The 144,179-nt window shown below is 45.2% G+C and overlaps 1 protein-coding gene across 4 annotated transcripts; it reads left to right on the top strand.

Annotated features, from left to right (window-relative positions):
- The first annotated feature begins 30,554 nt into the window (after positions 1–30,554).
- LOC134933306 (matrix metalloproteinase-21-like) lies at positions 30,555–136,161 on the top strand. 4 transcript variants are annotated; one of them, XM_063928412.1, is made up of 8 exons: positions 30,555–30,637; positions 96,661–96,980; positions 119,402–120,050; positions 125,922–126,061; positions 128,150–128,291; positions 128,578–128,835; positions 130,725–130,897; positions 134,468–136,161. In XM_063928412.1, exons 2-8 carry the CDS (start codon positions 96,807–96,809, stop codon positions 134,771–134,773), a joined length of 1,842 nt encoding a protein of 613 aa, XP_063784482.1. In that variant the 5' UTR covers positions 30,555–30,637; positions 96,661–96,806; the 3' UTR covers positions 134,774–136,161. The 4 variants fall into 4 exon arrangements, with proteins under 4 accessions (XP_063784482.1, XP_063784479.1, XP_063784481.1 ...); XM_063928409.1 differs by lacking the exon at positions 30,555–30,637 and adding an exon at positions 86,820–86,948; XM_063928411.1 differs by lacking the exon at positions 30,555–30,637 and adding an exon at positions 88,774–89,133.
- Positions 136,162–144,179: the final 8,018 nt, after the last annotated feature.

Below are 144,179 nucleotides of genomic sequence, written 5' to 3'. Positions count from 1 at the left end.
TGGGGTCCCCCCTCCTAAGCATAACCAGCCTCGGGCTCTTTGAGCCGGTCCTGGTTGTAAAAATATAGGGAATAAAATGACAGGGGTTCCCCCGTATTTTAACAACCAGCACTGGGCTCTGCGCCTGGTCCTGGTGCCAAAAATACGGGGGACAAAAGACGTAGGGGTCCCCCGTATTTTTAACACCAGCACCGGGCTCCACTAGCAGGGGACACTTTTATATTGGTCCCTGCGGCCGTGGCATTAAATCCCCAACTAGTCACCCCTGGCCGGGGTACCGTGGAGGAGTGGGGACCCCTTAAATCAAGGGGTCCGCCCCTCCAGCCACCCAAGGGCCAGGGGTGAAGCCCGAGGTAGACCACAAGAGTGACCCCACATAACCTTGCGGTCTACCGCTGACCGCAAAGTTCCCACCATTGGATATAATGGAGCGCCTATGTGCTACATTGTATCTAGAGTGTGCCGCCTGACTGACAGCTCAGATGCGCACAGCCAATCAGGAGAGTGCCATGACGTGGCGCTCCCTGATTGGCTGAAGGACCCTCTTTGAAAGCAGTCACGGGGGGTCCTGCCAGTCAAGGAAAGGGGTCCCATGTGTAAACAAGGGACCCCTTTCAGTGCATGGATCGTGTTTTTCGTTTTTTTATTTTGCCAAGTACGTGGATTACAAACAGAAGAGGACAGATCTACACTGGATTGTTGTGAGTATAATTTTATTTACAGGTACCCCGTGGATTCTACGTGGAGAAGGGGACCGACTCTTTGTGTCAACATAGGTAAGTATGTATGTATGTTGGTGTGCACGTATGTAATAAAGTTATACTGTCACGGTGTGTGTATTGTTTTTATTTTGGGTATTTTTTTTGTACTAGAACTACAGGTACCAGCGGGCCCGTTTCCCCCGCATGCTGGTACTTGTGGTTCTCCAAGTACCAGCTTGCAGGGGAGGCTTGCTGGGACTTGTAGTTCTGCTACAAAAAACAATATTCTTTTTTGTCACAAAAGGCTATCAGCCCCCCATCCGCCACCCTTGGATGGTGGGGACAGCCTCGGGCTTCACCCCTGGCCCTTGGGTGGCTGGATGGGGGGGGACCCCTTGATTTAAGGGGTCCCCACTCCTCCAGGGTATCCTGGCCAGGGGTGACTAGTTGAGGATTTAATGCCACGGCCGCAGGGACCAATATAAAGTGTCCCCCGGCTGTGGCATTATCTCTCTGGCTACTGGAGCCCGGTGCTGGTGTTAAAAATATGGGGGACCCCTATGTCTTTTGTCCCCCATATTTTTGGCACCAGGACCAGGCGCTGAGCCCGGTGCTGGTTGTTAAAATACGGGGGAACCCCTGTCATTTTCTTTCCCGTATTTTTACAACCAGGACCGGCTCAAAGAGCCCGAGGCTGGTTATGCTTAGGAGGGGGGACCCCACACATTTTTTTTCAGGATTTATTGAACACTTTTGTGCCGTCCATGAAGTCGAATCCAGGCCGCCCACTATTCGTCAATTGGTCCGTTTTTCGACAGCGGGACTGTCAAATCCATTATTAATTGAATATGTCAAATTTGGGTCCCGGCAGGAGGGTTTCACCTGTCGAATTGTGTCGAATCCAAAAACGGTCGAATTCTAGCCGGAATTCGACCGCAATTGCATATACCCCTATATTTTTTTATTTTTTAGCTGGAAAATTTAGAAAGTTGATTTGACAAATATGAGCGGTACTCATTCGTATGAACTGACTTATGGGCTTATTTATCAAGTAATATTTGCAGGATATCACCAGAAAACACTTCTTTTCGGGGGGTGGGGAAGTATCCCCCCAATGTACAATGGAGGGGCTGCAGCAGATATTTCCAATATCTGCCATGGTCCCTTCTTTTACGGCAGTAGAAGCAGCCTATTGGGCTCTGGAATGAGAAGCATCAGCCGCTGTTGTCTAAGGGCTGCAATGCACAGAATTTACAGAGAGGGGGTTACATAGGACCGCCGCACATGCATGGGCCAGCAGACCGTGCATGCACTGTAGTGCTGCAGGGTCCCGAAGAAGAAGTGAGGTGATTCCATTAGCGATTGCTTCACTACTAATATATATACATTTGGGTGTTATATAATTTCTTATTGGGCCTCCATTAAGGCGGACAGCACTCATATACCCTCAATCTTCTCCCTTCTGTGGCTCCCACAACCCCAGGTACCCAGCCTCTGCACTCACCCAGTAAAAGCATTTTATTTGTCTATTTGGGTTAGCATCAACAAAATTCATGGCTTGGCCCCTGATCCTTCTCCACTGACTCCTATGTTTGGGAACCCTTTCATTTCCCCAGGACAAGCACTCATTCACTGCAACCTGGCTGGACATTGGCACCTGCTATTTTCTGAACTTATGTGCTCCCCCCTTTTCCCTTTTCCCACAGTATGCAGACCTCTTTAAATGTTTCCCAAAAACAATTTTACCAATTCTTTCAAATAATTTTTTCTCCCTCTGTAGACCCTTTACTACTTTTGAATCCCTTTGCAAAATACATGCTTCCTCTTGAGGGCTGGTCTCCACCCTATACTCAAAGCTTTCTGATTCTGATTTGTCACCTGCTGAATCACACAAACTGACTTTGGAGGCAGATGCTGGTGAACCAATAGATAGGGAGGCGTGGACTGGGATATTGGAGGGTACGTCTTCAAGCTCCATTTGTGTTAAAATGAAAGAGAACGCTTATAAACTCTTACATCGATGGTATTATGTTTGATACCACCTCAGTAAAATATTCCCAGACACTTTGGGCAGATACTGGAGGGGATGTCTTCCTACACATCTGGCAGACTTGTCAGAGACTAACTTGCTTTTGGTCAGCCATGAAGGACCTGATACACTGGTTTCTGTCCATAAACCTTGCTTTGATTCCCAAATACTACCTACTACCCTGAACCCCCCAATGTAACTAAACTAAATACCTTCATCTGCAGACATGTTGATGGCTGAAGATTAGGAAGAAATGATCAAGCTCTCATGAGACCCATACGTCTTCTGGGACACTGTTATCAATGACTACAATTACATAGGTACATGATTCATTTTAATGACAAATATCATCCTTTTAGGAGGTCACTTTTACAGCCAGAATAGAAATGTATAATGTAATTTGTCCATGGAAAAGTACAACAAAGGGGGTCATTCTGACCCGATCGCACGCTGCAGTTTATTGCAGTGGTGCGATCGGTCAGAACTGCGCATGCACCGGTGCTGCAGTGCGCCGGCGCATGCCAGATGGCCGAAGGCCGCCACTGCGCTAGGATCGCCTCTGCCTGATTGACAGGCAGAGGCGGTCGCTGTGCGTGGAGGGGGTGCGGAACGGCGGCGTTTGGGCTCTATTTCGTGGGCGTTGCCGAACCGTGCGGGGGGCGGGCTGAAGCGGCTGCATGACATCACACGCAGCCGCTGTGGGCCAGGTAGTGACGAGTAGCTCCCAGCAGGCACGCTAGAGCTGCGCTGGCCGGAAGCTACTCCTAAAGTGCAAAAGCATCGCCGCTGTGCGATGCTTTTGCACTTCTGCAGGGGGTGCCGGCACTGACATGCGGGGCGGGATAGCCCTGTGCTGGGCGTCCCCCCACATGTCTATGGTCATGCTCGTAGCCCTGCAAAATTTTGCAGGGCTACGATCAACTCGGAATCACCCCCGAAGTATCGTGTTTTGCAGCAATAACTGATTGATGGGCCAATGTGAAAGGAGGAGGAGTATAACATTTCTGATAACAACTCTGTTCATATTTTATTTATGTTATTAAACATTTCAGTTATATATTGTGTATAGCATTTTTCTGAAAATTGTAAATATTGGATACAAGCTCATAAGTGACAAAAAAAATGTAACTAAATTGAGGAACACCTAAGGCTGGGTACACACTTGCCCATTGAATCTTCCGTCTGGCAGACCCGCTGACCAATCTAATGATTAGTAAGGTGTATGCACAACTGATCTTGTGCATTCACACTTACCAATCATTTATCCGATATGTTTGGCCAGCAGAACCATCGCCCTCCTATTTGTGACGTCATATTCAATGAATTCTGCTGCCGATATACACATGGAGCCGCTCTCATCTATATCAGCTCCATCGCAAACGTGCACTCCCAGCGTGACTAGGTGATCCCATAGCCGTGGCTCCATCTGTATTGTTCGGTCGGCGGGTCATCAATACACACAGGCAGATGAACCAAAATGTCTGCAAGATGTATTAGCATAAGTGTGCTGCAAGGTCAACCTGGTTTGTCTGTGAGTGAGGTCATTCACAGACATATCGGTTGTGCACACAAGACAATGATCCAGCCAAAATATAATAAAAATATATAATTCGCCGGCTTTAAGAACGATATATCGACAACTGTGTACCATAAACCAGTGGTTCTCAAAGTAGGTCCTCAGGACGCAAAATAATTCACATTTTCGAGGTCACCTAGCAGGTTCATTATTCACTGACACATTTTAAAAGATCCACAGGTACAGCTAATTATTTTACTTGTGATTCTGTGAGGAGACCTGGAACATGGCACCTTACTGATGGAGCTATTTGCTTCTGCATAGGAAGCTTGAGAATTCTAACTATGGGCCTAATTCAGAATGGTTTGCAAAAGCAAAATCTTTCTCTAATGGGCAAAACCATGTGCAGTGAAGGTGGGGCAGATGTAACATGTGCAGAGAGAGTTAGATTTGGGTGGGGTGTGTTCAAACATAAAACCTAAATTGCAGTGTAAAATTAGACCCCAATATTTACCCTGCACAGAAACAAAATAACCCACCGAAATCTAACTCCCTCTGCACATGTTACATTTGCCCCACCTGCAGTGCACATGGTTTTGCCTATTAGAGAAAGATTTTGCTTTTGCGATCTATGCTGAATTTGGGGGTGTAGTATTAGTGGCCGGTAGCCGGGATCCTGGAGGCCAGCATGCCGACGCCGGGATCCCGACCGCCGGCGTATCGACAGTTGGGCGAGCACTAATGAGCCCCTAATGGGCTCGGTGGCTTGCTATGCACACCACGCTATTTATTCTCCCTCCAGGGGGGTCGTGGACCCCCAAGAGGTAGAATATGTGTCGGCATGCTGGTGGCCAGGATCCCGGCCGGCGGTATACTGAAGACCACCCGAATTAGGTCTTATATGAAGTTACTTGCAATTGTCAAAGAAGTAACAATGTATAGTCAGAATTCTGCTTCCAGTGTAATAGGTTGTGGGTTCTAATCCTGGGTATGATACTTGCAAAATGTATTTCTATAATAAAGAGGGAGTGACTTCTAAAGTGCAGGGACTAGTGGGGGAGTCGGCCACGGAAGCGGTTATCCATTAACTGATTAAAACAGTTAATTGGTGTTGCTACCACAGCAGCAGCAAATACCTAAATAGAGGTCAGCACACATGGAACAGGAGACAATGGGGGATAGGTGCCCCCCTTCAGAGCAGAAGCCCGGCGGCAGCTGACTCCGTTGCCTCCCACAGTTCCGCCTCTATGTGGGGTCCTGAGGACCGAGTTTGAGAACCTGTGCCCTAAACCTAAGAGCTTAGTAAACAAAAAGTCAAACTCACTGAAACAGGGAGAAGAATACAAGTAAAAGAGGCCATGGACACAAAAAAAGTGTTGCTTCAAGGGAACCAGTGATTACACTGATGAAACGCAGATGTCAGCTATATGGGAATGAAAGTACAAAAAAATTAAAATTGGGTAAAGCTTAGAATGCAATAAAATGGAAAATACTGAAGGAATATTCATATTATAGAAAACATCCCAGATAGTTTTCAGCATTGAGACTTCCCCTCATTGAATTGCAGACAGGAGAATCTCCCTAGAGTAAACAGAGGATAAAGGTAAGTGCTTACCTGTCCTGCAGCGGTTGTCAGCGAAGACATTGTCTCTCATAGTTTATGTAACTTTGCATACCAATACCCATCTGTGGTGATCCAGTCACCATGTCAACATTCAAAATGTTGATAATCATAGTGTTGACACCACAATGTCGACAATTATGATGTTACCATTGTTGAAATGTCAACAGTCTACAGGGAGCAGATGGTTAGGACTAGGCTGCGGGACAGGAGTGTCAATGCTGTTACTTCCAGAGTTACGACATAACACACGTCAACAGTCTCCAAACACAGCTGTTATTTACCATACTTACTCATGATAAAAACTCACACACTACTGATAAGCACCCAATAACAATATCACAACATTATTCATGAACAAAAATGTATAACAGTATAGAATATAGTGGAAAGAGATACAAGGGTACACAGGTCATATACAGATAAGAGATGTGGATGTCCCACAAAGTACAATAGAAAAGATGAAAAGAAAAATAGTAATGCTAAGCACAATCTATATAAAAAAAAAACTCAAGTGCTGGTAAGAAAAATATACAGATAAGGGGGGAGAGAGAGATGGAGTAAGAGGGGGAGAGAGGAGGAGAACAGGAGGGGCACTGAAGAGAGAGAGGAGGAAGGAGAGAAACAGGATGAGAGAGAGGTAGAGATTAAAAAAAAAACAGTCAGCGCCTAATATGTAATAAAACAGAATACAGAGGTGAGCACATCCAGTACGACCTTATATAAACAGTGCATTATACCGACTATAGGACTAGACAACTCTTTTGTTCCTTTCATCGCACTGAAAGTTTTAACACAGAAGGAGTCATTTTACATTTACAGGGTATCTGCTTTATTTAAGCTTTGCTTGGAATGTGTTTGATGTTAAACTTATATGTGTCACTACTAATTCAAGTAATGTATTATTGTTAAAAGGATTTATATCTTGGTAACAGTTTAGGCTTCATGGGCTGATCCTTAACAACAGTAGACTGATCAGGGGGGAAACAGAAGTTCAATTTATTTCTCAGTGCTACAATTTAAGTATCAAGGAAGAAAAGTATTATCCTTATAGCAATTCTATTGTCCAAGTATTGTGAATTCAAAGTTAAATTATGATACAGTAGTAGATTCCCAATTTGTTTCATTTGCTTGAAGTATCAGTAGATAACTTGTATTAACACTGAGATGTATTCACCACATAGTGGAAACAATTTGAACAACTTATAAAAACAGAAAACTGACCTCTACAAACACCGCTTTTAGTGTCAGTGTGTATTGACAGCACATTTACTATAGAGATCAATGATGTCTACTTAAATAGGCATCCAAGTAATGCAGTGTACACAGGCTAATGTAAACGTATCCGTACAAAGTAAAATAAAGTATCATACTCACAAGCGATCTTATTCCGTGTTGGAAGTAAAGGCAAGTTACAGCTTTTTCAAAAATGTTTGCCACAGCTTGTTTGTGATTTTTATAGGTTGCGTGCATTTCTTTTTTCCAGGCAGCTTCCTACAACAAGGGGTCTGGGATGGGGTGGGTGTAGTGTGATGTGTTGGGTCGGGGTGTGGTATGGGTCTGGGGGCATGTAAATGTGACCAAATAGTAATAAGGGCATGTTTTAGGTCATTTGATGTGAATTGCGGCCAAAGTAACTAAAAAAAAATACCTATGTGGAAAGAACACAACTTGCAGGTTTTAAACCGGAGTAATAGCGCCACAACATAGCCATTTTCTGCCCTGCTCCAGTGCCAACCCCTGAACATGTGACGTCACATGCTGAGGAGGTGGGATCGAAAGCACCAAGAAGAAAAGGACTGCTTGTAGTGTCCTAGTATGGTCCTTTGGATGTCAAGGCCATTTTAACATATAGGCACACTGGGCAGCTGTCCAGTGCTCCTCTATTGTAGGTGCCTTTGACAAGGCCGGTTCTAGAGCTTGAGGCGCCCAGGGCGAACATTTCCTCTGCCCCCCCCCCCCAATACGGACGTGGCTTCTTCATAGGGTAGGGGCATGGCCACAGTTATCCCCCTGTACTTGTGACCCCCTGTAGCAGTGCCCCTGTAGTAGTACCCCCAGTAGTTGTGACCCCTGTAGTAGCGCTGCTTGCAAACACCAAAAAAATCACCCCAAAAAAACAAAAACCAATACTTACCAGCCCCGCTCCTGCTTCCAGACCGCTGCTGCGCTGTCCTCCGTCTCCAGCCGCCGGCTCCTCTCTATGGGAGAGACGTCATGACGTCTCTCCCATAGCAGCGCTGCACAAACACTAGAGGTCAATTATGACCTCTAGTGTCTGTCACTGGAGTCGGCCCACACAGCCCACGGTGCCTGCTGCAGCTGGGGAAAGTGCGGATCAGAAGTAGCGGATCAGAAGTAGCGACTTTTTTTTTATAATTGCATCTTGGTGCATCTCACAAATTCCAAGTAACTTGGGTACATATCTACACTTTCCTGCTATTAACTATAATGAGTATTAATGATGTACTGCGCTGCTGTATCAGCTTTTGTACTCACAGGGAAGCTGCACTTCCTGTCCTATCATTGGTGCGATTGCTCCTGTGACCTGCATGTTGAAAGAGACCATTTTTGCTGCCTAACAAGCATTTGCTTTTCATATCTGCAGCCAACTCAGTCATAATAGGTCACAAAATGCACTTTTTTTTTAATCCAGTCACAAGTTTACATGTTTCCATGGAAATACGAACCAATACCTCTTATTGTTATTGTGCTAATTATAGACAGATTTGCAGTAGTAAGAATGGGTTGTAGCCGGGTGACCGACGGCCCGGGATCCCAGCGGTCAGAATACCAACGCCGGAATGCAGGCAGAGGGGCTCGCTGAGCTCGCCACAGGTTCTATTCCCACTCTATGGGTGTCGTGGACACCAACGAGTGGGAATAGGTCTGGGCCCCCTGCCGGCATTCTGGCGGCCGGGATCCCGACGTTGGTATGCTGACCGCCGGGATCCCGACCACCGGGATGGTCACTGCATCCCGTAAGAATAAGTTCTGACAGCAACTGTGCTTCTTTTCAATTGTTTAGTTACCAGTATTCAGAGTTGCACAACAGCCGGCCCCAGTCACACTCGCTCTACGTTGATGGAACGGAAAGAGGACACTCACCTGTGTGCCGAGGTATATGCATCTATGTGACCTCACTGCTCCTGTCCATCTGCTTGTGGAGGTAGCAGTTATCGTTATCAGCTTGCACTTGCACAAGGCTCTATACCTAGCACAAGACAGCCATCAGAAGTCAGATGGATATACACAGTTCTGTATAGCCCGCTATAGCCTCACTCAGTTTAGTATATGGGCCTGATTCAGATGTGGACAGAGGAGCTATTGCTGCTGCTTACATATGGGCTGTCATAAACAAGACAAGTCTATTGCTGTTACACAGTGAAGCATAAAACATAAGTGCTGAAGCATTGCTGTGATTAAGGGGAATATTCAATAATAAATATTTGCGGCATATCCCCCGGATGGGTGGTCTTCAGTTTGCCTGCGGCCGGGCTCCCAAAGACCAGCATACCGGCACCGGAATCCCAACCGGTGGCATACCGACAGCTTTTCTCCCTCTTGGGGGTCCCCGACCCCACTGGAGGGAGAATAGTGCGCGCCACCGTGCCCGCCACGTGGCAAGTGCTGCAAACCCACAAGGTGCTCATTTGCGCTCGCCCAGCTGTCGGTATGCCGGCAGAAGGGATTCCGGCACCTGTATGCTGGCCACCAGGAGCCCGATCGCCGGCATAACATACTATACGCTCCCCAAACACCTGTATTTTAATAAGGATCTGTATAGTCCCCTTTTCCGACCGCCAAAGAAGCCCCCATAGCCTAAGTTATCATGTTTCCAACTCTTAACTGGGATGGGCTCGATTCGGAGCCAATATGTATAATGCTAAATTCCAGTGAACATAATAGCTGGGTCAGAGAGAGGGGGGGAGAGAAATTTGCTCCCCGGGCTCGTGTTACACACCTTTTTGGGAGGCAGGTAGAGAATGCTGCCTGGCAACTCCGATTGTGCATGCCGCCAGGCAGTGAATATCTGTCATCATGCTGATTGGTGGATGGCTGGAGCTATCCACCAATCAGAGTGCAGCATTTTCTACCTGCCTCCCATCCTATAGCCAGCCAGTGAATGGCTGTCAGCATGCTGATTACTGGATGGCTGGTGCTATCCACCAATGAGTGCTGCATTTTCTGAGTTTTTCCTGCATTTCTGGACTTAGTACAGACCACCCCTTGTCTCACAAAGTAATGTGGGCCATACATCAGCGGAACCATTATGTATAATGCTAAATTATAGTGAACATAATAGCTGGGTCAGAGAGAGGGAGGTGGCAGGGGGAGAGGAATTTGCTCCCCGGGCTCATGTTACAGACTTTCTTGGGAGGCAGGTTTCCCCGATGCCAAACCAGTGGACGACGGAAAAAGTACATGTTAAAAATCCCTGACTCGCAGATTCCAAACATTTTTTGGTCTGAATTGGTATGTCAGGCAGAACAGGGAATTGGGGCAACCCGTCATAGATATATGGGTACCTTAAGTTAATATTTGTTGTCTTTGTATATGACAAATAGCTGCTCTCTATATACAGTGGCAGTTCCAGGATGGGGTGAAGGGGGCAATTGGGCCTGTGCGCCCCTTGACATTTCTGGCATTTTTTATTTTTTTTATGGAGATGCTACTGTTTCCAGTTTGATAGAACCGGCAGGCACTAGGACCCGCTGCGGCTCTAAAAGCCGAGCGGGATGTTGGCAGTGACAGGCAGTGGCTGACAGGGCTGTCTTCCCATAGCAATGTAGCCGGAAGGGCACAATAACAGTAACAGCGGTGGCAGTGTGTAGAGAGCATACCAGTGCTTACCATGTGGCACTCCGGCTGCTAAAAGGATTTTTCACTCTGGGCTCTGCTTGATCTACAACAAGCCATCGATGCTGTGCCTGTGAAAGGTGCATATTGTGGGATGGGATGGGTAGAGTGCTCTACAATGGTGTAAATGTATATACGCAGCTATACTGTGGTGTTACATGTGTAAAGGGCTCTACTGTGGTGTAACATGTATAATGGGCTCTAGTGTGGTGTAACGTGTATAAGGGGCTCTAATGTATGGCATAACATGTATAAGGAGCTCTCCAGTATTTCATAATGTGTATAAGGGGCTCTACTGTATTGAATTCCACGTATAAGGGACTCTACAGTATGGCATAACGTGTATAAAGGGCTCTACTGTATGGCATAATGAGTATAAGTGGCTCCAATGTATGATGTAATGTATTGAAAGGGCTCTACTGTATGGCATAATGTGTACAAGGGGCTCTACTGTATGGCATAACATGTATAATAGGCTCTACAGTATGGCAAAACATGTATAAGGTGCTCTACTGTATGGTGTAATGTGTATAAGGGGCTCTACTGTATGATGTAACATGTATGAGGGGCTCTATTGTGTGGTGTAACATGTATAAGGGGCTGTACTGTATAGCATAATGTGTTTAAGGGGCTCTACTGTGTGGCATAACGTGTGGCATAAGGTATATAAGGGGCACTACTGTGTGACGTATCGTGAATAAAGGGCTCTTCTGTATGGTGTAACATGTATTAGGGGCACTACTGCATGGCGTAACGTGTATAAGGGGCACTTCTGTGAGCTGTAACGTGTATAAGAATCTCTACTGTGTGGTGTAATGTGAATAACAGTCACTACAGTGTGGTGTAATGTGAATAGCAGACACTACTGTGTGGTGTAATATGAATTGGTACTATTCTGTGGCCATGCCCACGGCAGGCCCACGTCATGGCAAGCAGGTAAGGGTCATGGATTTTTTTATTATATGTACCCCATGCCCCCTGTGTGACGAAAATGAGGGATGTGGGTCATTGGAACAGCATATCCTGTGAGGTCTCGACCCTTGTAGAGAGGCCACACCCATTTTCTGGGAGTGTACATGCCAAAGGTGTTACACTACTAACCACCACCCCTTCCCCTATCATGGTGCCCCCCATCCTGTAATTTTCTTCTGGACCCGCCCCTGTCTGTAAGCAAGTATACACAATGAGGTTGATAAAACAAAGCTGTGTCTTATCCAAGGGCATCAAAATTAAGCAACACCACTGGATGATATGAAAGGATATGGTGAAAAGCTAGTTAAAGAAAAAACAAAGGGGCAGATGTATTAAGAGTGATAAAGTGGAAGGTGATAACACACCAGCCAATCAGCTCCTAACTGTCAAGTTACATGATGGGTTTGAAAACTGACAGTTAGGAGCTGATTAGCTGGCACATTATCACCTTTCACTTTATCACTTCCACAGGCTTAATACATCTGCCAAAAAATACTTAGATAAAGCTGAATGAACACATGTACATTATAAGACAGAAACAAAAGATATCTCAGTTTGGAATACCACTTAATATAAAGTACTGTAAGTAGCAACTGCCAAGCTGAATGCTGTACCAAAGTAAAATGCAACACCACTGAAAGACATCATCAATACCATCAAGTGGTTAAATTATAATGCAAATTACACGTGTATGGCATTATCAACACATGAATTCTAAGAATAATATTATTTTCCAAATAAATTCCATTTGATTTCCCTATAAGACACAATACAACCTACAGTTCTTTTGTATTTTCATTGAAGAAAAATAAATAAATTTTATTGGCTGAGCAAAAACAAAACAGTAAAAATTTCTCAAGTCACTGTAGCGTATTTATTAATAACGCAATACTATTTCATAAGAGTTCAAAATTCTATAAAACAATTCAAATAAACATGAGCATTAAAATCACATTAGATAATGTGCCAGGGCGGAACCTAGCATTGCACACATGGCTTGTGAACTTTGCCTGAAGTGCTTTGTGATTCATCGGCTTTGGCACAGTATCTGATATGCTTTTACTGTTCATTTTTATTTAAACTATTTTAAAGAATTTTGAGCTCATATTAAATATTTTGTTATCATTAATACAAATGTTACAGTGACTTGAGAGATTTCTGACTATTTTTGCAGGGCCAATACCCCAAATAGAATTGTTACCGTTGTATGGGGAATTGCGCATACTCCTTTTTTTGCCAGCTACTTCTGTTATTTCCCCCCTGTTTTTATATTACATCTATTGTATTTGTTAATATACTGTATAGTGCTGAGAGAAGGTATTAGATGTACAATATCTAGCAGTGAGCTGGTACGCTGACTTGCTTTGTAGAACATTCAGCTTTCCTGTAAGTTCCTGAGAGTTTGGGAAATGAGCGGTGTAAAGGTCAGCATCAATTGAATAAGTTGTTAGTTGCCTGTCTTTTTCCCCTCACCCAGATATATGAACTCCCTGGTGAGATTATAAATCTGGAACTCCCCTATTCTCACTTCACACAGCAGCTCCTGTCACAAAATCATTACAGTAAATTATTCTTACAGGGAGAGCTCTGACCTCCCTGTTCCCGAGTTGGGTGTTCTAGCCTTGGAATTCTGAAATGTCTCTAACATGGAATAAAAGAGGACATGGATCTCAAATGTATATTTTAATATGAAAAATTATTTAACATCTGCAAAACACCTAGATATCATTAGGGGCGTATTAAGAGCGGAGGGGGCTGTATCAGTCCGGGCCCCCTCTTTTTGTCTCTAGCCGACGGCTCACTGTGAGCGGCGCCGCTAGTAGACTCTAGCGCTGTGCTAAAGTCTACTGCACATGCTCCGGACTCCGGGGAAATGGCGATTCCCTCACTATGAATGCACAAAACATTGGGAAATTGGCTCTGCACCATTTTCCTGGTAATTTTGCAGGGCTGCCACAGGAGATGCGGGTCTGCACAGTGGTAAGTGCTAAAAAAATGGGTGAAGTGTGTGCGGTGTGGGCCTCCCTGGATCCGAGAAGCCCATATGCACAGCACACACTACTGTACATTTATTAGAGGTACAGATACAGACGCAGATCATGCAAACATCGTTTGCCTGAGTGAGTCTACACTACAGCAGTGGTGCAAGTAGAAATATTTTCTTAGTCGTACTGAGTGCGTGGTCATGTGTTGTGAGGGGGCGTGACCACATGCTGCTAGTGGGCGTGGCCACATGACAGACCCTTTTTGGGGGGGGAATCTGGAGGCAAAAAATATATACAATAGCAGTAGTAACAGAAAAGTGCCCGGGCGCCAAGACAGATAAGCCGCAACCAACTGATCAGAAAGGTATCCCCAATACCACAATAAGACAAGTAAAAATGTGAATTAGACCAGATGAGGTGCGCTAATCAAATAGAAATAAGCCACAGGTTCTCAAACTCGGTCCTCAGGACCCCACACAGTGCATGTTTTGCAGGTCTCCTCACAGAATCACAAGTGAAATAATTAGCTCCACACCTGTGGACCTTTTAAAATGTGTCAGTGAGTAATTAATACACATGTGCACTTGCTGGGTTACCTGCAAAACATGCACTGTGTGGGGTCCTGAGGACCGAGTTTGAGAACCACTGCAATAAGCAATTGGTACTTCCCTCTAAATTCTTTTCAATGGATGTTAGAAAACAGCAATCAAATTTTTTGGAAGATTGTGTATTCTGTAGAGACTACTGCATTACAGAACACTACATGGTGCAATCATTATGGAGAACCTGGAAGAGCTGAAATAAGACTGGAGTTCTATACACATGCTGAGTATGCTTGTAGACATGGTCAGATAAAATGCCAGACAGACTGGCAGACATTTTATCTGGCAGTTTGACACCCAACAGATATCATGGGCATACACCAGAGGTTACTAAACGTGGTCCTCAAGGCACCCAATGGTCAGATTTTAAGTATATCCATGGCTCAGCACAGATGGGTCAATCAAATTGACTGAGATACTAATTAAGTCACCTGCGACACACCATGGTTACACTTTAAACCTGGACCATTGGGTGCCTTGAGAGCCTTGTTTGGGAACCTCTACTTACCTGATTATCTGTCCTTGCTGCTCTGTTATCGTTGACTGACTATAGTAATTGTCTGTCATACCCACAGCTGCAGCCTCCAACTGCTATTCAGATATTGTGCCAGTCAGCTGATAAAATATTCCGTTTTGCAAATGCAGGTAACAAGGAGGTGAGGGGACACTTAGTGGCATCCCAGGTACAGGCATCCTGTACGCACAGATGATCTACTGCCTACTTCTGCCATACAGGTGCGGGAGCAGGGAGTGGACTCAATTATCTCATTGGGCAGGAAGTGGAGGCTACTGGTTTTTAAAGCCACTGGTAAAAGAATTTGTTTAAAAACCTACCCCAAGAACAATATTGGGGCCGTGCCTCGGTGGTCTGTCGTCCCCCCTCCCCCCACTGTATTCACCAATGACCACTTATAGATATAATGGGAACCTAGGTTTTGTGTTTGGGGGTTTCCAGAGAGGTAGTGGAGCCAAGTATGAGGGGGAAATGTGGAGACTGAGTTGACCCATTATATGCCGTGTGTGTGTGTGAGTGCACATATATATATATACGTGTTTAGGCGGACCAGAGGAACCAACCCATACCACCACCAGCCTGCACGGTGTCTTGTTGACAACTGGGGTCCATGGCCACACCTGAACCCTACCATGAGCTTGAAATAACTGGAGACCCGATTGTGTCATCACGGCTCCGCATCCACTATACAATGCCCATGTTACTGGCATTGTAAAGCTGGGGTCGAGACTATGATGATGCGATTCAGCGTGAATTGTGTCACTGCCAAGCCCACTTTTCATCGGCGAGCGGGGGTGCGAGCGAGGGTGAACGGGATGCAGGAGACTTGTCCACCTTTCCAGGTGGCTGTGAGTGCCACACGATTTTCGTCAGTTTCCCGGCCATTCCAGGAGAGCAGGCAAGTATGGTTATAGATTATTTATAATAAGTATACTTCAGGAGAACATAATATGGTAATGCTATACAGATACAAATCTGGCTGCAGTGTGTAAACCCACAATGATATATGCCCTGCTGCTGTCTAAACAACAAGAGCTCCTCCCTTCCCCCAACACTTAGCTGTCTATTCATCATGAACTGCAGAGCAGCATTGCTAATTTAATATTCAACTTGCTGCAGGTTGCATCTGTGACAACTGAAATGGTTCGTTACGGAGATCTGAAAATCAGCTGTCCATGAGAGCCCTAACACTGCTACTTTGGTAGCAATTAAACTTTGCACTGCCAAGTCTGACCAGTGCCCATTCATGAACTGAGTTCAGAGCTCAGGCATGCGTGCAGAGATACCGGATGTTCTACATAGGGATCCAAATAGGGGAGGAGGTAACCAGAGCTCTTTTCGCAACCCAGGCCTCCATCCCGTAAAAAGGTGTGGGAAATGTCAGGATTGGCCTGTTCTACCACCTCTACTCACAGTCACCTGCAGTACCTGAAGCTATAGTATCACAGACAAGGTGTATGTTTATTTTCAGCACCAAGGGCGGTTTCTAAGCACCAGGACCCCCCCATAAGCTTGTCTCCGTGACTGTCTATAAATGATGTATCCAATTTAAAGTTATTAGTTATTTAGTAAGGTGATATGCGAAGAAAGGCTTTCAACTAAGAATATTTAAAAAAAAAGAAAATCTCTTATCAAGATGGTGTGGGGAAGAAGGCTTTAACCTAAGCAAACTTTTTGGCTACAAAGCTCCTGGCTGAAGTGCGTTTGGGAAAAGCCTCATCACTATAAGAATAGTTTCCTATCAGTGGCATCTCAGAAGAGGGGCTAAAGAAAAAAAGATTCAAAACCTTGTAAAACTATTCTAAAGTGTCAGACTTTGGATCAATATAATTGAGAGCTGTTCCACTTCTGTCATTCCCACAGTAAAAAGATTATACAATTCTACATGAGATGAGAGTACTGTTTCCTGTTAAATTATACCTTTACATTTACCTAACTGTAGTTGTATGTCCTTTGATTGTTTTTTTTAAATTTCTCTAACGTCCTAGAGGATGCTGGGACTCCGTAAGGACCATGGGGATAGACGGGCTCCGCAGGAGACATGGGCACTTTAAGAAAGACTTTGACTCTGGGTGTGCACTGGCTCCTCCCTCTATGCCCCTCCTCAGTTTGATACTGTGCCCAGAGGAGATGGGTGCACTGCAGGGAGCTCTCCTGAGTTTCCTGCTAAGAAAGTATTTTAATTAGGTTTTTTATTTTCAGGGAGCACTGCTGGCAACAGACTTCCTGCATCGTGGGACTGAGGAGAGAGAAACAGCCCTACTTCTCTGAGTTTCAAGGTCCTGTTTCTTAGGCTACTGGACACCATTAGCTCCAGAGGGAGTCGGAACACAGGTCTCACCCTGGAGTTCGTCCCAGAGCCGCGCCGCCGTCCTCCTCGCAGAGCCAGAAGATAGAAGCCGGGTGAGTATGAGAAGTAAGAAGGCTTCAAAGGCGGCAGAAGACTTTGTGATCTTCACTGAGGTAACGCACAGCACTGCAGCTGTGCGCCATTGCTCCCATACACCTCACACACTCCGGTCACTGTAAGGGTGCAGGGCGCAGGGGGGGCGCCCTGGGCAGCAATATAAACCTCTATTATGCCATAAACACATATATACATGTACAGCTGGGCACTGTACATATATATAAAGAGCCCCTTCCATGTTTTTGAATAATTTGAGCGGGACAGAAGCCCGCCGCCGAGGGGGCGGGGCTTCTCCCTCAGCACTCACCAGCGCCATTTTTCTCCACAGCACAGCGCTGAGAGGAAGCTCCCCGGACTCTCCCCTGCTTACTGAGGTGACAGTGGGTTTTTCAAGAGGGGGGGGGCACATAATTGGCGAAAAACATGTTATTCAGCGCTACTGGGGAAACATTCTGTGTTTTGCCTGGGTTATATAGCGCTGGGGTGTGTGCTGGCATACTCTCTCTCTGTCTCTCCAAAGGGCCTGGTGGGGAACTGTCTTCAGATAAGAGCTTCCCTGTGTGTGTGGGGTGTGTCGGTACGCGTGTGTCGACATGTATGAAGTGGAAGGCTCACCTAAGGAGGAGGGGGAGTGTATGAATGTCAGATCTCCGTCGGCAGCGCCGACACCGGACTGGATGGAGATGTGGAATGTCTTGAGGGCTAGTGTAAATTTATTACACAAGAGACTAGACAAGGCTGAGGCTAGGGAACAGTCAGGTAGTCAGACCATGCCTGTCCCTGTGTCACCGGGGCCTTCCTGGTCTCAGAAGCGCACATTGTCCCAAATAATGGACACAGATACCGACACGGATTCAGACTCCAGTGTCGACTATGAGGAGGCAAAATTACAGCCAAAAGTGGCTAAGGGCATTCGATATATGATTATTGCAATAAAAGATGTTTTGCATATCACAGAGGAACCCCCTGTCCCTGACAAGAGGGTACACATGTATAAAGAGAAAAAGCCTGAGGTCACTTTTCCATCCTCGTATGAGCTGAGCGAGCTGTGCGAAAAGGCTTGGGAATCTCCAGACAAGAGGCTGCAGATTCCCAAAAGGATTGTTATGGCGTATCCTTTCCCGCAAACGGATAGGATACGATGGGAGTTTTCTCCTAAGGTGGACAAAGCTTTAACACGTTTATCAAAGAAGATAGCGCTGCCATTCCAAGATACGGCTACCCTCAAGGATGCTGCTGATCGCAGACAGGAGGGTACCATGAAGTCCATTTACACACATTCAGGTACAATTCTTAGACCGGCAATGGCGTCGGCCTGGGTTTGTAGTGCTGTCGCAGCACGGACAGACTCCTTATCTACGGAAATTGAGACCCTAGATAAGGATACCATTTTAATGACCCTAGGGCATATGAAAGATGCTGCATTATATATGAGGGATGCTCAAAGAGACATTTGTTTGCTAAGTTCCAGAATAAACGCTATGTCTGTTTCTGCTAGGCGAGTCTTATGGACCCGACAGTGGACGGGTGATGCCGACTCAAAGAGGCATATGGAGTCTTTGCCTTACAAAGGTGAGGAGTTATTTGGAGAAGGCCTCTCTGACCTTGTCTCCACAGCTACGGCAGGTAAATCGAATTTTTTGCCTTATGTTCCCTCACAGCCTAAGAAAGCGCCTCATTATCAAATGCAGTCCTTTCGTTCGAATAAAAGCAAAAGAGTACGAGGATTGTCCTTTCTTGCCAGAGGTAAGGGCAGAGGAAAAAAGCTGCACACAGCTAGTTCCCAGGAACAGAAGTCCTCCCCTGCCTCTGCAACATCCACCGCATGACGCTGGGGCTTCCCTGGGGGAGTCCGCTCAAGTGGGGGCACGTCTTCGACTTTTCAGCTTCATCTGGGTTCATTCACAGGTGGATCCCTGGGCAATAGAAATTGTTTCTCAGGGATACAAGCTGGAATTCGAAGAGGTGCCTCCTCGCCGGTTTTTCAAATTGGCTCTACCTGCGGCTCCCTCAGAGAGGGAGTTAATGTTGAATGCAATACAAAAATTGTATCTTCAACAGGTAGTGGTCAAGGATCCTGCAGAGAGGAAAGGGTTATTACTCAACCCTGTTTGTGGTTCCGAAACCGGACGGTTCGTTCAGACCCATTTTGAATTTAAAATCCCTGAACCTATACTTGAAAAGGTTCAAATTCAAGATGGAATCGCTCAGGGCGGTCATCGCCAGCCTGGAAGGGGGGGATTTTATGGTTTCCCTGGACATAAAGGATGCATACCTTCATGTTCCAATATTTCCTCCTCATCAGGCGTTCCTGAGATTTGCTGTACAATATTGTCATTACCAATTTCAGATGTTGCCATTTGGGCTTTCAACGGCCCGAGGATTTTCACCAAGGTAATGGTGGAAATTATGGTGCTCCTGCGCAAGCGAGGGGTCACAATTATCCCATACTTGGACGATCTCCTCATAAAAGCAAGATCTCGGGAGAAGTTACTGGACAGCGTGTCTCTGTCTTTGAAGGTGTTACAGCAACACGGCTGGATTCTCAATATCCCGAAGTCACAGTTGGTTCCTACGACGCGTCTGACCTTCTTGGGCTTGATTCTGGACACAGACCAGAAGAAGGTTTTTCTTCCAATGGAAAAAGCTCAGGAACTCATGACTCTGGTCAGGAACCTATTGAAGCCAAAACAGGTGTCAGTGCATCACTGCACTCGAGTCCTGGGGAAAATGGTGGCGTCGTACGAAGCTATTCCCTTCGGCAGGTTCCATGCGAGGACCTTCCAATGGGACCTACTGGACAAGTGGTCCGGGTCACATCTACAAATGCATCAGAGGATCACCCTGTCCCCCAGAGCAAGGGTGTCTCTCCTGTGGTGGCTGCAGAGTGCTCACCTCCTAGAGGGTCGCAGGTTCGGCATTCAGGACTGGATCCTGGTGACCACAGACGCAAGTCTCTGAGGTTGGGGAGCAGTCACACAGGGAAGAAATTTCCAAGGTCTTTGGTCGGGTCTAGAGACTTGTCTCCACATCAACCTCCTGGAGTTGAGGGCCATATACAACGCCCTACGTCAAGCGGAGGCATTACTTCGCGACAAACCAGTTCTGATTCAGTCGGACAATGTCACCGCAGTAGCTCATGTAAACCGCCAAGGCGGCACAAGGAGCAGGGTACAATGGCGGAAGCCACCAGGATTCTTCGCTGGGCGGAAAATCATGTAAGCGCACTGTCAGCAGTGTTCATTCCGGGAGTGGCCAACTGGGAAGCAGACTTCCTCAGCAGACATGACCTGCATCCGGGAGAGTGGGGACTTCATCAGGAAGTCTTCGCGCAGATCGCAAGTCGGTGGGAGTTGCCCCAGATAGACATGATGGCGTCCCATCTCAACACAAAGTTAAAAAGGTATTGCGCCAGGTCAAGAGATCCTCAGGCGATAGCTGTGGACGCCCTGGTGACACCGTGGGTGTTTCGGTCGGTCTATGTGTTTCCTCCTCTTCCTCTTATACCCAAGGTGTTGAGAATAATAAGACAAAGAAGAGTGAGAACAATCCTCATTGTTCCAGATTGGCGGCGAAGGACTTGGTATCCGGATCTACAGGAATTGCTCACAGAAGATCCGTGGCCTCTTCCTCTAAGGCAGGACCTGCTGCAGCAGGGGCCCTGTCTGTTCCAAGACTTACCGCGGCTGCGTTTGACGGCATGGCGGTTGAACGCCGGATCCTAGCGGACAAAGGTATTCCGGATGAGGTCATTCCTACGCTAATAAAGGCTAGGAAGGACGTGACATCAAAACATTATCACCGAATATGGAGAAAATATGTTTCTTGGTGTGAGGCCAGGAATGCTCCTACGGAGGAATTCCATCTGGGTCGTCTCCTTCACTTTCTGCAAACTGGAGTGAATTTGGGCCTAAAATTAGGCTCCATAAAGTTCAGATTTCGGCCTTATCCATTTTCTTTCAAAAGGAATTGGCCTCTCTACCTGAAGTACAGACTTTTGTAAAGGGAGTACTACATATTCAGCCTCCTTTTGTACCTCCGGTGGCGCCTTGGGACCTTAGCGTGGTGTTAAGATTCCTTAAGTCACATTGGTTTGAACCACTCAAAACAGTGGAGTTAAAATATCTCACTTGGAAGGTGGTCATGTTGTTAGCCTTGGCTTCGGCAAGGCGAGTTTCGGAATTGGCGGCTTTATCACATAAAAGCCCCTATCTGGTTTTCCATATGGATAGAGCGGAGTTGCGGACCCGTCCTCAATTCCTACCTAAGGTGGTCTCATCCTTTCATATAAACCAACCTATTGTCGTGCCTGTGGCTACTCGTGACTTGAAGGATTCCGAGTCCCTTGATGTGGTCAGGGCTTTGAAAATTTACGTGGCCAGAACGGCTAGGATCAGAAAAACAGAAGCACTGTTTGTCCTGTATGCAGCAAACAATGTTGGCGGCCCTGCTTCAAAGCAGACTATTGCTCGCTGGATCTGTAACACGTTCCAGCAAGCGCATTCTACGGCAGGATTGCCGTTACCAAAATCGGTTAAGGCCCATTCCACTAGCAAGGTGGGCTCATCTTGGGCGGCTGCCCGAGGGGTCTCGGCACTACAGCTGTGCCGAGCTGCTACTTGGACGGGATCAAACACCTTTGCAAAGTTTTATAAGTTTGATACCCTGGCTGAGGGACCTCATGTTTGCTCAATCGGTGCTGCAGAGTCATCCGCACTCTCCCGCTCGTTTGGGAGCTTTGGTATAATCCCCATGGTCCTTACGGAGTCCCAGCATCCTCTAGGACGTTAGAGAAAATAAGATTTTAAACCTACCGGTAAATCTTTTTCTCGTAGTCCCTAGAGGATGATGGGCGCCCGTCCCAAGTGCGGACTACTTCTGCAAGACTTGTATATCGTTATTGCTTAAATAAGGGTTATGTTATAGTTTCATCGGTTTTGGACCGAAACTATGTTGTTTTTCATACTGTTAACTGGTTAGTTTAACACAAGTTATACGGTGTGATTGGTGTGGCTGGCATGAATCTTGCCCTTGGATTAACTAAAATCCTTTCCTCGTACAGTCCATCTCCTCTGGGCACAGTTTCTCCAACTGAGGTCTGGAGGAGGGGCATAGAGGGAGGAGCCAGTGCACACCCAGAGTCAAAGTCTTTCTTAAAGTGCCCATGTCTCCTGCGGAGCCCGTCTATCCCCATGGCCCTTACGGAGTCCCAGTATCCTCTACGGACTACGAGAAAAAGATTTACCGGTAGGTGTAAAATCTTATTTTTTTTTATTAAATCTAAAATGTAATAAGTATGAGTGACAGTAATGAATCCATAAGCCTTTTCAGGAGATAAGTATTGCTTGGTTGTGTTATTCCTTTGAATGTTAGGTGTGAAGTGTGAACCTTTTGTATTCTAGAGTGTGATGTGCTGTTAACCCTTTGAATGTTAGGGAGTAAAGTGTTAACTATTTGACTACCAGAGAGCATAGTGTGGACATTTGTGTAACAGAGTTGTACCATCCTGTACTAGGCAGTGGCAACAATTTAGTTTCTAACCACTCTAGGGGTTGACTATGCTAACCTATATCTGGGGGATACAAGTGTAACGATTGCAGTGTTACAGTTTGTGACACTGAGTTCTTTAAGGATGATACTGAGGCAATGTGAGATTTCTTAATTTCACAGAGTTAACCATTGACAAAATTCCCTTCCCTTCATCTTTGTCAACTGGTATGAAGCCTTTGCACACAAGATCCATATGATTACTTCTAGTAATATAAACCAATGGTACTGACTTGGTTGGTCGAGTCTTCATCAGAATGTCCATTCTACGGTATTTTTCAACTATTTACTCTAAGGCATTAATGTCTGTCAGAAAGTATGGCCACTATTATTATTATTATTATTATTATCCTTTATTTACATGGCTCCACAAGGGTTTCGCAGCACCCAATTACAGAGTACATGTGCACATAATCAAAACAGGAAAAAGTGACTTACAGTTGAAGACAATATAGGACAAGTACAGGGTAACTAAGCATAACTACACCAGTAGACGACATAGAGATAAGTTCCAAGGTGGCCAAAAAACTGCAGGATTTGGACAGTTGAGGATTATTAAAGTAAGAAAAGGATAAGCACATGAGGGAAGAGCGCCCTACTCGTGAGAGCTTTCATTCTAAGGGGAGGGATAGACAGACAGGGGTGACACAGATGGGGTACAAAGTGAGTGTGGAACAGAGGGTTAGGATGATATTTGGCTGGGTCTGGTAAAGAAGTGGGTCTTAAGAGCCCATTTGAAGTTTTGTAGAGAGGTGGAGATTCTGAGGGGGAGAGGTAAAGAATTCCAGAGAAAGGGAGCAGCACGTGAGAAATCTTGGAGATAGGAGTGGGAGGAAGTAATCAGAAGACAGGAGAGTCGTCTTGCATTAGCAGAGTGAAGAGGACGGGTGGGAGAATAAAGGGAGATAAGGTCAGAGATGTAAATGGGAGAGGAGTGGGTGAGTGCTTTGTAAGTGAGTGTGAGAAGTTTGAATTGGATTCTGAAAGGGAAGGGAAGCCAGTGAAGGGCTTGTAGGAGAGGGGAGGTGGACGTAGTGCGTTTGGTGAGGAAGATGAGCCGGGCAGCAGCATTGAGGATAGATTGGAGTGGAGAGAGGTAATTGTTTCCAGACTGGACTACTGTAATCTCCTCCTAACTGGCCTCCCTGACAATCAGTGAGTGAATAATGATATTAGTGGCATCCTGGGTGAGAAAAGGTCTGATCCTTGAAATGTTTTTGAGATGGAAATGACAGGTTTGTGAGAGGTGCTGAATGTGTGGTTTGAAGGAGAGGGAGGAGTCAAGGATTATGCTAAGACAGTGTACTTGGGGGCTAGAGGAGATAGTCATGCCATCAATGGATAATGAGATTGTGGGAGGTGAGTTTGTGTGGGAGGGTGGGAAGATGATCAGCTCAGTCTTAGACATGTTGAGTTTAAGAAAGCGCTGGGACATCCAGGAAGAGATAGCAGATAGACAGTTGGAGGTACGAGTGAGGAGAGCGGCGGAGAGATCAGGGGAGAAGAGGTGGATTTGAGTGTCATCAGCATAGAGGTGGTATTGGAAGTTAAAAGAACTAATGAGTTCACCTAAAGAGGACGTATAGAGAAAAGGGGAGGACCAAGAACAGAGCCTTGGGGGACACCAACAGTTAGTGGAAGTGGGGGGGAGGTAGCATCATGAGAGGAAACAGAGAAGGAACGATCAGAGAGGTAGGAGGACAGCCAGGAGAGGGCAGTATCACACAGACCAAGAAAGTGAAGGATTTGCAGAAGGAGAGGGTGGTCCACAGTGTCAAAAGCAGCAGAGAGGTCAAGAAGAATAAGCAGAGAGTAGTGGCCCTTAGATTTGGCTGCATGGAGTTCATTGCAGACTTTTGCGAGGGCAGTTTCAGTGGAGTGGAGAGAACAGAAACCAGACTGGAATGGGTCAAGCAGTGAGAGGAAAGAAGGGCAGTGAGGCGATTATAGACAATACGCTCAAGAGGTTTGGAGGCAAAAGGGAGGAGAGAGATGAGTCGATAGTTGGAGAGAGTGGATTAAGGGTAGGTTTTTAAGAATAGGGGAGACAAGAGCATGCTTGAAGGCAGAGGGGACAGTGCCTGATCAGAGGGAGAGATTGAGAAGGTGGTCAAGATGGGAACAGGCAGAAGGAGAAAGGTAGCGGAGGAGGTGGGAGGGGATAGGGTCAAGTGGGGAGGTTGTGGGGGGGGGGGAGGAACGGATGAGGGCCATGACTTCCTCGCCAGATATATGGGAGAAAGATGTCAGAGATGGTAAGAGGGAAGGGGAGGGGTGGCAAGGGATGGGTGTTGGCTGGTTGCTGGTCTGGTGGGATGTGATGTCCTGATGTATGGAGTCAATCTTGGATGTGAAATAAGTGGCAAAGTCAAGCACAGACAATGAGGAAGGGAGAGGAGGTGGTGGGCAGAGGAGGGAGTTAACAGTGGCAAAGGGGCGCCGGGGGTTGGAAGACTGGGTAGAGATGAGGATTTTGAAGTATGATTGTTTAGCGAGGGAAAGGGCAGTACTGAAGGATGAGAGTATAAATTTGAAATGGAGAAAGTCTGCTTTAGATCGTGATTTCCTCCACTGTCGCTCGGCAGTACGTGAGCATTTTTGAAGATATCTGGTGCATTTGGTGTGCCAGGGTTGAGGTGTTGATCTGCGAGGGTGAATAGTGGTTGGCGGAGCAACAGAGTCAAGGGCAGAAGTAAGAGATGCATTGTATAGGGATGTGGCTTGTTCAGGGCATGTGAGAGAGAGAAGAGGAGAGAGAGAAGTGAGTCAAACAGGGAGGATAGGGATGAGGTGTCCGTCAATAGCTTCAATGTTACGCTTAGTGATGGTAGCCTTAGGAGGCAAAGATAGATAAGTTGAAAGAGAGCAGGTGGTGGTCAGAGAGGGGAAAAGGGGAATTGAAGAAATCAGAACTATCACAGCGGTGAGTGAAAACCAGATCCAGTGAGCATCCCGTTCACATGGGAGGGTGAGGTGGTCCACTGGGGGAGACAAAGTGAAGAGGTGAGGTTAAGGAGTTTAGAGACAGGTGATTTTATGTGGTTATCGATAAGGATGTTGAAATCACCTAGAATAATGGAGGGAATGTCAGGAGAGAGGAAGTGAGGTAGCCAGGAAGCAAAGTTGGAGGAAATGCCAGGTGGACGGTAAATGACAGCAACTCGAAGATTAGTAGGTTGGTAGAGGCATATTGCATGGACCTCAAATGTAGAGAATGTAAGGGATGGTTCTGGAGGTATAAGTTGGTATGTGTAGCTTGAGGGTAAAAGGATCCCAACACCACCCCCATGGTGACCCCCTTGTCGGGGGGGGGGGGGGTGTTGAGAATGTGAGGCCCCCAGCAGAGAGCAGCAGGAGAAGTGGTGTCATAGGGAGTAATCCAGGTTTCTGTAATGGCCAGGAGGCAGGCTTGGACTGGCCCACAGGGGTACAGGGGAAACCACCGGTGGGCCCCACTGCCTGGGGGACCCACCTCCTGCTCCACGGATCAGGTTCCAGTCTGTGCACTTGAATTATACATTATTATACATTGAACACATTACCTTATACTGGACTATGGTGTATTTCTACAGTGCATTGCTGTTATTAATCTGTTATTAATCTGGTACATTATCATTGATGCAGCAGCTGAATTTACTGTATATATTTATGAAGGGACCCAGATGTTGCACTCTCTAATGGTTAGTCAAACCAATGAGGTGGCAGGCCACACCCCCGCAGACTGACCACACCCCTAACATGGGCCCCTACCACTGCATTCCCCTGGTGGGCTCTACATGCCCCAGTCCAACACTGCCAGGAGGTGCAGGGAGTTGGAAATTAAAAGGTCACGAATAGGGGCCAGTTTGTTGCAAACAGATCTGGCATTCCAGAGCGTACAGGATAGGGGGTAGGAGTTTGTGGGAGAGATGTGAATGAGATTACCAGGATTGCTGTAATGTTGAGGTAAGATTAATGTAGAAGGAAGGGATAAAGAGGGTGTAATGATGGAGCTGGGGCCTTGGCTAGGAAGGGAGACTACAGGAGTGAGGCAGGGAGGGAGTGCAGTATGATACTGGTGGAGGAGAGGTGAGGTGACAGGCAGAGGAGGAAGAGAGCAGGGTTGAGTGGTGGGTTTGAAAGGGTGTGAAGGGGCAGAAGTAAATTGCAATGGGGAAACAGAAGAAGAGGGGAAGGGAGGCAGAGGATGAGATGTAGGAGACTGGGAGAGAGGGATAGAGGTGGTACCAGGGGACAGAATAAAGGATTAGGAAGACAAGGATTAATGGGGGATGTTGCCAGCCTGGCCATAGTGTGGATGGGGTAAATAGTGGTAGTAAAATGAGAATAGGAGGAGGAGTGGTGGCTGAATGAGAGAACAGTGAAATTTGCAGAAATAAGTAAGATTTGCAAGTATTTAAAATATGGTTATTGTCTACAGGTTAACAGTAAGTCAAATATTTTGCTGCTGTTAGATGGAAAATTACACAGTGTTAGCAAACCGCAAGTCAGTGTTACTTCATTAACAATGCTTCCCAATGAAACATTTGTTTTCCAGGTATTTGCAGGGTCCGAGTCAAAGTTGCATTGCAGGTGTTTTTGCAGAAAGTGAAAGTATAGTTTCCTCAGTAAGTGAGGATTGGAGAATATTAGGAGTGGACAAACATTTGTAGCTGCAGTATTGTTGGTTTGTGATAGTTTATTTTGCATTTATTTGGTGTTTCCTTTCAATTTCCGTCCAGTATAAGTCAAGTATAAGTTAAGTTCACTAACAGATGTCCAGGGTCATCATATTAGACTGACATGATGACCCTGGGAACGCTAGACTTTCAAATGTCTCATGTGTTTTTGATGCTCTCAAGGTAAAGGATGCTTGCCTTCAGCACCAGATAAGGTTTTTTGTCACGCTTCAAAGACTGCTTGTTCAGTTTTCAGCATGCTTCCCTCTGGGTCATAAGCCATAATACATTCCCTATGTATAGGATATCCTCTTTCCTTGAGGTAGATAGTAATCGGTCAATCACAATATGACTTATAGAATAGTAAAGGTCCAGCAATGCTTCAGCCATGGCCCTTGGTGAATCTATTCTTTCCTTAATTAGCAATGAGTGGACACTTGTGACATACATCACGTGTTAGGAATACAATCTCTAAGTGATAAGATAGATAGAAGTCTTCACCTATAGCAACCACATTTCCTGTATAGGTGAACACGTTCACCTATAAAGGGTTGCAGATAAAAAGACTTCCCTAATACATGAGCCTGCAGAGTCCCTGGTGCCCTCCACTGGCTGCTGCCATCATTTCTAACAGTATGCTTCTGTACAAGGTATGATTGCTCCTTTCCTCCCCATCTCATTTTCTCTTCATTGCAATCTGACCAAAATTCTGTAACAAGAAATTTTCAATATGTACTGTTTGGGATTGAATAAACTGTAAATTCAAAAAGGTGAATGTCAGCCATAAATTTCTAATAATAATTCTAGTCGGGCTCAATTGACAATTGAATCACAAACTTAAACATGTGAAATTTGATTTAATTTGTCACCAGTTCTACATTTTTAAGCCTCTCTACCAGGGCCATCTTTTCGTATGGGCTTAATAGGCACTTTCCCAAGGGCCCCAGAAGTATAAAGGACCTAGGATGATAGCTGAGGGTCCCCTCTTTCCAGGGGTACCAGATTTTTAAAAATCGGCCCTGGGGAACCAGAGATATCGGACTTCAGACCAGTGGTCCCCATCCAAGCCTGTTAATTGCTCTTCCCAGCCAGATATCTCGGGTTCTGGCTGACAGAGTTTTTCTGAGGGTATACTCCAAAAGCTGTGATTCTCTCCTTTTGGTGGACACTGGCAGCTTGTCTCTGCTATTGCCAGAACCATAGATATCAGCATTCAAGCAGCTGGTCCTTGCACCAGCTCCACATGCCTAATATTCAGTTTTATATTTTCATTGGTGGATTGCTTTGGCTCCTGAACTCTTTTCCCCAAGTCCCCAGTACCTTTTGAAAGGTGGGACTCTCTAGTTTGTTATCCCATTCAAAGCTAAGAAATCTATTTCTAGGAACTTGAGATATCTGTGGTCAAGCAAGCTGCCCTCCCACCAGAAAATGATGAATATTAAGCCCACTCCACTATCCACCCCTCTCCTACGTATTAAACACGGGTGTAGTATGTGATGCCGGCGGTCGGGCTACCGGCAGTCAGCATACTGGCGCCGGCAACATGAAAACCACCCATTAAACACACCCTACCACCCTGGAAGTCATGTATCAGGGCCCCTTCATTCAGTCCAAAGCCCCCTTCTACAGTTTAGTGTTCTCCCTCCCGCCCCATCTGTGCAGTAAATGAGTAATGAGCAGAAATTACTGCTCCAGGTCCTACATGCTGAGCAGAAGATAGAACACACCCTGATAGCTTCCCACACCCCTACCGCTGGAGCATGGGTAGGGGCCCCAGTGCATTGCTGTGCCCAGGGGCCTACACTGCTAAGATGGACCTGCTCTCTACTGCTTACTTTTAATAACAAACATAAGATGCAAAATAGCAGCGCTTAGCATATATAACCAATCACGATACACGATATGATAAAAATAGAGAATTATGACACATAGAGATGGATGGATTGAGAGGTAATGATAAAACATTTAATTATTTAAAAAACAACAAAAATTGCACATAAAAGTATTCGGAATCACTAATAGGGGCTGTTTAAACACTAGTGTCCGTTCCTTAATTAGCATGGACTGCAGATGGATGAAGGAATATAAATATTATAGGGCTGAGAGCACAGTCCAGATGTAACATTACCACAGGAGTGTCTGCTGGAGGTGAAGGTACCCTTAATTAATTAGGTCCCTGAAAATGGTGAAGGTTGCGGGGTCCTAAGTCCTCACTAGAGTGCGGTGTCCTTGGTGCAAAGCCGATGTGAGAAGGAACCAGTGGCAAATCCGTTCACCAGTTGTTTTTCCAGCACAGTCGTGGTGAGAGTCCACTCTGCTTACTTTTCTAGAGATGAGCGGGTTCGGTTTTACTCGGTTTTACTCGGATTTACTCGGTTCTCAAAACGGCATCTTATTGGCTCACGGATGTCACGTGTTTTGGATAGCCAATAGAAAAAATCCGGATTAAACCGAACTGGCGTTAATTCTGGCGTTAAATCCGAACCCGCACATCTCTAGAACTTTTACTAACATATGATGATAATGATGATGATGATAATAATGATTAAGAAAACATTCAAATAGTCGGTATCAGCCATACATGGCATTCAGATTTTCTGGCTGCTCCACCTTCTGTCTCTATATGTATTTCAACCTACAATTAGAATGTAAGCTCTGTGGTGTCAGGAACTTTATTGAATTATACTTTGTTTTTATTATACTATAGTATTTCCCTGAATAGTGTCTTCTAAAGTGATACATAAACAATGGTCATATATAAATATATACAGTATGTCCATACAAACATTTGAAATGTTTTTGATAATTGGAAATGTAAAAAAAAGAAAAAAACATGTGGACACTTTAGTTACCAGTTTGCAGCCTGTCTTAATTCAACTGAACAGAACACAAATCCTTGTCCATGCAAAGCAGAAATAAAGTTAGCAAATTAAAAAATATCCACAGACTAAAGTTGTAACCATTGTTATAATGAAACACACAGTTCAAGTAGCGTCTCCTTGGCTACATTCCCACATTTTTCAGTGCAGAAGAAAAAATAGGTTTACGAAAACACATGATTTAAAAATGGTCGAGTGTGGGAGGAGCTGAAGAAACCCAGCTGTTGACAGTTCAGGAGTCTTATATTTTTTTCAGCAGGTCATCGTCACTACATAAACTATGTGAAGCTTAGTCCACCGGTTGTCTACAATCCAGAGAAATACCAGAAACAAAACAGAATAAAAGGTATTTTTTTTATTACTATTCGCTATTTTGAAAGTGTCAGTGTATTGTGAAAATTAGGGGCCGCTATGCAAAACAATATGGAGATATAAATAGCAAAAATGAATAATAATGTTAAAAATAATATCTCTTGAACAAGAAATGAATGAGATGCAGACTACAATGAAACAACAGAGTGTGAACTAGTAATGCGTAGACTTAGCCATATCTAATATTAAGAGCAAAATGTGCTTTTTTTTGCCACGTTGTGATTTTGTTTCGTGTTTTTTTGTGAATTCTTGTTTGTGCCCTTTCCAAATACTGTTTTACACCAAGCCCTTTATTTGATCTTAAATAAAAATGTAACCAAAGCAATATTATTAAAGATACCTATACATAAATATGTATTATATTTTTCTAAATTTACTAAATGAAATAAAAAAATAAAAAACGCACTTCGAAATATAAATTGAAAGTTCATATTTTCTTAGGACTGGGCTGAGAGATTATAATTAAAATAGAAACAAATTTGTCCTATTTTTTTTTTTATTCAAATGAAGTCCTTTTGCATTCTATTTTTTTTTTTTTTTTTATCATTCAATTATAAAAAAAAAAGTAATTCTGGTTTTGTCTAGGTGTGTATTAGATGCTATCTGACCTTGGATGGTAGATCTTTGCTAAGAAATAATATAGCATTAATTTTTATCATTTGTTTGTCATTTGAAAAATACAAATATACAAATACAGAAATATATTTAGATTTGATATTTTAATATTTTTGTATTTTTTACGTTATACAGAAAATACACCGAACCTTACATATTTGTAAACATTTTTTGGACTGCAAAAGCATATTGAATCATAGTAAGACAGCAAAATACAGCCAGCAGACATTTAGGTGTATATTTACTAACGTGCAGGTTTATTGAAGGTTATAGAAGGAGATGTTGCCCATAGCAACCAATCAGATTCTAACTACTATCTTCTGGAAGATGATAGATAAATGTTAAGTAGACTCTGATTGGTTGCTTTGGGCAACATCTCCACTTCTATAAACCTGCACTTTAGTAAATATGGGGTCTCTGTACTAAACCATGGAGAGAGATAAAGTGGATGGAGATAAAGTACCAGCCAGTAAGCTCCTAACTGCCATTTTATAGGCTGTGTTCGAAAAATAACAGTTAGGAGCTGAGTGGTTGGTACTTTATCTCCGTCCACTTTATCATTCTCTAAGGCTTAGTGTATAGACCAGAGGTCCCCAAACTGTGTGCCGTGGCTCCCTGGGGTGCCTCGGGACACTTGCAGGGGTGCCCTGGGTTGGTGGTCCAGGACCAATTCAAATTATTCATGGTCAATATAATAGGCAAAACCAGTGCTGGTGGCTGCCAGTCATAAAATATGTGGCCAAACAGAAGCAAATCTTGTCCCTCACCACACAACTGACCCTAAGGATGACATAAATGCGATCTACTTAATGTAATATTTCTTTCTAAATTTCTCAATAAGAAATTTTTGGCCTAGGGGTGCCGTGAAAAAAATTCTGATATTCTAGGGCGCCGTGATTCAAAAAAGTTTGGAAACCACTGGTATAGACCACTATACGCCTTAGGCATCTGGTGGTTGATGTACCATGCAATGAAAAGAATGGAGAAGTGGACCAGTTGCCCATATCAACCAAACAGATTTTAGCTATTATCGTTTAGAAGTTGCTAGATAAATGATAAGTAGAATCTAATTAGTTGCTATGGGCAACTTCTCCACTGGTCCACTTCTCCATTCTTTTCACTGTTTGATACATCAAACCCCTAGTTATTAATATTTCCCCAATTTTGCCAATAGAAACTGTTAATAAATAAATAAATAATTTATTTTTATCATCCGCTTAACACAGCACTAAAAAAAAAATCACGTTCTTCTGAAAAAATAATGCTGAGGCAGTAGAGCGTAGGTCAGATGCTCTGCATTACTGGTCGGGTGGTATTAGTTAATTTACCTCTTTGCCAGTCCAGTCTCTGTTACTCTGTGCACACGTGTGCGAGTGTGCCGCATCATTCAAGGCCCAGACTCTTAAGCTTTCAGTTTTACTGTGTATTATTTGATGCTAAATAATGTGTAACTAAAACCCCAAAACACACACAACATATGTATGTTTTCTCACATCCTATGTAATAAAATACTTACGCTGCTCCTCACCCCTCTTGGGGGAAATAGAATGTTTTGTGGGCTGGTGGCCACTAGATGGCGCAGGAAGGAGCAATTCAACTGTTGATTTGTTCTGGATCGCACAGTCACTGACACTGACATTACTGTTATGTTGTTCCGTCATTTTGACTGGCTGGTAACTTGTGGATTTATAAGAGTTTTATTTTATTAATAAATTAATTATTATTATTATTATTATTATTATTATTATTAGACCATTGCTTTTGTAAACAATAGTTTATTTTACACCTAAAGCATTTTTTAATGCTTTTGCTCTGCTACCGCCATCCCGAGATGGCGTTACTAGAAAAGACAATCCTGTGGTACACGCACAACAGGGATGCTCGTTAAATAGACTCCCCCATGCTGATGAATACGCATGGTGGATTTTTGCTGGCAACACTTAAAGCTAACTGGGTTATTGTAGTATAGTGATGTGATGGGTTGGGTACGCGATCCCAGCGGTCGGAATCCCGGCTGTCAAAATACAGACGCTAGAATCCCAACCATCAGAATGGGAGGGAGGCAAGCGGAATGGAGCCCCTTGCAGTCTCGCTACGCTCGCCACACTGCGGGCTCGGTGGCTCGGTTCACTCGCCACAGGTTCTATTCCCACTCCATGGTTGTCGTGGATACCCAGTAGTGGGAATAGCTGTGGCGGCGCTGCTGGCATTCTGGCAGGTATATTGACCTCCGGGATTCCGACCGCTGGGATACCAGCTACATCCCGATGTGATAATGAGCTATATCAGCAATAGGTCTCTTCACACTTTGGTAAATAAAACTATTACAGAGCTGTTTTAATCATATTTCTTTGTTTGATAAATAACTGTATTTTAGTTTTACTCACTTTGACCCATATATTATTGATCATCAACTCACAATGGTGATGTGCAAAAAGCATCCTGTAAACCCATTAGGCTCATTTTTTGGAAGTTTTAAAGTACTCTTTATCATACTCAGTAACTGACAATATGTCCCCAGCTCCTGTCCCGTTTGTCTTTCAGAAATCCGCCATAACTAATTATCCAATCTCTAGCAACTAGTGATGTCTGTGCTTGGCACCTCTGACTGGCTCTGAGTAACCATTGCTGCTGGCCCTGCAGTAACTAGAGATGAGCAGGTTCGGTTCTCAGAGAACCGAACCCTACCGGATTTCACTCCACGAGCCCAGATCAGAGTCAAGCTTGGGTTTTCCCGCCTGACTCGGAAACCAGAACAAGGCAAAACGTCATCATCCCGCTGTTGAATTCTCGCAGGATTTGGATTCCATAAAAGGAGCCGCGCGTCGCGCCCATTTTCACTCCAGTCTCGGAGAGTGTATTGAGAGGACGTGTCTCCATCTAGTGGCGATTCTAGTGCTGTCTTCTGCTGCTCAGTCCAGTGTAGTCAGTGTCTTATGCTGCATCAGTCCAGCCCAGAGCCGGCCCTAACCAACATGATGCCCTAGGCAACATTTTGTCTGGTGCCCCCTAGCACCACCACTAGTTTTGTCTCTGACCCTGCACCCCTTGTCTGCTTGGATACAGATGCCTCAATACTCCATGCAGCAGGAGATGCCTGGTGTGAGTCGGCTCTGCTAACGTTGGGCACCCTTTTTTTTTATGAAAATGCGTCTTATTTGCATTACTATGTGGCTAGGATGCAAAAGCATTTTCTGCTGATTAAAATGAAATGCGGCATGACTATATTCTGTATGTGACTGTGGCTATATCTGCATACGAAATGCTACATTACAGTGATTTCCAAGAATACACTGTAATGTAGCATTTCGTATGCAGATACAGCCGCAGTCACACAGAGAATATAGACATGCTGCATATCATTTTAATCAGCAGAAGCTGCTTGTGCTCCTGGGCATACCAAATGCCCTAGGCAATTGCCTAGTTTGCCTATGCCTAGGGCCGGCTTTGGTCCAGCCAGTCACAGTGTTGGTGTCCTCTGCTGCTATATGTCCCCAGTGCTGCTGTATAAGTCCCTTGTAGTTTTGCTGTGTTGTCTTGCATCAGACCAGGGGTAGTGTCTCTCTTGTGCAGCATCAGTCCAGTGTCCAGTCACAATAGTGGTGTCCCCTTCTGCCATATATCCAGTGTTGCTGGCGTATAATACCAGTAATATTGCTGTATAATTCCTGTGATATTGCCGTATAATTCCTGTGATACTGGTGTATAATTACAGTGATATTGCCGTATAATTCTCGGGATACTGGCGTATAATTCCTGTGATATTGCCGTGTAATTACGGTGATATTGCCATATAATTCCCGTGATACTGGCGTATAATTACAGTGATATTGCTGTATAATTCTCGGGATACTGGCGTATAATTCCTGTGATATTGCCGTATAATTACAGTAATATTGCCATATAATTCCTGTGATACTGGCGTATAATTACATTGATATTGCCGTATAATTCTCGGGATACTGGCGTATAATTCCTGTGATATTGCCGTGTAATTACAGTGATATTGCCATATAATTCCCGTGATACTGGCGTATAATTACAGTGATATTGCTGTATAATTCTCGGGATACTGGCGTATAATTCCTGTGATATTGCCGTATAATTACAGTAATATTGCCATATAATTCCAGTGATACTGGCGTATAATTACAGTGATATTGCTGTATAATTCTTGGGATACTGGCGTATAATTCCTGTGATATTGCCGTATAATTACAGTGATTTTGTCATATAATTCCCGTGATACTGGCGTATAATTACAGTAATATTGCCGTATAATTCTCGGGATACTGGCGTATAATTCCTGTGATACTGCCATATAATTACAGTGGTATTGCCATATAATTCCTGTGAAACTGGCGTATAATTACAGTGATATTGCTGTATAATTCTCGGGAAACTGGCGTATAATTCCTGTGAGATTGCCGTATAATTAGAGTGATATTGCCATATAATTTCCGTGATACTGGCGTATAATTACAGTGATATTGCTGTATAATTCTTGGGATACTGGCGTATAATTCTTGTGATATTGCCGTATAATTACAGTAATATTGCCATATAATTCCTGTGATACTGGCGTATAATTACAGTGATATTGCTGTATAATTCTCGGGAAACTGGCGTATAATTCCTGTGAGATTGCCGTATAATTACAGTGATATTGCCATATAATTTCCGTGATACTGGCGTATAATTACAGTGATATTGGCGTATAATTCTTGGGATACTGGCGTATAATTCCTGTGATATTGCCGTATAATTACAGTGATTTTGTCATATAATTCCCGTGATACTGGCGTATAATTACAGTAATATTGCCGTATAATTCTCGGGATACTGGCGTATAATTCCTGTGATACTGCCATATAATTACAGTGGTATTGCCATATAATTCCTGTGAAACTGGCGTATAATTACAGTGATATTGCTGTATAATTCTCGGGAAACTGGCGTATAATTCCTGTGAGATTGCCGTATAATTAGAGTGATATTGCCATATAATTTCCGTGATACTGGCGTATAATTACAGTGATATTGCTGTATAATTCTTGGGATACTGGCGTATAATTCTTGTGATATTGCCGTATAATTACAGTAATATTGCCATATAATTCCTGTGATACTGGCGTATAATTACATTGATATTGCCGTATAATTCTCGGGATACTGGCGTATAATTCCTGTGATATTGCCGTGTAATTACAGTGATATTGCCATATAATTCCCGTGATACTGGCGTATAATTACAGTGATATTGCTGTATAATTCTCGGGATACTGGCGTATAATTCCTGTGATATTGCCGTATAATTACAGTAATATTGCCATATAATTCCAGTGATACTGGCGTATAATTACAGTGATATTGCTGTATAATTCTTGGGATACTGGCGTATAATTCCTGTGATATTGTCGTATAATTACAGTGATTTTGTCATATAATTCCCGTGATACTGGCGTATAATTACAGTAATATTGTCGTATAATTCCCGGGATACTGGCGTATAATTCCTGTGATACTGCCATATAATTACAGTGGTATTGCCATATAATTCCTTTGAAACTGGCGTATAATTACAGTGATATTGCTGTATAATTCTCGGGAAACTGGCGTATAATTCCTGTGAGATTGCCGTATAATTACAGTGATATTGCCATATAATTTCCGTGATACTGGCGTATAATTACAGTGATATTGGCGTATAATTCTTGGGATACTGGCGTATAATTCCTGTGATACTGCCGTAAAATTACAGTGATATTGCCATATAATTCCTGTGATACTGGCGTATAATTACATTGATATTGCCGTATAATTCTCGGGATACTGGCGTATAATTCCTGTGATATTGCCGTGTAATTACAGTGATATTGCCATATAATTCCCGTGATACTGGCATATAATTACAGTGATATTGCTGTATAATTCTCGGGATACTGGCGTATAATTCCTGTGATATTGCCGTATAATTACAGTAATATTGCCATATAATTCCAGTGATACTGGCGTATAATTACAGTGATATTGCTGTATAATTCTTGGGATACTGGCGTATAATTCCTGTGATATTGCCGTATAATTACAGTGTTTTTGTCATATAATTCCCGTGATACTGGCGTATAATTACAGTGATATTGCTGTATAATTCTCGGGAAACTGGCGTATAATTCCTGTGAGATTGCCGTATAATTACAGTGATATTGCCATATAATTTCCGTGATCCTGGCGTATAATTACAGTGATACTGGCGTATAATTCCTGTGATATTGCCTTATAATTACAGTGATATTGCCATATAATTCCCGTTATACTGGCTTATAATTACAGTGATATTGCTGTATAATTCTTGTGATAAATCCAGTCTAGTGATACTGCCGTATATGTCCAGTGTTACTGCCGTATATGTCCATTGATACTGCCATATATGTCCAGCTGTACTGCTGCATATGTCCAGTGATCCTACCATATATGTCCACTGATACTGCCGTATAAATCCAGTGATCCTGCCGTATAAGTCCAGTGATCCTGCCGTATAATTCCAGGGGTACTGGTGTATAAGTCCAGTCCAGTGATACTGCCGTATATGTCCATTGATACTGTCGTATATGTCCAGCGGTACTGCCATATAAGTCCAGTGATCCTGCCGTATAATTACAGTGGTACTGGCGTATAAGTCCAGTCCAGTGATACTGCCGTATATATATATACCCTGTTGCAAAGCGGATTACTGAAGCCATAACAACTATGCTGGTGTTAGACGTAGAGATGAGCGCCTGAAATTTTTCGGGTTTTGTGTTTTGGTTATGGGTTCGGTTCCGCGGCCGTGTTTTGGGTTCGAACGCGTTTTGGCAAAACCTCACCGAATTATTTTTGTCGGATTCGGGTGTGTTTTGGATTCGGGTGTTTTTTTCCAAAAACACTAAAAAACAGCTTAAATCATAGAATTTGGGGGTCATTTTGATCCCAAAGTATTATTAACCTCAAAAACCATAATTTACACTCATTTTCAGTCTATTCTGAATACCTCACACCTCACAATATTATTTTTAGTCCTAAAATTTGCACCGAGGTCGCTGTGTGAGTAAGATAAGCGACCCTAGTGGCCGACACAAACACCGGGCCCATCTAGGAGTGGCACTGCAGTGTCACGCAGGATGTCCCTTCCAAAAAACCCTCCCCAAACAGCACATGACGCAAAGAAAAAAAGAGGCGCAATGAGGTAGCTGTGTGAGTAAGATTAGCGACCCTAGTGGCCGACACAAACACCGGGCCCATCTAGGAGTGGCACTGCAGTGTCACGCAGGATGGCCCTTCCAAAAAACCCTCCCCAAACAGCACATGACGCAAAGAAAAAAAGAGGCGCAATGAGGTAGCTGACTGTGTGAGTAAGATTAGCGACCCTAGTGGCCGACACAAACACCGGGCACATCTAGGAGTGGCACTGCAGTGTCACGCAGGATGTCCCTTCCAAAAAACCCTCCCCAAACAGCACATGACGCAAAGAAAAAAAGAGGCGCAATGAGGTAGCTGTGTGAGTAAGATTAGCGACCCTAGTGGCCGACACAAACACCGGGCCCATCTAGGAGTGGCACTGCAGTGTCACGCAGGATGTCCCTTCCAAAAAACCCTCCCCAATCAGCACATGATGCAAAGAAAAAGAAAAGAAAAAAGAGGTGCAAGATGGAATTATCCTTGGGCCCTCCCACCCACCCTTATGTTGTATAAACAAAACAGGACATGCACACTTTAACCAACCCATCATTTCAGTGACAGGGTCTGCCACACGACTGTGACTGATATGACGGGTTGGTTTGGACCCCCCCCAAAAAAGAAGCAATTAATCTCTCCTTGCACAAACTGGCTCTACAGAGGCAAGATGTCCACCTCATCTTCACCCTCCGATATATCACCGTGTACATCCCCCTCCTCACAGATTATCAATTCGTCCCCACTGGAATCCACCATCTCAGCTCCCTGTGTACTTTGTGGAGGCAATTGCTGCTGGTCAATGTCTCCGCGGAGGAATTGATTATAATTCATTTTAATGAACATCATCTTCTCCACATTTTCTGGATGTAACCTCGTACGCCGATTGCTGACAAGGTGAGCGGCGGCACTAAACACTCTTTCGGAGTACACACTTGTGGGAGGGCAACTTAGGTAGAATAAAGCCAGTTTGTGCAAGGGCCTCCAAATTGCCTCTTTTTCCTGCCAGTATAAGTACGGACTGTGTGACGTGCCTACTTGGATGCGGTCACTCATATAATCCTCCACCATTCTATCAATGTTGAGAGAATCATATGCAGTCACAGTAGACGACATGTCCGTAATCGTTGTCAGGTCCTTCAGTCCGGACCAGATGTCAGCATCAGCAGTCGCTCCAGACTGCCCTGCATCACCGCCAGCGGGTGGGCTCGGAATTCTGAGCCTTTTCCTCGCACCCCCAGTTGCGGGAGAATGTGAAGGAGGAGATGTTGACAGGTCGCGTTCCGCTTGACTTGACAATTTTGTCACCAGCAGGTCTTTCAACCCCAGCAGACCTGTGTCTGCCGGAAAGAGAGATCCAAGGTAGGCTTTAAATCTAGGATCGAGCACGGTGGCCAAAATGTAGTGCTCTGATTTCAACAGATTGACCACCCGTGAATCCTTGTTAAGCGAATTAAGGGCTGCATCCACAAGTCCCACATGCCTAGCGGAATCGCTCCGTGTTAGCTCCTTCTTCAATGCCTCCAGCTTCTTCTGCAAAAGCCTGATGAGGGGAATGACCTGACTCAGGCTGGCAGTGTCTGAACTGACTTCACGTGTGGCAAGTTCAAAGGGCATCAGAACCTTGCACAACGTTGAAATCATTCTCCACTGCACTTGAGACAGGTGCATTCCATCTCCTATATCGTGCTCAATTGTATAGGCTTGAATGGCCTTTTGCTGCTCCTCCAACCTCTGAAGCATATAGAGGGTTGAATTCCACCTCGTTACCACTTCTTGCTTCAGATGATGGCAGGGCAGGTTCAGTAGTTTTTGGTGGTGCTCCAGTCTTCTGTACGTGGTGCCTGTACGCCGAAAGTGTCCCGCAATTTTTCTGGCCACCGACAGCATCTCTTGCACGCCCCTGTCGTTTTTTAAAAAATTCTGCACCACCAAATTCAAGGTATGTGCAAAACATGGGACGTGCTGGAATTTGCCCATATTTAATGCACACACAATATTGCTGGCGTTGTCCGATGCCACAAATCCACAGGAGAGTCCAATTGGGGTAAGCCATTCCGCGATGATCTTCCTCAGTTGCCGTAAGAGGTTTTCAGCTGTGTGCGTATTCTGGAAAGCGGTGATACAAAGCGTAGCCTGCCTAGGAAAGAGTTGGCGTTTGCGAGATGCTGCTACTGGTGCCGCCGCTGCTGTTCTTGCGGCGGGAGTCCATACATCTACCCAGTGGGCTGTCACAGTCATATAGTCCTGACCCTGCCCTGCTCCACTTGTCCACATGTCCGTGGTTAAGTGGACATTGGGTACAACTGCATTTTTTAGGACACTGGTGAGTCTTTTTCTGACGTCCGTGTACATTCTCGGTATCGCCTGCCTAGAGAAGTGGAACCTAGATGGTATTTGGTAACGGGGGCACACTGCCTCAATAAATTGTCTAGTTCCCTGTGAACTAACGGCGGATACCGGACGCACGTCTAACACCAACATAGTTGTCAAGGACTCAGTTATCCGCTTTGCAGTAGGATGACTGCTGTGATATTTCATCTTCCTCGCAAAGGACTGTTGAACAGTCAATTGCTTACTGGAAGTAGTACAAGTGGGCTTACGACTTCCCCTCTGGGATGACCATCGACTCCCAGCGGCAACAACAGCAGCGCCAGCAGCAGTAGGCGTTACACGCAAGGATGCATCGGAGGAATCCCAGGCAGGAGAGGACTCGTCAGACTTGCCAGTGACATGGCCTGCAGGACTATTGGCATTCCTGGGGAAGGAGGAAATTGACACTGAGGGAGTTGGTGGGGTGGTTTGCGTGAGCTTGGTTACAAGAGGAAGGGATTTACTGGTCAGTGGACTGCTTCCGCTGTCACCCAAAGTTTTTGAACTTGTCACTGACTTATTATGAATGCGCTGCAGGTGACGTATAAGGGAGGATGTTCCGAGGTGGTTAACGTCCTTACCCCTACTTATTACAGCTTGACAAAGGGAACACACGGCTTGACACCTGTTGTCCGCATTTCTGGTGAAATACCTCCACACCGAAGAGCTGATTTTTTTGGTATTTTCACCTGGCATGTCAACGGCCATATTCCTCCCACGGACAACAGGTGTCTCCCCGGGTGCCTGACTTAAACAAACCACCTCACCATCAGAATCCTCCTGGTCAATTTCCTCCCCAGCGCCAGCAACACCCATATCCTCCTCATCCTGGTGTACTTCAACACTGACATCTTCAATCTGACTATCAGGAACTGGACTGCGGGTGCTCCTTCCAGCACTTGCAGGGGGCATGCAAATAGTGGAAGGCGCATGCTCTTCACGTCCAGTGTTGGGAAGGTCAGGCATCGCAAACGACACAATTGGACTCTCCTTGTGGATTTGGGATTTCAAAGAACGCACAGTTCTTTGCGGTGCTTTTGCCAGCTTGAGTCTTTTCAGTTTTCTAGCGAGAGGCTGAGTGCTTCCATCCTCATGTGAAGCTGAACCACTAGCCATGAACATAGGCCAGGGCCTCAGCCGTTCCTTGCCACTCCGTGTGGTAAATGGCATATTGGCAAGTTTACGCTTCTCCTCCGACAATTTTATTTTAGGTTTTGGAGTCCTTTTTTTTCTGATATTTGGTGTTTTGGATTTGACATGCTCTGTACTATGACATTGGGCATCGGCCTTGGCAGACGACGTTGCTGGCATTTCATCGTCTCGGCCATGACTAGTGGCAGCAGCTTCAGCACGAGGTGGAAGTGGATCTTGATCTTTCCCTAATTTTGGAACCTCAACTTTTTTGTTCTCCATATTTTATAGGCAGAACTAAAAGGCACCTCAGGTAAACAATGGAGATGGATGGATTGGATACTAGTATACAATTATGGACGGACTGCCACGGTTAGGTGGTATAAAAAAACCACGGTTAGGTGGTATATAATACAATTATGGATGGACGGACTGCCTGCCGAGTGCCGACACAGAGGTAGCCACAGCCGTGAACTACCGCACTGTACACTGGTTGATAAAGAGATAGTAGTATACTCGTAACAACTAGTATGACGACGGTATAAAGAATGAAAAAAAAACCACGGTTAGGTGGTATATATTATAATACAATTATGGTTGGACGGACTGCCTGCCGAGTGCCGACACAGAGGTAGCCACAGCCGTGAACTACCGCACTGTACACTGGTTGATAAAGAGATAGTAGTATACTCGTAACAACTAGTATGACGACGGTATAAAGAATGAAAAAAAAACCACGGTTAGGTGGTATATATTATAATACAATTATGGATGGACGGACTGCCTGCCGACTGCCGACACAGAGGTAGCCACAGCCGTGAACTACCGCACTGTACACTGGTTGATAAAGAGATAGTAGTATACTCGTAACAACTAGTATGACACTATGACGGTATAAAGAATGAAAAAAAAACCACGGTTAGGTGGTATATATTGTAATACAATTATGGATGGACGGACTGCCTGCCGACTGCCGACACAGAGGTAGCCACAGCCGTGAACTACCGCACTGTACACTGGTTGATAAAGAGATAGTAGTATACTCGTAACAACTAGTATGACACTATGACGGTATAAAGAATGAAAAAAAAACCACGGTTAGGTGGTATATATTATAATACAATTATGGATGGACGGACTGCCTGCCGACTGCCGACACAGAGGTAGCCACAGCCGTGAACTACCGCACTGTACACTGGTTGATAAAGAGATAGTAGTATACTCGTAACAACTAGTATGACACTATGACGGTATAAAGAATGAAAAAAAAACCACGGTTAGGTGGTATATATTATAATACAATTATGGATGGACGGACTGCCTGCCGACTGCCGACACAGAGGTAGCCACAGCCGTGAACTACCGCACTGTACACTGGTTGATAAAGAGATAGTAGTATACTCGTAACAACTAGTATGACACTATGACGGTATAAAGAATGAAAAAAAAACCACGGTTAGGTGGTATATATTATAATAATACAATTATGGATGGACGGACTGCCTGCCGAGTTCCGACACAGAGGTAGCCACAGCCGTGAACTACCGCACTGTACACTGGTTGATAAAGAGATAGTAGTATACTCGTAACAACTAGTATGACACTATGACGGTATAAAGAATGAAAAAAAAACCACGGTTAGGTGGTATATATTATAATACAATTATGGATGGACGGACTGCCTGCCGACTGCCGACACAGAGGTAGCCACAGCCGTGAACTACCGCACTGTACACTGGTTGATAAAGAGATAGTAGTATACTCGTAACAACTAGTATGACACTATGACGGTATAAAGAATGAAAAAAAAACCACGGTTAGGTGGTATATATTATAATAATACAATTATGGATGGACGGACTGCCTGCCGAGTTCCGACACAGAGGTAGCCACAGCCGTGAACTACCGCACTGTACACTGGTTGATAAAGAGATAGTAGTATACTCGTAACAACTAGTATGACACTATGACGGTATAAAGAATGAAAAAAAAACCACGGTTAGGTGGTATATATTATAATACAATTATGGATGGACGGACTGCCTGCCGACTGCCGACACAGAGGTAGCCACAGCCGTGAACTACCGCACTGTACACTGGTTGATAAAGAGATAGTAGTATACTCGTAACAACTAGTATGACACTATGACGGTATAAAGAATGAAAAAAAAACCACGGTTAGGTGGTATATATTATAATACAATTATGGATGGACGGACTGCCTGCCGAGTGCCGACACAGAGGTAGCCACAGCCGTGAACTACCGCACTGTACACTGGTTGATAAAGAGATAGTAGTATACTCGTAACAACTAGTATGACTGACTATGACGGTATAAAGAATGAAAAAAAAACCACGGTTAGGTGGTATATATTATAATACAATTATGGATGGACGGACTGCCTGCCGACTGCCGACACAGAGGTAGCCACAGCCGTGAACTACCGCACTGTACACTGGTTGATAAAGAGATAGTAGTATACTCGTAACAACTAGTATGACACTATGACGGTATAAAGAATGAAAAAAAAACCACGGTTAGGTGGTATATATTATAATACAATTATGGATGGACGGACTGCCTGCCGACTGCCGACACAGAGGTAGCCACAGCCGTGAACTACCGCACTGTACACTGGTTGATAAAGAGATAGTAGTATACTCGTAACAACTAGTATGACTATGACGACGGTATAAAGAAAGAAAAAAAAATACCACGGTTAGGTGGTATATAATTATACAATTATGGATGGACGGACTGCCTGCCGAGTGCCGACTGCCGACACAGAGGTAGCCACAGCCGTGAACTACCGCACTGTACTGTGTCTGCTGCTAATATAGACTGGTTGATAAAGAGATAGTATACAACAATATACTACTATACTGGTGGTCAGGCACTGGTCACCACTAGTCACACTGGCAGTGGCACTCCTGCAGCAAAAGTGTGCACTGTTTAATTTTAAATTAATATAATATTATGTACTCCTGGCTCCTGCTATAACAACCTGCAGTGCTCCCCAGTCTCCCCCACAATTATTATAAGCTTTTATACATTGATGTGCAGCACACTGGGCTGAGCTGAGTGCACACAGACTGAGTCACACTGTGTGACTGCTGTGTATCGTTTTTTTCAGGCAGAGAACGGATATAGCAGAGAACGGATATATTAAATAAAAGTTAACTTAACAACAACTGCACTGGTCACTGTGGTAAACTCTGTCTGCACAATCTCTCTCTCTCTCTCTCTCTTCTAATCTATTCTAATGGAGAGGACGCCAGCCACGTCCTCTCCCTATCAATCTCAATGCACGTGTGAAAATGGCGGCGACGCGCGGCTCCTTATATAGAATCCGAGTCTCGCGAGAATCCGACAGCGTCATGATGACGTTCGGGCGCGCTCGGGTTAACCGAGCAAGGCGGGAAGATCCGAGTCGCTCGGACCCGTGAAAAAAAAAGTGAAGTTCGTGCGGGTTCGGATTCAAAGAAACCGAACCCGCTCATCTCTAGTTAGACGTGCGTCCGGTATCCACCCCTAGTGCAGTGGGACTGCAGTGCCAGCCCTAGAAGGGCCAGGTGTTTGTGACACACACTTGTTTTGCTTAGCTTAGTCATACAGCTAACTCATTGCCCTCTTTTACATCTTTGCATGATGTGCTGTTTGTGGCCTTTTTTTTATATCTGCCCTCCTGTCTGACACTTCAGTGCCACTCCTAGATGGGCCAATTGTTTGTGTCACTTAGCTTAGTCATACAGCTACCTCATTGCCCTCTTTTACTTCTTGGCATGATGTGCTGCTTGGGTACTATTTTTTTTAAAGTGCCCTCCTGTCTGACACTGCAATGACACTCCTAAATGGGCCAGGTGTTTGTGCCGCACACTTGTGTCACTTAGCTTAGTCATACAGACACCTCGGTGCAACCTTTTGGCCTAAAAACAATATTGTGAGGTGTTCAGAATAGACTGGAAATGAGTGGAAATGAATTTTATTGAGATTAATAATACTGTAGGATCAAAATTACCCCCAAATTCTGTGATTTTAGCTGTTTTCCCCCAAAAAAATCATCCAGATCCAAAACCAAAACACGAAAGGGTGGTTTTGGCAAAACAAATCCAAAATCAAAACACGAGCGGGGAATTAGAACCAAAACCAAAACACTAAAAGTGCCAGCCGCACATCTCTAGCAGTAACACAACAAGTCAATGTGAAAGCACAGCTCTGTGTCTGGAGCCGCCTGCCACATTGCATGGCAACTGATTAGCATGATCCAGAGATCTCTTGTAGTGGAAAAGTTCTCAGTTCAGCAGTTTCTTAACTTATTTTTATGACGCTTCACTTCTTGTAACTGAAGCAGGAACCATTTAATTTGCCGGTTCAGCCAGAACGGTACTTATTACATTAGCAATAACTGTCTGGGAATAACGGGCCTACCAGATATTATTATTGGCCCGACCACTACAACAAGTATGATTATTTTTTTACTGCAGCAATAAGTCACTTATTGTCGACAGTTATGAAAAATACAGATGAGCATCACTGCCTGATGATACTATCCTTGAGAGGGAGTGAGCAGTGGAATTGCCAGCCCAGATTTGGGCTATCAGCATCACTAGTGGGGAATAAAATATAAATAAAGTTTTTTTTACTTGAAAAATATATATATACTGGTGTGGAGTGATAGATAGATAGTGTCTAGTTAGATAGCCAATAGATAGACACCACATGTTAGACAGACATTAGGTCAACAGGGTCAAAAGGTTGACAGGGTCAAGGGGTCAACATAAAAAAGGTAGACAGTACAAAAGGTTGACAGGGTCAAAATGTCGACATGAAAATGGTCGCTTCGCTCGCCACGCTTCGGGTTTGGTGGCTCGTTGCAACTCTGTGCCAACATGGATAGAGAAGGTATGAAATAGTCCACAAACATGTAAAATTTGAAAAAAAAGGTGTACCTTTTGACCATGTCAACCTTTTGTACTGTCTATCTTTTTCATGTTGACCTTTTGACCCTGTCGACCTTTTGACCCTGTCGACCTAATGTCTGTCTAACATATGGTGTCTATCTATTGACTGTCTAACTAGACACTGTCTATCAACCAGATACCGTTCTGTTAATATCAATGTAAGTTGGTGAGCGTGGAACAGGTGTCAGAAGTAGCTTTCCCCATGCAAAGGCTGGTGGTAAATCCTTTCATGTTTAGGGCGATAATGAGTACTATCATCTTCAAAAACATTGTTTTTCTCCAGAGACAGGGCTCTTTGCCCTTTGGTAGCTAGGCCTTTAAAATGTGAAAAAAGCAGGAACTACTGGTGGGAAGCTGACCAATAACGAATTTGAATGATCAACTCTGCAGATGAGCAATGACTAAAGACGTCTAGGAGGTCTACTATATCATGTCTTCTACATTGTCATATATTTTTCTGTATAGTAGCAAGCTTTGTGATGGCGACCACAAACCCTTAGGCGGCCTGAGCTGTGTAAATACAGGGATGGGCAGTTAACAATCCTGGCCGTGTACCTGGTGGAAAGTGGAGCAGCAGTAACATACATAGTATCTAAGGTTGAAAAAAGACAATTGTCCATCAAGTTCAACCTATTTGTGGTCTCCTATGCACAATTATTTTGTAGAAAATTTTGACTGGAGTTGATGACTGCCGTTACGTTTTACCCTTCTTTTTTATAATAACCATAGTGCGTGACTATGCCCCGTAACCCTGGATATCCTTTTCCATTAGGAATTTATCTAACCCATTCTTAAAGGTGTTGACTGAGTCCGCCATTACAACTCCCTCAGGCAGGGAATTCCAAACACGTATCGTCCTTACCGTAAAAAAGCCTTTACGCCGTATTGTGCGGAATCTCCTCTCCTCTAACCTGAGCGAGTGTTTACGAGTTCTCTGTGTTGATCTAACCAAAACAGGTCCTGCGCAAGATCTGTATAATGTCCCCTTATATATTTGTAAATGTTGATCATGTCCCCTCTTAATCTCCTCTTTTCCAGTGTAAACTAGAGATGAGCGGGTTCGGTTTCTTTGAATCCGAACCCGCACGAACTTCACTTTTTTTTTCACGGGTCCGAGCGACTCGGATCTTCCCGCCTTGCTCGGTTAACCCGAGCGCGCCCGAACGTCATCATGACGCTGTCGGATTCTCGCGAGACTCGGATTCTATATAAGGAGCCGCGCGTCGCCGCCATTTTCACACGTGCATTGAGATTGATAGGGAGAGGACGTGGCTGGCGTCCTCTCCATTTAGATTAGATTTAGAAGAGAGAGAGAGAGATTGCTGTGATACTGTAGATTAGAAGAGAGTGCAGACAGAGTTTAGTGACTGACGACCACAGTGACCAGTGACCACCAGAGACAGTGCAGTTGTTTGTTTTATTTAATATATCCGTTCTCTGCCTGAAAAAAACGATACACAGTCACACAGTGACTCAGTCTGTGTGCACTGCTCAGCCCAGTGTGCTGCACATCAATGTATTGTATATAAAGCTTATAATTGTGGAGGAGACTGGGGAGCACTGCAGGTTGTTATAGCAGGAGCCAGGAGTACATGATAAATAATATTATATTAAAATTAAACAGTGCACACTTTTGCTGCAGGAGTGCCACTGCCAGTGTGACTAGTGGTGACCAGTGCCTGACCACCAGTATATTAGTAGTATTGTATACTATCTCTTTATCAACCAGTCTATATTAGCAGCAGACACAGTACAGTGCGGTAGTTCACGGCTGTGGCTACCTCTGTGTCGGCACTCGGCAGGCAGTCCGTCCATCCATAATTGTATTATAATATATACCACCTAACCGTGGTTTTTTTTTCATTCTTTATACCGTCGTCATACTAGTTGTTACGAGTATACTACTATCTCTTTATCAACCAGTGTACAGTGCGGTAGTTCACGGCTGTGGCTACCTCTGTGTCGGCACTCGGCAGGCAGTCCGTCCAACCATAATTGTATTATATACCACCTAACCGTGGTTTTTTTTTCATTCTTTATACCGTCGTCATACTAGTTGTTACGAGTATACTACTATCTCTTTATCAACCAGTGTACAGTGCGGTAGTTCACGGCTGTGGCTACCTCTGTGTCGGCACTCGGCAGGCAGTCCGTCCATCCATAATTGTATTATAATATATACCACCTAACCGTGGTTTTTTTTTCATTCTTTATACCGTCGTCATACTAGTTGTTACGAGTATACTACCATCTCTTTATCAACCAGTGTACAGTGCGGTAGTTCACGGCTGTGGCTACCTCTGTGTCGGCACTCGGCAGGCAGTCCGTCCAACCATAATTGTATTATAATATATACCACCTAACCGTGGTTTTTTTTTCATTCTTTATACCGTCGTCATACTAGTTGTTACGAGTATACTACTATCTCTTTATCAACCAGTGTACAGTGCGGTAGTTCACGGCTGTGGCTACCTCTGTGTCGGCACTCGGCAGGCAGTCCGTCCAACCATAATTGTATTATATACCACCTAACCGTGGTTTTTTTTTCATTCTTTATACCGTCGTCATACTAGTTGTTACGAGTATACTACTATCTCTTTATCAACCAGTGTACAGTGCGGTAGTTCACGGCTGTGGCTACCTCTGTGTCGGCACTCAGCAGGCAGTCCGTCCAACCATAATTGTATTATATACCACCTAACCGTGTTTTTTTTTTCATTCTTTATACCGTCGTCATACTAGTTGTTACGAGTATACTACTATCTCTTTATCAACCAGTGTACAGTGCGGTAGTTCACGGCTGTGGCTACCTCTGTGTCGGCACTCGGCAGGCAGTCCGTCCATCCATAATTGTATTATAATATATACCACCTAACCGTGGTTTTTTTTTCATTCTTTATACCGTCGTCATACTAGTTGTTACGAGTATACTACTATCTCTTTATCAACCAGTGTACAGTGCGGTAGTTCACGGCTGTGGCTACCTCTGTGTCGGCACTCGGCAGGCAGTCCGTCCAACCATAATTGTATTATATACCACCTAACCGTGGTTTTTTTTTCATTCTTTATACCGTCGTCATACTAGTTGTTACGAGTATACTACTATCTCTTTATCAACCAGTGTACAGTGCGGTAGTTCACGGCTGTGGCTACCTCTGTGTCGGCACTCGGCAGGCAGTCCGTCCAACCATAATTGTATTATATACCACCTAACCGTGGTTTTTTTTTCATTCTTTATACCGTCGTCATACTAGTTGTTACGAGTATACTACTATCTCTTTATCAACCAGTGTACAGTGCGGTAGTTCACGGCTGTGGCTACCTCTGTGTCGGCACTCGGCAGGCAGTCCGTCCAACCATAATTGTATTATAATATATACCACCTAACCGTGGTTTTTTTTTCATTCTTTATACCGTCGTCATACTAGTTGTTACGAGTATACTACTATCTCTTTATCAACCAGTGTACAGTGCGGTAGTTCACGGCTGTGGCTACCTCTGTGTCGGCACTCGGCAGGCAGTCCGTCCATCCATAATTGTATTATATACCACCTAACCGTGGTTTTTTTATACCACCTAACCGTGGCAGTCCGTCCATAATTGTATACTAGTATCCAATCCATCCATCTCCATTGTTTACCTGAGGTGCCTTTTAGTTCTGCCTATAAAATATGGAGAACAAAAAAGTTGAGGTTCCAAAATTAGGGAAAGATCAAGATCCACTTCCACCTCGTGCTGAAGCTGCTGCCACTAGTCATGGCCGAGACGATGAAATGCCAGCAACGTCGTCTGCCAAGGCCGATGCCCAATGTCATAGTACAGAGCATGTCAAATCCAAAACACCAAATATCAGAAAAAAAAGGACTCCAAAACCTAAAATAAAATTGTCGGAGGAGAAGCGTAAACTTGCCAATATGCCATTTACCACACGGAGTGGCAAGGAACGGCTGAGGCCCTGGCCTATGTTCATGGCTAGTGGTTCAGCTTCACATGAGGATGGAAGCACTCAGCCTCTCGCTAGAAAACTGAAAAGACTCAAGCTGGCAAAAGCACCGCAAAGAACTGTGCGTTCTTTGAAATCCCAAATCCACAAGGAGAGTCCAATTGTGTCGGTTGCGATGCCTGACCTTCCCAACACTGGACGTGAAGAGCATGCGCCTTCCACCATTTGCACGCCCCCTGCAAGTGCTGGAAGGAGCACCCGCAGTCCAGTTCCTGATAGTCAGATTGAAGATGTCAGTGTTGAAGTACACCAGGATGAGGAGGATATGGGTGTTGCTGGCGCTGGGGAGGAAATTGACCAGGAGGATTCTGATGGTGAGGTGGTTTGTTTAAGTCAGGCACCCGGGGAGACACCTGTTGTCCGTGGGAGGAATATGGCCGTTGACATGCCAGGTGAAAATACCAAAAAAATCAGCTCTTCGGTGTGGAGGTATTTCACCAGAAATGCGGACAACAGGTGTCAAGCCGTGTGTTCCCTTTGTCAAGCTGTAATAAGTAGGGGTAAGGACGTTAACCACCTCGGAACATCCTCCCTTATACGTCACCTGCAGCGCATTCATAATAAGTCAGTGACAAGTTCAAAAACTTTGGGTGACAGCGGAAGCAGTCCACTGACCAGTAAATCCCTTCCTCTTGTAACCAAGCTCACGCAAACCACCCCACCAACTCCCTCAGTGTCAATTTCCTCCTTCCCCAGGAATGCCAATAGTCCTGCAGGCCATGTCACTGGCAAGTCTGACGAGTCCTCTCCTGCCTGGGATTCCTCCGATGCATCCTTGCGTGTAACGCCTACTGCTGCTGGCGCTGCTGTTGTTGCCGCTGGGAGTCGATGGTCATCCCAGAGGGGAAGTCGTAAGCCCACTTGTACTACTTCCAGTAAGCAATTGACTGTTCAACAGTCCTTTGCGAGGAAGATGAAATATCACAGCAGTCATCCTACTGCAAAGCGGATAACTGAGTCCTTGACAACTATGTTGGTGTTAGACGTGCGTCCGGTATCCGCCGTTAGTTCACAGGGAACTAGACAATTTATTGAGGCAGTGTGCCCCCGTTACCAAATACCATCTAGGTTCCACTTCTCTAGGCAGGCGATACCGAGAATGTACACGGACGTCAGAAAAAGACTCACCAGTCTCCTAAAAAATGCAGTTGTACCCAATGTCCACTTAACCACGGACATGTGGACAAGTGGAGCAGGGCAGGGTCAGGACTATATGACTGTGACAGCCCACTGGGTAGATGTATGGACTCCCGCCGCAAGAACAGCAGCGGCGGCACCAGTAGCAGCATCTCGCAAACGCCAACTCTTTCCTAGGCAGGCTACGCTTTGTATCACCGCTTTCCAGAATACGCACACAGCTGAAAACCTCTTACGGCAACTGAGGAAGATCATCGCGGAATGGCTTACCCCAATTGGACTCTCCTGTGGATTTGTGGCATCGGACAACGCCAGCAATATTGTGTGTGCATTAAATATGGGCAAATTCCAGCACGTCCCATGTTTTGCACATACCTTGAATTTGGTGGTGCAGAATTTTTTTAAAAACGACAGGGGCGTGCAAGAGATGCTGTCGGTGGCCAGAAAAATTGCGGGACACTTTCGGCGTACAGGCACCACGTACAGAAGACTGGAGCACCACCAAAAACTACTGAACCTGCCCTGCCATCATCTGAAGCAAGAAGTGGTAACGAGGTGGAATTCAACCCTCTATATGCTTCAGAGGTTGGAGGAGCAGCAAAAGGCCATTCAAGCCTATACAATTGAGCACGATATAGGAGATGGAATGCACCTGTCTCAAGTGCAGTGGAGAATGATTTCAACGTTGTGCAAGGTTCTGATGCCCTTTGAACTTGCCACACGTGAAGTCAGTTCAGACACTGCCAGCCTGAGTCAGGTCATTCCCCTCATCAGGCTTTTGCAGAAGAAGCTGGAGGCATTGAAGAAGGAGCTAAAAGGGAGCGATTCCGCTAGGCATGTGGGACTTGTGGATGCAGCCCTTAATTCGCTTAACAAGGATTCACGGGTGGTCAATCTGTTGAAATCAGAGCACTACATTTTGGCCACCGTGCTCGATCCTAGATTTAAAGCCTACCTTGGATCTCTCTTTCCGGCAGACACAGGTCTGCTGGGGTTGAAAGACCTGCTGGTGACAAAATTGTCAAGTCAAGCGGAACGCGACCTGTCAACATCTCCTCCTTCACATTCTCCCGCAACTGGGGGTGCGAGGAAAAGGCTCAGAATTCCGAGCCCACCCGCTGGCGGTGATGCAGGGCAGTCTGGAGCGACTGCTGATGCTGACATCTGGTCCGGACTGAAGGACCTGCCAACGATTACGGACATGTCGTCTACTGTCACTGCATATGATTCTCTCAACATTGATAGAATGGTGGAGGATTATATGAGTGACCGCATCCAAGTAGGCACGTCACACAGTCCGTACTTATACTGGCAGGAAAAAGAGGCAATTTGGAGGCCCTTGCACAAACTGGCTTTATTCTACCTAAGTTGCCCTCCCACAAGTGTGTACTCCGAAAGAGTGTTTAGTGCCGCCGCTCACCTTGTCAGCAATCGGCGTACGAGGTTACATCCAGAAAATGTGGAGAAGATGATGTTCATTAAAATGAATTATAATCAATTCCTCCGCGGAGACATTGACCAGCAGCAATTGCCTCCACAAAGTACACAGGGAGCTGAGATGGTGGATTCCAGTGGGGACGAATTGATAATCTGTGAGGAGGGGGATGTACACGGTGATATATCGGAGGGTGAAGATGAGGTGGACATCTTGCCTCTGTAGAGCCAGTTTGTGCAAGGAGAGATTAATTGCTTCTTTTTTGGGGGGGGTCCAAACCAACCCGTCATATCAGTCACAGTCGTGTGGCAGACCCTGTCACTGAAATGATGGGTTGGTTAAAGTGTGCATGTCCTGTTTTGTTTATACAACATAAGGGTGGGTGGGAGGGCCCAAGGATAATTCCATCTTGCACCTCTTTTTTCTTTTCTTTTTCTTTGCATCATGTGCTGATTGGGGAGGGTTTTTTGGAAGGGACATCCTGCGTGACACTGCAGTGCCACTCCTAGATGGGCCCGGTGTTTGTGTCGGCCACTAGGGTCGCTAATCTTACTCACACAGCTACCTCATTGCGCCTCTTTTTTTCTTTGCGTCATGTGCTGTTTGGGGAGGGTTTTTTGGAAGGGACATCCTGCGTGACACTGCAGTGCCACTCCTAGATGTGCCCGGTGTTTGTGTCGGCCACTAGGGTCGCTAATCTTACTCACACAGCTACCTCATTGCGCCTCTTTTTTTCTTTGCGTCATGTGCTGTTTGGGGAGGGTTTTTTGGAAGGGACATCCTGCGTGACACTGCAGTGCCACTCCTAGATGGGCCCGGTGTTTGTGTCGGCCACTAGGGTCGCTAATCTTACTCACACAGTCAGCTACCTCATTGCGCCTCTTTTTTTCTTTGCGTCATGTGCTGTTTGGGGAGGGTTTTTTGGAAGGGCCATCCTGCGTGACACTGCAGTGCCACTCCTAGATGGGCCCGGTGTTTGTGTCGGCCACTAGGGTCGCTAATCTTACTCACACAGCTACCTCATTGCGCCTCTTTTTTTCTTTGCGTCATGTGCTGTTTGGGGAGGGTTTTTTGGAAGGGCCATCCTGCGTGACACTGCAGTGCCACTCCTAGATGGGCCCGGTGTTTGTGTCGGCCACTAGGGTCGCTAATCTTACTCACACAGCTACCTCATTGCGCCTCTTTTTTTCTTTGCGTCATGTGCTGTTTGGGGAGGGTTTTTTGGAAGGGACATCCTGCGTGACACTGCAGTGCCACTCCTAGATGGGCCCGGTGTTTGTGTCGGCCACTAGGGTCGCTTATCTTACTCACACAGCGACCTCGGTGCAAATTTTAGGACTAAAAATAATATTGTGAGGTGTGAGGTATTCAGAATAGACTGAAAATGAGTGTAAATTATGGTTTTTGAGGTTAATAATACTTTGGGATCAAAATGACCCCCAAATTCTATGATTTAAGCTGTTTTTTAGTGTTTTTGGAAAAAAACACCCGAATCCAAAACACACCCGAATCCGACAAAAATAATTCGGTGAGGTTTTGCCAAAACGCGTTCGAACCCAAAACACGGCCGCGGAACCGAACCCAAAACCAAAACACAAAACCCGAAAAATTTCAGGCGCTCATCTCTAGTGTAAACATGCCTAGTCTTGCAAGCCTTTCCTCGTATTCCAGCGTCTCCATACCTTTAATTAGTTTGGTCGCCCGCCTTTGAACATTTTTTAGCTCCAGGATATCCTTTTTGTAGTAAGGTGCCCAGAATTGTACACAGTATTCAACGTGTGGCCTCACAAGTGATTTATATAATGGGAGTATAATACTCTCGTCCCTAGCATCAATTCCCCGTTTTATGCATGCTAATATCTTATTAGCCTTCTTTGCTGCAGTTCTACTTTGGGTACTACTGCTTAGTTTGCTATCTATGAGGACACCTAAGTCCTTTTCCAGTACAGAATCCCCTAATTTTACCCCATTTAGTAGGTAGGTGTTATTTTTGTTCTTGTTACCACAGTGCATTACCTTACACTTGTCTGTATTGAAGCGCATTCTCCATTTCGCTGCCCAAGCTTCTAATTTAACTAAGTCGTTCTGAAGCGACTCAGCATCCCCCTCCGCATTTATAACTTTACACAATTTGGTATCATCTGCAAAAATTGACACCATGCTCTCTAGACCTTCTGTTAGGTCGTTAATGAAAATATTGAACACTAGCGGTCCTAATACTGAGCCTTGCGGCACACCACTTAGCACTTCAGTCCAAGTTGAAAAAGATCCATTAACCACAACGTGCTGCTCCCTATTATCTAACCAGTTTTTGACCCAAGTGCATATTGTGCTTCCTAGCCCTGATTCTTGTAGCTTGTAGATAAGTCTCATGTGTGGTACAGTGTCGAATGCTTTGGCAAAATCTAAAAAGATTACATCCACCTCTTTACCCTGATCTAGGTTTGCGCTTACTGTTTCATAAAAGCCAAGTAAATTGGTTTGACAGGATCTGTCCTTCATAAACCCATGTTGATTCCTTTTAATGACCTTTTGACTTCAAGGAACTTCTGAATACTATCTCTTAGAATACCTTCCAATACTTTTCCCACTATAGATGTAAGACTAACTGGTCTATAATTACCTAGTTCAGCTTTACTTCCCTTTTTGAATATAGGCACTACTTCCGCTATACGCCAGTCTTTGGGAACCATACCTGATATTACTGAATCCTTAAAGATCAAAAATAGTGGTTTTGCAAGTTCAGAGTGAAGCTCCATTAGAACCCTTGGGTGAATACCATCGGGACCTGGTGACTTATTAATCTTTAAATGTTTTAATCGGTCACAGACTACTTCCTCGCATAAATAAGTACCTATCAGTGGGATATTCTCATTATTGAGATTATGTGTTAGTCCCTGAATTGGGTCCTCTCTAGTAAATACTGTTGAAAAAAACTCATTTAGTGTGTCCGCTATGTCATTATCATTTTTGCTTAAGACTCCCAACTTGTCTTTTAAAGGACCTATACTCTCCTTCTTTAATCTCTTGCTATTAATGTATTTAAAGAATTTTTGGGGATTCGCTTTGCTTTCCTTTGCTACTAGTTTTTCAGTTTCTACTTTAGCCGCTCTTATTTCCTTTTTGCATATTTTGTTACATTCCTTATAGTGCTGAAATGACTCTGCTTCCCCGTCAGATTTGTATTTTTTAAATGCTCTCCTTTTCTTGCCCATAAGTTCCTTTATCTTTTTGTTAAGCCATATCGGTTTATGATTTTTATTCCTTTTTTTGCTGCTCGTAGGAATAAATTTGAGTGTATTTTAAGCTAGCAGGAATTTTAATACCTCCCATTTCTCCGTAATATTTTTTCCTAAAAACAAACCTTCCCATTCAATATCCCTGAAAAATACCCTCATCTTTTCAAAATTCGCTTTGCTAAAGTTTAGAGTCCTAGTTGAGCCAGTATAGGGCTGTTTATGAAAACTGATATTGAATGTGACCATATTGTGGTCGCTGTTTCCTATGGGTTCCCCTAATATAATACCTGATACCAAATCCCCGTTGTTTGTTAATACCAGGTCTAAGATTGCATTGTACCTAGTTGGTTCCTCAATTAGTTGAACTAAGTAGTTATCATTAAGTGTGTTTAAAAACATATTGCCCCTAGCAGTATCACATGAATCGTTTTTCCAGTTTATCTCTGGATAGTTAAAATCTCCCATCACTACTATGTCTCCTACTCCTGCTGCTCTTTCAATTTGCTTTAGTAACAATTCCTCATCAGATACGTTGATACCAGGTGGCCTATAGCATACACCCAATACTAACTTTTTTATTCCTTTTTCCCCGCATGCAATTTAAACCCATAATGTCTCGACAGTATCTACAGTCCCCTCCTGAATATTTTCCCGTATATCAGGTTTTAAAAACGGCTTTACGTAAAGACACACCCCTCCACCCTTTTTATTTAGTCTGTCTCTCCTAAACAGTGTATAGCCCTCTAGATTGACTGTCCAATCATGAGATTCGTCCCACCAAGTTTCAGTAATGCCTATAATATCATACTGTTTGCTTGCTGCAAGTATTTCTAGTTCGCCCTTTTTACCAGTAATGCTTCTAGCGTTTACATACATACAACTAAGATAAGTATTTTCCCTTGCGTTAGGGACATCTTTCACCTTATGTAGCAATGATGACCTGTAATCGTCATTGGTTAGTGCTTTGGTAAAATCTCTTTTAGTACCCATGTCAGTAACCTTACCGCCTGCTCTTACCCTCCCCCCAACTTCTCCCCCATTTTGTTTACTACCGCCATCCCCACTATTCTCACTGCATGACCCGGAGTTTCTAGCTAAACCCTCCCCCCAGGCTCCTAGTTTAAAATCTCCTCCAACCTTCTAACCATCCTTCCCCCCAGCACCGCTGCCCCCTCCTCAGTCAGGTGCAATCCGTCATGACAAAAGAGATGGCGCCTGACTGAGAAGTCCGCCCAGTGTTCCAGGAACACAAACCCCTCTTTCCTGCACCAATCCCTAAGCCACACATTTACCTCCCTAATCTCCCTCTGCCTCCCTGGACTAGCGCGTGGCACGGGTAATATTTCGGAGAATATTACCTTAGATGTCCTTGCCTTAAGTTTCTTTCCTAAGTTCCTATAGTCTTTCTTAAGGACATCCCACCTTCCGCTAACTTTGTCATTGGTGCCAATGTGCACCAAGACCGCCGGGTCTTTCCCAGCCCATCCCAACAATCTATCTACCCGGTCCGCGATGTGCCGTACCCGAGCACCCAGGAGACAACAGACTGTACGGCGATCACGGTCTCGGTAGCAGATTGCCCTATCTGCCTTCCTGATGATAGAATCCCCTACCACCACCATCTGACTAGATACCTCACTATCTTTTATCCCAACTGCGTCAGAGGGACCGCTCCTCTGGATGCTAGAGGTAGCAGTCTCCTCCGGCACCGTCATTTCTTCACTATCATCCTCCGATTCCTCGTCTAGTCGGGCAAATTTGTTCGGGTTTGATAGTTCGGAGATGTCAAGCCTCCCCCTCTTTTTCTTCCTTCTAACTGTGACCCAGCTGGCTACCTGATCATCATCCTCTTCTACCAGTGACCCCTCCCGCAACTCCTCCACCGTTCTGTCTAAACTTCGCTCGAGATTGTGAATCTCCCTCAGTCGCGTAACGGTTTGCTCTAGATCAGTTACCTGGGCTTCCAGGGCAACCGTTCGCATACACCTCGTGCAGATGTAATCACACTGGGCCGGTAGCTCCAGGTGTGCATACATCTTGCACGACATGCACTGAGTGAGGTCCCCAATCACAGCCCCTCCCATATTGTTTGTAAGGTCTAACTCCCTGTTACTCTCAAAGAAAAGAAGCAAAAAGAAAAAGTAGAAGACAAACAATCTCACTTATACAATAATTAGGCTGGCTTATACTTATCTATCTTTGGCGGTTCTTGGTCCTTCACTTTTATGCAGCCGTAGTACTCTGTCCTGCGGCACCGATACTCCACTTAGCAGTTGCAGTTGTTCCAGCTCACTGCACCTCCTTTTCACTCGGCTTACAGCTCCTGCTAAATAAAACTTTGCAGCCCCTTGCAGCCTCACCAGAAGTTTAATGGTACTACAAATATGTGTGTTCCTGACAGTGGCGTAAGTTCGTCACAGTTGCCCGGAGGCAAGATAAATATTAGCGCCCCCCCCCCCCCTATTTCCTATATTAAGATAAATAAATGTATGTATGTGGGCGTGCGTATATGTATGTGTGTGTGTGGTCTGAAAAAAATGTATATACTGTATTTATTCATTTAATTGCCTTTTATTTTAAATCACACAATTCTTAGCAGTCATACCCAGGATTAGAACCCATGACCTGTTACACTGACAGCAGACACTTTACTGATGGAGCTATTTGCTCAAGTACGGGAAGCGTGAGAATTCTCACTATATGAAGTTACATGTAATTGTCAGAGAAGTATCTTCATATAGTTAAAATTCTCATATTTCCTATACAGGAGCAAACAGCTTCATCAGTAAGGTGTCTGCTTCCAGTGTAATAGGTTGTGGTTTCTAATTCTGGGTGTGATACTTGTAAAATGTGTATATTCAGTATAATAAAGAGGATGTGACTTGTAAGGTGCAGGGACCAGTGAGGAAGTTGGCCACTGAAAAGACAGTGACAGATATCAATTAACTTAATTCAATGTTATCACAGAATGGGAGGAGAGGTGCCCCCTTCAGAGCAGGAGCCCGGCGGCAGATGACTCCATTGCCTCCCAGAGTTCTGCCTCTGGTTCCTGATTGTGTATTATATAACTCACCTTTTTCTGTATTCTAACTCACCTTTTGCTGTTACCAACTCACACTTACAAATCCAAGCAGCACTTTACAATACAAGCCCAGTGACATTGGCAGGGTGCTCCAATCCAGCCAGTGTCGGACTGGGGCATGAAGGGCCCACCGGGGTAATGCAATGGTAGGGGCCCATATTTTGGGGTGTGGCCAGTCTTCAGAGGGGGTGTGGCCAGCTGCCACAGAGGCTTGGCTAACCATTAGAGAGTGCATGGTCTGGACCCCTTGATAAATAGATATAGTAAACGCTGATAGTGCATGCATGATAATGTGCCACATTAATAACAGCAATGCACTATAGAAAATACACCATAGTAATGTGTGCAGTATAAGGTAACATTTATAATGTATAATTCAAGTGCACAGTCTGAAACCTGATCCCTGGAGGAGGAGGCGGGAGGCCCAGGCATTGGGGCCCACCGGTGGTTTCCCCTGTACCCCTGTGGGCCAGTCCAACCCTGAATCCAGCCACCATGTTATCGCCCAGTGCCCAGGAAGAGGTGAGTGGTCTGTGTATAGACGGATGAGTGGGACGTGGCTAGCGTTTTAATAAATTGTACTTGGTAACTGTCCCAATTTGCATTTGCTGAAAGGGGTGTGACCTGTCCGAATAATTGTTGTGGTCTTACTCACAAATGGCTGTTGCAGGAGCTTAGTCTAGCTGCTTAGTCTAGTTGTGTCATGGGCACAGTTTGATGTTATGCTATTTAGTAGTCAGCAAGTCTGAGAGGTATGTTACGTATCACCTGTGTGCCGACCTGGTAGATGTTTCACTGTAAAGGACGTAAAATTCTACATTTTTAAAAATGATTTACTACTAAACAACTTAATGGAATGCTTCAATGGTTCACCAATTAGACCTCAGAGAACTTTGTACTTTATTAGGACATCACATTGTTGCAGTCAGAAGCTTAGACATGCTCTGTGCCATGTACTAAATATCTAATAGAGATGCAGGTCATAGTGTATATCAAAAAGACATGTTTGAAACAATCTCTATGCCATGTTTGTATTGTGCAGTGTTACGGTATGATTATTTTATGCATGTTTGCCTAATTGTCCAACCTCACTTCCTGCTAAATATAAAGAAGAGGTTTGTGAGGCTTAATGGTGAGATTCTTGTTATCAAGAAGGAAGCAGACGCTGTCTGATGTCCAGCCCACCTCAGTAAAGCACAGAGTTTCAGGTGCATGATGGTATTATAGCATCATTAAACCTCTGTCATTCACACTCAATGTTTACTAAGGAGGGCGGGGCCTGGGGATGCAATTTGTATCATTATCCCAGCCCACCTTAGGTTAGTGCTTTACTGAAGAATTGCATGAGCTATCGGGTACCGGGGGTAGACACCAATTACCTAGGAACAGGCTGTACTGGGAGGTCCAAGCAACTAGGGAGGTGCCTTACAATCTGACATTAGGACCCACCAGATGTGGCAGCGGCCCTGGATACCACTCTCTATTCAATAATTTTTCCAGGCATTCCTGGAAAGTAGGTAAACATGATTTTATGTGTAAGAGGTTTTCTATCATAATCACTTGATACAGTCTTTGATATAAATTATAAGGTTATATTCAACAATATATTAGTATATATTTTACAGGACATTTTCTGTAAATGTATGCCACATGTGTGATATAGAGGACAATGTAATTCCTACTGTACATAAAAGGATACTATAAATCGCCAAGGGGTCCAAAAGACCACAATCCGAGTGATTCTATACAGGTCACAAACATCTGAGATGACTTCTAATATCCTTTTTAATACAGTATATAACAGTTGACAACTGTGCCTGATTTCCTGGGTATGCAAGAAAAAGATGAAGATATGGAAATAATGTAAAACTATCACTATGATCCTTGTTTAACAGGGTTCCTTAGCATGAGGGATATATTACCTCAGAGACCCATCAGAGACCTGAGAGGGATATATTACCTCAGAGACCTGAGAGGGTGACGCAGGGGCGGAACTCTGGGAGGCAGTGGAGTCGGCTGCCGCCGGGCTCCTGGCCTCAAGGGGGCACTTCTCCTCTACTGTCTCCCACTGCCTGACCGCTCACCGTGCTGCTGCTGCTGTCTGTGAGGGGAGGAGAGCGCAGCGTGCACCTCCCCTGCCCCTCACTCTCCGGCGGCGGGGCACTTTAATTCAGCGCCGGTCCGTGAGCCAATCAGAGCTCATGGACCGGTGCATAATTGAAGAGGGACACAGCCGCCGGAGAGTGAGGGGCAGGGGAGGCGCGCGCTGCGCTCTCCTCCCCTCACAGACAGCAGCAGCAGCGCGGTGAGCAGCACAAGGGATGGGGGGGGGTCATGTATATCTGGCACTGGGGGCATTGCTGGCACTGTGGGGACATGTATATCTGGCACTGGGGGGTCATATCTGGCACTGTGGGGACACTGGCATTGGGGGCATAGCTGGCACTGTGGGGACATGTATATCTGGCACTGGGGGGTATATCTGGCACCTTGGGGACACTGGCATTGGGGGCATAGCTGGCACTGTGGGGACATATATATCTGGCATTGGGGGGCATATCTGGCACTGTGGGGACACTGGCATTGGGGGCATAGCTGGCACTGTGGCATTATATATATCTGGCACTGGGAGGCATATCTATCACTGTGGGGACACTGGCATTGGGGGCATAGCTGGCACTGTGGGGACATATATATCTGGCACTGTGGGGACATATATATCTGGCACTTGGGGGACATGTATATCTGGCACTGGGGGCATTGCTGGCACTGTGGGGACATGTATACCTGGCACTGGGGTCACAGCTGGCACTGGGGAGACATGTATATCTGGCACTGGGGGGCATATCTGGCACTGTGGGGACACTGGCATTGGGGGCATAGCTGGCACTGTGGGGACATATATATCTGGCACTTGGGGGACATGTAGATCTGGCACTGGGGGCATTGCTGGCACTGTGGGCTCATGTATACCTGGCACTGGGGTCACAGCTGGCACTGGGGAGACATGTATATCTGGCACTGGGGGGCATATCTGGCACTGTGGGGACACTGGCATTGGGGGCATAGCTGGCACTGTGGGGACATATATATCTGGCACTGTGGGGACATATATCTGGCACTTGGGGGATATGTATATCTGGCACTGGGGGGCATATCTGGCACTGGGAACACTGGCATTGGGGCATAGCTGGCACTGTGGGGACATTTATATCTGGCACTGGGGGCATAGCTGGCACTTTGGGGACATATATATCTGGCACTAGGGGCATAGCTGGCACTGTGGGGGCATATATATCTGGCACTGGAGGCATATCTGGCACAGGGGCATAGCAGGCACTGGGGGGACACGTATATCTGGCACTGGGGGCAGAGCTGGCACTGTGTGGGGACATGTATATCTGGCACTGTGGGACACTGCAGTGGGGGCATAGCTGGCACTTTGGGGACATATATATCTGGCACTGGGGGCATATCTGGCACTGGGGGGACATGTATATCTGGCACTGGGGGGTCATGTGTATCTGGCACTGTGAGGCATATATGTATCTGGCACTGTAAGGCATATATGTATCTGGCACTGTGGGGCATATATGTATCTGGCACCGTGGGGACATATGTTTCTGGCAGTGTGGAGGCACCCATTTTTTTACATTTTTATATGTATGTGGCAGTGTACAGGGGCATTATGGGTGGTCTTCAGGTTGCCAACTGTCGGGATCCCGGCGCACAGTATACAGGCGCCGGAATCCCGACAGCCGGCATACCGACAGTTTTTCTCCCTCGTGGGGGTCCACGACCCCCCTGGAGGGAGAATAAATAGCGTGGCGCGCGTAGCGAGCCCGCAAGGGGCTCATTTGCGCTCGCCACACTGTTGATATGCCGGTGGTCGAGATTCCGGCGCCGGTTTGCTGGTTGCCTGGAGCCCGGCCGCCGGCATACCATACCACACCCGGGCATTATATATATTTGGCACTGTACAACATGACTAAAAACGGAGTTATGACACAAGGTCATACTCCTACAAACGTCATAACGAAAGGTGTGCGCACAAAATGGGGTGTGGCTTTGTGAAAACTAGACCATGCCCCCATTTTGCGCACGCGCCTTCGGCGCGCGTATGATACTGGCTCTTGCCCTTGACTACAGATCTTTTCTGGCTCTATGCATCTGACTGGTTGGCCACCCCTGTCCTACTATATACAGAGAGCTGGCTGTGGCTACAGCTAGGGGTAGCTCCAGAACGCAGCTCCTGCCAGGCCCTTCCAGAAGAGCTGGCCAAGTGATGTTCTCACACTGACAGCACTTGCCTCAAGCTGCACTGTGGGGGGGGGGGGTGTAGTTGGAAAGGGGAGGGGTGCTGGGGGGTCTTTAATAAATGTTGGCAGCACTGTGTTTTATGTGTGCATGTTTAAGTGAGGTGTGTGTGTGTGTGTGTGTGTGTGTGTGTGTGTGTGTGTGTGTGTGTGTGTGTGTGTGTGTGTGTGTGTGTAAGTGAAGGAAGCATGTGTTTGTTTTTTTGTGTGTGTTTTTAAGTGAAAGAGGCATGTGTACATGTAAGAGAGACGTGTGTGTGTGTGTGTGTATGTGTATGTGTGAGAGAGGCATGTGTATGTGTGTAAGTGAAAGAGGCATGTTTGTGTGTTTAAGTGAAGGAAGCGTGTGTGTGTGTGTGTGTGTGTGTGTGTGTGTGTGTGTGTGTGTGTGTTTAAATGAAGGAGGCGTGTATGTGTGTGTGTGTGTGTTTGTGTGTGTAAGTGAAGGAAGCATGTGTTTGTTTTTGTTTGTGTGAGTGTGTGTTTTTAAGTGAAAGAGGCGTGTGTGCGTGTAAGGGAGACGTATGTGTGTGTATGTGTGAGAGAGGCATATGTGTGTGTATGTGTGTGTGTATAAGTGAAAGAGGCATGTTTGTGTGTTTAAGTGAAGGAAGTGTGTGTGTGTGTGTGTGTGTGTGTGTGTGTGTGTGTGTGTGTGTGTGTGTTTAAATGAAGGAGGCGTGTGTGTGTGTGTGTGTGTGTGTGTGTGTGTGTGTGTGTGTGTGTGTGAGTTTAAGTGAAGGAAGCATGTGTGAGAGGCGTGTGTGTGAGAGGTGTGTGTGTAAGTGAGGATTGTGTGTGTTTAAGCGAAGGAGGCATGTGTGTGTTTAAGCTAAGGAGGCGTGTGTAAGTAAGAGGTGTGAGTGTAAGTGAGAGGTGTGTGTGTTTAAGTGAAAGAGGCATTTGTGTGTTGTTTATATATATATATACTGTATATCGACACACCACTGCGCCAAAGCATCTACATTGTGACACACTTGGGTGAGGGAGTACTGTAGGTGTGCTATAAAGGTATGCTGGTGTCTATTTTATTGTGATGACTGACTTGGAGTGCCGTCCACTTTGTATGTGTATCTATATTACTATTTGGAAAGGCACCTGAGCACGCTACTACTGTTCAACATGAGTGCCGGATAGCTACATATGAAGGGTGTGTATGTATACACTATGTAGTGGGGGCACCAACATTTATCATGCCACCGGGCGACTGGGGCGAACTTACGCCACTGGGGTGACGTCTTATTGACAGTGAAGACACAGGTGTTTGACAGTCATAGGTTTTTGACCTATTATAAATAGCCCATAAGTTCAGTAAACATCAAAACAGGGACAATATAGTGCACCAAGGACCAGCTAATCTGTCCTCTGCATCCAATTTCAAATACACATGCTCATCGGCAAAGATTCACAGAGTAGTATATTAAAATGCTGTCACTTGTATGTAGAAATGCCTTGGCAGGTACTGTATGTATCATAGATCTTTCAAATGAGGTGTGTCGCGTGACTTCACTAATCTCCAATATGTCTTTTTTTTTTTTATAAACGTGGAATCAGTACTCTTCAAATAATATAAGAGGGTTGACACAGAGCTAAATGCAGAGTTGAAATCAAGTCAGACATAATTGCTCTGGCATTGCTTTGACGGAAAATGCATATGTTCTTCCGTTTTCAGAGTTAAACATTTGGTGTAAATGGTAAAGGCATATTTCTATCATCCGCCATCACAGCCTTTGTGAGACCCACCTTCAGCAGCAAGTCAAGATGAGCTTGAAATGCCTACGAATGTGCTTCATCCGTACTTATGTATGCTCAGTTCTGGAGCATGGGCAGTGCAAAAACAAGCAAACAGGTGTACACTGACCTCTGCAAAAGGCCCATGGTATACATATAGCAGAAATGCCACAGCTTTTGAATAAATTTCATGTGATTAGTGATTCTCCTATTTTTAGCAATGTTTTGGATGAAGTATGGAAAAAGGGAAAATAATTCTCTTTAAATAGACAATGGCATTTTGGCTAAAAGCACCGTGCATACAGCATCTTGGCAGATGAGTATACACCTTGGCTGTCAGAGTGATGTACAGGATGATAGAATGCTGTGCTGTTCCAGCAGAGGTTTGGGACAGGCTGGCACACCTCTAGTACACAATGAGCAAATACCTAACTGCAGGAACAACACGCAAGCTTCTGCCTTCCCCACAGGTCTGCAGGTGCAGCAGAGAAACCACACACAGTGATAATAGGCTAGTTTCAAATTCTACATTTAAATGCAAACCATGTGTGTGGTTATATTATCACAGCCCAAGAAGGCTGCCATTTTTTAATCTAGGAAACCTACTCAAGGGTGTAGCTACCGTAGGTGCAGGCAGTGCAGCTGCTATGGGGCCCAGAGCTGAGAGGGGCCCAACTTCCCTGTCAAAGTTACATGCGTTATATACATTTTTCGCCAATGGGTGGTACGTAGGGGTCCTTTCAAACTTTTTCCTTGGGTCCTGCAATATATCTAGGCATGCCCCTGGACCTGCTCATTGTAGTGTGGTATAAAGTGAACTGGAGGGCATTTTAATGTTATATAATATGAACTGTGGCACTGTAATGAGGCACAATATGAACGGGAAGCACTATATATGATAATGTGTATTGGGGGTACTGTGTGGCATAATGTGTACTGGCAGCTCTGAAATGTGACATAGGGTAATCTTAAGCACTACTACGATTCATAAAAGAAACTAGGACCCTACTGTGGGGCATGACATTAAATAAGACTCTACTATGGTTCAGAAAATGAACTAGGGCACTATTATATGGCATAAAATTAACAACTGCTGCAGAGAAGTGTCTCTCTAGAAGCATTGAGATGGGTGCCACTTCAAAATGTTGCTATGGGGCCCACAAAGTTCTGGCTATGCCCCTGAACCTACTGCATTAAATAAAGGGACCCCTGTTTATACATGACACAATATGGAGGGGCCTAAGGGCTAGACATCAAGACCATGGGGTATAGACGGGATCCGCAGGAGACATGGGCACTCTAAAGACTTTTCATTGGGTGTGAACTGGCTCCTCCCTCTATGCCCCTCCTCCAGACCTCAGTTGCAGGAACTGTGCCCAGGGAGACTGACATTTCGAGGAAAGGAATTACTTAACTAGTGGTGAGATATCTACCAACTCACACCCTCAACCATGCCGCACACATGGCATTCAACATAACACACGCCAACAGGCATGAACTAATTGCAGCAACATGCTGAAACCAAGATAACACAACTTGTGTAACTGTAATAACTAAACTGCAGGTAAAGTACGCACTGGGACGGGCGCCCAGCATCCTCTACGGACTAGGAGAAAAGGATTTACCGGTAGGTTATCAAAATCCTATTTTCTCATACGTCCTAGAGGATGCATGGGACGACATCAAGACCATGGGGTCTATACCAAAGCTCCAGTACGGGCGGGAGAGTGCGGATGACCCTGCAGCACCGATTGACCAAACTTGAGGTACTCATCGGCCAAGGTGTCAAATTTGTAGAACTTAGCAAATGTGTTTGACCCTGACCAAGATTTTGCCAGAACACAAAATGCCCACTAACATTCAGCGCTTTTATAATGTTAATCACACAATTATATAGCACCAAATTCACTGTGGCCCCCCCTGTTTTGCACCCTGATACTTGTTCAGTAGTGGAGGAGGACCAGTGTTGTCTCTGCAGCCTGAGGAGAGAGAGAAAATGGCGCTGAGCAGTGTGCTGGCTGACTGAGGAGGAAGCGCCACTCTTCAATGGTGTGTTTCTCCTCAGCTTTCATCAAGTAATTTTTTATACTGGCGGGGGTAGGACTGTGCCTCAGCAACTTATGCCCCTTATTTATGCCAGTTTCCATAGGTTTCATGCTGCCCAGGGCGCCCCCCCCGCGCCCTGCAGTGCCTGTGTATGTGTGGGCAACATGGCGCGCTGCGCTCCTGCCAGCCGCGCTGTACCTTTAGCCGTCACTTTCTTGATTGAAGATCTGTCTTCTAACACTCACCTGTCTTCTGACTTCTGGCTCTGTGAGGGGGGTGACGGGGTGCTGTGGGAGTGAGCATCTAGACACGGCTAGCGTTCAGTTCCCTTCAGGAGCTAATGGTGTCCTGTCAGCCAGAAGCAGATCCATGGAACTCTTTAGGAAGTTGGTTCCTACTTCTGCCCCCTCAGTCCCACGAAGCAGGGAGTCTGATGTCAGCAGATCTCCCTGAAAATAAAAAACCTAACATAAGTCTTTTCAGAGAAACTCAGTAGAGCTCCTCAGAGTGCATCCAGTCGACCTGGCCCCATTTCTAAAACTGAGGTCTGGAGGAGGGGCATAGAGGGAGGAGCCAGTTCACACCCAATGAAAAGTCTTTAGAGTGCCCATGTCTCCCGCGGATCCCGTCTATACCCCATGGTCTTGATGTCGTTCCCAGCATCCTCTAGGACGTATGAGAAAAGGGGTGGAACCTAAAGAGGGGTGGAGCCTTGCTGATCCCCCGATCGCATCATTGTGGGGCCATGCCCAGCACTCTCAGAGTTGCTGGCTGTCCCTAGGCTCCCCCTCGGCGTTGTGAATACATGCCGTGCACGTGCGCACAGCATCGATTCTCCTTTTCTTCTGCGATGTGTGCGCTTCCCCCAACTCCCTCTCCTTTCCCGTCGCGGGACACTGCTGGCCGCGGGTGGGACAGCAAGACAGTCCCTGGAAAACGGGAGGTATGCATTCAGGTGATACTAAAAAAATGTGAAAAGGGTATGAAAACACCCTTTTTCACATTATTTTTGTAAAAACATTGATAATAAATATGCCCATGTAAGAAATTATTACTGCCGGATCTAAAATCTGATAGTTAATAAACAGGTTCTCTTTTCTGCGTGTAACAGCTGCCCTTTTCACATAGAGAATGACGCTTTCACCGGTACTGGGATGCCGCCAGGTCTTATACTCAGGAAAGAAGGGGCTTATATAATCAACAGGTGATCACAGGAGTATTGGCTGGAGCAGATATAAGCAGTATTAACCCCAGGGCAGGACTGATGCTATGAGGGCTACAGATGGTAATACAGCAGCAGGGGTAACCACAGAGCAGGACTTAGTGTTCTATTTACTAAGCCTTGGATGGAGATAAAGTCGCTGGAGGTAAAGTACCAGCCAATCGGCTCCTAACTGTCATTTTTCAAACACAGCCTGTGGCATAGCAGTTAGAATCCGATTGGCTGATACTTTATCTCCAGCGACTTTATCCCCATCCAAGGTTTAGTAAAAAATAATCCCCTAAGCCTGAGGTAGCTTTCAGATGGTATGTGCAGCAGAGGTGGATGACCACAGGGCAGAACTGAGGCTGTGGTAATTAACAGATGATGTGTGCAGCAAAGACAAAGACAAATGGGCTCATATATCAATGAGTGATACATTTCACTGTGACTGATAAATTGCACCAGCCAATCAGCTCCTAACTGCCATGTTACATACTGTGTTTGAAAAATGAGTTAGGAGCTGATTGGCTGGTGCAATTTATCACTCACAGTGAAATTTATCACTCGTTGATAAATGAGCCCAAAAGTTCCTAATACAAGGCTGAGGTCTCCAGGTACAACAAGCACGGGCAGGGCATACGCAGCAGGAGATACCAGGAGTCAGGATACACAGGAACAGGTAGCTTGATATCAGGGCATAATGCTATAACTGGCAAGGAGGCTGAGGCTAACATAGAGCCCAGCCTCTAAATTAGAGCATCCCGGCTGCTAGGTAACAGCCGGGACTATCAACTCTCTCGCAGCCACAAGAGTCCCAGTTGCTAGGATTGATGTCCCGGTTGCCTGGCAACAGACAGAACCTGCAATGGAGGTAAGCTGCGATGGCGGCTCATAACAATGTTATCATTATTCATTGGAGGTTCAGCCAGACTCATGTCCCCTGTGTCACCTCTTGCCATGTGTCCCATCTAGCCTCCACCTCCTGTATCTCTCCAACCTCCTGCCCCCTGTGTCTCTTTTGCCCCATGTCACTTCAGCCTCCTGCCCTGTCACTCCAGCCGTCTGTCTTTCCAGCCTCTTGCCCCATGTCTCCAGTCCTGTCTTTCCCGCCTCCTGCTTCTTATCACTACTGGCCCCTGTCATTCCAGCCTTCTGCCCCTTGTGTCTTTCCAGTCTTGTGTTACTCCAGCCTACTTTCTTTCCAAACTTCTTCCCCCTGTGTTGCACCTTTGCATAGTCACTCCATCCTCCTTCCCCCATGTCACTCCAGCTTCCTGCCACTCCAGCCTATGCCTCTCCAGCCTCCTGTCTTATGTCACTCTAGCCTCCTGCCCCCATCTCACTCCTCCAGCCTCCTGCCCCCCCATGTCACTCCATCCTCCCATCTCCTGTGTCACACCAGCCTCCTGTCCCATGTCACTCCAGCCAGAGACGGATAACTGGCAAAGTGGTACAAGCGAGCGCCTAGGGCCCAGTGGTCCTAGTGGGCATGGCACCTGACTGCTGCTGGTGGTGTGAGCAAGCCTGGGTGATAATTCCCATACTATAGCAGGGAGCCTCCCCTCTGCTGCTCACTGACTGGCAGCACAAGCGTGAACGGTAATCTGCCCGAAGCATGGCGAGCGAACACGGTGCACTAATTGGGGTTCCTGGTCACTCTACGAAGAAAACGACACCAAAAAAACATAAAAAATTAATGTTGACCTTTTGACCTGTCGACCTAGAACATGTCGACCTAAAGACCCTGTCGACCTAGACACCCTGTCGACCTAGTTACTGTCGACCAATAGTGGTCGACCTAGACATTGTCGACCTAGTTACTGTCGACCTTCCATACCACACCCCTCATTTACCATCCTCATCCCGTAGCGAAGCACGAGTATTCAGCTATCTACAATGTTATTTAATATTTACATTTATGTTTGTAAACAGACATTCTTAAAATCCAGGGCAACGCCGGGTACTCCAGCTAGTATAATATATTTATACACATATATAAATTTGTATATCTCTCCTTTCTCCCACACAGCCCACTGTCTGTCTCTCCCCAATGACTCCCATGCTGTATTCCCAGCTCCCTCACCCCATCCCAAAGCCCTGCATCTCCTCACCAAGCCACTCTTACCCCATAGAGAGACTCACCTGCACTGCACCCCCTAGCACGCGGACCTGAACATACAGCCCTCACACCCCACCAGAAGAGGCCTCATGCAGGGCACTGGAATCCCGCTGCCATGTCCTGAAAGTGCCTACAACAGAGACAGACCCTCCAACATGACCCGCCCCACTAGGTACAAAATGCTCTGTTTCTGGACTTCCCTCTTAATTTATGATTACCAGCACCTGTGTTGAACTAGTTAAATGATAAGAAAGCTGTTTCTTCACAGGTGATGGCAATAATAAATTAAGAGGGAAGTCCGGAAACAGAGCATTTTGTACCTCGTGGGGCGGGTCATGTTGGAGGGTCTGCAGAGATGGACCCGGAAGAGCGGGTGCACACTGGTGCTGCACAGTCACTGTGTATGAGAGGCTATGAGCCTACGCCCACACCGCCTACAGCTTGCTGCCCTATTTGGACAAGACGGCTCACATTCCTGCCGGGCACTAAGTGGCATATCCTTGGGGCCCCTCTGATCCTTGGGGCCTGTCGCCGGCCCTGGATATTGTGATCATAATTCTACTGTATTTTATCCCTTTACAATAATCCTGACCACATATTACAGCACCCAGATCACAATAAGTAGTAGTGAACAGGTGAAAAAGAAAAAGAAGTTAAAAGGATTCATGTCTGAAGTTACTGCTATGTACTATGGTGCTCAGGGATGTGTATATCCTATTGCTGAATTGCTGTACACTGCAAATCCAGCCTGAAGCTTCAATGAAGAAAACTAATGCTTGCACTATTTTTCTGCATTTATTTTTTTTGCATTTGCATTGAAGGTTGAGAAATACTTGACCATACTATCTGTATTGGAAACATTGGGGTCCATTTATCAATGATTTTCAGCTTTTTAAAACTTGTTGCATATGAAAATGGTGCTCCAGCCAATCAGCTCCCAACTGTCACCTTTCAAACACATGACAGTTAGGAGCTGATTGGCTGGAGCACCATTTATCATGCACAACAAGTTTTAAATAGCTAAAAGTAATTGATAGAATGGGTCCCAATGTTTCCTAGTTTACGTTATGTTACAGCCACATTTGGCAAAACTGTGTATTTGGGATATGCAGTTATTCATGAATTTAGTAGCACAGCCCACTGTCACGGTTGGGACTGTATTCTACCAGTTATGGGGGTCATTCCGAGTTGATCGCACGTAGCAACTTTTTGCTGCTCGTGCGATCAACTTGACGCCGCCTATGGGGGAGTGTATTTTAGCATAGCAGGGCTGCGAATGCTTGTGCAGCCCTGTTATGCTAAAAAAGTTTCCTGCAAAACAAGACCAGGGTCAGACTTACTTACCCTGTGCGACGGATCCAGCGACGAAGGTCCCGGGATTGACGTCAGACATCCGCCCTCCAAACGCCTGGACACGCCTGCGTTCGGATCTCCACGCCCGGAAAACGGGTAGGAGCCCACCCGGAACGCCTCCTCCCTGTCAATCTTCTTGCGATCGCGCTAGCGATCACTTTCTTCTTTGTTGCGGCCGCCGTGCATGCGTTGTTCCGACCCATTTGCACCGCAGCGAAGAACCGTTGCGTGCAAACGGGTCGGATTGACCCCCTATATCCGTTCACTGCTGCTCTGTATGGGTGATTAAGAGTTACAGGATGAAAGAAGGGGGGACTGGAGGCAGACAAGGGTAGCCTACCACTTCTCAGCACCCAAGCACCTTCCATAACGTAGACACATTATGCCTTCTATCCTAAGATGATCTAAAATGTTGGGAGTTAGTTATGGTTACAAAATATACATCCATATACTGTATAGAGATATGGTTAACAAATTGGCCATGTAAAACTTACATATGGTTACAGTACTGTAGTATTAGTTCACATGCATGCTACACATCTGCAGTTTTCACCCTGCAAACATGTTACATGGATAACTGCAATGCAGTCATGTAGAATAATTCATATCTATTTGGATTAGCATCTCCAAAGTGATATCTATATATATAAATGCGAAAGCCCTCTCACTGACTGACTGATTGATTGACTGACTCATCACTAATTCTCCTTCTTCCAGATACGATAAGAAGCTGAAATTTAACATAGGTATTCTTCATGTGGGAAATAGGAAAACTATGTAATTAGAATTTTAATAAACCTCCCCTAAAGGGGAAGAAAAGGGGTTGACATAATGACATCATTATCAATGCGTGGCTTGCGTTGCGTGAATGATAACGCCCAAATGGACAATCGGATCAAAATTTGAATTGCACCTCCAGTGGGTAGAATTTAATACACTACAAAAATGGTCCTGTCACTTTTTACCATATCTGCTACGGGTGCTCCTGGGGTAAAGCCAAGAACATTGGATTAATATTTACTTACATTAAGACTTCTCAAATTTAAAGCTCTATAGATTTACCACATTTTTAACACTCACTTATATTTACAACCGTGAAAATCAGAAACTTCTGTGTGAAGAACGGGTAGAACAGCTAGTCTCTATATACAAGACAATTTTCAGTCATACAGTATATACATCAGGGCTGGCCAAACCGGTCCTCGAGATCTACCAACAGTTCATGTTTTCCAGGCCTCCTAGAGATCTGTAGAATTGTCAGTTAGGAATGAATGCAGCACATCTTAATTAGTAATGACTACACCTGTGCACCAGCTAGGTGGTCTGGAAAATGTGAACTGTTGGTAGATCTCGAGGACTGGTTTGTCCAGCTCTGATATACATCATGTATCATCAGTAACTGCAGATTGTTCCTGGTTCATAGTTGTACACTAATGATGCCGCAGATGCAATTTTTGAGGATGTGCGAAAATCTGCTAATGTAACAGTCGCCAGGATTTGTACAGAGAGGCCCACCGGAGCCTTCGCACCTGCCCGCAACTGCACACATATTCACAGCAACAACGCAGATACGGAAAACATTGACTTCTCGAGTACGTCTACGATCACTCAGTATTTCAGCACCTGAGACGCTGGAGATACGATTCTTGCATACAGGATCGCAGTCAGTGGCTAATACACGGTGCTAAAATGCCCACGTTTTTGTCAGCATCCTACGTTACCTCCCACAAAATGGCCGCACCCTGTCAACCACTTGCTAATTATTCCTCACTGCAGACATAAACGCAAATCAATCGCTGTGAGTGTGCAGCATAGGGGTATATTCAGTAACTGATCCTTTCCGACGGAAAGGATCCAACAGGTCACTATTCAATGAGCTGGCCAAATCCGACTCTTGGATTTGGCCGCTCCCAACAGCCGCTGCTCACCCATCCACGCCGCTCCGTTCCGACAGCCGCTCTCCGCTCCTCAGCCGTCCACACCACTCCGTCCCTATAGCTGCTCCTCAGCCATCCACGCCGCTCCGTCCTGACAGCCACTCCCCGCTCCTCAGCCATCAACACTGCTCCCCGCTCCTAGCCGTCCACATCGCTCCGTCCCCGCTCGTCTCCACACATGGTCCCGTCTCAACTGATCTGTCCCCCGTCTCATCTCCACGGATGACATCTCCCCGGATGACAAAGTCGGATTGACATTGTCGCAACCGGGACCAAAACCTGTCGGATTTGGCCGCGGAACATGTGGATCCGCGGCTAATCCAAAAATCCATGTGGTTTCCGACAATTTGGGAATTCCCGACTTGTCAGAAAAAATGGCCTGGCATTGAATAGGTCGGAACCCCTTCTGACCTAAATCTGTCAGAAGCTGCCGTCTTTCCAACAAGACGGCAGCTTCCGACACTTATTAAATATACCCCATAGTGTACAACTATGAATCAGGCCTATCGCCCACAGTCAATAGGAATAAATCACAGCAAATCAGAGAAGTCAGAGCTCTGTGTAGGGTAACCTGTGAGCAAAAACAAAACACACGAGAATCCAAACATATGCTAATAATAAATCACTAGAAGTAATTGGCTGTTTTGCAACTGGAATGAGACATACTCAAATTTCTCTGCCTCAGACATTACTCAGGTGCGTATGGGGCAGCCAGGGTGAGGGGCCATTCAGGTGTGGGACTGCTATAAATAACAAATAGCAATTGAAATAAAATTTTAATTGATTTCACTGGCTATGAATTAGTGCATTGTAACTCTAGGTATTTTGGTGGGTAAGGGAAACTGTACAGTTTTTTGGGATTGATCACAAGACATTGCCTGACACTGTGTACCGATACCGACATACAGTATCCAGTAATTCTCTGTTATTATTATAGTCAGCTCCTGTAAAAACTAACTTGATCCCAGGGCCGGTTCTACACCTTGTGGCGCCCAGTGCGAAAGTTTATATTGGCGCCCTCCCCTAGTGGTAAAACAGTTAGTGTGCGCCAAAGACGCGTAGCAAAATAGGGGCGTTGCTTCATAGGGGAGGGGCGTTGCCACAGTTATACCCCCAGTAGTTGTACCCCAAGTAGCTGTGCCCCCTGTAGCTGTGCCCCCAGTAGATTTGCCCCAGTAGTTGTGCCCCCTATAACTAGTGACGTGCACTGGAAATTTTTCGGGTTTTGTGTTTTGGCTTTGGATTCAGTTCCGCGGCCGTGTTTTGGATTCGGACGCGTTTTGGCAAAACCTCCCAGAAAATTTGTTGTCGGATTCAGGTGTTTTTTTTTACAAAAACCCCTCAAAAACAGCTCAAATCATAGAATTTGGGGGTCATTTTGATCCCATAGTATTATTAACCTCAATAACCATAATTTCCACTCATTTCCAGTCTATTCTGAACACCTCACACCTCACAATATTATTTTTAGTCCTAAAATTTGCACCGAGGTCGCTGGATGACTAAGCTAAGCGACCCAAGTGGCCGACATAAACACCTGGCCCATCTAGGAGTGGAACTGCAGCGTCAGACAGGATGGCAGATTTATAAAATAGTCCCCAAACAGCACATGATGCAAAGAAAAAAAGAGGTGCCCCAAGGTCGCTGGATGGCTAAGCTAAGCGACCCAAGTGGCCGACACAAACACCTGGCCCATCTAGGAGTGGCACTGCAGTGTCAGACAGGATGGCACTTCAAAAAATTGTCCCCAAACAGCACATGATGCAAAGATAAATGAAAGAAAAAAAGAGGTGCAAGATGGAATTGTCCTTGGGCCCTCCCACCCATCCTTATGTTGTATAAACAGGACATGCACACTTTAACAAACCCATCATTTCAGCGACAGGGTCTGCCACACGACTGTGACTGAAATGACTGGTTGGTTTGGGCCCCCATCAAAAAAAAAGCAATCAATCTCTCCTTGCACAAACTGGCTCTACAGAGGCAAGATGTCCACCTCCTCCTCATCGTCCGATTCCTCACCCCTTTCACTGTGTACATCCCCCTCCTCACAGATTATTAATTCGTCCCCACTGGAATCCACCATCTCAGGTCCCTGTGTACTTTCTGGAGGCAATTGCTTGTGAATGTCTCCACGGAGGAATTGATTATAATTAATTTTGATGAACATCATCTTCTCCACTTTTTCTGGAAGTAACCTAGTACGCCGATTGCTGACAAGGCGAGCGGCTACACTAAACACTCTTTCGGAGTACACACTGTAGGGGGGGCAACTTAGGTAAAATAAAGCCAGTTTGTGCAAGGGCCTCCAAATTGCCTCTTTTTCCTGCCAGTATATGTACGACTGTCTGACGTGCCTACTTGGTTGCGGTCACTCATATAATCCTCCACCATTCTTTCAATGGTGACAGAATCATATGCAGTGACAGTAGACGACATGTCAGTAATCGTTGGCAGGTCCTTCAGTCTGGACCAGATGTCAGCACTCGCTCCAGACTGCCCTGCATCACCGCCAGCGGGTGGGCTCGGAATTCTTAGCCTTTTCCTCGCAGCCCCAGTTGCGGGAGAATGTGAAGGAGGAGCTGTTGATGGGTCACGTTCCGCTTGACTTGACAATTTTCTCACTAGCAGGTCTTTGAACCTCTGCAGACTTGTGTCTGCCGGAAAGAGAGATCCAATGTAGGCTTTAAACCTAGGATCGAGCACGGTGGCCAAAATGTAGTGCTCTGATTTCAACAGATTGACCACCCATGAATTCTGGTTAAGCGAATTAAGGGCTCCATCCACAAGTCCCACATGCCTAGCGGAATTGCTCCATTTTAGCTCCTCCTTCAATCCCTCCAGCTTCTTCTGCAAAAGCCTGATGAGGGGAATGACCTGACTCAGGCTGGCAGTGTCTGAACTGACTTCACGTGTAGCAAGTTCAAAGGGTTGCAGTACCTTGCACAACGTTGAAATCATTCTCCACTGCGCTTGAGTCAAGTGCATTCCACCTCCTTTGCCTATATCGTAGGTAGCTGTATAGGCTGAATGGCCTTTTGCTGCTCCTCCATCCTCTGAAGCATATAGAGGGTTGAATTCCACCTCGTTACCACCTCTTGCTTCAGATGATGGCGGGGCAGGTTCAGGAGTGTTTGCTGGTGCTCCAGTCTTCGGCACGCCGTGGCTGAATGACGAAAGTGGCCCGCAATTCTTCGGGCCACCGACAGCATCTCTTGCACGCCCCTGTCGTTTTTTAAATAATTCTGCACCACCAAATTCAATGTATGTGCAAAACATGGGACGTGCTGGAATTTGCCCACATGTAATGCACGCACAATATTGGTGGCATTGTCCGATGTCACAAATCCCCAGGAGAGTCCAATTGGGGTAAACCATTCTGCGATGATCTTCCTCAGTTTCCGTAAGAGGTTGTCAGCTGTGTGCCTCTTCTGAAAAGCGGTGATAGAAAGCGTAGCCTGCCTAGTAACGAGTTGGCGTTTGCGAGATGCTGCTACTGGTGCCGCCGCTGCTGTTGTTGCTGCGGCAGGCAATACATCTACCCAGTGGGCTGTCACAGTCATATAGTCCTGAGTCTGCCCTGCTCCACTTGTCCACATGTCCGTGTTTAAGTGGACATTGGGTACAACTGCATTTTTTAGGACACTGGTGACTCTTTTTCTGAGGTCTGTGTACATTCTCGGTATCGCCTGCCTAGAGAAGTGGAACCTAGATGGTATTTGGTACCGGGGACACAGTACCTCAAGCAATACTCTAGTTCCCTGTGAATTAAACGGTGGATACCGGAAACACGTTTAACACCGCCCAGGCTGCCAAGGCCTGAGTTATCCGCTTTTCAGCAGGATGACTGCTGTGATATTTCATCTTCCTCGCAATGGACTGTTGGACAGTCAATTGCTTACTGGAAGTAGTACAAGTGGTCTTCCGACTTCCCCTCTGGTATTACAATCGACTCCCAGCTGCAACAACAGCAGCGCCAGCAGCAGTAGGCGTTACACTCAAGGATGCATCGGAGGAATCCCAGGCAGGAGAGGACTCGTCAGACTTGACAGTGACATGGCCTGCAGGACTATTGGCGTTCCTGTCTAAGGAGGAAATTGACACTGAGGGAGTTGGTGGTGTGGTTTGCAGGAGCTTGGTTACAAGAGGAAGGGATTTAGTTGTCAGTGGACTGCTTCCGCTGTCACCCAAAGTTTTTGAACTTGTCAATGACTTCTGATGAATGCGCTCTAGGTGACGTATAAGGGAGGATGTTCCTAGGTGGTTAACGTTATTACCCCTACTTATTACAGCTTGACAAAGGCAACACATGGCTTGACAAATGTTGTCCGCATTTCTGTTAAAATAATTCCACACCGACGAGGTGATTTTTTTTGTAATTTGACCAGGCATGTCAATGGCCATATTCGTCCCACGGACAACAGGTGTCTCCCCGGGTGCCTGACTTAAACAAATCACCTCACCATCAGAATCCTTCTTGTCAATTTCCTCCTCAGCGCTAGCAACACCCATATCCTCATTCATTCTTTGCTGTGCTTTTGCCAGCTTAAGTCTTTTCATTTTTCTTGTGGGAGGATGAGTGCTTCCATCCTCATGTGAAGCTGACCCACTAGTCATGAGGAACATAGGAGAGGGCCTCAGCCGTTCCTTGCCACTCCGTGTCGTAAATGGCATATTGGCAAGTTTACGCTTCTCCTCAGACGCTTTTAATTTAGATTTTTGGGTCATTTTACTGAACTTTTGTTTTTTGGATTTTACATGCTCTCTACTATGACATTGAGCATCAGCCTTGGCAGACGACGTTGATGGCATTTCATCGTCTCGGCCATGACTAGTGGCAGCAGCTTCAGCACGAGGTGGAAGTGGATCTTGATCTTTCCCTATTTTACCCTCCACATTTTTGTTCTCCATTTTTTAATGTGTGGAATTATATGCCAGTAATATATCAGTAGCAGTGGACTACTGTACCGTACTGCTATATATTATACTAGTGGTCAGCAAAATTATGCACTGTCCTCCTACTATATATATACTGCGCAAAACTTAAATGCAGCCCTGGTATTGATGGATAGTATACTTGACGACACAGAGGTAGGTAGAGCAGTGGACTACTGTACTGTACTGCTATATATTATATACTGGCGGTCAGCAAAAGTATGCACTGTCCTCCTACTATATATATACTGCGCAAAACTTAAATGCACCACAGGTATGGATGGATAGTATACTTGACAACACAGAGGTAGGTAGAGCAGTGGACTACTGTACCGTACTGCTATATATTATATACTGGTGGTCTGCAAAATTATGCACTGTCCTCCTACTATATATATACTGCGCAAAACTTAAATGCACCACAGGTATGGATGGATAGTATACTTGACGACACAGAGGTAGGTAGAGCAGTGGACTACTGTACCGTACTGCTATATATTATATACTGGTGGTCAGCAAAATTATGCACTGTCCTCCTACTATATATATACTGCGCAAAACTTAAATGCACCACAGGTATAGATGGATAGTATACTTGACGACACAGAGGTAGGTAGAGCAGTGGACTACTGTACCGTACTGCTATATATTATATACTGGTGGTCTGCAAAATTATGCACTGTCCTCCTACTATATATATACTGCGCAAAGCTTAAATGCACCACAGGTATGGATGGATAGTATACTTGACGACACAGAGGTAGGAAGAGCAGTGGACTACTGTACCGTACTGCTATATATTATATACTGGTGGTCATCAAAATTATGCACTGTCCTCCTACTATATACTACAATGCAGCACAGATATGGAGCGTTTTTCAGGCAGAGAACGTAGATATTTTCACTTCAGCACACTGAGCACAGATATTTGCAAGCACACTGAGCACAGATATTTGCAGCACACAGATATTTGCAGCACACTGAACACAACTGAGAGAACGCTGCACACGTCCTCTCCCTATCATCTCCAATGCACGAGTGAAAATGGCGGCGACGTGCGGCTCCTTATATAGAATACGAATCTCGCGAGAATACGACAGCGGGATGATGACGTTCGGGCGCGCTCGGGTTAACCGAGCAAGGCGGGAGGATCCGAGTCTGCCTCGGACCCGTGTAAAATGGGTGAAGTGTGCAGGTTGGAGAAGGCCACAAACACGTATATGCTACCACTGCTATTTTTTTTATCTATAATCATTGTTGATTACATTTTTTTTTTCATCCCCTTCACAGTCTACAACATTCAACAGCGGAAAAAGAAACTGAACAAAACATAACAAACTGTCAGAGCAATGACGTCCATTATTGTGGAGCACCTGCGTGAGGCAGATAGTGAGCTGAATTCCCAGGCAGATGAACGAATTGAGAGATATCTTGCGTTCAAAAAGGAAATGCATCAATTATTTATGACACAGTTAATGGCCATGCCTGATAGGCAGATGTCATTTTTTGAGCGCACGTTTGCACGTACTCTAGGGAATACCACACAAGCACAACAGCAAGAGCCAGCCTACCCACAGCACCCATATGGTCCATACAACTATGAGCCTCCCTCAAATCCCACAACACAAATCCCGTAATCTTCAGAATATCAGGTGTATAGACAATTGTCTTAAATAAGGGCAGCTGTTGATAAAAATGTTTGTGTTAAGGTTTCTGTTAGCGTTTTACTATGTTATTATATTGTTACCTCAGAAATGTGCAGCAGTGGGATCCAAATATTGGGGTTACCCTGATACCTACAAACCCAAACGTTATGGGGATTTTTACAGAGTGTTCTGTTTGCACTTTACTCTTTTATAATGTAACCTCAAGGATGTGCGGCAGTGGGATCCAAATATTGGGGTTACCGAAAGCCAAACGTTATGGGGATTTTTACAGAGTGTTCTGTTTGCACTTTACTCTTTTATAATGTTACCTCAAGGATGTGCGGCAGTGGGATCCAAATATTGGGGGTTACCCTGATACCTTATTATCGCCCCTATGCGTATAAGACCTCGTAAACCACAACGTCGAGCTCCCTGGTTTGACAACAGTGTTAGTGAGCTCAAGAAAAGGGGGCATAGACTGGAAAGATGATGGAGGAAGACTAACCTAGTGGATGACAAAATAAAACTAATAAAGCATAACGAAGAATATCAATCGACAATCACCCGTAAGAAATCACAGCTCCTATCAAATGAGATCACAGCAGCAAACAATAGGCCAGCTCAACTTTTCCGCACAGTGGAGATGCTTTGCAAGCCAGCATGCCTGCAGACTGATGAAACCCTCTCCCAGGCAAGATGCAACAGGTTTGCAAACTTCTTTGCAGATAAAATATCCACCATCCGGGCTGGAATCTCCATAGTGCCATCAAAGGAGTGCCAAACTACACAGCCTGCCAATATAAGCCACCTGCCTTCATGGACCAGCTTTGACCCAGTGGATGTAAAGGATATTGCTGAAATTGCTCAGATTTTGCGTCCCATCACCTGTGATCTGGACCCTGCCTCAACCAAGCTTCTAATAGGTTGTATGGTTATAATTGGTCCTGACTTTGCAAAAATTGTTCAATGCTCTTTGCAGACAGGCATTTTTCCAGGACCCCTAAAGGAAGCAATTGTTAGACCTTTTCTTAAAAAACCTAATTTAGATCCCGACTGCATGACCAACTACAGACCGGTATCAAACCTTCCTTTTCTAGGAAAGGTTATTGAGAAAGTGGTTGCAAATCAACTGGAAACCCGCCTGACAACCTATGATATTTATGATCCATTCCAATCAGGATTCAGGAGAAGACATAGCACTGAAACAGCCCTGGTGTGTGTGTTAAATGATCTTCTGATGGCAAGAGACAGAGGTGACTGTTCAATATCAATCCTTCTGGATCTCTCTGCAGCATTTGATACCGTGGACCATGGGCTTCTGATTGAGCGACTGATACATTTTTGTGGACTGGATGGCACAGTCCTAAGCTGATAGAACTGTACATATAATGGTGGACGTGCCGTTATCATGACAACTGATAACCAATTGTAAAATAGTGTGACTATAGGCATTGTGGGTATGGAGGAATCATTAAGTTGTTATGGAGAGCAGATTAATGTGGAATGGCTGTGTTTATAAGGAAGATAATACATATGGGTATATTCCCCCTAGTGCGGACCAGCTTTTATATATAACCAATTTAGATGATTAGATGGATAAAACTGTATTTACACTGTTTGTTTTATGAATTCATGTATAAATGAGTATTAATTAGAGCATATAGCAATGTATTTTAACATAATGAATTATATCCATTGGAAATTGAGAATATTTAGAAGGAATAATCATGTGATTGGTGGATGGAATCAGGTGACCAAGGCTATAGGGTATATAAACCCCAGTTGTTTTGTCTGACTTTACACCCTGAGGAAGGAAGGGATTCCGAAACGCGTTGGTGTTCTGAAGGATTCCTGACCGCTGATGTCCACTCATGATTAACCCTATTGGTTTTTAAAGTTTTCCTTTTTGGTGACATCTTGGAGGAGCACTGTATCCAAAACTTTTTCTCGGGAGCAGTATGGTGAGAAGTGCTTCTTCCTAGAGAAATTATTTTTTAAGCCTTGGGGTTTAGAGTGGAACAAAACAACTTTTTCAGCCAGATCAGGAAGGGATATAGAATTTATGTTTTTAAATGGACTATTTTTTATGAAGAAATAAACTGTTTTTATGAACCTTCGGTCACGTTTGTTCGGTGGAAAATTTGCTGATTGGTGCCTTGGACTAAAGAAACCTTTGGATTCACATAGGGCTTTGAGCCTAGGTCAGTGTCATTCTATAGGAGTTCATATATGATTATCGGTGGAAGAAAGACAACTATCAGTTAAAAAGAAACCTTTATGTGAACGCATCTTACTGAGTTACGGTGAGTTCGAAGGTTCCTTTATGGTGACGGCACCACTGATTAATTGTACCCTTCCACCTATATCAATAATACACAGGTCATCAGGATAGATCTGGAGCATCTAGCAGCGCTCGAGGACCACTCTCCATTGTTTGTGTATACAGTCCTAAGCTGGTTCAAATAATTTCTCACAGGCAGGTCACAGAGAGTATCGTCTGGAGTATACTCATCACCATCAGTGCCATTGCCATGTGGTGTCCCACAAGGTTCTATACTATCCCCCATGCTTTTTGCAGTATACGTGCTCCCGCTGGGTGAAATAATCAGGCGCCATGGCCTGGTCTACCACTGCTATGCAGATGATACACAACTGTACTTATCCTTTGCTCCGGGCACTGATAACCCGATAGCAACCCTATGAAGACATCTGTGAAACTAAAAATAAAGGTTTATTACAATTTATGCATCATTAAAAAAAAAGCCCAAGCCTATTTCAAACATATTAGTAAAACAGTGCTTACCAGTATTTGTGGTCCACTACGGCTTGAAGGACAATGGCTTGCCAACCCTTTCGATTGTAGTATGCTGGGTTGTCACGGGGGGCAATGATGGGGATGTGGGTCCCATCTATGGCACCAGCACACTGTGGGTAGCCATGCTTCTTAAATCCTTTTATAGTCTCATCTAGCCGCTGTCCTTGTGACATTGAAATAAAGCGATGGTACATGGTATCCCGCAATGTCCGCATGATCTAGTAGACAATCTTGCAGACCGTGCCAATCCCTACTCCAAATAAACAGGAAATTGTGCGATACTCTCCAGGGGTAGCATACCACAAGAGAGCTATCGCTAATCCCCTGCTCGGGTCAATGGGCTTTTCTGGAATCTGGTGGTCTGCTTGGTGATTGTGGGGAACATGAGTTCCAAAATATAGTCGAATGTAGCACAAGACATCCTGAAATGTGCCATCCACTGCTCCTCCTGATACGCTAAAATGGTCTGCATGAATGCTTCTCCATGTCTGCGATCTCTCACCCACATTCTTCGGCTTGGTGTAGAGCTCATTCTTATGAGAGAAGTAACTGTGGCTGATTTCAGCGCTCTCCTCCTTTTTAAATAGTTGCATCGAGAACTAGCCCTCTCGGCAAAGAATTGAGCCCTCCTTTTCCAGCTCAGCAGTAGGTAACACAAGGTGAGAAGCTGCATCAAGCTGTCTGTAGCATATATAAGCAGCAAAAAACTGCAAACAGTCTGCGACTCTATGCTAGACACAGCTACTGCATCGGTCTCCATTGCTGCAATGCTTGTTGTGAGCAGGCCCCACCCCTCCCTTTTGTTCCTTTTCATGACATCATCTTGATGAGACAGTAAAAAGTCAATTTGTAATGACATCAATAGGCTATTACAGAGTTTACCTGGGTTAAGTAGAAACAGATCCAACCCGTGAATAACCCGTATCAAAGTGCAGTGGAAACGGCGGGGCCGACACGGGTTGTAGCCAGGTTAAACATCCCGGATCAGACCCGGTACTAAGGGGTATTATGCAGAGGTTATGACACAATGCAGTTATACTGTTTTAACCTTGTGACACTCACCAGCGCGTAACTTATGACAGCCTACCTTTAATGGGGGCCTGACTGTGCCTCCTAAACCTAGGGGTCTAGTGGCCTAGCGCTGGATCCAGAGATACCATGGCCTAGCGCCGACTTACCACACCAGCGGCGTTGCACCAGCCTATCCAACCTGTGGCCTAGCTCCGGATCAAAAGATAACATGGCCTAGTGCCGACTTACCACACCTGCGGTTAATCGCACCATGTCAGACATCTGGGCCTTGTGCCCTTGCCTATATTAACCCTATCGTACACACAATAGCTTTGGGCTTCCTGTCCACTGTGCCCCGGCCTGACAACTGGCTATTCCTATTGGGCCTAATGCTCGTATCGCTCTCCGGACCTAATGTCCACCTAATGCACCACAATTCTATTGGGACTAATGCCCCCTTATGTCCCCTGGGACTAGTGCCCGCCTAATGTGCCTCAGGCCTAGTGCCTGCTATGCTCGCGGGCCTAGTGCCCGAACCCTGGTGGTCTAGGGTGGGGGAACCATTTGGACTTACCCGTCCTAAGGGCTGTGACAGGACCAAGCCTGGTCCTGCCCCGACCACCACGTGGTCTTCGCCGGAGGCAGAATGACTCCCACCACCTCCGGGCTTCCTGGAGTCTTCACCTGGGCGGTAGCCAGTGAAAGCTCTTATCCGTCACACACCGCTGTCCCAGGGCTTCCGATGTCTTCACCAACAGGCGTTGGCTCTTTGTACTTCACCCGGCGGGCAGCGGCGTGTAACAGTTCTTCCACAACTGCCGCCGCCCTCCAGGACTTCCGGCGCCTTCTTCTATCTTCAATCTTCGGGAGTTCTTCTCTGCTCCCTCTCGGCCGACAAACTGCGCCCCTGTGCCCGGCGCTGGCTAATATAAGCCAGTGCCAGGGGGTGGGGCTATGACACACGAGCCAAGATTGGCTCGCCGCTGCCACTCCTGATTGGTCGCCAGCTCGTGAGCCATGATTGGCTCACAGCTGGCGCCAAATTCAAAATGCGGTGCTGTGATTGACGTGGCCTGAGTCCTGGAGGATGCAGGTCCACCGCCATCACCCACGTGGAGCAGCGGTGGCGATTCACTGCCGCCCCCACACATGCCGCCGAACTCTGCAGCCAGTTGGGCAGGTGGGGGCCAGACCAGGCCTGGTCCAGGTCCCCAGTGCTGCCTGGTGCCACTGCAGCATCCAGCCCCATGGGACGTGCCAGGATCCCTCCGGATCCCAGACCATCCCTGGCACCTAGCAGCAAGGCCAGTGACCACGCAAGTAAACTGGCCCTTGCTACATACACATTCATTTAGTATATGTAGCTAAATTAAAACTTAACTGAAATAGAGTATGTGGTACTGGATGGATGCACACCTGCTTGTGCATAATAGGCTGTCGTATAAACCTCAGAACAAAGCTCTATGAATAATGGCTATACTCTCTGCACCACAGACCAGAAACAGACACAGCTCGTTCTGATTCTGGCCGGTCTGGAACTTGCACACAGAACACTGAGTGCAGAGTGAGTGTACAATAGGAACTGCTCTGAGAATATGAATTTTTACTGTGCATAAAGACAGTGACATATCATAGAATAAATCAGAGGGGGAGATGCATCAAGCATTGGAGAAAGATAAAGTACCAATCAATCAGCTTTTAACTATAATTTTTCTAGCACAGCCTGTAATTGCCTGATTAAGCTTTGGGGAGAAGCCAGGGGCACTTAAGACGGGGACCCTCCCCCTCTTGTCAGCAATATCCCCCTGGCTGTGCCCACTGTGTGTGTGCTTCCTCCCTCCTGTTGCTACCAGCAGCAGCAGGACACCTGTTGCTGCGCTGCTGCTTTGGAGGCTGGACACGAGCAGAATTATCCAGGGCCAGCAATAGAAACCTTTGGGCCAAGTACACTGTTTTCTTCTTGGGGCTCTCTGCTAGAATCAGGTCAGTTGGCTTGAGTCTTTTTTTTACCTGTGTTTCTCTGCAACTACCTTTGTAGAAACAGATCCTTCCAGGGCAGAGAATAACTTCAGTCACAATTCACTATGCATGTAGGCAACCACATGGCCCGGAAGAGGTCTGTTTATGTAAGAATATAACCATGGCCCTTATTCCGAGTTGATCGCTCGCTAGCTACTTTTGCAGCTGTGCAAACGCATAGTGTATTTTCGCTTTGCAAGTGTACGATTGCATGTGCAGCCGAGCGAGACGAAAAAGTTTTTTGCAGTTTTAGAGTAGGTCTGATCTTACTCAGCCCTTGCGATCACTTCAGCCTGTTCGGACCCGGAATTGACGTCAGACACCCGCCCTGCAAACGCCTGGACACGCCTGCGTTTTCTCTACCACTCCCAGAAAATGGTAAATTGACACCCATAAATGCCCTCTTTCTGTCAATCTCCTTGCGAACGGCTGTGTGAATGGAATCGTCGCTAGAAGCATTGCACAGCAACAATGCTGTTTGTGCCCGTACGACGCGCGTGCATATTGCGGTGCATACGCATGCGCAGTAATAACCTGATCGATGCACTGCGAAAATCGGCAGCGTGCGATCAACTCGGAATGACCCCCCATGTCATCATCATCATCATACAACAGAGGTAATATGAGTTTTTACAGAACTGTCTTAATGAAGATTATTGTGCCTTCCCACCCTGTGTCTCTCCATAGCCTCAGCTCACCCTGTGTCTCTCCATAGCCTCTGCTCAACCTGTGTCTCTCCTTAGCCTCAGCTCACCCCTCAGCAAAAGACTGCGCATGTGTATGCATTGCAATGCGTCGGACAACAACAAAGGGTATCGCCGGTCAGCGACAGGATAGTTTGAAAATTCAGATCGCACGGGCGTTTCCAAGGTGATTGACAGGAAGAGACCGTTTGTGTGTGGTAACTGATCATTTACTGGGAGCGTCCGGAAAAACGCAGGCGTGCCCAAGCGTTTTCAGGGAGGGTGTCTGACGTCAGCTCCGGCCCCAGTCAGCCTCTTCTCATCACACTGTAGGAGTAAGTCCTGGGCTGCGCACTGACTGCACACACTGGATTTTTGCAACTCGGTGTACACATGCGATCGCACACTTGCACAGCAAACTTACATTCCCCTTTGGGCGGCGACTATCTGATCGCAGGAAATCAAAGTTAGCCCAGCGATCAGGTCTGATAGAGAGGTGTCTGAGCATCATTCTGTATTCCAGCGAATTCTCGTTTATTTTTCTCTTTTGATTTATCCCATTTTATACGTGCATGAAAGTATGAGATATAGCTTTATCAGCTCTGCATGGATTCCTATACTCACTCCCCTATATGTCTGATGTAAACTAAAGTATAGGTTTGAAAAGCAGAGATGAGGCGCCAATAACTGCATGGTTACTTTGACATAACTCCTGTAACAGTTGATAAAATAAAACATCTCTTCTCAGAACAAACATTTGTCAGACTGGTAAGAAGAACGGAATCCCTTTAGACCACCTACAGACTTTGCCCTTTAAAGAGGATCCAATGTAATGAGTCACCACTTGCTGTAACTCATTGGTTACACTAACTAGGAATTGTATACACTCACGCTTAATGGACCACTTAAGCCCCAGATAAGAAACATAGAAATAGTATATCCTGACATATACCCGCAGTTCTTAGACAGCAATTACATCCTAACTCCACTGCAGATGGCTACAGCTTCTTTACATCCTTTCACAATCCAACTATTCTTCACTTCCCCTTGTATATAAATTCTTGCACGCAGGGCCCTTCACGCTCTTTACACTCAGGGCCCTTCACCCTCCATAGCACATGTACAGAGCACCAGTGTGGTTCACAGCTGGATCTAAGGGTAACTGCTGCTCTTCCAAATGAGCTCTGTGGCGCACTCGCTGCTGCTGCAAAGTTAATCTGCAATAGGGGACAGGATGGCCCCCGCCTGGTGCCGCTCAGCCTGCACTGCAGCAAGTGACAGTGTACCCGCCGCTGCTGCTGGACTGTGAGATGGGACCCACCGGTGAACGCTGATTCGCCATGCTGCAGACAGCAGCTGAATCTCATGAGTTCAACCCTGACCCACTGGTCGTTATTACTGTCCTGCCAATTCACTGCGGACTCCGATGTCTGTAGACCAGCTGACAGCGCTATCTATATAATCATGTAAGTTGTGTATTTGTTTTCCCTTTTTGTTTTTTTTAAGGACGGGAGCACCAAACTCCAATTTGCCTCTCGGCGACCGGGATGAACTAACGCCCCTGAGTAGCGGTGTAAATATCACAATAGTAGTGGTATGTACTTAGGGTGTCTATAATAAAGCTCAGGAGGAGGATGATCTCATGCTAGACATTGTCCTCTTCCCGACATTGCAGGTTAATATTCCGGAATCATTGAAGTTACAAGTGAACAGAGGTGATTATCCCAGTGTCAGCTGTCTGAGGAAAGCAGGAGCAGTCAGCTGTATACAAGTAGCCCCTGCACAGGAGATATAGTACATCATTAGGTTTGGCATTCCCTGCTCTATTTGTGATAAGCTAACAGCTTGTGTGACAGCTCAGAAGAAAGCCATGATTTATGTAGGGGCGGACTCACATCCCTGCTCTGACCTTGTTAAAGACCCGCCATCCATAGGCTTCAGAGTAAGCATAAGGAGCATACAGCAAGAGGCTGAGCAAGTAAGTGCATCTTGGGATGTGATGGGAACCTTCACAGTAGGTGTTATTGTTATCCCATTATTGCTGCTTATCTAACCTAGATAAAACAAACATTTTTGTTACAGAAGAAAAGATCAAAGAGCCCAGGCAAATTAAATGTGCTATTTTTTTTTTATTACAAAAAAATTGAATTTGTAGAACTGTAACTTAATGTTAGATTGCACTATACTTTATCTGGAGGCAGTTTTACACAGAAACGTACATTGTATTTTTGTTTTCTTCTTCTCCTTCTTCTTCTTCTTCTTCTTCTTCTTCTTCTTCTTCTTCAGTTTATCTATGGTTTAGTTTATCTATGGTTTGTCTATTGATTAGAGCAGATGACACTTTTGTGTGTTGTGTGACAGATTAGGTTATTATAAGACTTGAAGAGGTATATTTACTTAGTGTGTTTTTTTAGAAGTGGAGATGTTGCTCATAGCAACCAATCAGATCCTATGGGGTGAATTCAAATGTTTGAAAAGTCAGTTGGGTGTCTGTTTTTTCCTATTTAATAGACAGGGGAAAAAACAGACACTGAACCGACTTTTCAAACATTTGAATTCCCCCCTATATATCATTTATCTAGTACCTTCTAGAATATAATAGTCAGAATCTGGTTGCTAAGGGCAACATTTCTACTTATAAAAAAAACACACTTTATTAAATGCACCCCAAAATGTTAGCATTTTGTGGGTCTGTGGTTCTGAGATGATAAAGTAGATAAATGTAACATTCTATGTTAGATTGATAGAAAAATAAGGCGTTTACCACTGTCTTCTGTTATTTCACTTATGCTCTGAATAATGAGTTGTTTCTTTGATGCGCTGCTGCATATTCATCGTTCCATGCTTAAACTATATGCGTACTACAAATGTTACATTAACATTAGTCATCACACATTACAGTACTGTAGGTCTGTTATAATTAATCCTACTTTTATCAATGCAGTAAGCTGAATAACTATGTTCTCAGTAGTTTTTGCTTTGTAATGTGGCATTTTTATTAACATTATAAATATCTTCTAGCTTCTATGTTGCTTTTCTTATGCTCCTCTAGTGTTCCAGATGGCAGAATTCCCATACAGTCTTCATCATAGAAATAATTGCTAAATTTAAAAATGAAAAATTATTAAGCATTTAAGTTTTAGGGGTAAATGCAATAGGGTGCGAGAAGCTGCAGGTGCTGAAATGCCCGTAATTGTAACGCTGCAATCAAAACCATGTTGGTTTTGCCTTGTAAATAATTGCCTCTTTATAAATACGGGTATTCCTGCACAAACTGAGACACCTTTGGCTTCCCGCACCCTATTGCATTTACCCCTAAAACTTAAATGCTTAATAAATAATTATGATTTGATTGAAGGGTCTGTAATCCCATTGCGTAAAGTAAAATACTCTAGCAAAGGGTATGGACCGTAAGTAACTACTGTAAGATGTTTAACCTCCAGAGGGACTATTTCATTCTGTGCAATGGCTGCTATGTGCGTTCCAGAATTTCACAGCCAAGCCAACATCACTGATTTTGCCGCATACCTCATAGAGGTGCGTGAGAAAATCGGAGTTGTTTGCCTACCTAATATATGGTAATGAAACTAATATATGGTAATGTGTGCATCCACATGTCACAACACGAAATAACAGGATCCGATTGGTTGCTATGGGCCACATCACCAATTCTCTGTTTTAGAAGCTTTAGTAAATTTACACCTATGTTTATAATAACGGCTATCTCGGTTGACACAACAATCTCATTTTCTAGCCTGATAAACCTGCGGTTTGTGTAACTGCAGAGACTAGCGGTGACTCTTCTGTGATTTTCTGGTGGGTTTGGCTCTAGTCATACTTGCCTACCCTCCCGGAATGGGCGGGAGGCTCCCGAAAATCGTGTGACCCTCCCGGCCCCCCGGAAGGGGAGACAAGTCTCCCGATTTCAGCGGTCACCCCCTGCCCGGCCGCCCACTTAGCGAGTAAAGTGGGCGGTCCGAGCAGGCGATGACGCGATTCTTGTTGAATCGCGTCATCATAGCCACGCCCCCTGCTGTATAATGCCGATAATAGCGGCATTACACAGCGGGGGCGTGGCTTACATGACGCGATCAATCAGCCACGCCCCGGTTCCGCCTCTGGCCCGCCCCCCTCTGGACGTCACCTCACTTCCTGCCTGCCCTGATGAGCCGACCGGCTGCTCTCTCCCGGAGAGAGCAGCCCAGAAGTCGGCAAGTATGGCTCTAGTACATACGGCAGCTTGCTGCTTGTCAAAGAATTTGCTGAAAAGCTGCTGCTTAACCAAATTGCACTACATTACATTCCCCAAATATCTCTATTACTGCTGGTAGCAAAATAGTATCAAGAACAAAAATGAATTATCAGGGGATCAGCTGGAGCTCAAGCAGTTTTTGTGAATGCATTTGGTGAGTTCCTCAGAGACATGAAACAAAATGCAGATTGTATTAATGTTGGCAGAACCTAATGGATATTGATAGTTGTCAGTGAAGTGTGATGGAAGTCAGTCCACACGATGAGTAACTAAACCATGCCTGTAGATTTATTAACCGTCAGAAAACAGGATGCAGGCTAACACCGGGTTAATGCCGGAATGGTATGTATGTACACAGTGACAAGCATACAACAGATGCCCAGGTGCAGCCAGGAACATAAGGGGCTGGATTGAAATCCCCCCCCCTCCCAGCCGCAATCGCGCCCGCCGTCAGTATTTGAATGTTACTGTCTGCAAGTTAATTTGGGTTTAGGTGCTTTGCCCGCCTAAATCTGACTGTAATGGGCGCAACCAGCGCGATAACGGGGGCCATTTGAGTGTCATCCCTCTATCTCCTGTCACTTTAGACGAGAGATAGGAGGTGTGATAAGATTTGAATTCCCCCCATGGTGTTATAGTGTGCGCAGTGGTGTAGCACACTTTTATATATATATATATATATATATACAGTGGTGGTACAGTGTCAATAGCAGGGTCTTTAACTACAATATATAATCTTTGTACATGGAGGTGCTCAGGGGCACATCCTGTCTCCATGGATGATGGAGGAGAGAAGACAAGTGCATGAGCAGTAGCATATTTGGCCAGGCTCAGAGGCCGCACTTATGTCTGTGCACCTCTGTCTCTAAGGGGCCCATTTATTTTTGTATTTTTGCTTCTTAATGCCTGAAAACACCCATTTCAGGGGGTTAACCGTAAGTATAAAGTATCACCTGAATGTATCACAGAGGGACTGCAGCAGATATCGTCGATTCCCTCCATTCTTGCCGGCAGTCGCAAACCCCATAGGTTTCTATGACGGATGCGTTGCTGCCAGATTTACCAATTTACGGAATGCTAAGCATCCCGGTGGCTAGTCACTGCAGCTACCGCCATCCCGCTGTAGCCTATTGAATACACAATGCATATGCAGTTGGCAGAGGTATCCACAGAACCCTCCCCTCAATAATACATCGGTACAATCACATATTGCAATACAATCCTGAGCACTAATATTGGGGGTAATTCCAAGTTGATCGCAGCAGTAAATTTTTTTAGCAGGTGGGCAAAACCATGTGCACTGCAGTGGGGGCAGATATAACATTTGCAGAGAGAGTTAGATTTGGGTGGGTTATTTTGTTTCTGTGCAGGGTAAATACTGGCTGCTTTATTTTTACACTGCAATTTAGATTGCAGATTGAACACACCACACCCAAATCTAACTCTCTCTGCACATGTTATATCTGCCTCCAGGGGCGGATCCAGAAAAAAATTACAGGGGGGGCACCATAAGGGACGTGGCTTCGTTGGAATGGGCGTGGCTTCGTTGGAATGGGCGTGGTATTGCAGGAAAAGACTACCTTATACCCCAGTTTTGCAACCTGCACGCCCAGACGTTGGCCCCCACAGAAAAGAAAAATAATCCTGATTCATGCCCCTTACATTATTTGTCATTTTTCCTCCTTATAGTAATGCCCAGTATACATTATTCCACATACTGCAATGGCCCTTAGACATTATTCCACACACAATAATGCACATGACACAATATGCACACACTGTAATGCCCCAGACACATTATGCCACACACCGTAATGCCTGTGACACATTATGACAGGAATCGCAATGCCCGTTATACATTATGCTACACACTGCACTGCCCCTGATACATTATAGCACATACAATGTCTGGGACACATTATGCCACACACTGCAATGACCTTGAGACATTATACCACAATGCCCGTGATATAGTATACCATACACCGTAATGCCTGTGACACATACCGCAATGCCCGTTATACCCTATGCCACACACCGCAATGCCCGTTATATATTATGCCACACTGTAATAACCCTGAGACATTATACCACATACCACAATGCCCGTGATATAGTATATCACACACCGTAATGCCTGACACATTATGACACACACCGCAATGTCCGTGATACATTATGCCACACACTGCAATGACCCTGAGACATTATACCACATATCACAATGCCAGCGATAGAGTATACCATACACCGTAATGCCTGCGACACATTATGACACACACCGCAATGTCCGTGATACATTATGCCACACACGTAATGCCCATTACACATTAAGTCCTACAGTAAGGCTTCTAATTACTTTTCAAATACCTGCTCGTTGTCAGGGGTTTCATGCACTGGGTGTCATGCTCGTTGCCAGGGGTTTCATGCTCTTGGTTCCATGCACGGTGCCAGGGGTTTTCATGCTCAGGGTGTCATGCTCGTTGCCAGGGGTTTCATGCACTGGGTGTCATGCTCGTTGCCAGGGGTTTCATGCACTGGGTGTCATGCTCGTTGCCAGGGGTTTCATGCACTGGGTGTCATGCTCGTTGCTAGGAGGTAGTCCTTGTTGCTAGGGCTGTGCTCCCAGTGCCACATATGTCCCCAGTGCCAGATATTCCCCCACGGTGCCAGGTACTCACATGCCCCCAGTGCCAAATATAGCCCCCCCCCATGTGCCAGGTACACATATACCCCCAGTGCCAGATATTCCCCGACAGTGCCACATATGCCCCCAGTGCTATATATGCCCCCATTGCCACATATGCCCCAGTGCCAGATATTCCCCCCCCCAGTGCCACATATGCCCCCAGTGCCAGACAATGCCCCAGTGCCAGATATCCCTTCCCTGCCAGTTATTCCCCCCAGTGCCAGATATCCCCCCCCCCCAGTGCCACATATGCCCCCAGTGCCAGATATGCCCCCAGTGCCAGATATTCCCCCCAGTGCCATATATGTCCCCAGTGCCAGATATTCGCCCCCCCCCTCCCTGCAAATATGCCCCCAGTGCCAGATATTCCCCCCCAGTGCGTCCCCCGTCCCCCCCCCTTCCTCCGCCGCCACCGCTGCTCCCCCCGCTCCCCTGCTGTTAGGAGGGACACGGAGGGCACAGTGCTCGCCTCCCTGTGTCCCTCCTGGGTCTCCGGCGGCCGCGGGTCACTGTAATAAAGGAAGTGCTCACGAACGGCACTTCCTTTATGAGACCAGCGGCCGCCGGAGACACAGGAGGGACACAGGAGAGGCGCGCACTGTGCCCTCCGTGTCCCTCCTAACAGCAGGGGACGAAACGAGACCGCAAACTGACATGCGGACACTCGTCCGCATGTCAGTCTGCACTAAAAATGACAGGGGGGGCACGTGCCTTGGTGCCCCCCCCCTAAATCCGCCACTGTCTGCCTCCCCTGCAGTGCACATGGTTTTGCCCAACTGCTAACAGAATTCATGCTGCGATCAACTTGGAATTACCCCCATTGTGCGCGGAACGCATTGAATATGCAATTAATGATAAATGGGCACCTAAGGAATGGAGTCCTGGACCCTGCAGTCGACAGAGGGGAAGGCAGCATAGAGCACATTCTAGATATGGCCATTTGAGAGTTACCCATTTTTGGTCACCATAGATGGTATTGTCGATGGTGTACCTCAATGGTATAAACCAATGACAGGACAATCATCAATGGTTTCACCCACCAATGGTCATCCCTACAATATTACTAGCTGCGGGCCAATTAGAGATGGGGTGCGGAGCTTTACAAGTCGCATAGGGGAATGGAGCTAGGCTCCATGTCCTGGGACCAATTAAAAAATCAAAACAATGGGAGGCTCTGTACCATTGATGGTGGAGACCCTTTGGATCTCCGCCACCATCTATCATCAGTGGTCAATCATTGGCATATTGTACTTCAAAAGACACAATATGTCAAATGAGAGTGGAGCTCCTTTCTGTTCGTTATGTTGCTCAAAAAGGAACATAACGAACAGAAAGGAGCGCCACTCTCATTTGACATATTGTGTCTTTTGAAGTCTGTGTTTGAAAGAACGGTGGTATTCTTTTCTTTGTCATTTGAAGGCTGTCACCAAAACTCAGTTCTTAAGAGCGCTAAGAGTTGTCACCATATTTCTCAGGAGTATTGACATATTGTAGTCAACAATGGTCGATGGCTCACTCTAGCGCACTCCCCTCTCACCAATTAAAACATCTTAAAGCAACGAATATAGGCACATTGACATTGGCTAATTGTGTAGTTTTTTTGTAGTTTTTGAGGTCAAAGTATATATTGTAAAGCGATGTTCTTATCCAATATATAAAATTAATTGAAATGGATGGAAATGCCTCTTTGCTGATCATACATATTGGGGCTTTTCTGGTGTCAGTTACAGACCACAGCAAAACTATTCTCAGCAGTCATCAGATCTGGTCATTTGTGCAATTAGCAAATGACAATATAGGTGTGCCAAATATCTTGTCATTCAGCAGGCAAACCATATAACCAGTCCTATGCAGTACTATGTAAGACAAAACAGAAGCATGTAATGATATTCAGAGGGGATTATATATTGATGCTGGCGTTTATCCACACATATTATTTATTAGATTAAAGGGGGGACAGGGAAGAAACATGGGACAGGAGGAGTTACGTAAACCAAAAGGCAGGACCTTTGGCAGACTTGAGAACTTTATTATATTTTTAATCTCTTTCAGCTTTAAAAGAACGCCATCTTTAATGACTTCACAGAAATAACGCAGGGAGAACCTTTAGTGTATGAACAGTGCTGGACTACAAGTGACACGACAAGTGTTTCTGACGCTGATCACATGAAAACAGAAGACGGTCCTGTTCAACTGGTATGGAGCAAGCTGGCTGCCTAAAAACGGTGTCATCCCCGGTTACTGTCCTCTACCTGCTGTTCTTATTAGAGGGGACAGGCTCGGAAAAACTTTTCCACAACAGAGATCATTCGGATGTTGACTTACAAAATCACCCACAAGCGGATGCCATCTTGAGCCCTGAGGCTGCACAGGTATGAGCCAGCAGTACGAGGTACATAGGGGGTCATTCTGAGTTGATCGCTCGCTGCCGATTTTCGCAGCACAGCTATCATGGCAAAAATCGGCATTTATGCGCATGCGTATGCCCCGCAATGTGCACGCGCGACGTACGGATACAATGAACGATGTGATTTTGCACAGGCTCTAGCGAAGAATTACGTTGCACAGCCGGCCGCAAGGAGATTGACAGAAAGAGGGCGTTTCTGGGTGTCAACTGACCGTTTTTAGGGAGTGTTTGGAAAAACGCAGGCGTGCCAGGGAAAACGCAGGCGTGGCTGGGCGAACCCTGGGCGGGTGTGTGTGACGTCAAAAGCCAACCCTCCAACGTTAGAACCAACGCACACGAAGAGTAACTACAGGGCTGGTCTTGTTTTGCACAAAAAGATTTTGCAGGCGCTCTGCTGCACAAGCGTTCGCACTTCTGCTAAGCTAAAATACACTTCCCAGTGGGCGGCAGCATAGCGTTTGCATGGCTGCTAAAAACTGCTAGCGAGCGATTAACTCAAAATGACCCCCATAGAACATCTAGCACTGTTCTTCTGTAAGTCAGTGATAACGTAGAGCTCCCCCTGTTGTTTAAAAGGAAGAAGCTCACATAATTGGGAGATCTCATTTGAAAGATGAATGTATCTTTTCCATTAGACCCCGTTTAGGATGGTATCTGAATGATCGGTCAACAGTCAATAGGTCGACACCAAACGGTCAACATGCATATGGTTGACATGGTCAAAAGGTCAACAGGTTCAAATTGTCGACACTACATATGGCCGACATGAGTTTTTTGGGAATTTTTTTTTCAATGTTTTCAACTTTTTCAGAATTTACCATCCACATGACTGCAATTTGGGATGGAAACCTGTGCTGAGCGCAGCAGTAGTGGCGTGAGGCACCTTGCCCGCAGCACAAGCTATGCGAGGGGATGCGGTACACTAATTGGGGTTCCATGTGCTGGAAGCTAAAACCAATAAACATGAATAACTGATGTCGACATTTTCATGTGTTGACTATTTCTGTGTCAACCCTTTTCACACATTGACATTGTGCATGTCAACCATTTGGTGCCGTCCTAGACACTATCGACGTTTTCACAACTTAATATATAATAACCATTTAGGATCTCGGTGTAGTCTGCAACTCTTATATTTACTATGGAGAGTGATATGAAGTATATCGTTCTGTAGACAGCACTATTGCTAGCTGCAGGTCCTGAAGAGTCTCTGCCTTATAATACACTAATCTAATATGTATAATTATATCCATATGTCTTCATTGTGTTAAAATTTCAATGGGGTTCATCTTCATGTACTAAGGGACTGATTCAGAGATGTTTGCAAATGCCGTTGCAGCTGTGAATCAGTACGCAGCGGCTTCGCGAAAATATGCAAATGTGGCCGGGATTTGTATTGAGACGCCACTGGCGGAGTCTCTGAACTGCCGCTTGTGTACAAAGATGCAGCCATATATGCACATCGGTCAATAATAGGTCTTCTGAGTAAACCTATGGTGATGCAGCAGGTCTGTCAGAACTAAGATGCGGGAGACATGTAAACTGTGTATGGTATCACAGTCTCAAGCTGTGATCGCACATGGGGCTGCATTCAGATCCCAAAGGATCTGCTGCAGTTTGTGCAAAGTACCTTTGGCCGGTAGTTTGCGAATGCACAGGATCCGTACTGCGCATGTGTCCTGTGTCGCCGGCTGTACTACAGCTGCAGACAGGAGGAGGGAGCTGGAGATTTCCTGGCCTCTTGGAAGGAGCTGCAGCAACTGGCTTGCGTGAAACTCGTGGGTTATCCAACTGGCCGATGATGTTTCAGGAGATCCATTGTTGCAGCAATGGATCACACGTGCATGCAGGAGGTGCTTCCAAGTAAATGGCAGCGCTCCAATTACAACTGAAGGGGAATAACTGGGCTGTAATAGGGCTTTCCCACTTTGGTACAGATCAGAACGGGTCATTGGACTGGTGAGCTGTGCAGAGCTGAATGGAAAAGTAAATACACCAGGCACATCACCTGCACCAACTTTAGGTTGGTGCGAATGCTCCATGATGATGATGAGTAGAGGAAGGGGAGGAAGCACTGCATAGATGTGTACAACTTTCCCTATACACGCAAACTGGGTGCAATAATGAAAGATTTATGTTATGACTTCTGCTCTTTTTGCCATGTATTCAGACCCATACCGCTTATAGCAGAGATTTTTAACCTTTTACAACTCGCAACAACCTGAACAAGATTTAAATATTGCCAAGACACACTCAAATATAATGGTGATGCAGGGTGCAGTTGCGTGTCCTAGGATGTCATGTCTCAGCTTCTCCATAGGTAACGCCTGAGCCACATCTGAGAAAGACAGAAGAGCCCAACACTGCCCGGGCCCAAAATTAGAACTGGCTCTGCAACCACTAACTCCACCAGTATTGATCGTTCCAGGGCCTCAGTAGCGGCAAAACACTGATGGGCCTGACTCTGCTTCTATGGCGGCACACCTGGAGACTGCTCAGGGCACACTAGTGTGCCACGGCACAGTGGTTGAAAAACACTGGCTTATAGGATGGGAGCTGAGTGGCTCTTGTCATCCTAGAATGATACAAGTAACACTATTCATTTATTGTAAATGCACAGCGGTTTCAATGATAACCCAGAAAGCAGACTGTTACTAAGCGCAGGCAACACAGCCACCCGGTGCAGGTACAGTATTAGATGCCAGAGCACCGGTAACAACATGTACATGTATGCTATGACCCAGGCACCAGCTTAGCATTGCTTAAGCATTATGGGCCTGTTCAGAGATGGAAGGAAATGTAATGCTGCACGCAAGCAGAATTGTATTTCCGTCCGATCTGAAGGAGGTTAGGAACCTTATTCAGAAATGGATGCAGATCGCTGCCTACACAGCCAGATCTGCATTCCTATCCTCACATGCTGGGGCCCTCCCGACCAATCAGAACTAAGGTTGACCCCTGGCAGTGCAGCCTGGATGCGCTATCAGGCGGTCAGCCGCCATTTTTTTTATCATAGCAGCTTTGCGTGACATCACACAGCCTCCCCGAAAACGGTCCCAGCCCGTCCCCATTCGGCTCCCCCCCCCCCCCAATGCCGCATTGCCGCCAGGGGATGCGGCCGCAATGTGTAAGTCCGCTCAGTCACAACGCGGCCACTGCACATGCGCAGTTTGCCTCCACCTGCACACTGTGCTGCGGGCCACATTAGCAGCAGGGTCTAAATGACCCCCTAGATCAGCTGCAGCAGTGGGGACTGATCATCAACCCTCTGACCCATGCTCCACTCTTCTGCGTTAGGAGTGGGAGAGGGGGGAATAATATTTTGACACTTTGTGGTAGGGGGTTGGGTGAGGGAAAAAAGTTATATTGACCATTGGATGGGGAAGGGGTCTTATACAGACATGGGTGGGGAGTACTAAAACAGGGGGGCCTATGAACACATAAGGGTGGGGGTGGGAACGTGCTTGTGGGGATCAATCACCTCTAGAGGAGTGGGGGATATTGCCACTAGAGATCTGCTGCTGCTGAGTATCTATAGATACTGGGGGTGGGTTATATTTTGCAATGGGGGCCTATGGACTTGGGGGGGGGTGAGATCCCCTCAGCATTTTTTATTTTTATTTTTGAGTTAAATATAATATTTTGTTTTTAACTCTTAGCTTAATTACATTTTTTTTAAATTAGTCAGTTAAGGGGTTAAACACGCTCTGTTTGCCTTCTTACATAGGGCCTAATTCATGTTTGTATGCACATGCCTACACAACTGCGATTGTTTAGGCTGTGAGCTTGCTATAGACACCCACAGGAGCCATCGCAAAGTTTTTAGCAACTGTGTACACATATGCAGCATCGATGCAATAACGAGGAACGTCTACCCCAAGTGAGCCTATGGTGCCGCAGACTGGCTGCAGCAGTAGCGAAGTTGGCGCCATGTTTCACGCACGATCGCAACTGAAGGCAGATACACACCCTGAATACGGCAGTGACACGCCTGCGTTTTTGCCACCACTTCCCGTTACCTCCCCCAAATGCTCCCATCCTGTCAATCACACTGTGTTAAAAATCTCACTGCGAGCAGCATCACAAAGGTACCTTGGCACGTGCGCAGTGCAATTACTATTAATAATCGCTCAGTTGCGTGAACTTCAATATCACGTACAAACATGAATTATACCCATAGTTGGCTTGGATATGGCTGTAGAAAATAAAGAGGGCAGGGTATAAAAGCAGCACAGGTTATTATTGGAAGGGGGGGGGGGGTAGAGTATGCAGAGCTGTGACAAATGTCTTCCCAAATGTTGTTTTTTTATATATATATATACATCATTTAAATGTATAAAGCAGCAGCATCTGAGCATAAACATGACGGGCGCAGCAGAGTAAACATCCTCTTCACACATCTCCACCAAGCACGGAGTGGGTGTAGTGTGCCGAGACATTGCATTAATCTCCCATATCTCTTACACTTCCACAGTAATTATCTTTGATAACAGCCATGGACCCATAAGGCCACCCAAGTAAAAAACCTGAGGAACAAAAGCATCTTTTGAGACTTAGAATTGCTGATCAACATGCAGCATGTTCATATTCATGGTCAGATATACTGGTGGGTTCAAAAGCAGTCATAGGGGCACATGCAGTTAGTTATTGGGCGGCTAAAGCTCTGCTGGAGCTACTTAATCACTGCTGCTACCTCGCACAGTAAATCCCAGAAGGTGCAGATTTTTCCACATTAAGGGGATTATTCAGATCACATCGTTAAGTGTTGCAACCGCAATAACCCTGGCGGCAGCAGTGCACACGCCCAGGTACCGTCCTGAGCGTGCGCTGCCACCAAATGCGTTTGGCTCGCAGTAGGTGCTGGGTGGGGGTGGGGTGGAGCGTTGCGGGCGTGGCGCGGGGAAAACGTGGGTGAGTCAGAGGCATTTTTCGGGGTGGCATCACACACAGCTGCTCTGATCTAAAAAAATGGCTGCAGGGGGTCATCCACAGTTGATGCGACCACTGGGCAGGCCATTCTGCATGCTGGGCTGCCTTGCTCTGTGATGGGCGGCCCCCAGCATGTGAGAGTAAGGATTGAAAATTCTGCTTTTTAGCAGAATTTGCAATCCGTACTGAATAACCCCCTATGCAGGTTGAGTAGCAGATTCTGCAAACAAGCAGAATCAGCTACTGTTCCTGTAGCATGCTAGGGGCCGCCCGGTACCGGAAAAGGCAGTCCAGCATGCTAACCGGCGGGCAACAATGCGAACGCAGAACAATTGCGGCAGCACCGCTGAGGTAGAAATTAAGAATGACCCACTGCATATGCAGCTAGGCTGCGTATGCAGGCAGACCACCGCCATTTTTCGTGTTGCAGCTGCCCCAAAAATGGTCTGGACACGCCTCTGTTGTCCAGACCATGCCCCGGCAACGCCGTGTAGATGCCTCCTGGCAGCCGTCAATCAAATTACATTTGCATCCTACAGGGATGCAATCGCAATGCATGAGTCTGTGGACTTTGCGCATGTGCAGACGCCGAAAAGCGTCCATTTGCATTTTTTGATAAATACTATAGCGTTGCAAGCTGAATGAGGGTCCTAAATGCACCCTCTGGGGCTTAATCTGTGGGGTAACACCAAAGCTCCAAGCACTTAACCTTTAATGTATGAGTTAACGCATGTTAGCAGCAGTCTTACCACACAGGGAGAGTTGTTACTAATTAAATAGCTACGGGCAATAAACCCAGAGCTACATCCACGTGGCAAGCACCATGGCTAACTGAATCGGCCCGAATTGCTTAGTCGAATCTTTCTATTACCAACACTAATAAAACAGTAGGCACCATTTTCCTAGGGCTTCCACCATTTGTTCAGCACAGCGCTATCATGGTACTTAACGTTAGTGGCCTGACAGTCTCCATAATGACCTATGTGCACCTCAGGAGTGAAGGACCTACAGCACTATGGACCAAGAAGCAGGATCACTCCCAGTATTATTGTGGTCTGTTAATGTGGATGGAAGACGAGAGAACACCTAGGCCCAACGCTGGGATCTGCAGGCATCATCCAACCTTTTTAATTGAATGCACAATTTTATTTGTATTAATAGTGTTCACTTTGGTTTTGGGCTACACACTCTACATCATACTTTCCAAATGTCCTGATCTAGGCAGGACAGTCTGGATATGAGGGTTCTGTCCCACTACCTGCACATGTGTCCTGTGGGTCAGAAGGTTGGGAGATATGTCCAGATCACTGCTACACAAAGCAGAAACAAGTGGTTGTTGTGCTTGCCTGCCGCTGGTTCCTACAGCAATGAAAGGGAGGTAAGGTGTGGACTAGCACCATCAAAGTGGTAGACAGGGTGTGGTCATGTCCGCGTCATGAGATGACCACAATGCCATACACTCTTTTGACAACATCAACACCACCAACATCAACACCATGTAAGAAGATACCGTCTTACATAGGGCCTAATCATGTTTGTACGTACATGGCTACACAGCTGCGATTTTTCAGGCTACAAGCTTGTTATAGACACCCACAGGAGCCATCGGCAACTGTAGAACACTGCCATTATTGTCTGTAATGTCAACTCTGTGCATTTTTTCCAAGCATTTTAGGATTATTATGGTCCTTCAATTGTGTCACGATCCGGGTATCTGGACGCCATTTCTTACCCATCAGATGCCTCCTAAGGCTGGCTCAGCGCTCCAGGACCGGATCCCATCTGTTATCCTGATGTGTACATTCCTGTATCCTCTCCTGTCACTCTGGGACGCTGTCACAGTAAATGCCATATTACACCTGGCATGGCGTTTCCCGCGGCCTCCGCCGCCGTCCCTGAACTTCTGCATGCAGAGTGTCTGAGTGGCGATTACGTCAGCCGCGGCCTCCGCTGTGTCCGCGTGGTTGGATGTGCATCTGTCAGCCTGGCGCCTCCTGTCTCCGGTGGCCGGCGCCGCCATTACTGTTTTCATTACCACATGGATTACAAACCAAACTTCCCTCCAAGTGTCTGCATGGGCGCAGCCATCTTGGATTCTGTCAGCTGATCATTTCCACCAATCTGTTCTCAGTATTGATAATCTGCATAATTGCCTAGCCAATCCCTTCCTTGCTGCAGGTATAAATACACTGTGCCTGAGCAAGGAAGGCGTCAGTGCTTTGGTTGTCAAACCTAGTTCCTGTTTGTCTCTCTCCTGTGATTGTCTTCCAGGTTCCAGCTCCTGTCTCAAGACTTCCACCATAGAGACCCGCACCAGCATTCCACCTGCGGTGTAGCCTGACTCTCCAATCCATTGTGGATTCATCTGTTTCCAGCTACAACATTACCTGCTTCCAGCTCAGCTTCCAGCAGAGTACAGCTTCCCTTAAAGGGCCGGTGTCCTTTCTACACTTTACCACTCTCCACCGGTATTATTATTTCTCCGCTCTCAAGTTCTACATTTCAGTTCATATTTCATCGCTCCCAAGTTCATTTATTATTTAACTGGTTCCAGCCAGTATCCACTCCGTGCTAACAACAGTCTGGTTCCAGCCAGTATCCACAGCAGCTGTTTTATCTTCAGCAACCCAGCTTTTCCTGGAACACCAGCTGGCACAATCCTGGGTTATCTCCATTGCTACAGTCGGGCCTGGTAAGGACTTTCCATCTAGAAGATCATAAGAACTATCTCACACTACCAGTGCCCTGTGGCTCCTGCCATCCTGTAGTACCCAGGAACTGTATTTATTCTTTGCTGACTTTTACGTTTTCTTTTACTGTTGCTGTGTTGCGGAGTTGTCATAATAAACATCATTGACTTTTATCCAAGTTGTCGTGGTCACGCCTTCGGGCAGTTATTATTCATGTTACTTACATGTCCAGGGGTCTGATACAACCTCCCAGGTTCCGGTACATCTCAGCCCCTACAACTGAGGCTGCCTCCCGTCAGCTCAGGCCCTCAGTTGTGACAGTAAGCACTGACCTAATGAATCCAGCCGGAGACCAGGATCAAGCGGCCAGGCCGATGCAAGAACTGGCAGCCCGACTAGAACATCAGGAGGCTGCACAGGGCCACATCATCCGCTGTCTCCAGGATCTCTCTACTCGGCTGGATGGGATTCAGACAACTCTCCGTGGATCAGGCGCGTCTGGTGCGTCAACCACAGTGACTCCAGCTATAACCCCACCCACCTTACCCATTTCTGCTCCACGTCTTCATCTTCCAACGCCAGCAAAATTTGACGGATCTCCAAGATTCTGCAGGGGATTTCTCAACCAGTGTGAGATTCAGTTTGAGCTACAACCTGGCAATTTTCCCAGTGACCGTACAAAAATTGCCTACATTATTTCTCTTCTCAGTGGCTCAGCCCTTGATTGGGCATCACCGTTATGGGAGAGGTCCGACACCCTGCTATCTTCCTACACTGCCTTCGTGTCAACATTCAGGCGCATCTTCGACGAGCCAGGCCGGGTAACCTCAGCTTCATCCGAGATTCTCCGTTTACGCCAGGGGTCACGTACTGTAGGACAATATCTGATACAGTTCCAGATCCTGGCATCCAAACTGGCATGGAACGACGAGGCCCTGTATGCTGCATTCTGGCATGGCTTATCTGAGCGTATTAAAGATGAGTTAGCTACCAGAGACTTACCTTCTAAGTTAGATGAGCTAATCTCACTCTGCACAAAAGTTGATTTACGTTTCAGAGAGAGAGCAACTGAGCGTGGAAGATCATCTGCTCCAAAATCTTCTGCTCCTCCTCCTCGTCAACTGTCACCATCTAAAGATGAGCCCATGCAACTTGGCCGTTCCCGTTTAACTCCTGCTGAGCGCCGAAGACGTCTCTCCGAGTTTCTCTGTCTCTATTGTGCAGCTCCGTCTCACACCATTAATGCCTGTCCCAAACGTCCGGGAAACTCCAAATCCTAGCTCGCCAAGGAGAGGGCCGGCTAGGAGTAATGATCTCCTCTCCATCTCCTCAAGATTGTAATCTCCCAGTCTCGCTTCAAGTTGCTCAACGTTATCGGAACGTCATTGCCCTCCTTGATTCCGGAGCAGCTGGGAACTTTATTACCGAAGCCTATGTTAAACGGTGGTCCCTACCCACCGAGAGACTTCCTTCGTCCATTTCTTTAACTGCCGTGGATGGCAGCAAAATTTTTGATGCAGTTATTTCTTTAAGGACTCTACCAGTTCGTCTGAGAGTGGGAGTTCTTCATTCCGAACTTATTTCTTTTTTAGTGATTCCAAGAGCCACACATCCTGTGGTCCTGGGCCTTCCATGGCTCCGTCTTCACAATCCTACAATTGATTGGACGACTACGCAAATCCTGGCATGGGGTTCCTCCTGTGCTGAGACATGTTTGTTTAAAGTATTGCCTGTCTGTTCTTCCTCCCCCAGGTCGTCTGATGTTCCACCTCCTCCATATCAAGATTTCACGGATGTGTTCAGTAAAGCTTCTGCTGATATCCTTCCTCCTCATAGAGAATGGGACTGTCCGATTGATCTCGTTCCAGGGAAGGTTCCACCTCGAGGCCGAACTTATCCGTTGTCTCTGCCTGAGACGCATTCTATGGAGGAATATATTAAAGAGAACCTAGCAAAGGGGTTCATTCGACCTTCTTCTTCTCCAGCCGGCGCAGGCTTCTTTTTTGTAAAAAAGAAAGATGGTGGTCTGCGGCCGTGCATCGACTACAGAGGTTTGAACGACATTACCATCAAGAACCGTTATCCTTTACCCCTGATTACTGAGCTCTTTGACAGAGTTAGCGGAGCTACCATCTTTACAAAGCTTGACTTGCGAGGTGCATACAATCTCATCCGGATCCGTGAGGGTGACGAGTGGAAGACCGCCTTTAACACCCGTGACGGACATTATGAGTACCTCGTCATGCCCTTCAGATTGAGCAATGCTCCAGCTGTCTTCCAGCATTTTGTCAATGAGATCTTCAGAGACATAGAGATGAGCGCCTGAAATTTTTCGGGTTTTGTGTTTTGGTTTTGGGTTCGGTTCCGCGGCCGTGTTTTGGGTTCGAACGCGTTTTGGCAAAACCTCACCGAATTTTTTTTGTCGGATTCGGGTGTGTTTTGGATTCGGGTGTTTTTTTCAAAAAACACTAAAAAACAGCTTAAATCATAGAATTTGGAGGTCATTTTGATCCCAAAGTATTATTAACCTCAAAAACCATAATTTACACTCATTTTCAGTCTATTCTGAATACCTCACACCTCACAATATTATTTTTAGTCCTAAAATTTGCACCGAGGTCGCTGTGTGAGTAAGATAAGCGACCCTAGTGGTCGACACAAACACCGGGCCCATCTAGGAGTGGCACTGCAGTGTCACGCAGGATGTCCCTTCCAAAAAACCCTCCCCAAACAGCACATGACGCAAAGAAAAAAAGAGGCGCAATGAGGTAGCTGTGTGAGTAAGATTAGCGACCCTAGTGGCCGACACAAACACCGGGCCCATCTAGGAGTGGCACTGCAGTGTCACGCAGGATGGCCCTTCCAAAAAACCCTCCCCAAACAGCACATGACGCAAAGAAAAAAAGAGGCGCAATGAGGTAGCTGTGTGAGTAAGATTAGCGACCCTAGTGGCCGACACAAACACCGGGCCCATCTAGGAGTGGCACTGCAGTGTCACGCAGGATGTCCCTTCCAAAAAACCCTCCCCAAACAGCACATGACGCAAAGAAAAAAAGAGGCGCAATGAGGTAGCTGTGTGAGTAAGATTAGCGACCCTAGTGGCCGACACAAACACCGGGCCCATCTAGGAGTGGCACTGCAGTGTCACGCAGGATGTCCCTTCCAAAAAACCCTCCCCAAACAGCACATGACGCAAAGAAAAAAAGAGGCGCAATGAGGTAGCTGACTGTGTGAGTAAGATTAGCGACCCTAGTGGCCGACACAAACACCGGGCCCATTTAGGAGTGGCACTGCAGTGTCACGCAGGATGTCCCTTCCAAAAAACCCTCCCCAATCAGCACATGATGCAAAGAAAAAGAAAAGAAAAAAGAGGTGCAAGATGGAATTGTCCTTGGGCCCTCCCACCCACCCTTATGTTGTATAAACAAAACAGGACATGCACACTTTAACCAACCCATCATTTCAGTGACAGGGTCTGCCACACGACTGTGACTGATATGACGGGTTGGTTTGGACCCCCCCAAAAAAGAAGCAATTAATCTCTCCTTGCACAAACTGGCTCTACAGAGGCAAGATGTCCACCTCATCATCACCCTCCGATATATCACCGTGTACATCCCCCTCCTCACAGATTATCAATTCGTCCCCACTGGAATCCACCATCTCAGCTCCCTGTGTACTTTGTGGAGGCAATTGCTGCTGGTCAATGTCTCCGCGGAGGAATTGATTATAATTCATTTTAATGAACATCATCTTCTCCACATTTTCTGGATGTAACCTCGTACGCCGATTGCTGACAAGGTGAGCGGCGGCACTAAACACTCTTTCGGAGTACACACTTGTGGGAGGGCAACTTAGGTAGAATAAAGCCAGTTTGTGCAAGGGCCTCCAAATTGCCTCTTTTTCCTGCCAGTATAAGTACGGACTGTGTGACGTGCCTACTTGGATGCGGTCACTCATATAATCCTCCACCATTCTATCAATGTTGAGAGAATCATATGCAGTGACAGTAGACGACATGTCCGTAATCGTTGTCAGGTCCTTCAGTCCGGACCAGATGTCAGCATCAGCAGTCGCTCCAGACTGCCCTGCATCACCGCCAGCGGGTGGGCTCGGAATTCTGAGCCTTTTCCTCGCACCCCCAGTTGCGGGAGAATGTGAAGGAGGAGATGTTGACAGGTCGCGTTCCGCTTGACTTGACAATTTTGTCACCAGCAGGTCTTTCAACCCCAGCAGACTTGTGTCTGCCGGAAAGAGAGATCCAAGGTAGGCTTTAAATCTAGGATCGAGCACGGTGGCCAAAATGTAGTGCTCTGATTTCAACAGATTGACCACCCGTGAATCCTTGTTAAGCGAATTAAGGGCTCCATCCACAAGTCCCACATGCCTAGCGGAATCGCTCTGTGTTAGCTCCTCCTTCAATGTCTCCAGCTTCTTCTGCAAAAGCCTGATGAGGGGAATGACCTGACTCAGGCTGGCAGTGTCTGAACTGACTTCACGTGTGGCAAGTTCAAAGGGCATCAGAACCTTGCACAACGTTGAAATCATTCTCCACTGCGCTTGAGACAGGTGCATTCCACCTACTATATCGTGCTCAATTGTATAGGCTTGAATGGCCTTTTGCTGCTCCTCCAACCTCTGAAGCATATAGAGGGTTGAATTCCACCTCGTTACCACTTCTTGCTTCAGATGATGGCAGGGCAGGTTCAGTAGTTTTTGGTGGTGCTCCAGTCTTCTGTACGTGGTGCCTGTACGCCGAAAGTGTCCCGCAATTCTTCTGGCCACCGACAGCATCTCTTGCACGCCCCTGTCGTTTTTTAAAAAATTCTGCACCACCAAATTCAAGGTATGTGCAAAACATGGGACGTGCTGGAATTTGCCCATATTTAATGCACACACAATATTGCTGGCGTTGTCCGATGCCACAAATCCACAGGAGAGTCCAATTGGGGTAAGCCATTCCGCGATGATCTTCCTCAGTTGCCGTAAGAGGTTTTCAGCTGTGTGCGTATTCTGGAAAGCGGTGATACAAAGCGTAGCCTGCCTAGGAAAGAGTTGGCGTTTGCGAGATGCTGCTACTGGTGCCGCCGCTGCTGTTCTTGCGGCGGGAGTCCATACATCTACCCAGTGGGCTGTCACAGTCATATAGTCCTGACCCTGCCCTGCTCCACTTGTCCACATGTCCGTGGTTAAGTGGACATTGGGTACAACTGCATTTTTTAGGACACTGGTGAGTCTTTTTCTGACGTCCGTGTACATTCTCGGTATCGCCTGCCTAGAGAAGTGGAACCTAGATGGTATTTGGTAACGGGGGCACACTGCCTCAATAAATTGTCTAGTTCCCTGTGAACTAACGGCGGATACCGGACGCACGTCTAACACCAACATAGTTGTCAAGGCCTCAGTTATCCGCTTTGCAGTAGGATGACTGCTGTGATATTTCATCTTCCTCGCAAAGGACTGTTGAACAGTCAATTGCTTACTGGAAGTAGTACAAGTGGGCTTACGACTTCCCCTCTGGGATGACCATCGACTCCCAGCGGCAACAACAGCAGCGCCAGCAGCAGTAGGCGTTACACGCAAGGATGCATCGGAGGAATCCCAGGCAGGAGAGGACTCGTCAGAATTGCCAGTGACATGGCCTGCAGGACTATTGGCATTCCTGGGGAAGGAGGAAATTGACACTGAGGGAGTTGGTGGGGTGGTTTGCGTGAGCTTGGTTACAAGAGGAAGGGATTTACTGGTCAGTGGACTGCTTCCGCTGTCACCCAAAGTTTTTGAACTTGTCACTGACTTATTATGAATGCGCTGCAGGTGACGTATAAGGGAGGATGTTCCGAGGTGGTTAACGTCCTTACCCCTACTTATTACAGCTTGACAAAGGGAACACACGGCTTGACACCTGTTGTCCGCATTTCTGGTGAAATACCTCCACACCGAAGAGCTGATTTTTTTGGTATTTTCACCTGGCATGTCAACGGCCATATTCCTCCCACGGACAACAGGTGTCTCCCCGGGTGCCTGACTTAAACAAACCACCTCACCATCAGAATCCTCCTGGTCAATTTCCTCCCCAGCGCCAGCAACACCCATATCCTCCTCATCCTGGTGTACTTCAACACTGACATCTTCAATCTGACTATCAGGAACTGGACTGCGGGTGCTCCTTCCAGCACTTGCAGGGGGCGTGCAAATGGTGGAAGGCGCATGCTCTTCACGTCCAGTGTTGGGAAGGTCAGGCATCGCAACCGACACAATTGGACTCTCCTTGTGGATTTGGGATTTCGAAGAATGCACAGTTCTTTGCTGTGCTGCTTTTGCCAGCTTGAGTCTTTTCATTTTTCTAGCGAGAGGCTGAGTGCTTCCATCCTCATGTGAAGCTGAACCACTAGCCATGAACATAGGCCAGGGCCTCAGCCGTTCCTTGCCACTCCGTGTCGTAAATGGCATATTGGCAAGTTTACGCTTCTCCTCCGACAATTTTATTTTAGGTTTTGGAGTCCTTTTTTTTCTGATATTTGGTGTTTTGGATTTGACATGCTCTGTACTATGACATTGGGCATCGGCCTTGGCAGACGACGTTGCTGGCATTTCATCGTCTCGGCCATGACTAGTGGCAGCAGCTTCAGCACGAGGTGGAAGTGGATCTTGATCTTTCCCTAATTTTGGAACCTCAACATTTTTGTTCTCCATATTTTAATAGGCACAACTAAAAGGCACCTCAGGTAAACAATGGAGATGGATACTAGTATACAATTATGGACTGCCTGCCGAGTGCAGACACAGAGGTAGCCACAGCCGTGAACTACCGTACTGTACTGTGTCTGCTGCTAATATAGACTGGTTGATAAAGAGATAGTATACTCGTAACTAGTATGTATGTATAAAGAAAGAAAAAAAAACCACGGTTAGGTGGTATATACAATTATGGACGGGCTGCCGAGTGCCGACACAGAGGTAGCCACAGCCGTGAACTACCGCACTGTACTGTGTCTGCTGCTAATATAGACTGGTTGATAAAGAGATAGTATACTCGTAACTAGTATGTATGTATAAAGAAAGAAAAAAAAACCACGGTTAGGTGGTATATACAATTATGGACGGGCTTCCGAGTGCCGACACAGAGGTAGCCACAGCCGTGAACTACCGCACTGTACTGTGTCTGCTGCTAATATATAGACTGGTTGATAAAGAGATAGTATACTCGTAACTAGTATGTATGTATAAAGAAAGAAAAAAAAACCACGGTTAGGTGGTATATACAATTATGGACGGGCTGCCGAGTGCCGACACAGAGGTAGCCACAGCCGTGAACTACCGCACTGTACTGTGTCTGCTGCTAATATAGACTGGTTGATAAAGAGATAGTATACTCGTAACTAGTATGTATGTATAAAGAAAGAAAAAAAAACCACGGTTAGGTGGTATATACAATTATGGACGGGCTGCCGAGTGCCGACACAGAGGTAGCCACAGCCATGAACTACCGCACTGTACTGTGTCTGCTGCTAATATATAGACTGGTTGATAAAGAGATAGTATACTCGTAACTAGTATGTATGTATAAAGAAAGAAAAAAAAACCACGGTTAGGTGGTATATACAATTATGGACGGGCTGCCGAGTGCCGACACAGAGGTAGCCACAGCCGTGAACTACCGCACTGTACTGTGTCTGCTGCTAATATAGACTGGTTGATAAAGAGATAGTATACTCGTAACTAGTATGTATGTATAAAGAAAGAAAAAAAAACCACGGTTAGGTGGTATATACAATTATGGACGGGCTGCCGAGTGCCGACACAGAGGTAGCCACAGCCGTGAACTACCGCACTGTACTGTGTCTGCTGCTAATATAGACTGGTTGATAAAGAGATAGTATACTCGTAACTAGTATGACTATAAAGAAAGAAAAAAAAACCACGGTTAGGTGGTATATACAATTATGGACGGGCTGCCGAGTGCCGACACAGAGGTAGCCACAGCCGTGAACTACCGCACTGTACTGTGTCTGCTGCTAATATATAGACTGGTTGATAAAGAGATAGTATACTCGTAACTAGTATGTATGTATAAAGAAAGAAAAAAAAACCACGGTTAGGTGGTATATACAATTATGGACGGGCTGCCGAGTGCCGACACAGAGGTAGCCACAGCCGTGAACTACCGCACTGTACTGTGTCTGCTGCTAATATAGACTGGTTGATAAAGAGATAGTATACTCGTAACTAGTATGTATGTATAAAGAAAGAAAAAAAAAACACGGTTAGGTGGTATATACAATTATGGACGGGCTGCCGAGTGCCGACACAGAGGTAGCCACAGCCGTGAACTACCGCACTGTACTGTGTCTGCTGCTAATATATAGACTGGTTGATAAAGAGATAGTATACTCGTAACTAGTATGTATGTATAAAGAAAGAAAAAAAAACCACGGTTAGGTGGTATATACAATTATGGACGGGCTGCCGAGTGCCGACACAGAGGTAGCCACAGCCGTGAACTACCGCACTGTACTGTGTCTGCTGCTAATATATAGACTGGTTGATAAAGAGATAGTATACTCGTAACTAGTATGTATGTATAAAGAAAGAAAGAAAAACCACGGTTAGGTGGTATATACAATTATGGACGGGCTGCCGAGTGCCGACACAGAGGTAGCCACAGCCGTGAACTACCGCACTGTACTGTGTCTGCTGCTAATATAGACTGGTTGATAAAGAGATAGTATACTCGTAACTAGTATGTATGTATAAAGAAAGAAAAAAAAAACACGGTTAGGTGGTATATACAATTATGGACGGGCTGCCGAGTGCCGACACAGAGGTAGCCACAGCCGTGAACTACCGCACTGTACTGTGTCTGCTGCTAATATAGACTGGTTGATAAAGAGATAGTATACTCGTAACTAGTATGTATGTATAAAGAAAGAAAAAAAAACCACGGTTAGGTGGTATATACAATTATGGACGGGCTGCCGAGTGCCGACACAGAGGTAGCCACAGCCGTGAACTACCGCACTGTACTGTGTCTGCTGCTAATATATACTGGTTGATAAAGAGATAGTATACTCGTAACTAGTATGACTATAAAGAAAGAAAAAAAAACCACGGTTAGGTGGTATATACAATTATGGACGGGCTGCCGAGTGCCGACACAGAGGTAGCCACAGCCGTGAACTACCGCACTGTACTGTGTCTGCTGCTAATATAGACTGGTTGATAAAGAGATAGTATACTACTAATATTATATATACTGGTGGTCAGGTCACTGGTCACTAGTCACACTGGCAGTGGCACTCCTGCAGCAAAAGTGTGCACTGTTTAATTTTAATATAATATTATGTACTCCTGGCTCCTGCTATAACCTATAACTGGCACTGCAGTGCTCCCCAGTCTCCCCCACAATTATAAGCTGTGTGAGCTGAGCACAGTCAGATATATATATACATTGATGCAGCACACTGGGCTGAGCAGTGCACACAGATATGGTATGTGACTGAGTCACTGTGTGTATCGTTTTTTTCAGGCAGAGAACGGATATATTAAATAAAACAAACAACTGCACTGTCTGGTGGTCACTGTGGTCGTCAGTCACTAAACTCTGCACTCTCTTCTACAGTATCACAGCCTCAGGTCAATCTCTCTCTCTCTCTCTCAACCCTAATCTAAATGGAGAGGACGCCAGCCACGTCCTCTCCCTATCAATCTCAATGCACGTGTGAAAATGGCGGCGACGCGCGGCTCCTTATATAGAATCCGAGTCTCGCGAGAATCCGACAGCGTCATGATGACGTTCGGGCGCGCTCGGGTTAACCGAGCAAGGCGGGAGGATCCGAGTCTGCTCGGACCCGTGAAAAAAACATGAAGTTCGTGCGGGTTCGGATTCAGAGAAACCGAACCCGCTCATCTCTACATTCTATATCGTCATGTCGTGGTCTATCTAGACGATATCCTCATTTTTGCCAACGATTTAGAGGAACATCGTTTTTGGGTTAAAGAGGTTCTGTCCCGTCTCCGTGTCAATCATCTCTATTGCAAATTAGAAAAATGCGTCTTTGAAGTCAAGTCCATTCCGTTTCTAGGGTACATTGTGTCCGGTTCCGGACTAGAGATGGATCCTGAGAAACTACAAGCAATCCAAAATTGGCCGGTACCCTTAACCCTCAAAGGGGTCCAGAGGTTCTTAGGGTTCGCCAACTATTACCGAAAGTTTATACGAGACTTTTCCACCATTGTGGCGCCTATTACTGCTTTCACTAAGAAGGGTGCTAACCCGTCCAAGTGGTCTGAAGAAGCCATGCAAGCATTTCATCTTTTAAAACAAAGGTTCATCTCTGCGCCTGTTCTGAAACAGCCTGACATCGACTCTCCTTTCATCTTAGAGGTGGATGCCTCCTCCGTTGGAGTAGGAGCGGTGTTATCTCAGAGGGCTAAAGATGGCCATTTACACCCTTGCAGTTTCTTCTCCCGGAAGTTCTCCCCAGCTGAGCGCAACTATGCCATTGGCGACCAGGAGTTGCTAGCCATCAAGCTCGCTCTAGAAGAGTGGAGGTATCTGTTGGAGGGAGCTTCTCATTTAATCACCATACTTACAGACCACAAGAACCTTTTATACCTGAAGGGCGCACAATGTCTCAACCCTCGTCAGGCCAGATGGGCACTTTTCTTTTCCAGGTTCGACTTTAAACTCCAGTTCTGTCCGGGCTCTCAGAATCGCAAGGCCGATGCCCTTTCCCGCTCATGGGAGCAAGAAAATGAGTCAGAGTCTTCAGACAAGCATCCTATTATAAATCCGTTGGCATTCTCCACGGTAGGGATGGACTCTACGCCCCCATCAGGGAAAAGTTTTGTGAAGCCGATGCTAAGGAAGAAGCTCATGCATTGGGCCCATGCTTCCCGTTTTGCCGGACATACAGGTATCCAAAAAACCCTGGAGTTTATCTCTAGGTCCTATTGGTGGCCAACTCTGAAAAAGGACGTCTTGGAGTTTATTGCATCTTGCCCAAAGTGTGCCCAACATAAAGTATCCCGCCAGTCGCCTGCGGGGCAACTGGTTCCACTATCCGTTCCCCGTCGACCATGGACCCACTTGTCGATGGATTTCATTACAGACTTACCCATGTGCAACAAGTTCAATACCATCTGGGTGGTAGTTGACCGGTTCACCAAGATGGCACACTTCATTCCTCTCACCGGTCTTCCGTCAGCTTCCAAGTTGGCTCAAGTATTCATACAAGAGATCTTCCGACTCCACGGTCTTCCTGAAGAAATTATCTCAGATCGAGGAGTTCAATTCACAGCCAAATTCTGGCGAAGTTTATGTCAAGTCCTCCAAGTCAAGCTAAAGTTTTCCACGGCTTACCATCCTCAGACCAATGGTCAAACCGAGAGGGTGAATCAGGACTTGGAGGCCTTCCTCCGCATCTATGTGTCCTCCTCTCAAGATGACTGGGTTAAATTACTTCCCTGGGCCGAGTTCTGTCATAACAACCAGTATCATTCTTCATCTGCTTCAACACCATTCTTCACTAACTTTGGATTCCACCCTAAAGTCCCTGAGTTCCAACCGCTTCCAGCAACTTCTGTTCCCGCAGTGGATATCACCTTGCATCAGTTTGCCAATATCTGGAAGAGCGTACGATCAGCTCTGCTCAAGGCATCGTTCAGGTACAAGAAGTTTGCGGATAAGAAGCGTCGAGCAGTTCCTGCTCTCAAGGTGGGTGATCGGGTATGGTTATCCACGAAGAATTTGAGGTTAAGAGTTCCCAGTATGAAGTTTGCACCTCGCTATATCGGTCCTTTCAAGATTGAACAAGTCATCAATCCTGTTGCTTACAGACTCCAGTTGCCTCCCTTCTTAAAAATACCCAGGACATTCCATGTTTCCCTGTTGAAACCGCTGATCTTGAATCGGTTTCATTCCTCACTTCCTCCAACTCCGAAAGTCCAAACTCAACGAGGCGTTGAGTATGAAGTGGCCAAGATCCTGGACTCACGTCACTGTTACGGTCAACTACAATATCTTATTGACTGGAAGGGTTATGGTCCTGAGGAACGTTCATGGACCAATGCTTCTGATGTCCATGCTCCTGCCTTGGTCCGGAGATTCCATTCCAAGTTTCCTCAAAAGCCAAAGAAGTGTCCTGGGGCCACTCCTAAAGGGGGGGGTGCTGTCACGATCCGGGTATCTGGACGCCATTTCTTACCCATCAGATGCCTCCTAAGGCTGGCTCAGCGCTCCAGGACCGGATCCCATCTGTTATCCTGATGTGTACATTCCTGTATCCTCTCCTGTCACTCTGGGACGCTGTCACAGTAAACGCCATATTACACCTGGCATGGCGTTTCCCGCGGCCTCCGCCGCCGTCCCTGAACTTCTGCATGCAGAGTGTCTGAGTGGCGATTACGTCAGCCGCGGCCTCCGCTGTGTCCGCGTGGTTGGATGTGCATCTGTCAGCCTGGTGCCTCCTGTCTCCGGTGGCCGGCGCCGCCATTACTGTTTTCATTACCACATGGATTACAAACCAAACTTCCCTCCAAGTGTCTGCATGGGCGCAGCCATCTTGGATTCTGTCAGCTGATCATTTCCACCAATCTGTTCTCAGTATTGATAATCTGCATAATTGCCTAGCCAATCCCTTCCTTGCTGCAGGTATAAATACACTGTGCCTGAGCAAGGAAGGCGTCAGTGCTTTGGTTGTCAAACCTAGTTCCTGTTTGTCTCTCTCCTGTGATTGTCTTCCAGGTTCCAGCTCCTGTCTCAAGACTTCCACCATAGAGACCCGCACCAGCATTCCACCTGCGGTGTAGCCTGACTCTCCAATCCATTGTGGATTCATCTGTTTCCAGCTACAACATTACCTGCTTCCAGCTCAGCTTCCAGCAGAGTACAGCTTCCCTTAAAGGGCCGGTGTCCTTTCTACACTTTACCACTCTCCACCGGTATTATTATTTCTCCGCTCTCAAGTTCTACATTTCAGTTCATATTTCATCGCTCCCAAGTTCATTTATTATTTAACTGGTTCCAGCCAGTATCCACTCCGTGCTAACAACAGTCTGGTTCCAGCCAGTATCCACAGCAGCTGTTTTATCTTCAGCAACCCAGCTTTTCCTGGAACACCAGCTGGCACAATCCTGGGTTATCTCCATTGCTACAGTCGGGCCTGGTAAGGACTTTCCATCTAGAAGATCATAAGAACTATCTCACACTACCAGTGCCCTGTGGCTCCTGCCATCCTGTAGTACCCAGGAACTGTATTTATTCTTTGCTGACTTTTACGTTTTCTTTTACTGTTGCTGTGTTGCGGAGTTGTCATAATAAACATCATTGACTTTTATCCAAGTTGTCGTGGTCACGCCTTCGGGCAGTTATTATTCATGTTACTTACATGTCCAGGGGTCTGATACAACCTCCCAGGTTCCGGTACATCTCAGCCCCTACAACTGAGGCTGCCTCCCGTCAGCTCAGGCCCTCAGTTGTGACAAATTGCACCCGATCTCTCATCTAAAGTGATGGAAGATCATGGGGCGATATTCAAGCATTCTTTTATATCTCCCCTTTCATGCCCATAGAGGTTTAGCCACGTAAACCCGACTAAACTAATGGGCGCGATGCAAAAAGTCCCATTTGGGTGCCCAGATGGGTCACTTTTTGATCATTTCAGCTGTGTTATGAGCTAAAATGCTGTCAGCGCGCCTGAAACTATTTAATAGCTGCCGGACGGCACGCACGGGTGCGAAAGGGGGGAAGAATCAATTGAATAACTCCCAATAAGTTCATTAACTGGAAGTTTTAAAGTATATGCTTAGAGGTACTGCATACTTCCCAACCTTCCAAAATCTTGCGTCTGGACATTATGTGCATGTGAAAAGAGGGTGTGACCTAGTGTCCTTCTAGGTAACTCCACCTGGTGTGGCATTTTAAGGGCTTGACCATTCGTCATAACTTCCAGAAACTACTGGGCTGCCCACATACTTCTCCTGGCAATAAATTTGTAATCCATTTGCCTCTACTCTGCTACATGATCCTGACAGCCTGCGGCACACATCGGCCCATGGGTGGAACAGCAGACTGTGCCTGAAAAGTTTGGCTGTCCCGCTAAAATCAGCAAGATTAAGAGGTATTGGTACTGTTGCAGCCTCTCCTCAAGAGAAGTCGTCTTTGGCTAGACTGAAATACACGCTGACCGGACACTTAGTATTGGATTGTTATTTTGTTATTGCTGGAATATGCTTTAGAAATGTAGCTAATGCTTGTTTTGTTTTTCTATTAACATTTATTGTTGGAAAGTCAATAAAAAAAAGCTTTAATTCTGATAATGGGCCTCTTTGAGAGCAAATCCAACTAGACTTTGCAATTTTGCACCTTGACCAAACCATATTGCCCTGTCTGTAGGGGGTATTTAAAATGTTCAAACATTTAGGGGTATATTTACTAAAGGTCAATTTCCATTGTTGTTTTCTTTTCAAATTGATAATAATCAACCTTTAGTAAATATACCCCTTAGAGTTAGTTGGGGGCTGGTCCTAGGTCCACTCTTACTCGCTATGTGAAAAGAAAGGTGTATTATTGTGGCACACCACAACATGGTTTGTCCAGGTGTAAATGTACACATTTTATCTAGATGTGCTCCTAATTCTAAATGAAGATTAATCTACATTATTCACATTTCAAATTAATATATATGTATATTTCTGTAATTTACTAATAATTCTATTATATACAGTAAAATTAGGTTCTAATTTCCTATTTTTATCTCCCTAACAGCAATACCTTGTGAAATACGGATGGGTGAAACCTGTAAATTGGGAAGAACAAGCATTTGGAGAGTTCCTTGAACTTGACAGAGCTCCACAAGATGTTTCTCAGCTCATTTCAGAAGGGGACTCAGAAGAGCGGGCGATCTTCAGTTCTAATAAGACAGAGATAAGTGAATCATTTTCAGAGTCTTTGAAAAAATTTCAAGAAGCCAACGGACTGAATGCCACTGGTTTCCTGGACACTGCAACCAAGCTTGCCATGAACAAACCCCGTTGCGGTGTTCCCGACCACAAAGTCCCATCGAAACGTAAGAATGGAACTCTAAGTCTTTTTGCTGCAAATGAAACTCACCACGATGTCATTCAAACTGCAAACTCTCAACGTGCAAAAAGAAGTGTCCTGTCCAGACTGGTCGATCACTACAGAAGAAAGCGGGATAACCAAGATGCTATGGAGAATGGGAACTTCATGAGTTTTCCCAAGAGAACACTGAAGTGGAGGCTGATGGGAGAAGGGTACAGCATGCAGTTGACCATTGACCAACAAAGGAAAATACTTGCCACTGCTTTCCGCATGTGGAGCGAAGTGATCCCTCTGCAGTTTGTGGAGGACCTCACTGGAGATGACATAGATATTCGAATTGGCTTTGGCACAGGCAGGTTAAACCTCTTCCACATTAATATTGCAATGTAAGGCTTCTCAGATGAAAGATAACTATTAGTGAAAGCAAATATTGATAATTAATAAAGAATTGAATGGTAGAAGAATCATTTATTCACAATACATTAGGCCATGGGGGTGTACTACGATAAACCGATGCTCGGGAAGCAGGCGCCCAGCATACCGGCGCCAGGATCCCGACCGCTGGAATGCCGGCAACGGGGCGAGGGCACGGTGGAGCGCGCCTATTTATTCTCCCTTCAGGGGTGTCGTGGACACCCTAAGAGGGAAAATAGTTGTCAGTATCCCGGCGCTGGTATGAAGAGTGCCGGGATCCTGACAGCCGGGATATCGAGTGCCTCCCGTCTATGGCTCTTCAACCTGCAGCCATCCAGCTGCTGTGGTACTACACATAGGCTTAGTGGGGTTGTTCTGTTTGCGGAGGGTTTTGCATATGCCTTCACAGAGACCAACAATATGTAACAAATAAATGATGGAACTACACATCCCAGCATGTCCAGTCTATTTTAGCATGCCTTAATAGCAAAACTGTGGCAGGGTATGCTGGGATGTGTAGTTCCACCACAGCTGGAGGGCCACAGGTTGAAGACCCAGACCATCTTCTTGATTACAGTAGGATGAATCCATATCTAAGGAGATTTACACATTAATTGGGGTGGCATAATTCACAGCACCCATTGGGTGTAAATCTGACTATTGAGACAGTCTCTGCCAACTGCAACTACAGTTACGAGCAATACCATTTTTGGAAGAAAAGCATTTTATTGAATCATCCTCCAGTCTCTATATGCACACCTTAGCTAAAAAAAAAAACCAATATGGTAATGCACCTCATATGCAAACAAAATATGTCCAAATACAATCTTTATAGGCGGCATTCAGATGCTCCAAGTGTGTGAAACTCCACTCAGGGTGATTTATTATCAAGCTACGTTCCAGAGAGAGAATCCCCTTCCTCAGTACATGAGGAAGGGGATACTCTCCCTGAAACGTAGAGTTTCACGCAACCCAGGTCAAGCAGATGGTTACAAAATCACATCATGCTGCCATATTTCTGTAAAAGTTCAACACACTGGATCAATGAAATGTAAAAAAAAATAAAAATGCTTTTTGTCCAGTAGAATATTCCACAGAGAACTGGTACCTCTTTTACTTATTTATATATATATATATAAATATATATATATATATATATATAAAGTTTTGTTTTTTTTAGTAAATTAAATTATTATTCAAACTTTAATAATTACCTTTGCTCTCATTATATATGGCACATCAGCGGCGGGATGTAATATCGCCCTAATCTGGCGGCCGTTCGGGATGTCGACCGAACTTCAACGTTTTTTTAAAGGGTCAATCACTTACTAGACATGGTTTTGCCTTGTAAGTGATTACCCCTTTAAAACAAATCCGAGTTCGGCCGGCATCACGCATGGCCGCCGGACTCGGGTGGCATTACATCCCGCCGCAGTTCTCTTTGCTGCCGCCATGATTAACATAACATTCAGTGTCACATACCATTTATTAGTTGCACATGCATATATATAATATTGCTGTGCTAATCCTGCTACCCAGAATACATTGCTGCAGTGCTATTCTGAAAGCCTGCATACACTTTTTGTTCTGGATAATCAGTCAGAAATGTAGCATTTTGATTTTTATTGTGTATGCATCTGATTTTGATTTTTTATTGTGTATGCATCTGATTTGTTTTATATATGTAATGTGCCAAAACATTTTTTTATTGTCTGGGTTTTTGGGAACTAGCTTTTGTGTTTTAAAGTGACTGTTCAGGGCATCACTCTGGTGCTGTGCGCTTTGTTGTAACAGTACCTTTAGGGGCCATTTACTATCACCACATTATTATTGCGGCAATTAGTGTCATTGTGGTCCTGCCCATGCCTGGCCAGTGGCATGTATTGCGGCATTGTGCAGCAGAAAGCAGGGCTGTGATGGTACAAATCGCATGCCCATGCCCTTGGACATGTCACTGGGAGGGTTCAGTATGAAATACCAATTTCCGGGATGCCGGCCGTCAGTATACCGACAGCGGCATCCCGGCCACCAGTATGCGTGCAGCGGGGCCAGCGCTAGTAAGACCATTGTGGGCTCGCTGCGCTTGCTATGCTGCAGGCACAGTGGCTCACTGCGATCGCCACAGGTTATATATTCTCCCTTTATGGGTGTTGTGGACACCCACAGAGAGAGAATAGCCTGTCTCGCCAGTATTCCGGCGCTGGCATTGTACCGCTGTGTGGGATTCCGGCATCGGCAGTTTGATCACCGGGATCCCGTGCAGCAGTATCTTAACTACTTCCCACTGGGACCTCTTCATAGGTAGGCAAGTATTAAATAAACCACCACCATTAATTCTTTGCTTCTTTTCAAAATAAACATTTGTGCTGAAAAAAGCTAATTGTTATACTAAAAGTACTCTATGACGTTATACTAAAAGTACTCAGTAACGTGTGTCTGATAATTGCTACACTCAAAGTACTCAGTAACGTGTGTCTGATAATTGCTACACTCAAAGTACTCAGTAACGTGTGTCTGATAATTGTTATACTAAAAGTACTCAGTAACGTGTGTGTCTGGTAATTGTTATACTAAAAGTACTCAGTAACATGTATGTCTGGTAATTGTTATACTAAAAGTACTCAGTAACGTGTGTCTGATAATTGTTATACTAAAAGTACTCAGTAACGTGTGTGTCTGGTAATTGTTATACTAAAAGTACTCAGTAACGTGTGTGTCTGATAATTGTTATACTAAAAGTACTCAGTAACATGTATGTCTGGTAATTGTTATACTAAAAGTACTCAGTAACGTGTGTCTGATAATTGTTATACAGGTTGAGTATCCCTTATCCAAAATGCTTGGGACCAGAGGTATTTTGGATATGGGATTTTTCCGTATTTTGGAATAATTGCATACCATAATGAGATATCATGGCGATGGGACCTAAATCTAAGCACAGAATGCATTTATGTTTTATATGCACCTTATACACACAGCCTGAAGGTAATTTTAGCCAATATTTTTTATAACTTTGTGCATTAAACAAAGTGTGTCTACATTCACACAATTCATTTATGTTTCATATACACCTTATACACACAGCCTGAAGGTCATTTAATACAATATTTTTTATAACTGTGTGTATTAAACAAAGTTTGTGTACATTGAGCCATCAGAAAACAAAAGTTTCACTATCTCACTCTCGCTCAAAAAAGTCCGTATTTCGGAATATTCCGTATTTCGGATATTTGGATATGGGATACTCAACCTGTACTAAAAGTACTCAGTAACGTGTGTCTGGTAATTGTTATACTGAAAGTACTCAGTAACGTGGGAGTCTGGTAATTGTTGTACTAAAAGTACTCAGTAACGTGTGTGTCTGATAATTGTTATACTAAAAGTACTCAGTAACGTGTGTAACTGGTAATTGTTATACTACAAGTACTCAGTAACGTATGTGTCTGGTAATTGTTATACTAAAAGTACTCAGTAACGTGTATCTGGTAATTGTTATACTAAAAGTACTCAGTAACGTGTGTCTGGTAATTGTTATACTAAAAGTACTCAGTAACGTGTGCCTGGTAATTGTTATACTAAAAGTACTCAGTAACGTGTGTATCTGGTAATTGTTATACTAAAAGTACTCAGTAATGTGTGTCTGATAATTGTTATACTAAAAGTACTCAGTAACGTGTGTAACTGGTAATTGTTATACTACAAGTACTCAGTAACGTATGTGTCTGGTAATTGTTATACTAAAAGTACTCAGTAACGTGTATCTGGTAATTGTTATACTAAAAGTACTCAGTAACGTGTGTCTGATAATTGTTATACTAAAAGTACTCAGTAATGTGTGTGTCTGGTAATTGTTATACTAAAAGTACTCAGTAACGTGTGCCTGGTAATTGTTATACTAAAAGTACTCAGTAATGTGTGTCTGATAATTGTTATACTAAAAGTACTCAGTAACGTGTGTAACTGGTAATTGTTATACTAAAAGTACTCAGTAATGTGTGTCTGATAATTGTTTCACTAAAAGTACTCAGTAACGTGTGTCTGATAATTGTTATACTAAAAGTACTCATTAACGTGTGTGTCTGATAATTGTTATACTAAAAGTACTCAGTAACGTGTGTCTGATAATTGTTATACAGGTTGAGTATCCCTTATCCAAAATGCTTGGGACCAGAGGTATTTTGGATATGGGATTTTTCCGTATTTTGGAATAATTGCATACCATAATGAGATATCATGGTGATGGGACCTAAGTCTAAGCACAGAATGCATTTATGTTACATATACACCTTATACACACAGCCTGAAGGTAATTTTAGCCAATATTTTTTATAACTTTGTGCATTAAACAAAGTGTGTCTACATTCACACAACTCATTTATGTTTCATATACACCTTATACACACAGCCTGAAGGTCATTTAATACAATATTTTTTATAACTGTGTGTATTAAACAAAGTTTGTGTACATTGAGCCATCAGAAAACAAAAGTTTCACTATCTCACTCTCGCTCAAAAAAGTCCGTATTTCGGAATATTCCGTATTTCGGATATTTGGATATGGGATACTCAACCTGTACTAAAAGTACTCAGTAACGTGTGTCTGGTAATTGTTATACTGAAAGTACTCAGTAACGTGGGAGTCTGGTAATTGTTGTACTAAAAGTACTCAGTAACGTGTGTGTCTGATAATTGTTATACTAAAAGTACTCAGTAACGTGTGTAACTGGTAATTGTTATACTACAAGTACTCAGTAACGTATGTGTCTGGTAATTGTTATACTAAAAGTACTCAGTAACGTGTATCTGGTAATTGTTATACTAAAAGTACTCAGTAACGTGTGTCTGGTAATTGTTATACTAAAAGTACTCAGTAACGTGTGCCTGGTAATTGTTATACTAAAAGTACTCAGTAACGTGTGTATCTGGTAATTGTTATACTAAAAGTACTCAGTAATGTGTGTCTGATAATTGTTATACTAAAAGTACTCAGTAACGTGTGTAACTGGTAATTGTTATACTACAAGTACTCAGTAACGTATGTGTCTGGTAATTGTTATACTAAAAGTACTCAGTAACGTGTATCTGGTAATTGTTATACTAAAAGTACTCAGTAACGTGTGTCTGATAATTGTTATACTAAAAGTACTCAGTAATGTGTGTGTCTGGTAATTGTTATACTAAAAGTACTCAGTAACGTGTGCCTGGTAATTGTTATACTAAAAGTACTCAGTAACGTGTGTATCTGGTAATTGTTATACTAAAAGTACTCAGTAATGTGTGTCTGATAATTGTTTCACTAAAAGTACTCAGTAACGTGTGTCTGATAATTGTTATACTAAAAGTACTCATTAACGTGTGTGTCTGATAATTGTTATACTAAAAGTACTCAGTAACGTGTGTGTCTGATAATTGTTATACTAAAAGTACTCTATAGCGTTATACTAAAGTACTCAGTAACGTGTGTCTGATAATTGTTACACTAAAAGTACTCAGTAACGTGTGTCTGATAATTGTTATACTAAAAGTACTCAGTAACGTGTGTGTCTGATAATTGTTGTACTAAAAGTACTCAGCAACGTGTGTGTCTGGTAATTGTTATACTAAAAGTACTCAGTAACGTGTCTGATAATTGTTATACTAAAAGTACTCAGTAACGTGTGTGTCTGTGTCTCCATTGCCTTTGGGAGTTACGCCCCTGCAGCATAGATAATTGCATTTAGAACTTATATTAAATAGTCACATTAGAGTGATGAGCATATTAGATAGCTATTGAAGCACATTAATAACTACATTGTCTGATTATTTACAGGTCAACACCTTGGCTGTTCCCAAGCATTTGATGGAGTTGGGCAGCAGTTTGCACACGCCTGGTATCTTGGAGATATTCACTTCGATGATGACGAACATTTTGTTGGGCCAAGCAGTGAGCAAGGAATCAGCCTTCTAAAAGTGAGTCTGTGATGGTGCATTTGTGCATCCAAGTTTTGTCCTTGAATTAGAACATTGGTGGTCATTCCGATTTGTTCGCTCGTTGACGATTTTCGCTATGCTGCGATTTGTTGCTAAATGCGGCGTGCGCATGCGCATGGTACGCAGAGCGCATGCGCTAAGTTACTTATTTTACACAAAACTTAGTAGATTTGCTGGTGTTCATGCGGCGCTTTTCAGTCGCACTGCTGATCGGTGATTGATTGACAGGAAAGGGGCGTTTCTGGGTGGTAACTGAGCGTTTTCCGGGAGTGTGGTAAAAAACGCAGGCGTGTCAGGGGAAAACGCGGAGTGTCTGGAGAAACGGGGGAGTGGCTGGCCGAACGCAGGGCATGCTTGTGACGTCAAACCAGGAACAAAACGGACCGAGCTGATCACAATCTAGGAGTAGGTCTGGAGCTACTCTGAAACTGCAAGAAAATATTTAGTAGCAATTCTGCTACTCTTTCGTTCGCTATTCTGCTAAGCTAAGATACACTCCCAGAGGGCGGCGGCCTAGCGTTTGCAATGCTGCTAAAAGCAGCTAGCGAGCGAACAACTCGGAATGAGGGCCATTGTACTATGTATACGGGGTCCTTGAACAGTAGAGAGTGGCCAAAGAAGATTAGATGGTCAGTCCAGGGATGTTATTCAGAGTTGTTAGCAAACCAAAAAAAGTTATCAATTGGGCAAAACCATGTGCAGTGCAGGTGGTGGTGGGGGGGCAGATGTAACATGTGCAGAGAGAGCTAGATTTGAGTGGGGTGTGTTCAAACGTAAATCTACATTGCAATGTAAATATAAAGTAGCCAGTATTCACCCGAATCTGCCCCACCTGCAGTGCACATGGTTTTGTCCAGTTGATAACTTTTTTGGTTTGCTAACAACTCTGAATAACTCTCCATGTTTTGACCAAAACAAAATGATAACTAAATCTAATAGCAGGTGCGTCCATAGGGCTCTATTGAAGGACTTCCATTGAGCTAAATTGTACAAATATTCCTGGTGGGAAATCCTCCCTGCAGAACCTGGTCACATGACATAACTGTATATAACACTTGTGCTGCCAGCTTATATTAACCCATATACAAATTGTGAGATCTACTGCCATTTCTCATCATATATATTTTCTTTTCGTGCAGGTTTATTGAGTTAATAGTGTACAGCTTCATGTGTTTATTACTATAACCTGTTATAAGAGCACTGGATCAACTAAGCATTTTTATACAGTATGTACATTGCAAGTATAGTCGTAGCATAATGTGAACTGGGGAAATATAGTGTGGCAAAATGTGAACTGCGGAAATATAGTGTGGCAAAATGTGAAAGTGTGGCATAATATGAAGTGGGGCAATACAGCATGGCATAATGTGAACTGGGGCAATACAGTGTAGCATAATATGAAGTGGGGCAATACAGCATGGCATAATGTGAACTGGGGCAATACAGTGTGGCATAATATGAACTGGGCAGTGAAGCGTAGAATAATGTAAACTGGGGAAATACAGTGTGGCATAATATGAACTGGGGCAATACAGTGTGACATAATGTGAACTGGGCAATACAGTGTAGCATAATGTGAACTGGGGCAATACAATATGGCATAATGTGAACTGGGGCAATACAGTGTGGCATAATGTGAACTGGGGCAATACAGTGTGGCATAATGTGAACAATACCTTATTGCTGGGAGGATAACTGAGCTAAAACATTAAAAATATTCGGTCCTCCATTCAAAGTTTGGGGGTGACCAGTGTTCCAGGAAACGAGGGCGTGTCCGCCTTGGAGGGAGCTTCACTGGCCCCGTCTGTGTGAAAACACCGCCCATCCTGAGTAACCCTCAGCACATGCAGAGTGATCTGATGCTGCCCCCAGTGGGTCACAAAAGTCTATTTACACCAGACACCTCCTGCGGCATTAGGATATTGTAGCACAGCTGCTGTGTACAAAGACGCAGCAGCTGTGCAACAGCGTCCATCTCTAAATCAGGAACATAGGTCATCAGAGTTCTACTAGTTGGGGAGTGAAGTGTATCAAGTGTAATTGACTAAATATAATGATTTATTGCAGGTCGCAGTGCATGAAATTGGCCATGCCCTTGGCTTACCCCATATCAACCGCATGGGTTCTGTGATGCAACCAAACTATACTCCTCAGGGGAAGCATTTTGAACTGGACTGGGAGGACAGAAAAACTGTGCAGAGAAAATATGGTAACTGTGCTTGCTGTATGATGTGTACATTTCACTGTAATAATCTTAGGCAGTCGGAAGGTGTGTCGGCAGAAGAATTGTGTTATGACCGTGTGCCATCACTGCTTACTAATGCATTGGAAGGATGCACGCTCATATATATTAATTCAGTCTGCATAATCACTCTTCTAAATATGCTTGTCCATACCACATGTCACTACTTTCTCCAGCCACATTCCACCCTACACGTAATTCTGTGAAATACATGAACATTAGGAGCTGTTAACATGCGCCCTTCTGTCACCAGGTTCATGTGATGGGAGTTTCAGCACCATCTTTGACTGGGTGAGGAAGGAGCGGAATTCCCGTGGGGACACCTTCTATAGATTCAACACCTACTTCTTCAAGACAAGCTGGTACTGGATGTATGAGAACAAGAGTAACAGAACAAGATTCGGAGACCCTCTTCCTATAAGAGAAGGCTGGCGAGGTCTCCCAGAAAAAGGCATTGATGCCTACGTCCATGTTTGGACTTGGAACATTGATGCACAGTATTTTTTTAAAGGTATGAATGAGAACAGAACATGAATTCTATAAGCAGTCTTATGGTTCTAACAATGAGTTGTCCAATTTCCCCTGCAATATCCGAGGCACTGTTCACAGTATTTATTATTTATTATTTATTTATTACCAGTTATTTATATAGCGCACACATATTCCGCAGCGCTGTACAGAGAATATTTGCCCATTCACATCAGTCCCTGCTACAGTGGAGCTTACAATCTATATTCCCTACCACATGTACATGCACACGCATTCACACTAGGGTCAATTTTTGTTGGGATCCAATTAACCTAGCAGTATATTTTTTTTTGGATTGTGGGAGGAAACCGGTGTACCCGGAGGAAACCCACGCAAGTACGGGGAGAATATACAAACTCCACACAGTTGGGCCATGGTGGGGATCGAACCCATGACCTCAGTGCTGTGAGGCAGTAATACTAACCATTACACCATCCGTACTGCCCCGTACTTTACATAACATATTAACCAAGGGGTGTAACTTGCCATTAGTAGACCCAATAACTAAAGTTTTTATGAGTCCCTATGGACAGCCCAATGGCATAAAACACTTATGGAGCTTTGGCAAGCCAAACGTGCACTCATCAGTTGCAGCTCTGCTACTATGGTAGTTGTGCCTTTGATCCACTGCTGAATTCATGGACGCAGCACTGGCTCATCTGTGTGAACGTCAATCATCTAGGTATCCCTCAGGTTATTTGGAAAGACCGGGTAATTCACCCTGCTGATGTTAGTGAAGCTATGTGTACCCACCCGATTCACCTCCAAATCGCCTCAGCCTGTCAATCAGGCCATGTCGTCCAGGGCACTGCGAAAGCAATCTCGGAAAACGAGATCCGCACATGCCCAGTACGCCATCTGGACATGTACAGATCTCACACCATTGAAGATGTCCATAAAACCATCAGGTTGTGAATTAGGACCATTAACTGAGTCACCGAAACAGAACAATAATTCTGCCAGAGCAGCCCACCTACAATATTTCTCTTCTCTCAGCAAAACCACAGTAATAGCTACTTTCTAAAGTAAGAGAAAGCCTTCCAGATCTGTCCCTGCAAACATCTGCAGAACTACGGTCGGCCAATGACCGTCGCCTCTCCACCGCCCTGGTCACTACTTCCCATGTTTGAATTCAAGACTATGCCCAATTGCCCATGCTGCACCCCTTCAGTGGAACGCACTCCCCCCACTCCATTAGACTCTCCCCGACCTTGCAAAGCTTCAAACGGGCACTAAAAACCCACCTATTCATCAAAGCATACCCTCCCGATGCATAACCTACTCCTGAGGCCGCTCCTCCATCCCCCTGCCTCATGCCTTGAACATCTCAGCTTTGCTTATATACTGCACTCAGGCTACCTCCCGCTTGCTTGCACCTCATGTCATCTGTCTGTCGACACTTCCCACAGATTGTTAGCTCTTCAGAGCAGGGCCCTCTTTCCTCTTGTTATCTAAGCCCTCTTCTCAACGCATTTCTTTTGCAGCTCTCTCCTACTCGGCGACCATCTTTACCTGCTTTTTCTCCTGCTGGTAAAGGCTCATCTCCATCTATGGCCGCCAGCCCCTTGTAGTAGGATGATCACTCCATCACTACTTACAGCTTAGCTGTATTATGTCTTGAGAATTGTGGTGCTCTTTGTTACCTGTACTCTATTTGTTATTTATTTACTGTAATGCTAAGTTTTGTCTCCCTGTACTGTCCTTTGTACGGCGCTGCAAAACACTTGTGGCGCCTTATAAATAAAATGTAATAATAATAGCACAAACTTTAATTAAATCATTCACATTTCTGGAAAAAGTAAATATGATGATGAAAGTTTTGTATGTCATCTGCTCTTTTTTCCTTGCAAATGAGATCTCTTTCATTTGAAGGCACACAAGTCTGGCGCTATGACCCTGACAAAGACATGGTATACACAGAAGACTGGAAAAAAAATAAGTATCCACAACTGATTTCGGAGGCATTCCCTGGTGTATCGAGTCCTGTTGATGCAGCTTTCTTTGACAAGAAGGAACGACTGATATACTTCTTCAGAGAAAATAATGTAAGTAGAAGTGTGTGGATTAATAATTTATTTGCTACAGATATACTGAACAGGTTTCTGTTATGATGCAATGCGGGTGATAGCATGCGACACAGTAGAATGTTGCCTAGGACAGCAACCATGAAGGCCTAAAAGGTTCCTACGCAGGGTTGGAACTACACATTTGGCAAGCCAAACGTGCACCCATCAGTTGCAGCTCTGTTACTATGGTAGTTGTACCTTGGGTCTGACCTTATGCAAAGACAACCAATAGTCATGGATTAACTATGTGTTTCTTTGATCCACTTCTGCATCCATGGACATTTAAGGGCCCACATGTAGGACCCAAGAATGAATAGACAAATGATCCTTTGACAGGGTAGGCAGAATCCCCCCAGCTGTGGGCCCTGTAGCAGTTGAATGTTCCTGATACATGGCTAGTTACACTTTTGAATGTATGCATATTTTGTTATATGAATATGGGGGCACTTCAGACTGGATTGCTGCAGCGGGAGACCAGTGAGATGCTATCAGCATCTCACTGGCTGCTATCACCTCTGTCTGATTGACAGGCAGAGGCGGTCGCAGTAGGGGGCGTGCCAACGACGTTAGACAGTGAGTGTGGAACAGAGGGTTAGGATGAGATTAGGCTGTGTTTGGTGAACAAGTGGGTCTTGAGAGCCCGTTTGAAGTTTTGTAGAGAGGTGGAGAGTCTGAGGGGAGAGGTTGGGAATTCCAGAGAAAGGGAGCAGCATGTGAAAAATCTTGAAGGTAGGAGTGGGAGGAAGTGATCAGTTGGCAGCAGAGGCGGCGTGCATTAGCAGAGTGAAGAGGATGGGTGGGAGTGTAAAGGGAGATAAGGTCAGAGATGTAAGTGGGAGAGAAGTTTACATTTTAGACGTGTTGTGTTTAAGAAAGCACTGGGATATCCAAGAAGAGATAGCAGAGACAGTTGGATAAACGAGTGAGGAGAACAGGGGAGAGGTCAGGGGAAGAAAGGTAGATTTGAGTGTCATCAGCATAGAGATGATAGTGGAAGTTAAAAGAGCTAATGAGTTCACCTAAAAAGGACGTATTGAGATAGAAAAGGAGAGGACCAAGAACAGAACCTTGGGGGACACCTACAGTTAGTGGAAATGGGAGGTGGGGGAGGGGGGGTGGCATCATAAGAGGAGACAGAGAAGGAACGATCACAGAGGTAGGACAGCCAGGAGGGGGCAGTATCAGGCAGATGAAGGGAGTGAAGGATTTGCAGAAGGAGAGGGTGGTCCACAGTGTCAAAAGCAGCAGAGAGATCAAGTAGAATAAGAAGAGAGTAGTGGCCCTTAGATTTTGCTGCATGGAGTTCATTGCACACTTTTGTGAGTGCAGTTTCAGTGGAGTGGAGAGAACGGAAACCAGATTGGAATGGGTCAAGCAGTGAATTGGAGAAAAGAAAGGCAGTAAGGCGGTTGCAGACAATGTGCTCAAGGAGTTTAGAGGCAAAAGGGAGGAGAGAAATGGGTCGGTAGTTGGAGAGGGTGTTTGGATCAAGAGCATGCTTGAAAGCAGAGAGGACAGTGCCTGATGAGAGGTAGAGATTGAGCAGGTGGGCAAGATGGGAACAGGCAGGAGAGATGTAATGGAGGAGTGGGAGGGGGGAGGGTCAAGTGCGGAGGTGGTGGTGGTGGGGGAACGGATGAGGGCCATGACTTCCTCACCAGATACATGGGAGACAGATGTCAGAGTTGGTGACAGGGAAGGGGTGCTAAGGGATGGGAGGTGGCTGATTGCTGACGGTCTGGTGGGATGTGATGTCCTGACGTATGGAGTAAATCTTGGATGTGAAATAAGTGGCAAAGTCAATAACAGACAGAGAGGAGGGGAAAGGAGGTGGGCAGAGGAGGGAGTTGACAGTGGCAAAGAGGCACAGGGGTTGGAAGACTGGGAGATAAGAATTTTGAAGTATGATTGTTTAGCGAGTGAAAGGGCAGTACTGAAGGACGAGAGCATAATTTTGAAATGGAGGAAGTCTGAATTAGAGTGCGATTTCCTCAGATGTCGCTCCGCAGTACGTGAACATTTTTGAAGATATTTGGTGCATTTTTTGTGCCAGCGTTGAGGTGTTAATCAGCGAGGGAGAATAGTGGTTGGTGGAGCGACAGAGTCAAAAGCAGAAGTAATGGATGCATTGTATAGGAAAGTGGCTTGTTCAGGGCATGAGAGAGAGAAAAGAAGTGAGTCGAACAGGGAGGACAGGGCTAATGCGTCAATAGCTCAATGTTACGCTTAGTAATGGTAGCCTTAGGAGGGAGAGAGGGGGAAGCAGAGATAGAGAAGATAAAATGGCAGGTGGTGGTCAGAGAGGGGAAAAGGGGAGTTGGAGAAATCAGAAATATCACAACAGTGAGTGAAAACCAGATCCAGTGAGCTCCCGTTCACATGGGAGGGGGAGGAGGTCCACTGGGAGAGACCAAGTGGAGAGGTGAGGTTAAGGAGTTTAGAGGCAGGTGATTTTGTGGGGTTATTGATAGGAATGTTGAAATCTCCTAGGATAATGGAGGGAATATCAGAGGAGAGGAAGTGAGGAAGTCAAGTTTTCGAGGAATTTGGAGGGAATGCCACGGGGGGGTGGTAAACAACAGCAACTCGAAGATTAGCAGGTTGGTAGAGGCGTATAGCATGGACCTCAAATGTAAAGAATGTGAGGTACAGTTCTGGAGGTATGAGTTGGTATGTGTAGCTAGAGGGTAAGAGGACCCCAACACCACCACCATGGTGACCCCCGGGTCAGGGTGTGTGTGAGAAAGTAATGCCCCCAGCAGAGAGGGCAGCAGGAGAAGTAGTGTCAGAGGGGGTAATCCAGGTTTCAGTAATAGCTAGGAGATGCAGAGAGTTGGAGATGAAAAAGTCATGGGTGGGGGCTGGTTTATTACAAACAGAGCGGGCATTCCAGAGGGCACAGGATAGGGAGTATGAGTTTGTGGGAGAGATGTGAATGAGATTATCAGGGTTGCTGTAGCGATGAGGTGAGATGAATTTGGAAGGAAGGGATTTAGAGGGTGTAATGACGGTGCTGCGGGAGACTGCAGGAGTGGAGCATGGAGGGAGTGCAGGATGATTCTGGTTGAGCAGAGGTGAGGTGACAGGGAGAGAGCAGGGCTGAATGGTGGGGTAGAGTGCCTGCAATGGGGGAGAGGTGAATGACAGTGGGGTAGCAGGAGAGGAGAGGAAGTGAAGCAGGAGGGGGGGGGGGATGGGAGACAGAGGAGTAGTAATTGTAATCCTAGCCCAGTCCCGCAGCCAAATCCTAACCATCCCCTCCAGCAGCTTAACCCTAACCCCTATACTTACTGTCAGGATTCCGCTACCAGGAATCTGACCTTCAGCATGCAGAGTTATTGACTACATTACATCTGAAGATGGCATAGGTTCTCGGGGGAATACATGCAGAAACTAGCATCTCTACTTATGTAATGCGCCCATTAGTGATCATGAATAGGCCCCTCAGTGTTTTGTCTGCCAGTGCTCATCACCCCTATACTGTTACCATTTCAAAACGCATGAAAATGTGTTGACCATAAAAATGCTAATGGTAACTGATTGTTCCAGGTAACTGCATTTAGTCTGGACAAGAATAAGATGGCGGAGAACTTTCCAAAACGCATCACAGATGTCTTCCCTTCCGTTGATCCTGGCGATCATCCAATCGGACACATTGATGCAGTCTATGTCTCCTACACCTACAAAGAAACGTATTTCATCAAAGACAGGTATTACTGGAAAGTGGTCAAAGATCAAGACAGGCAAGCCAATGCGTCATTGCCCGTGAATGGACTGTGGCCACACAAGAAGATAAACTCCAAGTGGTACGACATTTGCGATGTACATCCATCTGTTCTCTTCAACACGACATAGACTGGGAAACTGCCATGCCTGGTCTGAAAGCGCATCAGTGAATGGAAAAAAAAATAATAAATGTTGCAACACAATGTTTATCATTGCATTCCAGCCAACTCCGACGCTTCACCGTGTACCACTAATACTGTTCCCAGGGTTGCTGCTGTGAGAAAAGAACAGGGAGGCCCGGCAGTCACTGCTTCTTCCAAATACCTTGTGATCAGTTGTGTAATATCAAAGTAATAAACACAAGGTTCCGTAGGAAATATTTAACCGTATGCAGTGTGCACAATCCACAACAATCACTGTTCTAGAACTGTGTGTCTTTATTCTGTTTAACATCTTGGTTTCTGATTTAAACAAGGATAAAGCTAAGAAAACAAAATGGCTGCACTTAGGTTTATTTTTTTTTTCATTCACAATTACTGAAACCACTGCATTTTACTAGGCAGAATGAGAGACTGTTCCTATTAGGTTTCTGATGTATCTGCGGAATTGTAAACACTGGTAAGTTAGCCACCCACTGTATGTGAGCAATGACGTAACTGTAAACACTGTAAGTTAGCCACCCAGTGTGAGTAATGACGTAACTGTAAACACTGGTAAGTTAGCCACCCAGTGTATGTGAGCAATAACGTAACTGTAAACACTGTAAGTTAGCCATCCAGTGTATGTGAGCAATGACGTAACTGTAAACACTGTAAGTTAGCCACCCGCTGTGAGTAATGATGTAACTGTAAACACTGGTAAGTTAGACACCCAGTGTAAGTGAGCAAATACATAATTGTAAACACTGGTAAATTAGCCACCCAATGTATGTGAGTAAATATGTAACTATGAACACTGATAAGTTAACCACCCAGTGTACATGAGCAAAGACGTAACTGTAAGCACTGGTAAGTTAGCCACCCAGGGTATGTGAACAATGACGTGAGCATAACTTCTGCTAGACAGTTGTGATTATTGCTGGAAAATTAAAGGTTGCACGATTGGTTGCAGAGATACTTGTCTGATGAAGTACTGTATGAATGATCTTTTATTGCTGCTAGGATTGAGTTGGATTTACGTAAAGAACTCCAAAAGCTAAAATTATATTTATTTACCCTTTTCGCAAACATCTGTATTTTAAGCTTTGTTGTTTACTTGACAGTAAAATGAGTATGTTCTCATATTTGCCCTACAAGCAATACTTTGACTACTATAATTTCTAGTGTTAAGTTTATTAGGACAAGGACACAAAATACCTGTTTGTTCACTCAAAGGAGGACCTTGTGTTGCTATTACAAATGCTTACTTTTTATACCAGATTCATGCTACCCTTTATATTTAATATGCTACAAGAAGTTAATATTGGACTATGCAATATACATTGACAATCATATTAATAAAATGATACCTATTTCGTTCATGGGAGTGTTATTATGCAGACTGTCCACATCTATTTCTTTAGTTGCATAGATGCTTTATCCAGCATCAGTTACTGACATACTGCAGCTGCTTCTCCATGTGGTTCTTCTCAATACTTAATTATTCTGCCTTACAGGAGGGTAATGGCATATTTGTCTAACTCTACCAGAAGGTGCAATGGTTCTGCTCCATTTTTAGCAGTAATGTGCAAAGTGATCAGCGTCAGATAGAGAAAAGACCTTAATAAATGTGATCAAGCCCCAAGACCTACATCCAGAACAAAATGAAGTGCCCAAACTTTTTACAACGGATAAACAGAAATTTATGATTGGCACAGACTGCACCGAAGAGTTAGAAATGGAAACAAATAAGACACACACACCCCTCTAGTAGTCAGTTTTTTCGGGGGTTTTTTGTTGGGAGGAGATCACTAAATTCCTTCAACCATCTGGCATCACGAAAAATGTATAGTGTTGATTGCACTAATAAGGAACACTGATCAAAGTGTAATACCATGCACTCATCCTACCGGGTATGGGTCATTAGGTTGACCACTATTGGTCGACATGGTCACTAGGTCAACATGGTGTTAAGTTCGTTTAACTCTCAGGAAAAAGCAATACCTTAATACACAAGTGTTCGGGCCGCTGCGACCGCTCAGTGTGTGTGTTAAACCTCTATGAATGCGTACAAGTTGCGTAAGCACGCCGACACGTTGTAAGCACAAAGTAGCTACACGTTCGGCGAAATATACCGTTTGTTCTCCTGTGCCACCCGGATACGGTCCTCAGTTAGTCTAGCAAGATGACCTTCAGAGAAGTAGACTGGGACCGGCCAGGAGGCTTGGCTTTTATACAATTGTCCAAAACATAGTACAAAGGAAACTGTAATATCTTCTTTTATAGGTCAAAGGGCTGGTCATTTACAGTACATGAGGGGTCATAGGTCGGTTTGAATAGGTGGGCGATGCCTGGTCCAGGTGCGCTTGCAGGTGTCCTCCACTGGGTTCCCGCCGAATATCAGGAGTACAGTAAATACAGTGTGATATTAATATTGTATTCCTGCGCATATCTATGCGCAGGAGTGTGCTACATTCTGCAAACTGCAATCAGAATATTGCCCTTGAAATACTGTACATCTGGATACCAAATCTTAACCTAATTCTGTCCCCTCATATCCTGTAAAGTTGAATCCCTCTGTTGCTATACCTCTGAAACAAATGTAACTTGCTGGTGTGGTGCGTGTAGACTATGTGTAAATTACGCAGTATGTGGATTAAATATCAGATGTCTTTGTGGCTTTTCCATGCGAATGAGTATGCTACCGTATTTACTCATACCACGCGCTAATATGCAGGGCTTCGTGAGCCAATGTACGCAACATGGAGGCTACTCTGTGTGGTGTTTGTATGTAATGCATGTGAGTATAATATTTTCGACTTCGACAGTCCACCCTTTGGCAGCAAACAATAACTGCCACACATAACTAATAATACTGAAAATATTACATTTACAATATGTACAAAGTTGGGGTAACGGGGGAAGAGTTGCAGGTGGGAAATGTATAGCCTAGTGGGATAGGAAAAAGCGTGTATGTATGAGTAAATGTCTTAGGGGCATGTATCATCGTGCCGTATATGTTCTAAGGAAGCTTCGAGGTATTGCGAAGTATACATTAAATCCTTCTCATACCGTATTAATGGTCTGTACATGGGCAAACTAACATTACCGAGCTCTTTCTAGGCAAAGGCCATTAGCCCTCACCTTCTCCGGCTTCTAAAACCAACAAATGGGGAGCACATTTATCTGATGATACATGTGGGGAAGAGTATGTGTATGCTATTATGTGTGGATAACCTTTATCGACTATGTGTGTTATTAACTGAAGATTGCAGTGATGAGGGTATAACATATATAAATACATTTACATAAATTTGGGTATACTGAAGTCTTTTCTGGTTGGATGTCTCTGGGTAGAGGGGAAAACAGAAAGATGGTGAAAGAAACAGGCCATGAAATTCATTTACAATACTTATCACAACACTGTTTCTACTGTTGGGTCATAAATCAAATCTGCCGCTGTTACAACGCCCTCGCTCCTTAGACTCATTAAATTTGTCCTGTGTTTGCGCAGTGTCAAAATTCAAACACATCTAAATATCAGACCGATAATTACGACGACACCCAGGATACAGAGGAGAAACTTTCCTATACTTGCAATTACACTTTGTGCCCACTCTCCTAATCCAGAGAACCATTTGAGTGGGTTCAACCATGAGGCCCAGCCGGTCAGTTCATTACCCACAGCCATTAAGGTAAGGTTGTGCTTCCTTCTGAACTCCCACTTCAACTGCAAGATCTCGTCCATCTTTTGATCGATGATCTCTGTTGGGTCTTCAGTACTGCTCGTAATATACGCACAGCACTTCACACCATACTGAGTTGCCAGAGTAACACAGTACCCACCTGTCACAGCCGTGACGTAATTCAAGACCATCCTGTGCTGGACCAGCTCCTTTTTGTAGGCCTGTAGCTCCCTACCCGTATACTTGAAGGTGTCATCGTATATCTCAGTGATATTATCTATCAAGTTCGCCAGCGCATGGATGTACCCATAATTTATAATTCCTCTGCAGTATGGGTGACATCTAATGCGAGAAGAATTTGAATCACGGTGGATTCATGTATCAAATCAGAGGCTGCGGGCTCTGTCCTATCTATGAGGTGTCTCTTGACAATGTGTTCATAATGTGTATTAGTATAAGGAGTCTGAGCGTTGCAGTGAATATCTTTCATTTTGTCGTGTGCAATGGTCATAACCTCTGGTAGTACTCTACCAATGTAACACAACCCTTGAGAGCTTGGAGTAAGTCACTTGTACGCTTTCCTTCCACATATGAAGTAGGCATCATCTGGAAGAACACAGGGGACAAAATGCAACAAGATCATATCACAGATCTTCTTTATGAAGAAACCGGTCCCCAGTTCCCCCATTTGTTCAGTACAAGTATCGGGCTGGATGATGTGGGCACAATATCCCTGTGACACTTTTCCAGCCCACATGGTTTTGATCCCACGTGTATACCTGTATCGGAAATACCTCCCACTTGTGGCTATCCTACGTACAAGTTCGGAGTTGATGGGTACTTTATCAGCTCTATGTGAGAAGGTCATTGTCTGGTTGTTCCATGTCACTTCCCAATTTCCTGGTTTCCGGAAATTGGACACAACAGTGACCTATCTATGTGGTACTGGTGGAGCTTCAAGCTAGGGGGCCTAGATATATTGAATTTCTTGTCCACCGGTCTAGCCCCCTGTAATTCGAGTACCTCATTTACTGTTAAAGGGTATGGCACTAATCCCGACTTACTCTGTCTTTGAGGTACTTGTGAGCACACCCGGCATTCTGTTTGGTTTAAAATCGTACCCACTAATGAGTGGTAATCACTCAAAGGATGTCCGCTCATGTCGATATTATTGTTTGACTGACATCTCTGGATGCACCCATCTTCGACTATGTTTTTGCAGTACCTACATATGCAGTATTCATCAGACAATAACCCTTCACATTGCCTCCAAACTCCGTGACTACCAGGTCTCTTACTGATACCAGCTTTGACCAAAGTGATGGGCTGATCCTGGGGTCCTACGAATCCATCCTCTCCATCAGAACAAATTCCAGATCCTTGCGCGACGTCTCGGGGGCCCTCACAAAAACAAATTGTCCTGATCAAAAACAGAGTCACAAGAAAAAGCCGGAACACAGTTTCTTGGTGTGGATCCATTTAGTTAAGGAGCAAAAATAGAAAGGGAAAAAAAAGAAAAAAAGATGCAGTGAGGGAGTGGAGAAAGAAAAAGGTTACGACAACCGTCCTTGATTTTGCTGCTCTCCACGCTCAGGTGCCATCCAACAGTCCTGCCTCTTAGCTTTCCCGGAACAGATTCTCTAGTGATACGAGGTTCTCTTCACCCTTCTCTTTGTCAAGAGTTTTCTCCGGGTCAGCGATCTTCTTTCAGTGGACCCAGGTCTCTCTCTCGGCAACCTTCAGTGCTGTCGTGCTGGTCAACAAAACTTGATAAGGTCCTTCCCACCTGTCAATGAGGCAACCTTAGCGTAGAAAATTTCGAATCATCACATAATCCCCAGGTTCAATGTCATGACAGTTACTGTTTGGTAGGTCAGGAATCGCCAGATTTAGATTACTTTGCTGGTTTCTCAGTTGCTGGCTCATCCTAACCAAATATTACACAGTCATCTCATTATTGCACTTCAAATCATCCAGGGGGTCTATCATTACATGGGGTTGTCGTCCAATAAGAACTTTGAAGGGTGATAGGTTAAGCGGCGACCTGGGAGTGGTTCTGATGCTGTACAATACTAGTGGCAGTGCTTCTGGCTACAACAGTCCAGTTTCAGCCATCACTTTGCTCAGCTTATTCTTAATAGTGCTATTCATTCTCTCCACCTTCGCACTGGCCTGTGGCCGGTATGGAGTATGCAGCTCACTATTAATACCCATTGGTTTGCACATGACCTGAAAGACTTCACCTGTAAAATGGGTACCCCTATCACTTTCAATCATTTTAGGGATACCATATGTACACACAAATTCCTGCACGATTTTCTTTGCAGTGAATACGGTAGTATTTGTGGCAGTGGGGAATGCTTCTACCCAGTTCGAAAAGACATTGGTACATACTAAAACATACTTTAAATTCCTGCTGGGTGGTAACTGTATGAAGTCGATTTGTATTACCTGGAAAGGTCCGTCTGTAGGAGGGATATGGGATGGCTCCGTTGGTATTGTCTTACCAATATTCTTCCTCAAGCAAGTAAGACATGTCATTGCTTTCTTGCTCGCCTGAGAAGAGAGCCTTGGTGCACTCCAGTAGGCTCTTACCAACTTGCACATACCTTCCTTGCCCAGGTGAGTCAGACCGTGTGCCGCCTCAGCTAGGCTTGGGATATATGCCCTGGGGGCCACTGGCTTACCGTGTCCATCTCTCCAAAGTCCTGAGGACTACTGACCATATTGCTTCGCCTTCCAGACAGCCTTCTCCTGTAGGGAACACAAATTTAGCATTTCGATTTAACTGTTGTGTATTTGTTGTGTAGGGTAAAAACATCTCTAGAGGAAAGGGAAGAGAAGAGAAAAAAAGAAAATGTCAGGTTTGCGTTCACCAACGGGCTGTCACACCATCATGCATATTCGTGTCTGTACAAAACCTCCCTTCACCAGTATTCTCATTCTCCACCCTTTGTGCATGAAAAGGCACACTGCAGTAATACTGGTGGCATCGTGCTGGTGAGATATACCGGGTTCGGGCAGAACTCTGAAAGGCCGATAAGGCATGTGGTGTATAAACTGTAATCGGGTCTATGTATTGTACCCTCCTGTAGGTGAACGTAAAAGATGAAGAGGACACTGTGAAGAAAAAACACATACAGGTTGGTAACAGATAGGTTTTGTAGAGGTGAAGAGGATTTTATTAAAATGACAACTGGATTTGGGCACTACGGGGAATTAATTCTCTACTTGGTCTACTCCCTTTAAAGTTTGTGCTTGTTGTATTACTACTGGGACTATCCCAGCCATCAATCCAATGTCCTGTCCATCCTAAGTTCATAGGGAACCCGGTATTTTGTGAGATAATTTCCTCTACCTGTGATGGACATGAATCTAGAACAGTGGAATGCAACATTAGTCTTTGTGGGTATCTGACATACTTTGTACTTCCTGAGCGGGAGTACACTATATGTATTTCACATTTAACAAAGTCTCTGTTGATTAAGTTTGTCAGGGGCCACTGCTGCTAGGAAAAGAAAAGAAAGGGTTTAGCATCATAGAGGCCCAATCGTAACTTCTGCAGGTTTTGTCATAGGGTAATGTTGCATTATTCTCGTTCTTCCCATTTGCCGAATTAGTGTTTTCTTTATGGCTTTTAATCCTTACTATATGTCCCTTGATCCCGTCTATGTGTTTGATAACGTGGCTCGTGTTCTTTGTCTAGGGGGTCTATATTTACTATGTGTCCCATTACTCCTACGATCCCTGGCATAATGTCCCTCCTTTCTACAAATATAACATATTCTTGCCCGTTTCCAGTCTTTAGGGGCCTGGGGTCTTGGTTGATTGGACATCCCTTTAAGTGCCTGTATGCTTACTGTCCTCAACCTCTTCTCCTGCTGTTCTTTACGTTTGGAGATACTCCTGTCATGCTCAATAGCAGACTCCCTGAGAGTATCTACTGTGACCCCTCTCCAATTAGGCAAAGAAGTCTGTACCCTGACTTTCAATGCCTTATTGAGCCCGTTGTCTAAGTCGAAAATATTATAGCCACACGCATCACATAAAAACACCATTCAGAGTGACCTCTGTGCGGTTGCGTACCAGCCGTGCGTGCGCAAACCCGGACGCTGCGTACATTGGCTCGTGAAGCCCTGCATATTAGCACGTGGTATGAGTAAATACGGTAACATACGCATTCGCATAGAAAAGCCATATTCAATATTTTATCCATATAGTGCATAACTCACACACAGTCTGGTACATTCTTCAATTAGCAAGTTACTGTGCACACACAAATTAATCAAACCACTCATACGCTAGAAAGGTGATTCTTCCAGAAATTCAAGCACAAACAGTGCCTTGAATGTATCAGACTGACTTGTTTACGCAAAGCTTTGTAATCATTGAACATGGACCCTGATCTATGAAGAAGGCAAATACCTTTGGTTGCCCCCATTGTTTTAAAGTGTACATTAAGATAACATACTGGACTGTCATTGTTTTTCTAGAAGCCATGACAAACAAGAAGACAATATCCTAGACAAGAATACAAGCCAAACCCTAACCTCAAATAAAGAACTTACAAAACCACATACCAGACATTCAGATATCAGAGGTATAACATTTATAGTCTAAACTCATGGAAATATATACATATATCATAACTAAATTGTAATAGCAGAAATATGTGTATGTATGTATATATATATATATATATATATATGTATATATGTGTATGTGTGTAAGCATATGTATATATATATATACAAAACAGAAAAAACTGCGGCACTCAGGAACTGATAGAAAGTCAATGTATTGAATAAAGCATAACATGGATGGATTCAATACATTGACTTTCTAGATGGATGTTATGCTTTATTCAATACATTGACTTTCTATCAGTCCCTGAGTGCCGCAGTTTTTTCTGTTTTGTATTCATGCCTTTCTGAGGGCACCGGGGCATTTTGTTATTCAAGAGAGTGCCGGGCTGTCTGTGCAAATATATATATATATATATATATATATATACACATATCTCGAGGATGGGAATAAGTAAGCATATCATGTGTGGGATCATATTGTTCAGAGTCACATAAGCAGTAATCCGGTGGGTATGAGGATATTGTCGCATATTGCAGCAATAAGTTGTTAGTAATACCGGATTTATGTATGATTAATGTGGTGGGTTTAACTGGTCTTGGGGCGGGAACTCAGAGCTAAACAACAGTAATCATATCTCAAGACTTAGCCATCGCCCACCGCTTGAGCTGACCAATGATCCCCAGTGCACAGGATATATCCCACCCCCGAACCAATGGAAGAAGAGCATACAGTTTCTATTGTTTCATGCTTTGGAATATTGTATAAAAGCCAAGCCTCCTGGCCGGTCAGTCACATTCTCTGAAGGTCATCTTTCCAGATTGACTGAGGACCGGAACCGGGTGTCGCTGACAAAACAAACGTATGTATCCATTGATTGTAGCCTGTTTCTCTTATGTAATTGTGTTATTGTTGTAACCCCCTGTTTATTAAATAACTGTTGGTGGGTTGGATCCCAACATTTTTAAATACAATTGGTGTCGTGTCCCTTTCCTGCTAGGGGTTATAAAGTGTATTCCGCCTCACGTGTAGCTACTCCGTGCTTACAGCGTGACGGCGTGCTTACGCAATGTGTACGCATCTGTTAGGGGTTTTACATACACATGCTTAGCGGTCGCAGCGGCCTGA

This window comes from Pseudophryne corroboree, chromosome 6 (assembly GCF_028390025.1).
Source record: "Pseudophryne corroboree isolate aPseCor3 chromosome 6, aPseCor3.hap2, whole genome shotgun sequence".
NCBI lineage: Eukaryota > Metazoa > Chordata > Amphibia > Anura > Myobatrachidae > Pseudophryne > Pseudophryne corroboree.
The sequence above is the reverse complement of the archived record's forward strand: the minus strand, read 5'-3'. Positions and strand labels throughout refer to the sequence as shown.

Bases quoted from the DNA above. Each gene is read 5' to 3' on its own strand.
- LOC134933306 (XM_063928412.1), top strand. From the start codon at position 96,807: ATGGAGCAAGCTGGCTGCCTAAAAACGGTGTCATCCCCGGTTACTGTC. The intron at 120,051-125,921 runs GCAGGTTAAACC...GATTATTTACAG, and splicing joins TCGAATTGGCTTTGGCACAG to GTCAACACCTTGGCTGTTCC. The intron at 128,836-130,724 runs GTATGAATGAGA...TTTCATTTGAAG, and splicing joins TGCACAGTATTTTTTTAAAG to GCACACAAGTCTGGCGCTAT.